The sequence below is a fragment of the Carassius carassius genome, chromosome 49 (assembly GCF_963082965.1).
Source record: "Carassius carassius chromosome 49, fCarCar2.1, whole genome shotgun sequence".
Taxonomy (NCBI): Eukaryota; Metazoa; Chordata; class Actinopteri; order Cypriniformes; family Cyprinidae; genus Carassius; species Carassius carassius.
The window spans coordinates 5,421,773-5,565,285 of NC_081803.1; the positions used below are offsets into that span (position 1 = coordinate 5,421,773).

At 38.4% G+C, this 143,513-nt stretch overlaps 8 protein-coding genes and 1 pseudogene across 17 annotated transcripts in view; 4 read left to right on the forward strand and 5 right to left on the reverse strand.

Moving 5' to 3' along the window:
• Window positions 1–3,659: 3,659 nt before the first annotated feature.
• On the reverse strand, window positions 3,660–15,256 carry LOC132132438 (cytosolic purine 5'-nucleotidase-like). Of its 3 annotated transcripts, XM_059544807.1 has the most exons (18): window positions 15,101–15,256; window positions 12,912–12,985; window positions 12,708–12,825; window positions 10,287–10,382; window positions 8,521–8,612; window positions 8,379–8,436; window positions 7,928–8,021; window positions 7,449–7,502; window positions 7,228–7,311; window positions 7,058–7,099; window positions 6,840–6,941; window positions 5,720–5,786; window positions 5,462–5,632; window positions 5,327–5,378; window positions 5,025–5,085; window positions 4,701–4,877; window positions 4,455–4,541; window positions 3,660–4,304 (listed from the first exon to the last, which is right to left on the reverse strand). In XM_059544807.1, the coding sequence occupies exons 1-18, from the start codon at window positions 15,136–15,138 to the stop codon at window positions 4,221–4,223; spliced, it is 1,551 nt and encodes a 516-aa protein (XP_059400790.1). In that variant the 5' UTR covers window positions 15,139–15,256; the 3' UTR covers window positions 3,660–4,220. The 3 variants fall into 3 exon arrangements, with proteins under 3 accessions (XP_059400790.1, XP_059400789.1, XP_059400791.1); XM_059544806.1 differs by having other exon boundaries at window positions 5,462–5,786; XM_059544808.1 differs by having other exon boundaries at window positions 5,462–5,786; window positions 15,091–15,166.
• A 1,540-nt stretch (window positions 15,257–16,796) lies between these two features.
• slc2a11l (solute carrier family 2 member 11, like) lies at window positions 16,797–24,553 on the reverse strand. The gene is made up of 12 exons (XM_059544892.1): window positions 24,389–24,553; window positions 24,221–24,319; window positions 23,816–23,976; window positions 22,749–22,873; window positions 22,531–22,660; window positions 22,254–22,402; window positions 21,852–22,042; window positions 21,477–21,587; window positions 21,255–21,356; window positions 17,635–17,710; window positions 17,411–17,538; window positions 16,797–17,067 (listed from the first exon to the last, which is right to left on the reverse strand). Exons 1-12 carry the CDS (start codon window positions 24,410–24,412, stop codon window positions 16,849–16,851), a joined length of 1,515 nt encoding a protein of 504 aa, XP_059400875.1. The 5' UTR covers window positions 24,413–24,553; the 3' UTR covers window positions 16,797–16,848.
• A 127-nt stretch (window positions 24,554–24,680) lies between these two features.
• On the reverse strand, window positions 24,681–33,614 carry LOC132132498 (spindle and kinetochore-associated protein 1). Its single transcript, XM_059544893.1, has 7 exons — window positions 33,459–33,614; window positions 32,803–32,892; window positions 27,703–27,827; window positions 27,323–27,426; window positions 27,025–27,165; window positions 25,634–25,803; window positions 24,681–25,416 (listed from the first exon to the last, which is right to left on the reverse strand). Exons 2-7 carry the CDS (start codon window positions 32,888–32,890, stop codon window positions 25,268–25,270), a joined length of 777 nt encoding a protein of 258 aa, XP_059400876.1. The 5' UTR covers window positions 32,891–32,892; window positions 33,459–33,614; the 3' UTR covers window positions 24,681–25,267.
• A 408-nt stretch (window positions 33,615–34,022) lies between these two features.
• LOC132132542 (SWI/SNF-related matrix-associated actin-dependent regulator of chromatin subfamily A containing DEAD/H box 1B-like) lies at window positions 34,023–49,900 on the reverse strand. Of its 5 annotated transcripts, none has more exons than XM_059544955.1 (23): window positions 49,419–49,900; window positions 48,893–49,013; window positions 47,327–47,537; window positions 47,180–47,228; window positions 46,949–47,046; window positions 45,909–46,007; window positions 45,729–45,807; window positions 41,861–42,270; window positions 41,572–41,768; window positions 41,391–41,481; window positions 41,208–41,307; window positions 41,054–41,113; window positions 40,052–40,127; window positions 39,555–39,690; window positions 39,214–39,345; window positions 38,167–38,262; window positions 37,865–37,982; window positions 37,663–37,778; window positions 36,558–36,746; window positions 36,126–36,244; window positions 34,634–34,816; window positions 34,423–34,532; window positions 34,023–34,344 (listed from the first exon to the last, which is right to left on the reverse strand). In XM_059544955.1, the coding sequence occupies exons 1-23, from the start codon at window positions 49,465–49,467 to the stop codon at window positions 34,283–34,285; spliced, it is 2,901 nt and encodes a 966-aa protein (XP_059400938.1). In that variant the 5' UTR covers window positions 49,468–49,900; the 3' UTR covers window positions 34,023–34,282. The 5 variants fall into 5 exon arrangements, with proteins under 5 accessions (XP_059400938.1, XP_059400937.1, XP_059400936.1 ...); XM_059544954.1 differs by having other exon boundaries at window positions 41,861–42,273; window positions 48,893–49,010; window positions 49,419–49,898; XM_059544953.1 differs by having other exon boundaries at window positions 41,861–42,273; window positions 49,419–49,898.
• Window positions 49,901–51,639: 1,739 nt separating this feature from the next.
• LOC132132736 (small conductance calcium-activated potassium channel protein 2-like) lies at window positions 51,640–84,850 on the forward strand. 3 transcript variants are annotated; one of them, XM_059545237.1, is made up of 9 exons: window positions 51,641–52,845; window positions 55,369–55,464; window positions 67,580–67,998; window positions 69,159–69,300; window positions 69,373–69,483; window positions 71,594–71,721; window positions 76,782–76,793; window positions 80,631–80,733; window positions 82,815–84,850. In XM_059545237.1, the coding sequence occupies exons 1-9, from the start codon at window positions 52,078–52,080 to the stop codon at window positions 83,088–83,090; spliced, it is 2,055 nt and encodes a 684-aa protein (XP_059401220.1). In that variant the 5' UTR covers window positions 51,641–52,077; the 3' UTR covers window positions 83,091–84,850. The 3 variants fall into 3 exon arrangements, with proteins under 3 accessions (XP_059401219.1, XP_059401220.1, XP_059401218.1); XM_059545236.1 differs by lacking the exons at window positions 76,782–76,793; window positions 82,815–84,850 and having other exon boundaries at window positions 51,640–52,845; window positions 80,564–80,701; XM_059545235.1 differs by lacking the exons at window positions 76,782–76,793; window positions 80,631–80,733 and having other exon boundaries at window positions 51,642–52,845; window positions 82,815–82,985.
• Window positions 84,851–90,969: 6,119 nt separating this feature from the next.
• LOC132132817 (developmentally-regulated GTP-binding protein 1-like) lies at window positions 90,970–93,846 on the forward strand (annotated as a pseudogene).
• A 5,579-nt stretch (window positions 93,847–99,425) lies between these two features.
• LOC132132148 (stAR-related lipid transfer protein 7, mitochondrial-like) lies at window positions 99,426–106,695 on the reverse strand. The gene is made up of 8 exons (XM_059544443.1): window positions 105,668–106,695; window positions 105,157–105,317; window positions 105,018–105,067; window positions 104,097–104,207; window positions 103,436–103,518; window positions 103,246–103,345; window positions 103,076–103,160; window positions 99,426–100,988 (listed from the first exon to the last, which is right to left on the reverse strand). Exons 1-8 carry the CDS (start codon window positions 106,117–106,119, stop codon window positions 100,825–100,827), a joined length of 1,206 nt encoding a protein of 401 aa, XP_059400426.1. The 5' UTR covers window positions 106,120–106,695; the 3' UTR covers window positions 99,426–100,824.
• A 1,380-nt stretch (window positions 106,696–108,075) lies between these two features.
• Window positions 108,076–119,590, forward strand: LOC132132147 (sodium-dependent phosphate transporter 1-B-like). Of its 2 annotated transcripts, none has more exons than XM_059544442.1 (11): window positions 108,076–108,372; window positions 109,444–110,173; window positions 110,283–110,423; window positions 110,547–110,632; window positions 110,764–110,860; window positions 114,505–114,624; window positions 116,857–117,081; window positions 117,178–117,724; window positions 117,821–118,006; window positions 118,110–118,194; window positions 118,318–119,590. In XM_059544442.1, exons 2-11 carry the CDS (start codon window positions 109,831–109,833, stop codon window positions 118,477–118,479), a joined length of 1,992 nt encoding a protein of 663 aa, XP_059400425.1. In that variant the 5' UTR covers window positions 108,076–108,372; window positions 109,444–109,830; the 3' UTR covers window positions 118,480–119,590. The 2 variants fall into 2 exon arrangements, with proteins under 2 accessions (XP_059400425.1, XP_059400424.1); XM_059544441.1 differs by having other exon boundaries at window positions 108,077–108,372; window positions 117,175–117,724; window positions 118,318–119,589.
• Window positions 119,591–126,230: 6,640 nt separating this feature from the next.
• The window catches only part of LOC132132081 (GPI ethanolamine phosphate transferase 3-like), a 19,321-nt gene continuing 2,038 nt past the window's right edge, over window positions 126,231–143,513 (forward strand). The window contains exons 1-9 of the mRNA XM_059544316.1: window positions 126,231–126,445; window positions 127,659–128,140; window positions 128,283–128,426; window positions 128,588–128,711; window positions 128,824–128,983; window positions 134,743–134,922; window positions 135,067–136,612; window positions 136,704–136,907; window positions 136,988–137,175. Coding sequence (XP_059400299.1) covers window positions 127,660–128,140; window positions 128,283–128,426; window positions 128,588–128,711; window positions 128,824–128,983; window positions 134,743–134,922; window positions 135,067–136,612; window positions 136,704–136,907; window positions 136,988–137,175 — 3,027 coding nt within the window. The 5' untranslated portion in view covers window positions 126,231–126,445; window position 127,659. The remainder of the gene's footprint in view (window positions 126,446–127,658; window positions 128,141–128,282; window positions 128,427–128,587; window positions 128,712–128,823; window positions 128,984–134,742; window positions 134,923–135,066; window positions 136,613–136,703; window positions 136,908–136,987; window positions 137,176–143,513) is intronic.

The following is a 143,513-nucleotide window of genomic DNA, read 5'->3' on the forward strand; positions in this document are numbered from 1 at the left end:
TTATTTATCTATCTATCTATCTATCTATCTATATATATATATATATATATATATAGCAAAAGGCCTATGTAAATTATAATTTTTATTGAAAATATTTTTTTTAATATATTCTTGCTGATAAGGTGGAAGATGGCAGTTAAAGTTGTTGAGGAGTTGAGGGTCAGAGAAGATGGCTGTCCCTCTGTCCACGTGCTGATGTGCTGAGGTCAGCTGCTCTGACGATGTTGCACTACTGTACCATCCATTCTAGCAGTGCAATAGTATTGTCATAGCATTTAGCCTCTGATATGCTCAACGCTCACGGGACCCCTGGGAAACAAGTGGCAGATTTTCCCCTTACGTGGGTTAACCTCCAACTGTTGCAACGCATGTGTTTGAGAAATAAAATCAGTTCTTTTTGGACTTGAGTTCTGATTTCAGACCTCGTTTGTTTCGGCAACCGTGCCTTTTCCCTCAGTTATCGCATCATCGCGCGTGGCTTCGTTCGGAGCTAAAGGGCCGAATGAAGGTGCATGGGTCGGACCCTCCCTTGTTGCAGGTTAGCAGGGGGAAGGGAATGTTTTCAGGAATGTAGGGAGGTAGTCCCGGGGTGGGGGATGGTCAGGAGAGGGGCCCAGGCCTGCTGAACATGTCTCTCTGCATTGCTGAGACGGTCCTTAACATAACTGTGTGAATCCACCCTATAGGCTCTGAATCATACCGGGCCTATATGAGCGAGGAGAGGCACTAAACAGAGCTGTCTGTACTTGCCCCATATATATACCAATATGAGCTGTTGACTTTGGGAAGTTGAAGAAGCGTAGGTTCACAAGAAACTCTACACGTGTTGTTATCAGCTCTTTAGTGATAAATAGTGTCTGCAATGTAATTTTGTTTCTCATAGTTGGTTTTACACCAAAGCAGTAGCGTCATTTTAGAAATACGCCTGGGGTCAAATCTCAGCCCTGTTTATCCATTGAGGTGGGAAACTCTGGAGCACCCCAGCCACTCAAGGAATGACTGCGACTTGTCGGGGCACGTTTGCAAAGGTTGCTGGGAAATAGTGGTATGTGTGGAATGGGAGATGATATGTGTCTGTGGCGCTATCATACGGGACACATCATCACATAAAACTTCCTAAAGGGGTTTTCAGATGGTTGAAGAACTGTTTTTGCTTCCAAAAACCTTTCAGTGACCAGTCTTTAAAGGAACCATTTTAAACTCCATGTTAAAAACATTTTAATAATCGAAAAAGTTTTCCACTATATCACAATTAAAAGTTTCAAAAAGGTTATTTTGCAACAATGTTTAAAAAAAAAACTATTTTTAGTTCCCTAAAGAACCTTTTAGTGAATTGTTCTTAAAAGAATCATTCTCTTCTTAGTGTGGGGAACATTTAACAAATCTAAAGAATCTTTTTGCAATTTAAAGAACTTTTTGTCTAACGGAAAAGTTACCAGCATATTAAAGGTTCTTCATGGAACCATCAGTGGCAGTAGAGAAGCTTTTATTTAAAAAAAAAAAAAAAATATATATATATATATATATATATATATATATATATATATATATATATATATTGTGTGTAGAATAGAACGATTTCATGGATGTTGAATGGTCCTCATGGAACAATAAATTCCAAGAAACTTTCTTAAAAATAAAGGTTCTAAAAGTAAATCTGTGGTTTCATGAAGAACCTTCATGGAAACTTTCCATTGGACAAAATGTTTTTTGTTTGTTTGAAAAACTAGAATTTTTAAGAGCGCAGGATGCTTTCACTTCTCATAAACAGATTGCTCAATAATCAGCTCATCTGTATACTTTAATGTCACAACTGATTTTTTGATTATGGAGAAAAAAACAAAAACTAATGTGTGAGTGTGTTTGGTTTTGGCTTGATGGTTGACGTTAGACATGATGGAACAAGTTAATTACCACTGAACTGCACTCCAGTGTTTCATTTGAAGGTCACTCGAAAAGGGTCAAAGGCCACTTGAGTTAAACATTTAAAAGTGTTATTAAAGCTTTAATTAACTCAAATCGTCTCATAGGCTCCAGGATTGCCAAGCTGCCAGAATATGGATATTACGGAGGTCTGTGTCTTACAACCACTACATTGTTATTTGTGATGTTGAAACAGAATTTGAGCTGGATCTGTTTGATATTGAGTCTGTGTGATACTAGACCCAGTTTAAAGTTAAAGGACAATCAATTCATACTAAAGGTTTAGCACAGGAATAACAAGACTTCACCCTCAACACATTGGGATACATTCAAAGAAAAAACACTGATCAAAACCTTCAGTGTCCAATCTTCTGTTGGACTTGGTCTTGTTTTCATTAGACACTTTCCAAGAATGCAGGCTACAAAATAGGGTCAGAAATTTTCAAAAAATATAGTGTTAATGTTGATTATTTAATGTAAGTTTTCTTAAAATGTTTTTATTTGGTCTGCTACTAAATGTTGACTTGTAGGTAATGTTGGACGTGTGCTCCCATAATGTAAAGAAACATACTAGTTTATAATTTTTTCTTTTGAATGGTTTTCCTTGACAAATGCAGTCAACACTATTGTTTGACACTTACTTCATGGCATGCTATGCAATGTTACTTCATTAGGAATGTTTTTCCATAAAATAAGCAAAGTCATCCAGTAACAGGCTTGAACTGGCTTGAATGCTAAACTTATATATATATATATATATAAGTTAGCATTCAAGCCAGTTCAAGCCTGTTACTGGATGACTTTGCTTATTTTATGGAAAAACATTATATATAATATATATATATTCAGTAGCCTAATGAAGATCAGGACAGGCCAGAATCATAATTTTAATGGACAGGTTAAAATTAACCAATACTAGTTTAACACACATATCTAATAGACTAGTTCTCGTAACAAAATCACGACCTGTGCTGCTCTAAACTGCTGTGTTCGTGGAAAGGGCTTGTTTTCCTGCTCATTAATCTGCGTGAGTTAAACTCTGTTTGAATGTAAATAACTCGCTATTCTTTGACTTCTATCGTAATTTGATTTACACAGTAGGAGCAACCTGTGTCCACCTCTACATTTATGAGTATCATTGTAGGCATCGATATCTGTAGTATTAAATGTTGATACGTTGGTAATTAATAATTTATAATGTTAATACTGTTGGCCAGGTTATCGCTCCTCTCAGGTTAAATTGGTCAAAGCAACGGAAATGAAGACAAGTTAGCGCGAGATCTGCATGAAGAGAGAAACGTTAGCGGCTTATAATAAACAAGCTGTTAACCCTTTTATGCGAAGTCAAAGTCATTAATGCTTTTCTAATTAATTTTCTTCTAATGGTAGCTGATTCTGGTGAAAGGAAAGGTCTTCATTGTCAGGTCTATAGGCTAGGCTAGTCTTTGCCGCCATCTTACGGACAGCAAAACGAAGCCTACAGAGTTTTTCCTGAAGATGTCCGTTTGTTGATCAATTTACACGCCAGATACAAAGTTTTTGTTGTTCTTCCTTGCGCATTTAATCACCGATTTTTACGAATTTGTCGTTTTTTCAGTTCCTTGTCTTCACAGACCGTTGATAAGTTGCAGGAACTGACTCTAGTTTAACTCATTACAATAGGAAATTAACTTTTACACGTGTTTGTCATAATATTCATGAGTTCAATACAATTAGAAATAAATGACAACAAAGTCTAAAATATAGCGCTTTAATATTTTTTTCCATATGCTTCTGAAAAATAGTAAATGCATAAATAGGTATAGCCTAGGACTATTAAGTTATCGAATGTTTTTTAAAAGTGACTTTCTACTTATGTCAATCCCTGCATTATTGGGATTCTGTCACATGGGAGGATATATGATAAACATATGCAAATAAACATTTGATTTCAAAATCCTGCAACCCAGTTCTTCAGTTTTCATGCGTTCATGACTGAGGTACAAAAGACGGAGTAGCTACATTCTACCAAAGGTCTTAAATACACAGAATATAAAAGTTTTATAAAATGGTTAAATAAAGATTTACATTTGCTTTACAAATAACAACACAAAAGCTGTTAACTTAAAGAACTTGTTAACATAAAAAAACTTTAAAATTCCTTTTAAATCACAATTACCTGCCAGAAGTAAATACTGCATATTAACCACACCGGTGCAGTGTATGAATACTCAGGTTAAACACAGGAATGGATAATGTTAAAGTAAAACATTTTTACAGCAGTAAAAAACACACAGAATAAAGAAAGAATTCAGTCCTCATGTCTCTGTGGATGCAGGTGGGTTATTTCGGGCACAGTTATCTTCTTGTCCACAGTCACCGTCTTCACACTCGCATTGCCACTGTGTGGGAAAGATGTAATGATGTTACACTTTAATATTTAAAATACAATGGAAAACATGGGAGGACGATACTGTAACACTTGATGTTTGGGTGTAATGCCAGGAATACAACAAAATATATAAGAGAATAATAATAAGCATTGTTCAGACCGTGATGCTGGTGGATCTGAGCATGTGCTCGGACAGCTCTGGGATCTGCTCTTTAGTCTGAGACTCCACTGCGGCCTCGTGTGGCAGCTAAAACAGTCAGCCAAAATAAAGACATAAACACCAGCACCCGTTTCATGATATTTACAGATACTTCTAGTATAATACATATCAAAAATAATATTACATATGAACATTTATAATTAATAAACCGTTCTATTCCAGTGTCGTTATGCGGGACAGGTTTACCAGGACAAGAGGGGCTCTGAAGAGGAAGCTGAAGGGGTAGTTCAGGAGGTTTAGGCAGCAGGTTGAGTATATATCAGCATAGCGCAGTAACTGACTGGCAAAGAGGGTTTTTGTGGAGCCACAGCGTAAAAGACTGCCCATTTTCCCATAGCACAGATCCATGCCGTACGTCACCATCTGAAACACAAACGAACAGCTTTACAATAACAGTTCCAGTTTAGAGTCTCTCTGGTATAAACTGAATTCTGGATATTCTGCATGAAGAACAAGAAGTTAAATGGGAAAACATCACAGTTAAAGTACGAGATGATGCTCGGAGCTCACCTTTATCTTGTTCTGAATTACAGTTATATCCGGGCACTCTTGACTTCCACTGTCCAAATCCCTGATGGGATAGATTGATGGAAATGTTGATGTTTATTTGTTTGTGTTTCAGGTTTCACTCACCATAAATACCCAGATAAAAGTTCATAAAGAGACAAAATAATGTCTTGAATCATAACATAAAAGCCAATATATTCTAATATACCATTTCCTGTAATAAAAATCTAAATGTCAACTAAGAACGGCCCTCTTGCGCCATCTATCGATCATGTGAAGTACATGTGAGACGAAATCATACTCACTGATATAATTCTGCCAGGAAGATGTCAAGGTGTTTTAACTCCTCAAACATGCCTATAACAAGACAGTATTTTCAGGCATTCTTTATTAAAAAAACGAAATATTAAAGGTGTTTTATTAGATGGCCACAGACTCACTGGCTTTGTCAGCCCACACCTGCAGCTCCTTCACAAGCTCAGGAACCACCAGGAAAGTCTTCCAGCCTTGACGTTTCTTTGACTTGAGGATATCGCCGAAGATGTGATCCCCCACATAGAGGATGTCTTTCCCCCTAACATCCAGCAAATCACAGACAATATCAGAAGATCCTAAGAAAGGGGTTGAATAAGGATAACTGACATAAGCCAGAGGAGTGCATTTGTGAACACATCCTGATGAGAAGAACATCGGAGTACCTCCAGAATACACCGTCCCATGCTGAAAGTCTCCGGTGTATGTGCCAATACGCAGCTTCCCAGTGTCCTACAAAAGGAGAATGATGAGAAGTGCAGTCCAAACATAGAGGGGATGTTTGCGGATATTTGTGACTATGTTCATGAAGCAACATGGCTTAAAATGTTACTTATATACTACCGTTTAGCATTTTTTTAAAACCAATGCTGCATTTATTTGATCAAACATGCAGTAATATTATTAAATATTATTTTAATTGAAAATAAGTTTTCTATTTGAATTTATTTTACCATGTCATTTATTTCTGTGATGCAAAGCTGAATTTTCAGCATCATTTCTCCAGTTTTCAGTGTCTCATGATCCTTCAGAAATCATTGTAATACGCAGATTTGATACTCAATAAAAATGTATCAATGTTGAAGATAATTGTGCTGCCTCATATTTTTTTTTGATTCTTTGATTAATAGAAAGTACAAAACATCATTCATTTGAAATAAAAATCTTTTGTAAAATTACAAATGTTTTGACTGACACTTGAACAATTTAATGCCTCCTTGCAGAATATTTAAGAAATATATATAGTTTTTTAATTGTACTTATCTCAAACTTTTGAATGGTAATGTGTCAAAAAATAATCTACTAAAATATTAAGCAGCAAAAATCATTAAATGTCTAGGTTTTATGTCACCCCATATAGGATAGAGATTCAAGAATAACATTTAAAAAAAATTATATCATTTTAGACCATTTTTATGACATATATCAACTATATCATCTTCTCTGGGACACAATTCTATTATAATAAAGGGAATAATATTTTTAACAGCAGGATTTATGTTACTGGTAACAAAACTGTTCAATTCACTGCAGAGAGAAATGGGGAGAAATCTACTTTACCTAAAGAGTAATGTTTGCATTTGTACGTTTTCTTTTTTTCTGGTTTTGGGGTAAAACAGGGTCTAGGCATGTTCTTGACATGCTTCAGATTCACCCAAATTCTCATTGTTATGAAATAATCAGGTATAACAGTTTTTACTCCCCTGCCTGAATAAATGCTTTATTTAACGAGTGTAATGTTTTCTCTGTATGTTTGTAGCAGTGCACACAACACTAGTAACTCACCGTGTCTACCTGTCGTAACACTGTGCCCCCTGCAAAGAACAAGGGCTTCTTCGTGTCCACCACCACCAGATCAAAGTAGGAGCGCCACGGTTTCTTGGGGTTCTAGACAACACGAGTCATTTCAGAATCTGAATATCTTTATGTGTGCGATCAAGAACAGTCACAAGCAGTTTCTCAGAGTAACCACTATACACTTATAGAGTGATCATGCTGCTCACCTTAGAGCCAGACGGAAAATCCAGTAAGTATTTCATAATTGCCTAATTTGAGAAAAGATGTAATGGGGCGTGATTAGAAAGGAATTCTGAATATTAATGATAGAGTGCAATGATATGCAGCCTGTCGATGGAAATTGAAATGATTTCTCGGGGTCTGGCACTCTCCTTACCTCGGTGTAATTGAAGTCACTGTTAGTGGCCAGGAACACTTTGGCGACCTCTTTGATGCGGCCCAGTAACACAGGAAGACGAGGCTAGACAAAATTATACATATATGAATGAGTCTTTTGGTACATACAAATACTTCTATTCATGATCAGTGAGATTTCCTCTCTGGCAATTTGAGAAAAAAAAAAAGAAAAAAATACACACATACGTAATTACCACTTACATCTTTAATCACATACTTGTCCAGGTTCTTCAGAGTTCTTTCCTTCAGAGTCCCCTATAGGACAAAAATAACAATGAAACACTCACATTGTACAGAGGGTGATTATATTCTGCTCTTAAAGGCAGGTGAGGTGATTTGGTTAAAAAATATTTTATTATTATAATATTATGCGCTTTGTACTGTAACGATTTCTCACTGGTGAATAAGACATGAGCTAAGCTGACAGCATTGCATTCAACCCTCCACCAACACTGTCTCTCATCTGCCCGTGTGTGAGGAGGCGTGGCTTAGGAGAGGGATTTGCTGGAAGGGTGGGATCTTATGCTTTCAATGCTAGCTTGCTATTGCTACAGCCTCTCCGAAATCGCCTACCCTACCTTTAAAGTCATATTTTAATTTGAAGTAACTCTGGAAGTAAATTCTTTCACGAGAGGGTGAACAAGTAGAATCATAAGATTAGTCTACATAAAAATGGTTACCGTTTCGTGAAGGTAATCCATGGCGTCCCTCACGTCCTGAAACATGCTTCTGTGTGACATGAACAAGTCACCGTGTTTGAACCCTTTCATGCAACTAAATAGGAGAGAAAGAGTTTGGACACCTATTGGACGTATTTTAAGTTTACCATAAATAAACCCAACAGCGATAGCAGTTTTTTTTAAGGACTTTAAACCATCAACATGATATAAGTATTATCCAACATTGTGGATAACTTTTTGGATCTTTTTTTTTTTTTTGCTAAAAAAACATAATTTGCTTTGTATTGATTTATCCCATCATAAAACCTACAGAGCTTTGATCATAAAACTAGCTAAGCAATTACATATCATCTTACGAATACATATTATTGGGATAAACAGAATGACAACTGATAGACAGTGACGCTGTAAAAGAGCCATAACTCTCGCAATTAAAGAATAATTCACTCACTTTTTGTATCTGCTGCTTTTGGTGAAAAAGTCAACCAGGCACGCATACAGATATGTCTCTGAGAAAAGGAGAGGGACCAATCATGTTAACAGAATCAATTATCCTCTCACTCGACCGTGTGAATGTGTCACTGTCATTGTACCTGTTAGGTTGAAAAGCGTGTTGAGGATGTAGAAGCGGTTCGTGTCGTCCCTCTGGATGAACTTGTTTGGATAATACTCATCTACCTTTTCGCTGCAAACAGACACACATCTTAATGAGAATAACAGCAGGTAAATAAGCTTCCTTGACACACCACACACACACACACACACACACACATATACCATATTTTCAAGACTATAAGTCGCAGTTTTTTTCATAGTTTGGCTGGTCCTTCGACTTATAGTCAGGTGCGACTTATTTATCAAAAATTAATTTGACATGAACCGAGAGAAATGAACTAAGAGAAAACATTACCATCTACAGCCGCCGGAGGGCGCTCTATGCTGCTGAGTGCACCTGTAGTCTACCACTGAGCAGCATATAGCGCCCTCTCGCGGCTGTAGACGGTAATGTTTTCTCTTGGTTCTAAATAAATGCGACTTATATATGTTTTTTTCCTCATCATGACGTATTTTTGGACTGATGCGACTTATACTCAGGTGCGACATAGTCCGAAATATAAGGTATATAAAAGCATTTGAAACGCATTGGAAAGCTGGTGACAGAGCAATAACAGTCTGCCACTGAGCTGCCCAGCTAATATGTCACAGCAGCCAGTGTTGAAAGAGCGCTAACAACTACTGTTCTCAAACAACTGATCCCTTGCTAAATAAAACTGTGCCCACAACACCCTACGTCGGGTGGCGTCTGATGAAACACCATTTATTAGCTGTCTTATACATGGACACTCACAATGCTGATCCATGCTCTGTTTGTCCTCAAGTTTGAGAGGAAGAATAAAAATGCCACTACTGTTCTTAAATCTGTGTGAATATGACTGTAAATCTGGTGGTGTGTTTTAAAAGGAGAGCCAGGGAGAACTCAAAGTCAATGGTCCAGCTTCGCCTGTCCTCAACCTCTTTCATCAGTCTCACAAACCCATACTAAGAAATCAACAGCAGCATCTACACTCCACAACACTATTCTATGGCACGTGTTGGATATAAATACACTACTAATATGAGTCCATCATCTGTGTTAGAGCTAAACAGAGTGGTTGGGTCTCAAACAAGACATTATTATTATTATTATTTGTCAAGATGATATGATATATAAGATAGACATATTTTATTATGTTTAAACTACCTTTAACAGTTTGAATGTGTACTTTATGTTTTTGAAAGTGCCTTTGCTCACCAAGGCTGCATTTCAAAAATACAGTAAAACATTATTATTGTGAAATATTATTATACATTAAAATAACTAGTTTCTATTTTAATATATTTTAAATATATTATTTAAATTTTTTGAATTTTCAGCATCATTACTCCAGTCTTCAGTGTCACATGATCCTTCAGAAATCATTATAATATGCTGATTTGCATTTCTTATTATTATCAATGTTAAAAACAGTTGTGATGTGATTTAGATATTACATTTAGGCTAACTATTGCTATGATAATTGCAATAATGAGAACTTCAGTGCATTACATTGCGATATTAAAGACTAAATGCCTTGCTCTGCTGTGCTAGTGTTTCTACACAGATCCTTGTACTTCTTGATCTGTTTTTAACAGCTCTTGACCTCGCCGTTCCCTCACATTGGGTTTATTGGCTTTCAGCCTGGCTCTCTTTATTGTTTTGTCCCACGCAGCACTCTACTTTGTTGAAATCTTCTGGTGTCAGTGAAAGTTCGAGGGGGCATTTGTGAGAAAACTCACTCAATACACCACTGACCCGCGCACAATGAACCATCTCACTCACCCTCTCAGGTACTCAAAGCCGTGAGTGCATACCAGGATGTTTCCATTGGAGTCTATTTTCAACAGGTTACCATACGTGGTATCGTACACCAGACCTCTGGAGAGAAGAGGAGAACGAGAGAGAACGTTTGAAAGAAGCAGAGTCTGTAAGCAATCAGACAAGTCAATAATTTATAGCAAAATATGTCCCTCTTAGGAGTTACCACAAGAGTTCCTCCAGCAGAGTCATTGAGAAGAGAGTTTAGCTGTCTGCATTTGGTATTCAGTCTGCTTTAATAATGACCTCAAGTGACCTTCTGCTTTATGAGACCCTTGAGACTGGTGTAATGCAGGATGTTTCTATTCATAGGGTTGCCCACAAAGTCTCTCATGAATGGTTTATAAAAGGCTCAAAAGTAACTAAAAACTGACTGGTTTCCAGATGAAAATGAAGTGGACTTTATACTTATACTGTCTTATACTAAAGAAATGAGTTCATATTGGAATTGGCTCCAGGTCCTGGGGACCCCCTGCTCTGCTCATTTAATACACCTGATTCAGATTAGCAGCGCGTTAGGAGAGAGATACGAGCTGAACTGAGTGTGTCAGATCAGTGACACATTCAAAATGTGCAGATAAATAGTAAATAGTACATATACAATAAAGGTACATATCAGTATTATAAAGGGGACATCAGGTGCTCATTTTCCACAAGTTGGTATGATTCTTTAGGGTCTTCATGAAATGTCCAGTGTTGGGCAAGCTACTTGGAAAATGTAGTGAGCTACCAGTTACTCTACAGTAAATGAAGCTTCACTACACTGAAGCTACCCCCTGGGAAATGTAGCAAGCTTAGCTACATCAACAGTAGCTTGCTACATCTAAGCTACTTTTAAAATTAAATTTTTATGTTGAACACGTTTTATTACAAGTCAATGCTATCTTAGTGCTCAAAACTGTCAGTCAAACAGATAGGCAGGTGTAATTGTTTAGTTCAATTGTGTATTGTATTCCTTATCAATTTGGCAGCAAAAACAATCAAAATACATGTAATTCAAGTAATAATGTACACACAAGTATGTGTACGCACCTGTTTGCATGGGCATGCTTAATATAGGCCTTTGCAGAACAAAATGCAATGTGAATGTCTTTGGAAACCCAGCTAAATTGATTTATTTTCTGATTTACTGTTTTCTACATTAAATCATCCTAAAGAACATTATGTGAAAATATAATCTTGATTACATTTAAATTATAATTAAATAATATAATCATATCAGTGATTTAAATCAAACTTTAATGGGGTTTTTAAATTCACAAATTCTTAATTTAGCACGAGGGCATGTGCTATTTTTTTACTTGTGCTTTGTTTACAATATATCTGAAATTTGATTTTCTTAACAAGGGAAAACGCTTTTTTTCTACCAACAACTAGAAAGTGCTTAGTTTGTGATTGAAGACTGAATTGCAATGGTTGTATATTTGGGAATCAGTGTCATGTACTTGTCGAGGTAAGACCACGGTCGACTCGCTCCTCGGGATCAACTGTTCTGCTTCCAAATGCTTGCGAAAATGTAGCTTGTGTGGAAGCTACCGCGCTACTTGGTAAAAAAAAGAGCTTCGCTACAGAAAAGCTATTTGATTCAGAAAGCAGCGAAGCTACGACCACGCTACTGAGGAATGTAGTTAAACTAGTAGCTTCGCTGCTTGTAGCAACGCTACTGCCCAACACTGGAAATGTCTTTGGTTAAAATTCCTCAGTGGTTGTAGAAAACCTTGTCAAAAACGTGTTCACAGTGAGCATGTGTCTTTAAATGCTAATGAGCTCTGCTCACCCCGCCCCACTCTTCTGTTTTTTGTGTATTCAGTGGCTCTGATGTTTGGAGAAAATTAAGACTCTTACGTTCACTTTTACATCCAACTACAAAACACCTGCATTTCTTACGAGACACTGTTGTCGCTACAGCTGCTCGAGTGCGGAGAAAACGCTGGACAGCATTTAACTGGCTGAGGGCGGAGATAACCTAATACGGGACAGTCCTTCAGCTGTCGTGGGCGGAGCCTGAGCATTATGACATCAAACTGCTCAGAAAATCAAAACGGCTTGATAATAGAGACTGTTTCGTTTTTTTGGTGGATAAAAAAAAAGATTTTAATCATTGTAGGGTGATTGTGTCAACACATTGCTAAGACACATTATATGTAAACAAACAACATGTTAAGGTGAATTTTGCATCCGATGTCCCTTTAAAAGTACCTAGTACTTTTGAAAGGGTATCACAGTTTTGTACCTTTTTTTGCTGAAAGACTAAAAGATTCCCATGAGCTACATTTTGGAATTTACTGCATTCAATACTGTTGTTACTATACTGTTTTTACTGTTTAAGTTGTTTAAATTTTGCCTGTTGTGAATCACCATTTTCAGTAAGGGAGCAGCACTTACCGTGTGGGGAAGGTGGGGTCGTACATGTAACCCAGCAGCTCGTGTGGATATCCCATAGACACCAGCCTGTCCCTGAGCAGCTCAAAGCCCAGACTCTCATACTCTGGAGACTTATACACTGTCCAAAACCAGAGAGTCGATGTGAACGAAGCACTTCACACAAAGTATGACAGCTTGTCCCAAAGGCGCTATAAACGCTCTCACCTGCCAGAGTGTAATCCATGTCGAAGCCATAACACTTGATGTTTTCAAGCGTCAAACTCCGGTTCACAAACACCCTGAAGGGAAAGACAGGAGGTTATTTTCTTTACTTTGATGGGTAGGTCAACTCTACCTTTCTCACAGTTATCGATTTGCTTTAATCCACCGTAACCTACACGACATTCAAGTTATAATCAAATCCATAACCTGTGTTGTTTAGATATCAGTTGATCTACAAGAACACGTCATCCAGCCAAAAAGTAGTCATTTACAAAGTGTTTGTAATCAAGCATGTGCAATGCTTATCACATGGTCCTATGTATCACGCAGCACGGTTTAGGTCTGTTCTTATCAGGTCCCTCACATTTGACATCAGTCCAGCTGGTGTGAGGTAACTGCTGTGTAAAAGACGTAAAGAGAAGGGACAGCCAACTGGCACACACTCTTCTAGGCAGTTTTTTTTAAGTAAGCCAGTCACGTTTTTATATTTAGGGTGGAAGGTACTGACTAAGAAATCTAAAAAAAGACAATGGAGTTTGATTAAATCAAACTATATTTTAAATGTTACAAGCTCAATAGTCAATTAATATTGAATATGGGAAAGAAAGCTTGAAATGTTAATATAAGCAAACAACAACACACAAAAACAAAATGAAGAAATGTGAATTTCACGAAAGTCTGTGATAGACTTAACAGAATTTCTCCAAATCACGGTTGTCTGAACAAATTTGTTGTGTTGTGAAATTAAGACACTTTTGGTTTATCACATGTTTTACGTTATTGATGGTCATCATTGAGGTTTGTGTATTAAGTAATGAGGTCTATGTAAAATTCTAACAAGAAAGTATAGTTCATTTGACATATTAAGTGTCTGCCATGTTGAAATACATATACATCTAACACTAGCGTTCTCTATTCTTTCTTTTCTATTCTATATCAAAACTTAATTTTTGATTAGTAATATGCACTGCTAAGTATCCATTTGGACAACTTTAACAGCGATTTATTTTTCAGTATTTTGATTTTTTGCACCCTCAGATTCCAGATTTTCAAATAATTGTATCTCGGCCAAATATTGTCAAACCCTAATACACCATACATCAATGGAAAGCCTATTTATTCAGCTTTCAGATGATGTATAAATCTAAATTTTGATAAACTGACACTTAAGACTCGTTTGGTGGTCCAAGGTCTCACACACACACACACACACACACATATAATCAACTATTTATATGTAAAATCTAAACATTTATATCTCAAAATGACACAATTGGGTTATATATTGAAAATTTGAAATTTGTTGAAAAAGCAAATACTTGCGGTTCAGCTGAAGATGTAAAAGAGGGTGTGTCATTAGTCGTGTTTGCAATGTCATATACAACTTCCTCATCAGTTTTTTTTTTCACGTTTGTTGACAAACATGAATTCATAAAAGGATAGATTATCCTAAAATGCACATTCCGTTTACTCATCCTTTTGTGTTCCACAGAAGAAATAAAGTCACACAGACTAAAAATAATAATAATTTTAGATATGAACTATTCCTTTAAGTCTATGTCCAAAACCTTGACGATGACAAAAAGTTAATAATCTGAAATAGATGTGACTGCTCATCTATGACTAACTATTCAAAGAGAACAGAAACAATCAGTTTTTAATCTTTAAATAGATAAGAGTGTAATCAAACAAACACCAGCTTAATCAATGAATGAGTACATGAAATAATGAATGAATGAATAAGTAAACAAATAATACTTAATACTAATCTTATGGTGTCCTTCTTATGTTACATGAACCTACTTTAAAAATAACTGTAAATTACACATAATTACAATCAAGCAACCCTAAACCAAACCCTAACCCTGCCGCATCTATATATTACTCAGTAAGCTACTTACTTCTGTAATTACATTACAACACCTTCAAATAAATAAATGAGCAGTTATTGTTTTGAGAAGAGTTACATTTTGTTTAAATATTATCTGAGGGATTGGTCCAGGTGTATGTGAACGTGTGTGAGGCTGCAAGTCCATCTATATCCATGAAAACAAGAAACCCAAAGTCTGTCAGTGGAGCTGAAGTATATTATAATCTTATTAAAACAAACAAATACTAAGAGCTGTGATTCGGGGGTTCGGTTAACGCTGTTGTTTGCCCATGGATGAATGTGTAAAAGTACCTGTTCTTACCTCTGAATGATTTCTCTTTTGGCGGCGCGCGACTCCATCGCGAGAGCGAGGTCTGCTTCCCAAATCACTCTCTATTATAATAACCAGCAGTGCGAAGCTGTCACGAAACTCCTCTCTGCGCTTTAAATTGTAGCATGATGCTGACCTCACCAGTGTAAGTTTCCTCGGGGTTGGCGTGTAAACATGAGCCCTGTGTGCGTAATTTGGGCGTGTGTAGGATGTACGCGAACACGAGTGAAGTTTGGCTGCCGCGCGCAGCTCGAGCAGTAGATTGTGTTATCAGAGAGCCGCACGCGCAAAGCTCGCGTTCAGCGCCAAACACTTGACAGTCGATACTCAGGACTCACCATATTCATGAGCATCTACAATTAACCTCGCATCAATATTTCATTTAGCGCAGACTCCTCCCCGCCTTCATTAACATTCATGAGAAGAGAGTAAGTCCTTTACGCCGGGGCAAGTTGTCACAGTGGCTGTACCTCAGTAACCAGTCAGGACAGAAGTTGTCACGTGCGTTTTAAATGTACACATTTTATGATTATGACGATTATTATCAATTATTATAATGATAACTTTTCTCCGTTTTTTTGTTTTGTTTTAGTGATTATATGTTGAAAAGACCAAATAGTTCAGTTTATCCCCAAATTAACATTTTAGTAGTGATATTTTAGTATTATTATACTAATCAATTTTCAGTTTTCTTTTTAAATTGAATTTGTTTTAATTTTATGAGCTTTTGTCAATTTTATTAGTTTTAAAAAATACTATTATATTGTTAATACATATTTTTTAATTGGGCTTTTATTTTTTAGGTTTCATTTTAGTTTAAGATTAAATTAATGAGCTCGATTATTATTACGATTTTTTTCATTTCTATTTAGCTTTAATTGATTTTTTATTAGTTTTAGGAAAGTCCTTTTAAGGGTATTCTATAGTCTTTGGTTTTAGTTATTTTAGTACTTGAACTAATTTTATTTCAGTTAGTTGCCAAGGCAACATTTCTCATTTGCATTTAAGATTTTTCAATTAACAAAAGCAATTTTAGTGTGTTTTTTTTCAAGTGTTTTTGCCCATACAATGGAAGTCAATAGTAACCACAACCGTTTGGTTATACACATTTTTCAAAATATATTTTGTGTGTGTGTGTGTTCATCAGAAGAAAAACAAAAAGAAGGATTTCTTCAGTTTTTATGGTCGTCGGTTTTTGAGTAATTTTATTTATTATTATTATTTTTTTTTTAATAGACAATCCAAATAAGACCACATGAAAAACATTTTAAAACATTTACTGTAATTGAATAATAGCATAAAACTTGGTATAAACATTAAGGCAATTTTTGGAGCCCCATAAATATCATTTATGAGATGCCACATTACAGTCATTTTGGTGGAGTCCAATATTTAATTTGACTACTTTGGTGTGGTAAGAGTTCAACACACCTCTGAGGATTCGACAGAAACTCTAGGCTCTACAGAGCCACCCAAGAAGCAATGTCAATAAAGTCAGTGCACCACTGCAACTGTATCACCCCAAACCTAAATCAGTGTCCCTTGACATGACAGAGTACAAATATATTGATTCAACATTCAGTTCGCCTCTAATTGAAATTGGATGAGTTTACAAATGGGATGTGGCTTACAAACTTGATGTCATCAACAGAATAACCATACAGAGCACACAGTTGACAGCCTAAAGAACGAATAACTTTTTATTGGTCAGTGACTACACGACTGATTCTGAAGTGGTGCTAAAGCTTGGTACATATGGTGGTCTGGATGTTGTTTATGTGTACTGAGCTCAGTTTGGACTGTAGTGAGTGTCTGCGTTTCTGGTGCATTCTCTTAAAGTCCTCTGTGATCTCCAGAACAGTTTTATTCTTTGTCTCAGGCACGTGGAACCACACAAAAACACCAGAGAAGAAGCAGAACACAAAAAATACAAGGAAGCAGAAATAATCCAAATGCTCCTGCAATGAAAAAAAAAAAAAACATCGGAAAGGACTAATTGTGAATAAGGCATGTTTCAATGGTGCATTCTGTCATGTTATGTCATCTTAGACTTATATTGCTGCTAGTGCTTGGTGTTAATAGGGCCTTTATTATAGGGATATTGTTATTGTGTCAATATCTCTAGCTTCATGTAAAATAAAAGTTTTTATTAGGCTACTAATATGAAATAAAACTTCCTTCTCTTGTGTGTACATCTTTTAAACATTTTTTTTTAACATTTCTCTATGTTTAAAATATTTCTGCACCTTTCATTTTTCAGCAAAAAACAGATCACACAGCCATACAATTATTAAGGCTCACCACTATGAGAGGAAACAGCATGCCCACCAGGAAGAGTCCCACCCAGTTGAGGATGCAGGCTACCATGAACGCCGGAGGTTTATAGGACTGTGTGAAAATCTCACCAGGAAGTGGTGCTGTCACCCCGGCTGCGGAAGAGAGAATACACAAGAGTACTGCCAAGAAATTAGGCCACAAACACGCATCTGAACGTCTCACTGCAGGAGAAAAATGTGTGGATGTACCTGGACCGCTAGAGAAGAAGAATATGTAGGTGAAAATAAGGACCATGCTGCAATAAGGCATCCAGGATACAAAGTCCTACAAAAGCCAGACAAATCCAATCTCAGTAATAGTTTCATGTAGTATAAACAGTAAAATAAAGCTTGTTAGTCATTAAATAATATCAGTTTATTTAATGCTTATTTGCTGGTTTGTCTCACTTAAAGGTGTTTAATTTCTTAACATGTTGTTCAAAACTCTTATGACATTCTTTATGGAAATGCCAAATATGTGGAGTATGTGTGAATGAGATGTGAGAGCTGTGGCCAAGGTTTTCTGTGAATAACATCTTGCATACGTTTCTCACACAAAACTATATTTATGATGCCTTTTTTGTGTGTTTTTAAAGATTGATAGCTTCAGTCCTCATTTACCTTTATTATATTAAAGAAGCAACGTCCTGTGAATATTGACTTAAATTTAGTCTGTTTCTCACACAAAATGATATGACTGCAGAGGACATGAAATAAAATCCCCAATTCACTTTCATTATATAATAATCGCATGAGATTTGAAAGCATGAGATTTGAGATTGCCTCAAGGCAAAGATTCTCTGTGAATAACCTAAATTTCAGTCAGTTCCTCACACAAAACTATCATATGAATGCAGAAGACAAGAAATACACCACATGCTTCATATGAACTACTTTTATGATGTTTTTTGACATGTCAGCTTGATAGCAATAGTCCCAAATCACTTTCATTATATAATAAGCGCAATCTGAGACTTGAAACCTGTGGCAAAGATTTTCAGTAAATAACAATTTTATCTGTTCCTCACACAAAACCATAATATGACTTCAAAAGAGATGGAATATATAGGGCCCTATGATTTTTGCGATGCGGAAAACGCAGACGGAATCACAGAATCCAGTCATAGAAATTTGCTTTTTAAAGAAGAACGTCACAGAAATTTGGCTGAATACTTCAAAAGTAGGTCAGTACACTTCTATCAAAATACAATATGTACTAGGGCTGTGAATATTAAGGCGCAAAAAGACTATTTTACTAGTTAACTACACAAATGCTGAAGTGTGCGTGTACATAATCTCTAGAGCTGCTCTGAGAGTCACTTCATTTTACGGTTTTATTTGAGAAAAAACAATCTTCATATCATACACACACAGAAACTTAAAGGTCTTCACAGCGATCCATCAAAATAAAAGTTTGGTTTAACTTGAAGAAACTGTGACAGAAATACACTCACCTAAAGGATTATTAGGAACACCATACTAATACTGTGACCCCCTTTCGCCTTCAGAGCTGCCTTAATTCTACGTGGCATTGATTCAACAAGGTGCTTAAAGCATTTTAGTACAGTGAACTCATTAGCTGCGTTTACATGGACACTACTAATCTGATCGTAATAGGACTAGAAGCACAATCAGAATAAAAAAAACACGTCAATTGGTTTGAATTAGCTCGATCCGACTTAAATTTTGATCGGATTGTAAGGGTTGGATGATCCCTTTTGTAATCAGAGCGAGAGGACATGTAAACACTTGATCGGATTGAAAACCGAAACGGGAAAGTACTCCGCATACACAGCATAATGACGTATGACACGCAGAACGAGCTGTTCTTCCTGGTGACTAAAGTGTCATAAATCAAGTGTCCTGTCATTATAAAACTCCTCTTTCACTCAGCGTATGTGAAGTGGAACAGGACCACGTTCCACCAGTCCACGTTTAAGACTCTCATCAATAGACGACTAGTTTTGGGTCCGGGAAGGTTACTTTTTTTTTTACAGTAACGTTAAGCACCACAACAGTTCATGTGCTGGTCGTCGCCTAATTAGGACCCGTGTGCTTTTTAAAACAGCATGTGACAGCAGCGGGAAACTCTGTATATTCATGCAGTGTGCGCATGTCAAAAGAGTAAATCCGATCAGAAGCCTGTGACATATAAACGCACACATCAACCCGATCACTTTATTCTGCGTTCATGTAATGAAGCAAAAATGGAAGCAAAAAGTGTCCATGTAAACGCACCTATTGTCATGTTCAAGAAACCAATTTAAAATGATTCGAGCTTTGTGACATGGTGCATTATCCTGCTGGAAGTAGCCATTAGAGGATGGGTACATGGTGGTCATAAAGGGATGGACATGGTCAGAAACAATGCTCAGGTAGGCTGTGGCATTTAAACGATGCCCAATTGGCCCTAAGGGGCCTAAAGTGTGCCAAGAAAACATCCCCCACACCATTACACCACCACCACCAGCCTGCACAGTGGTAACAAGGCATGATGGATCCATGTTCTCATTCTGTTTACGCCAAGATCTGACTCTACCATCTGAATGTCTCAACAGAAATCAAGACTCATCAGACCAGGAAACATTTTTCCAGTCTTCAACTATCCAATTTTGGTGAGCTTGTGCAAATTGTAGCCTCTTTTTCCTATTTGTAGTGGAGATGAGTGGTACCTGGTGGGGTCTTATGCTGTTGTAGCCCATCCGCCTCAAGGTTGTGCGTGTTGTGGCTTCACAAATGCTTTGCTGCATACCTCGGTTGTAATGAGTGGTTATTTCAGTCAAAGTTGCTCTTCTATCAGCTTGAATCAGTCGGCCCATTCTCCTCTGACCTCTAGCATCAACAAGGCATTGTCGCCCACAGGACTGCTGCATACTGGATGCTTTTCCCTTTTCACACCATTCTTTGTAAACCCTAGAAATGGTTGTGCGTGAAAATCTCAGTAACTGAGCAGATTGTGAAATACTCTGACTGGCCCGTCTGGAACCAACAACCATGCCGTGCTCAAAATTGCTTAAATCACCTTTCTTTCCCATTCTGACATTCAGTTTGGAGTTCAGGAGATTGTCTTGACCAGGACCACACCCCTAAATGCACTGAAGCAACTGCCATGTGATTGGTTGATTAGATAATTGCATTAATTAGAAATTGAACAGGTGTTCCTAATAATCCTTTAGGTGAGTGTATATTACTTAATGTATTAACAGTACTACTACCACTATAAATAAAATAATTAATTAAATTAATTAATTAAAATAAATAACTGCACTTTGTTTGCAGTAGCGGCCTTTTGGAGAAAATGAGCTGAACACAGGCTGCGTATGTTCTTCTGTTTCAGCAGCGCTACAAGGATGCGCTGTTGAAGTTGTTGTTTTTTATTAAATCAATTAATTACAGTTGAGTTTGATTATTAAAACTTACTTAAACTATTTAAGTGGAATGCTGAAAATCTAAATAGAAAACACAGAACTTTTATTAAACATGTTTTTTTTTGTCTTTTTTAAAGCTGTAGTATCTGTAATTATATAAAAAAACTACAGTTTGATATTCTGCAAAACATCTCTTTGCATGTTGATAGATAATCATACGGATTTGGAATAAGATTAAATGCTGACTAAATGTAATTTTCTTTGGTGAACTACCCCTTTAAATGTAGCTGCAATTTAAATCACCTCACAATCAGCATTCTTCTTGTTAATATCTGAATTATTTGCCACGCATGGAAACTGTAACATGCCTTCTTGTCTTCTGCAATAATTAATCACAAAACCTATATGATTTGAAAATATGATGTACTTAAATAATGAAACTGGAATAAAAAATAAGCAAACCTGAAGGTAAAGTGTGAGTGTAAGCAGGGCCAGTGAGGCAGCCATGCACAAGTAACCCCTAAAAAGAAGCACTCTCTTCCCTGTTCTCTCAATGATCAGCACCTGGATAAAAATAGCACAGTAAACAAACACACAAACACCAACAACAGTAGGTTCCTTTAAACCAGGCCACATCATGTTTCGAGCTTAGATCAAATATTTGGGTGAGAAAGAGCGGCTCACACAGGCAATAGAGGTGGAGACTTCACACAGGCCCGTCCCCAGGGCGGCATAGCGCAGGTTCTCCTTGGCAATACCAGCAGCTTGAAACACATCAAACGAATACAGATAGACCTACGAAGACATGATTCACAGGCCATGTGAACAACAATATCTTCAAGTTCCATTATTCATCTTTGAAACTGAATGATGAAAATAATGGAAGTCGCTTTCATCAAAAAGAAGAATTGAGCGGGAAGTAAATTATCTTGCAATGTGAAGCAATAAAGCCCATTTCCTGAGCAGACTGTGGCATATGGTTGTGCGTTTTGATGAAATAGGCATTTTCAGATCAATGGTTTTCAGGTGCGGGTGGCACTGCAACTTTTTGTGACTCACAGCATTGATGCCGCAGAGCTGCAGCGTGACGAACGTGACGAGGATGGTGAGGAGCTGCCAGCGGACGTTGTGGTCGAGGAAGAGGTCCATGAGCCCGTGGATCTGCACGCTCTTTAGGGAGGTGTGTTCAGCCAACATCTCCTCCATCTCTGGTCCAGGGTCCTTTTTAGCTCCCCACAGCCTGCGCAGAGCTGAGACATATTGAACATCATCAAATAACTCTAAAACGAAAACTTTCAAATTCATATATATATCATTTTTGTTGTTGTTGTTGACTAAAACATGTCTAAAAACATTTGAAAACCCTGTTTTCCCATGACATGGCTTCACATTTTGAACAAATGATTTAAGATGAATTTTGCAAGAACTATCAATATCTATGTAAACGTCTGTGGTTCTGACCTGTCTCACAGCCGTGTTTGTCTGCCTTCTCCAGCAGGAGGTACCGTGGGGACTCAGGGAGAAAGGGAAGGGTTAGCAGCTGCAGGAGACCAGCGACCCCGCTGAAGGCCAGCAGCCAGATCCAGTGCTCCTCAGTGCCTAACACCTCACTGACACACACACAAATCACACTCAAAACCCACGCTTTAAAGTTTAAATCTTTACAAGTTAAAACAATTTGGTTAACACATGGGCAGTGAATGTAACAAGGAAGATAAACCTGCTGTTAATGACACACCTGATCCCAAGCAGCTGGCCAAAAAACTTCCCCATTGAGACAAAAGTAGCCACAGACACACCAACCATCCCACGCAGCCTCTTGGGGGCGCACTCCAATATATACATGGTGTGGACAGTCAAACTCACACCTGCACAGATAGCACTCAAGTAGATAATATAGAAAACAGCACAAAATTAAAAAGACATTTGCCTGCATTTACAGATTTTCCAACACACCAGCATTGATGCCGTATAGGACACGTGCCACCATGATCATCTCAAACGAGAGAGCGGTTTTACTCAACAACATCAGCACAGCTCCACAGATTGCCACCACGTTGTTCAAAAGCAGAGTTGTCTTCCTATGGAGGGTTAAAAACACACTGTATTTAATTGCTGCTCCTCCTATATGAATTGAAATTCCACAAATGTAAAGTTTACCAAAAATACAAAAAATAATTTTGTCACAATTTACTCTTGTGGCGTTCCAAACCCATATGAAAAAAGAGATGTTCGGCAAGATGTTCATGCTGCTATTTACCATTCAATAAAAGTGATGATGACCAGGGGCTGTATTTTAAAGTCACACATGAAATATAGTGCACAAGTCATATATGGACTACCTTTATGGTGCATTTTGTCATTTTTTTGAGCTTGCCAGCTCATGGTCACCATTAACTTTAATTGCTTGGAATACAGTAGCAACATTATGCAAAACATCTTTTTTTTAATGAAGAAAAATAAATGCATACAGGTTTGTAACAAGATGAGGGTGAGTAAATAAATGACATAATTTGCATTTTTTAGTGAACTAGCCATTTAAGAAGGATCACACCTAGCAAGTGCATTAACATTTTTCATTTTTGCTCTGCCAGTTGGGTTACAGGAACAGAACAGAACCTGGAGAGCATTATTGTAGACTGGACCGGTTTGAAGAAATATCAGCTGCTATTTGTTGCCCTTAGCATCATTTCAGGTACATTTTGGAATGAAAAGCCCATATAACCAATTGACTTACTGCCATTTGGTTATTGATTCACACTCTAAGAATGCTTTATTCCACAAATGCTTCTGAAAATGCAGAAATATTAAAGGATCCATGCAAGAACCTGAAAATCAACCTATTTACGCTACCATTTTCTTTTTTTAAGGACATTAATGCTTTATAAAAGGTACATTAAATTGATCCAAAATGTTTCATACAGGTTTCTTTTTTGGATATTATTTTTTATATTTTGGTGAATGATCCCTGTGACATTCTTCAGCATCAGCCTATGACCTGACTACAGTGTCACTTCCAGTACCTTCCATACGCGCCTGCCAGATGTCCAGCATATAGGGTTCCAGCCAGTCCTCCCATGCAGTACATGGACACAATAAAAGACCAGATGAGGGACAGCTCCCAGGGCTCAAGAGAGCGGCCATAACGCTGCTGGCAGGTGCTGTTCACCAGCTCTTTAATAAACTTGCAATGTAAGCACAAGTATCAATTGATTATGTCATTAATTTCATTCTATTGAACCACAGCACTTCACAGGTCAACTCAAAAGCTCTGATATGTATTGATTCTTTGGGGATGTCTTATATTATGACAGTGGCAGAAATGCATTTGATTAACACAGATTACCTCCAACTTCTCTATTTGCAGCTCAAAAGAGACAGTAAATCAGCCTAAGACACTTTTTTAACCGAACAATGCAGGTACTTACAAGTGATGGTGAGTTAAGGACAGAGATATGGAAGCCGTATTGAAAGGTTCCTCCTATTCCTGATATGAAAATGGCTGCAACAAGCACAGGGCTTCTCGCCTGCAAAAACAGAAATTTTTTATGAAAACTGGACAATCAAACTATGATGTAATGTAAGAGCTGGCCTACCAGTTCTCTTAAAGCCCCCGTCATCGTATGTGTAAATGCAGTGTCCTCTGCATGGAGTCTTTATGTCTTTCTAACAAATGAAGATGACAAAGCAAGAACAGAAATGCCTAACTTACAGTAGTTGATGTGTAACTTTTCATGCTTGGTTGAGTTTTAGGTGAGAAATGCAGGGTAAAGTTGACGAGTCAGATTCATCTCCACACGTCTCTCGGGTACTTTGAACTCGAGCCTTTTGTCTCAAATTAATAAAACCAAAATGTCAGAACTTTTGAAATGACACTGACATCTGAGATGAGGTTACAAAAACTGCAATTTTATTTAAGCTCCAATACTTTACCACTTTCTCACCAATATAAACAATACAGCAATCAAATTATAATTACATCATCAGATAAAGCGACCCAACTGTTAATTCACAATGTCAATGTGTAGTCCGACCCGGAATGATAATCCACCATGGGATGCCCGTGGGAATTTCTAATGGGTTCTTAGAACAACACTTCTGGATTTATGAGCAAATTAAATCTTTTGCTGACATTAATTGAAGAAAAATATTGAGTTTTTGTTCTAGAATAAATTACACAAAGTTGACACAAAATGTCAGTTCTGAAATCATTATATAATTTATTAGCAACATCTTTCAATCACACAAAGCTTTCAGCATTTGATGTTTGACTGTAATTTATGTTTAGCCATAAATCCAGTCCTCTGCCAGGTTTTAGGCCTCAGATTGAGCAGATGCAAATCAAGATGATTAGACATCATTTCTATTTTTAATCAAATCGACACTGAAGATCATTCCCCGGCAAACGGCTCTCAAACAAAAATATCTTTTAGTATCTTTCAGCAATGTGATGGAGAAGTGGGCGTCTATGAGTCTTAGAGCAGGATGAAGCGTGTGAGACCGCCGCCTCGGACTTCCTTCAGACGTTGGCAGTGCCGCAGCATGTTCAACATGCCCACAAACCGTTTGTCCACTTTCAGCTGGGCAAACTCTCTGATATCTTGCTCCACGATGAAAAACTGACCTGCAGGAAACAAAAGGAGTTGATGGATGACCTCTTTCAGCCCGTAAGAGCTTATTAAATACCAGACCAGGATAAATGACCTTAGTTATCGGAGCACTTATACCAGTTAATAGATATGACAAGACTGTTAATACATGATGGACTGCAGTGCTAAATGAGGTCAAATAAGCCTTTGACCAGCAGCTCTGGACGAGACAGACAGATAAAACGGTGATACCCTTGGTGTCCTTTGTTTCTTGGTCTTTAAAGCGCTGGTGGAGCATGCGGGACACATTGTTCAGGGTTTTGACTGGCTGATGGAGGATCTTATATTTTGACGACACAGCTGTGTTTATGCTTTGCACCGCTGCGTTCAGCTGATCGTACGTCACACGGCCTTTCATGTACCTGTGACGGCACAAGAGAAGGCTTTTAAAATAAAAGGATAAAGTCAATAAACTGCATGTGAATTTGATCAAACATCTGAAAGATGCTGAATTAAAACAGAACCTCATTACCTCGTTCTCTGGGATACCTGGTTCTGATTGGTTAATCATGGCATTCATGTTCCAAAACCTAGTGAGCTCTCTTGCTTTCGAATACCTACATGGATAACTACTTTCCTAACCACAATGAATTGTCATACGTAACCATTTTGAGATAATCTAGGTACTGTAGCAACTCAGCACTCAAATAGCACTTTGTTCCTGACCACTGATTTCAGTAAAGTACAACAGTTGAGCTCCGGAAGTAAAAATCCCATTTAGTTTCTCCATAGGGGAATTGATTCTTAACAATAACTTGTTAAATGAATTGTTAAAGACAGACCTACTGTGAGCTATGAGGTTGTTAATCGATGGTTTATTCTTTAGTTAAAGAAACCAGCCCACAATATTTTCAACATGTGTTTTAGACAATTGCATTAAACAGTGACAACTACATTACCCATGATTCTGCAAAGAAATCTCCACCAATCAGAAAACAACATATTGGTTCTATAGTTATAATCTACAACTTTAAATTAATAGTTTTATATTCCGCTATAATTTTCAATTTGACTGCGATTTGCAATGCTTCAGGGGATTGTAGTTCTTTCCATCACTAAAGCCGTTAAGTACACAGTCTTGTACCCTTTTTCTTTGCCTGAAACTTTTTTTTTTTTGCTTCAAATAAAAGTTTGTAAAGTTGCAATTCACCTTTTTGTTGGTCGGTTTGGTTCATGGCTTAAACTCTGGGACTTTATTTAAAAACCCTACCGGGGAAAAAGGAACGAGTAAAATACTTGGCACTGTTGTACTCTATAAAGTCAAAAAAAAAAAAAATCAAAGCTAACAGCATGCTATAATCAAAAATGTACACCACATAAATATTAGGTAAACCAGCCTATTTATAAATAGTTTTTCCATATTTTTTTGTCACAGCACAAAAATCATGTCAGTGTTTTCTGGGATTGCCAAAAAACGGTATCTCAGATGGTAGCCTAGCTTTTGAAGCAGCCTTCACAACAGCATTGCACCTACGATGCTGTCTATGTAGGCAGCTCACTGGGTTTTGGAAAAGAGCTGCTGTTTACTGTTCTTTACTATTTTTGCTCACAGACTCTGTTCAGACAGTTGTGGAAGGACTCACGGTGGTATGCTGTCAAACTCTGGGATGGTAATGAACTCCATCTCTTTGATCTGGTTGCGCTGAGGTTTCCTGGGTGGACCCTGTTCCTGAGGGGCGGGTGGTGCATCTGTCTGCCTGCTCTGAACTGCCACCTGTCCTCCTCTGAAGACAACACAAAAGCCAAACTCATCAGTTTCAGTCAAACAGATGCCAGCTGAGGTGGTTCATGCTTTTTGTGCTTCTTAATGATGAGGTAAACTGAATAAGCCACCATCCCGCTGTGGTATAGTTAGGAAAGAAACACAAAAACAGGAAATACCCTTGCAGAGATGCTTGCTGGCCTCTTTTGGGCATGTGTGGAGGGATGTTGCTCTTGAGGTGAAGGGCATCCTGTTCGTCCTCCTGGAAAAAACCTTCTAGATCCTGTAGACAAGATCAATAAAAGATTTACATAAGAGAACCAAAGTAAACATATAGCTTTGGATCATATCTGTTAAAGTGTTCCTAGTGAAGGGGGCTTTTGAAACACTGCTTCATGTAGCTTCAAAACCACTGGCTCACAGAGCATAATATCAAACTTTAAAGAGTGGATTATTTTGTGAAGCAATTGATTCAATTGATTTAGCATTTCCGAAAAGCTTACTCAATGTTACAATTACAGTTATTATACATGAAATAAATATGAATGAAACATAACACCTTCAAATGCTTCAGCAAGCCTCTCTGCTCGCCCACATATCTCTCAAAGCGATCCAGAAGCTCATTGATAGCAGAGACTTCTTGCTCGATTTTGAGAAGAGTCCCCCGTTTGTCTGGATCTTTTGCTAAAGGAAAAAAAAAACACGAGGCATACCTTAATAAATCATACCACCAAAGAACACAATTTAAAACTATTAAATACAAGTCAATTTGTGAAACAGATAGTGATTCACCAAAAATTTGACAACCAAAAATATTTAGGCAAGGCAAGTTTATTTATATAGCACATTTCGTACACAATGGTAATTCAAAGTGCTTTACATAAAATATTTTATTTTTAAATTTAGCTTTTTGCAGCGTCAAATAGTGATGCTTATTTAGACCTTCTCCTATGCTGTGTCTTTCCTGGTAAACATCAACTATTTGGATGCATGTAACCACAACCAAAAAAAATAAACTAGAATTACATGTAAAAATTGTTTGTATATCAAGAAACGGCTCATTGCCGAAAAACATTACTGTGATTGGTTTAATTTATCACCATAGTGAGTTCAATTAACCTTTAATCACTCCTAAAAAAGGACAACACTTAAAGTCTTTGGGGTCATTTTTACCCCAAACTTTTAAAAAGCGATTGCATAAGGAAATATACATTTTTTATATGGAAAACTATATATCATTTTTTTTATTTACTTCTCAACTATACATTTATGCTGTGTTTTTGTGGAAATTTTGAAGTTTTTTACCTATTTACTGCACAATTACATAACTAGGCCATAAATTGGCTCATGAAAAATGATTTTTTAAAGAAAAAATCACTTAAATGATGATCTTAATTAAATCTAAATAGTTTCTGGACATTGCTCTATGTGTTAGGGATAGAATACTGCCATCTAAAGGTTAGTCAAAAAACTTTATTTCTTATGGGTTAGGAATTAAAGTGCAATGGCCACATGTATCCACTAGAGTGCTATAGAGACTCATTCATTTTCACTTCATTTTTCTTGATGCTTCAACTTCTCCTCACAACTTTATGATATATATTTTGTGAATATTTATTTAAACATTTTGAAATACATAAAAAAATCTGTAGTTTTGTCAGAGTTAGAATTTGTTGTTGTTTTCTAATATATTTTGAATTATCTGCTTTTGCAAATTATTATACATACATTTGAAAAAAACATTACAAGTCACCACTATGACGTGATAATCACACACTATTTATTTCAGAAAATTATTTATCAACAACTATTTATTTTTTTAGAACAAGAGATTTTAGAACAAGATGAATTTTAAAAGTAAATAAACCAATATAATACAAAACAACAGCACCAATAAACTGTAATGAACAGGAGTGAAGGGTACACAGAACAACTTTTTTTATAAATCACATGGCTAATAAACATGTGAAAGAACAAGCAGAATATTATAGAATATATATTACAAGCTTGTTCCATGTTGCATATGTGACATTTTTCAGATTTGTGCCAGTTTAGTTGATTTTATTTGCCAATTTCTATAAAAATGCTCTCTGTTGCAGTGGCATACGTATGTTTGTGTGTGTGTGTATGTGTGTGTGTGTGTGTGTGTGTATGAGATAGAAAGTTTGTTCCACTTTGGGTTTATGCTCTAGGACCAGACCTTGAATTAAATGTAAAAATTTTTAGATTTATGCCAGTTTAGTTAATTTTATTTGCCAATTTCTATAAAAATGCTCTCTGTTGCAGTGGCATACGTATGTTTGTGTGTGTGTGTGTGTGTGTGTGTGTGTGTATGAGATAGAAAGTTTGTTCCACTTTGGGTTTATGCTCTAGGACCAGACCTTGAATTAAATGTAAATTTTTTTAGATTTATGCCAGTTTAGTTAATTTTATTTGCCAATTTCTATAAAAATGCTCTCTGTTGCAGTGGCATACGTATGTTTGTGTGTGTGTGTATGTGTGTGTGTGTGTGTGTGTGTATGAGATAGAAAGTTTGTTCCACTTTGGGTTTATGCTCTAGGACCAGACCTTGAATTAAATGTAAAAATTTTTAGATTTATGCCAGTTTAGTTAATTTTATTTGCCAATTTCTATAAAAATGCTCTCTGTTGCAGTGGCATACGTATGTTTGTGTGTGTGTGTGTGTGTGTGTGTGTGTATGAGATAGAAAGTTTGTTCCACTTTGGGTTTATGCTCTAGGACCAGACCTTGAATTAAATGTAAAAATTTTTAGATTTATGCCAGTTTAGTTAATTTTATTTGCCAATTTCTATAAAAATGCTCTCTGTTGCAGTGGCATACGTATGTTTGTGTGTGTGTGTATGTGTGTGTGTGTGTGTGTGTGTATGAGATAGAAAGTTTGTTCCACTTTGGGTTTATGCTCTAGGACCAGACCTTGAATTAAATGTAAAAATTTTTAGATTTATGCCAGTTTAGTTAATTTTATTTGCCAATTTCTATAAAAATGCTCTCTGTTGCAGTGGCATACGTATGTTTGTGTGTGTGTGTGTGTGTGCGTGTGTGTGTATGAGATAGAAAGTTTGTTCCACTTTGGGTTTATTCTCTAGGACCAGACCTTGGATTAAATGTAAAAATTTTTAGATTTATGCCAGTTTAGTTAATTTTATTTGCCAATTTCTATAAAAATGCTCTCTGTTGCAGTGGCATACGTATGTTTGTGTGTGTGTGTGTGTGTGTGTGTGTGTGTGTATGAGATAGAAAGTTTGTTCCACTTTGGGTTTATGCTCTAGGACCAGACCTTGAATTAAATGTAAAAAATTTTAGATTTATGCCAGTTTAGTTAATTTTATTTGCCAATTTCTGTAAAAATGCTCTCTGTTGCAGTCACATACATGTGTGTGTTTGTGTGTGTGTGTGTGTGTGTGTGTATGAGATACAAAGTTCGTTCTACTTTTTATTTATGCTCTAGGACCAGATCTTGGTTTATTTGTAGAAATTTTCAGATTTATAATGGATTTAGTTTTATTTTTTTGACAAACAAAATTTTAAAAAGTCATTTTTTGCATTTTCCCATTCATTTTCAATGTGGGGTCATTTTGACCCCAAAGACCTTAAAAGGTAAATTTTTTTTTACACACCTTTAGAACAACCAAATCAAGCCCAGTTTTTTTGTGCATGTTTAGATAGATGATTTAGGAAATGTCACCGAGTTTCATGCCCCTGCGATGAAGGTAACACTTTTAAAAAATGAAGGAAAAATCCATTGGGGTCATTTTGACCCCAAAGGATGATTAAAGGTTAAGGCCTGTTCACGCCAAGAACAATAACAATTTAACTATATTAGCATCAACACTTCCGCAGAGTAGTGCTTTGTTTATATTATAAGCACGCGTTTCTGTTGTCAGAAAAAGTCAGGATGGATTCTAGCTGTCAATGTATTTATCATTCATCAGCAAGGGAAAAAAATAACACTTTTTTAAAGCGATTTCAACAGAATCGTTCTTCCTCTGTGCTGTTATCATTACTGCTGTGGTGTGGAATCTGCTATCCAGTAAAAATTAGACCAATTTTATCAAATAGATTTATATAGTTATTGTTTTAGTTACCGTCCTTGGTATGAACAGGCATACTGTAAATTTAATGATAAACTTCATTTTGATTTAAACTTCAAGGGCAGGCTCTAAGATGGTTTAGATCCTACCTGTCCGAACGCTACCATTTTGTTTATTTAAATGGGGAGTCATCTCATTTATCACTAGTAAAATATGGAGTGCCATAAGGATCCATCCTAGGTCCTCTGCTATTTTCAATATACATGTTGCCCCTTGGTAATATTATTAGAAAATACGGGATTAGTTTCCACTGTTATGCTGATGATACTCAGCTATATATCTCAACGAGACCAGATGAAACTTCTAATTTATCTAAGCTAACAGAGTGTGTTAAAAATGTTAAAGATTGGATGACCAATAATTTTCTCCAATTAAATTCGGATAAAACAGAGATTAATTATTGGACCAAAAAACAGTACACAGAATCTAGTAGACTACAGTTTGCAACTAGACGGATGTACTGTTACTTCCTCTACAGTCAAAAATCTGGGTGTTATATTAGACAGCAACTTGTCTTTTGAAAACCATATTTCCCATGTTACAAAAACTGCATTCTTCCATCTTAGAAACATTGCCAAGCTACGAAACATGTCACCTGTTTCTGATGTGGAAAAACTAGTTCATGCATTCATGACCTCTAGACTGGACTATTGTAATGCACTTCTAGAAGGTTGTCCTGCATCTTCAATAAACAAGCTACAGGTAGTCCAAAATGCAGCAGCTAGAGTCCATACCAGGTCCATTTACTTATCATTACTTACCTATAAGGCCCTAAATGGTTTAGCTCCTGCGTACCTAACTAGTCTTCTACCACGTTACAATCCATCACGCTCCCTAAGGTCACAAAACGCTGGACTTTTGGTAGTTCCTAGGATAGCAAAGTCCACTAAAGGAGGTTTTCACATTTGGCTCCCAAACTCTGGAATAGCCTTCCTGAAAATGATCGAGGTTCAGAAACACTCTCTCTGTTTAAATCTAGATTAAAAATACATCTCTTTCACCAAGCATTCGAATAATGCATCTCTTAAATTGTGACTGCAGTTGCATCTGATCAAATGCGCATTCTTATTCTTTATCTTGGGTTAAACTAATTAATTTTACTTTGTTGGAACAGCAGCTACGCTAATTATGTCTCTATTTGTTTCTCTGTTTTGCTAACTAGGATTTACACAAGCTCCAGTCTGGATCCAGAACACCTGAGAAGAGATGATGCTGATCCTCAGAGGACCCCAGATGATGCTAACTGTAAAACAACATACAGAACCAAAAAATATTGCTACGTGTGATTGCATCATATAATAATTGCTGTTAATAATGTTCCTGTCATATGCACATAAACTGACAGTCACCACTGATAAGCTACTACTAAATATTGTAGAAACGTAATTTTCTGTAAATTTGCTTTGCAATTATTTGTATTGTAAAAAGTGCTATACAAATAAACTTAAATTGAATTAAATTGAATTTCCTGCTTTATTTACTTTATTTCCTAGTTAATTATTTTGGGTTAACTAGGTGGGTTAACCAGTGTGGTGAATGCACCATACCAACAGCTCGGAGCTCCAGGAGTCGTTTAATCATGGAAATCTTTTTGTCGATGTGGTTGGTCACTTCTTCAAGCTCACAGTGATTCATTTCTTTAAAAAGGAGATAAAAATATTAGGGGTCAACACATATTCAAAGACAAATACAGGCCCTACTAAGCGCCTCTACCTAGCAACACCCTAGGAACAGGCCAGATATCCTTAGCAACGCCCTAGCAACCTCACAGAACACAAGTAGCCTACAGAAGGCGAATCTGAGTGTCTGACACAACTCAAATCATATTCACGAGGTGTCCATATATTTGAAAGCTTTTCAGCGGAGGTTTTCTTAGCTCTTTATCCTGCGGTTTTCTTTCAGGTTAGTCTTTATGAGCCCAGATATGTCGTGAAACATTACATACCGCGTCAACAACAACAAAGCTAACGTACTGGCTGACACTACACACGGAAAACACCGTTAAACAGGTATCCTACTGTCTAAATGATCGGTTATAGGAATAAAACACGGTCCGTAAACTCCTCATTACTGGATATCGACTGTCGATAGCCGCGTTTTAAAACACATTTGGTATTTTTCTCAAACTAACGACACTGTTGTGAATAAATCGGCTGCATTATAAATTAAGAAAGAGCATACAATTGTAAGTAATGATACTTACCTGTCTCTTGGACTTATTTATTGGTTGGATTCGAGTATTTCACAGAGGACGTGAAGTCAGATCGCGCCAATGTTCAAACACACACAGCGCGAACGCACCTCGTGATTCGTCCTCGCACTTTCGTCACAGAGAGCCTCTTCTGCATTTCTCATGTATTAAGTGCTTACTTTCTGTTTCGACAATTCCAAATATTATCTGAATTTATTATTATTATTTTTAAAGCTGGTTCTATTTTTATTTTAATATGTATTTGTGAAATTGAATTTTTTAGTATGTATCATATTTCGCCTACTATACAATCAAGTCACACATGCGCTGGTTTGTTTACGGTCAGTAATTAACTTAACTTTTTTATTTTAAGTAATTGCGCTTTTACGAATCATAAACAAAGTCAACTATGTCACATATAGCCTATTTTTAAATAATTTTTATCGAGATTTTATATAATTGAGCCATAATGGGGCCCATTTATTTCACTTGCTGGAAACTGTTGCATTATCTGAGATTCTAAGCTGAGACACAGATCAAAACCACAAAATTTTGGAAATGAGCAAATAATCCAAATTTCCTTTAACGTTCACTTTTTTAATCAAACAACTGAGGTTTTAAACCTCCACGAATACAAAAACAATCACACAAACACCACAGCATTACAGTATTTTTTCCAAGAACAGTAGAAATGTAAACATATCTGCTCCTCTGAACCTCATGTTCTTCAAAGCCGTATTGAAAAATCAAACTTAAATGTGCTACAATACTTTTTTCCCTTGTAGATTCAGTCAACTGTCACAATATCACAGTACACTTTGTGCCTGAGCCAGCTTTCAGAGTCCTAGAGAAGCTCTGAGCAGCGATGTCACATCATCCGGTAATGTGTCCTCTTCACCTGGAAGAACCAAGCATATCTGTATTCATTTACAAAAAACAGGCACAATCCCCGTGAGCTTTATTAAAGTGTTCTCACCCTCCTGAGTTGCGGTCATGTCCTGCTCTAGTTTGAGTTTTCTTTCTCCAATGCGGAGCATGGCGTCCTCTATGGAGTCCTTACTTATCAGCTTGATCACCTTCACTGTCCTTAAATGGGACAATGCAGTCAGATATAAAACCATTAGGATAGACGCTAGTGAAATAAAAGGAATGACTATTGTGAGACACACATGTCCAGTGTCTCTTACCTGGTTTGTCCCACCCGGTGGCAGCGTCCCTCCGCCTGTTTGTCATTGTAAGGGTTGCAGTCGATATCATGAATGACGACCACATTGGCTGAAGTCAGGTTAATGCCCAGTCCTCCAGCTCTGGTGGACAGCAGGAACACAAATATATCCTGGTCTGTGTTGAACTGGTCAATCAGCCCGATTCTGTCCAAAGCCCAATGAGATTTACACTTACTGTCCATTTACTTAATTGGCATTAAGAAGTCACTTTTTTCCATCTGAAGTGATTTATGGTACGCTAACAGTAGCAAAAGTCCCTGTGGATCATGTTAAGTGTGTCTAGTTAATTTACATTTTAGTTACAGTTCCACTTCATTAATCACAATAGTCATAGTTAATTATTATTATTAGGTATTCAATTGTTTACATCTATTTTGATTATTAGATCATCATTTACAAACTTAGACTAAGTAAAATATTATATTCTGATGAGCACATGTACACTATATTATTGACATGTTGTTGAAATAATTAAGTTAATACTTAAGCAAGCATGGGTGCACTAAATTGATTAAAAGTGACAGTGAAGATGTATAACTGTTACAAAACATTTCTATTTCAAATAAATGCTGAACTTTCTATTCATCCAAAAATCCTGGGGGAAAAAATATTATGGTTTCTACAAAAATATGAAACAGCACAACTGTTAATAACATTGATAAAAAAAAAATGTTTCTTGAGCAGTAAATCAGCATATTCAGATGATTTCTGAAGGATCATGTGATACTGAAGACTGGAGTAATGATGCTGAAAATTCAGCTTTGCATCACAGGAATAAATTACATTTTAATATATATTTTATCAGATATAACTATTATTATTAATAACAACAGCAGCGATATATTTTAAATTCTAGGAATATTTCACAATATTACTGAATTAACTGCATTTTTGATCAAATACATTCAGTCTCAATGAGCATGTGTGGCTTTTGTCAGAAATACACACACAAAAAAAATCTATAAAAAATAAAAATCTTATAATAAAGAACAAAGATGTAAAAATTTGTGATAATGTACATTTATAGATTTCTAAATAGATTTTTTTTAAATATATAATTGCATTAGGTTGGCCAAAAACAGCACAGAACACAAAACCAGAGCAATCATTTTCACAGGACGAAACAGATGGTCTCTTCTCATCTAAACTGGTGGTTCTTGGCCAGAACATAAAGCCGATAGCATGTTTCTGTGAAACTAAGACAAAGTCTTCAAGGACACGGATGGAGAGCAGTGTGTCAGTGAAGGAGACACGATCCGTGATTTGCCACAGCTGTGACGAGGCACAGTAAGCATCATCTCCGCCTCAAAACCAGCTGCCAACATTACCTCTCTCACTCGCTCCTGTCATGAGTCTGGACTTGAGCCAACGAAAGAAGCACATAAATGATGATCGAGATCATCTCAGTCTCAATTCCTTTACTCCGCAATATCTGACATCTAAGTGTGTTTACCTGTCACTCATGGGGGTTGAACCATCCAGTCGGTTGTATCTGTGCTTATGGTGTCTCAGGAACACCTCTAGAATGTCAAGCATCATTGTGAACTGACTAAACAGCACCACGCGATCACCCTGCGAGGAGAGAAAGAGCGATATTAACCATACCGATGGAAATGAGAAGACGACGAGGTCATTGTATGGAAAAGAACAGTGTGAACATTCTGTGAAACATCTGCTTTTGTGTTCCACAGTAGAAAGAAGGTAATATGATTTTGTCTACTGTGTGCTGTAACCAAGTATATACTACGTCACTGGGTGACAGTATACAGTATGGTGTAATTTGGAACACAGTGTATTTCTCTGTACTGTTAAATAACTTTCATTAAGGGGTTGCTGAAAATGTATTTTGGTCTGCCGAACATAACAGGAATCTGTTTTCCCCAACCTTCTCCTTCAGGGAGTTCAGCAGCTGTGCGAGGAGGCCGAGCTTCCCCGAGTCCAGCAGTATGTCTGTGTCGAGCTGGTATTCATGCAGTGCAGAATACTGCTGACAGAGGCGGTGTAACTCAAAGTCTGAGAGCACCTCCATGTCCTCTCTGATGAGAGCGGGATCTGCGTCACGGTGACTCGGCTCCTGGAATTAACGGTAACACACACAGACTCTTCAGATAAGATACACACATAACAAAACAAGCGATGGCAACTTAAAAACTACAATCGCAATAAATATCTGTCCTAATTGTGCTCATTCCCTGCTTCTGTTCTTTATGAAACACTGAGCCTAGACCTACCACTACTGCTGTTTAAAGAAATCAGCTAGAACCTCATACTAATACAGATTAAGTGCATGACAGAAATGCAAAACCGACTTTTAATTTTAGTTTGATTTCATATTTTTGACACAATGAGTAAATCATTATTATACTACAACAATAAAAATACAATATCTTCATAAATATATTATTGTTGTTTTATATTTAAGAAACTATTATTATTATTATTCTGTACAGCTGTTTGTGAACCAACACTGCTCTGAAATTGATTACAAGTATTTTCAACAGCAGCCTATAATTGTATTATTATTATTATTTATACATAAAATAATAATAATAACATATTTATAAAACGTTATATTGTTCAAAAGTGTATTTCTGTATAATGTCCATAATGATTCATAAATAAAAAAATAAACAAACTAAATATTTAGACCAACACTGTTCTGAAATGTATTAAATGAGTATTTTCTACAGCAGTCTATTTTTGTGGTATAATCTATTTTAGATCGACCTTCCCCTAAACAACTAAAAGAAACCGTGGTCAATGTTCACGCCGCTCAGATGGTCTCTTCATGTATAAATGGCAGTTCTTGGACAGAATAAGCCAGAAATGGTATCAGACTTAATGCTGATAGTCAAAAGTCTGGCAATTGGAGCTCAGTTGGCCTACTTAAAATAAGAGCAGAAAACGTAAAAAAACAAAACCCGAATTCGATCTGGGCCTGCTAAGGTCTAAAGTTCATGTGTATCACTTCATACAAAAATATCTCAAACCTTAAGCATGAGTTTGCTCATAGCTTTGAGTTTTTCTGTGGTGTAATACTGCCGGTGAAGGAGCGGATGGTTGGACATCTTCCTCAACTGCATCATCACATTGGTCAGCTCACGTTCTGTAGAAAGACATGGTTAATAAACTATGATTCACATATACTGAAGCCAATACTTTTTATAAAAAACATCTCCTTCAAATACATACTTTCCCCATTACTGGAGCGCTTCAGTCTGTGAAAAAGAGTGCTGTAGAGTTCCTGCTGCTTCTCAGACATGGCACAAAATTCAACCTGCTCCTCTTTGGCAGGCAGCTGCTTCAGGACCTGCTGGGCACATCATCTGTCAGTGACCTGCTCGAGTGCCCTAGAGCCACAGAGGGTCAGCACGGCAAGCAAAGTGCCTCATCTGCTCGTGAGACTGAATAATGCATTCAAAATGTTGTTCAACAGATTTTCTGAGAGCACATGCATTATGCACATTGCTTATGGAGTCTGCATGCAGATGCACCTCGCTCTTCACACGTCTGAGGATGAAGGGTTTCATGATGAGCTTGGCCTGGGTGATCCTGTCCCTCTCGAAGCTGCTCTGCTCCTCTGAAGATTTCTGGTGGAAACCGACCAAAGAAATATAAGAAGTATGTGAAATAGAGTTGACATTTGCTGAAGACACTGCTTGCCATGATGCTAGGGTGTTCTGGGTGGATGCTATAGTGTTGATATACAGGGTTCTCTGGGCATTAGTCAGTGGTTGTTAGAGTGTTTCTAAGGTGTTCTAGGTTCTTTCTATAGCATTAGGTTGACCTTTAGGCTGTGCAATGATAATAAAAGCATTCTGATTCTGATGTAGGAATTAGGCTGGCCAGGTGGTTCATTCTGGGTGCTTTCTCTGGCATGGCTAGGTGGTGTTAGGGTGTTGTTAAGGTATTCTGGGTGCTTCCTAAGATATTAAGTCTTGTTCAGACTGTCAGTCCAAATCCAGTTTTGATGCCTCTCCAATTAACGCCACGGGACACACAAATTGGATCTGGACAGTCCTTAAGCAAGCCCTTAAGCTAATGTTTTAGAAAGAAAGAAAGAAAGAAAGAAAGAAAGAAAGAAAATTGAAATTAATGCCCCAATGTAATCTTTTAAAACTTCCACGAAATCCTGGATGTCAAAACTATGGCAGAAATGGTACAGTGTGCTAACAGCTTTATGCTGTTTACTGTGAGCAATGATGCACAGGATGCATAATATTATTTAGGAGCCAATATTTTAATGATTTTAAATATATCTGTATAGGTCGATATTGAATATAAATTGTCAAGATATTGTATATTTAATTTTGCATGCCCATTTTACCATTAAATTGTAGTTTTATATTTAGCAAATGCACATGCAGAATTTAAAATGGCTAGTTTTAGTTTTCATGTTTTTTTATATTTATGTTTAAACACGTATTGAACTATAATACCATCCATTTAGTTACAGTTTAGTCACAGTTACAAACTCATAATTATCTGCTAATAATGTCAACCCTATTAGAGATGGACATCTAAGCGTGTGTAGGTTCTACCATGGAGAACATCTTGGAGATCTGTGAAGTGCTGCTGGAGAACATATTGGGCATGATGAAGTTGAGCAGAGACATGAGCTCCAGTAGGTTGTTTTGCAGCGGGGTTCCAGTGAGCAGCAGACGATATTTAGCCTAGGGGGACACAATTAGAGGAGAAACCTAAGGTCATGAAGGGGCAAAAACAGTTAAACCTCAGCAGTTAACCTCTTTGGGCAGCACACAGTCCTGCTTTTACACAAACAGACCATGTGGCTGTAATAGAGCTCAAGGCATTTATTCTTAATGACCACTGACACGTTGCTATGGATGACAGCTATACATGCAGCTCATGGTGAGCTTACGTTGATGGCCATGAGATGTCGGTAGCGCAGAGAGTTCATGTTCTTCAGCAAGTGGCCTTCATCGAACACAGCATACTCCAGCTTGAGCTTGCAGAACAGGCTGCGGTCACTGCTATTTCCAATAGCAAGGTTGTAACTGTGCAGAAGAGACCATCTTAATGAGCTGAGGTATTAAGGGGCAGTTCATGAGGCATGGCCATGTTTCATTACCATAAATAATAAATGGGACAGGGTCATTTTACTTGGACCTTTTCACGTTCACTCAAACGCTGAGTATTTCATCATTATTATGTCTTTAAGAAGGGTGCTTTTTTCTATGCTAACTTCATGGCTTGTGGCTCCGTGTGTGGCATAGTTCAAAAGATACATATTTTCCCAGGCGCCTTCTCAGATTTACATGCAGGTGGTCTGTGAAGGATATGACACCTCGGCTCTTACTTCGAGGGTTCAGGGAAAGAACCATAGGTGTATTTGAGAGCTTGAACTTCGATACTCACGTGGAGACAATGATGTGGTAATCCACTAATTGATCCAGAATCTCATAGCGCATATACTTGCGATCCTCGGCAGACCCTACCAAAATAACTCCATTAGACTGACAATTTCATGCAAAAATTTCCGTTCCCACGTTAATATATAAACGAAGGCTTTTGTCGGTTGGTTTCTCACCAAAAAGTGGAGTGCTATCAAAACATTAGCTTATTTTTCTGCATCCTAATGAGACAAACACAGCAGCACTGGCTCAACTAATAATGTGAGTTTGGGCCAGAAATATCAGTTACTTTGACCAATGGTAGATGATGCCTTTGGGAGTGTTTGGGAAACATAAAAAATAACCTATATATATATATATATATATATATATGCATACACACACACACAGTGCTTAAATTTATTATTTTTTTATTTATTAAATTACATTTAATTTAAATTCAATTCAATTAAATGTAATACATTTATAATACATTTTCATAATAAAGGATATGTCAAAAACTTTAAATTAAAAATTGTATTGTCATTTATTAGGCAAATAACAATAAAACTGTTTAAAATAAATTCACGTTTTTATACCCAAATTTGAGCTGGCACATTCAGCTTCTCTCAGAAGTCAGCAATGAATAATTGCAAGCAAATAACTGTAATTGGGCAACTGAATAAAAATAAATAAAGTGCTTTTCTATTTTTTCTGCCTTTCTTGTAAAACAGTAAATTTGAAAATCCATGGATAACAATTATATTTTAGCATTCGAATGGGACTAAAGAGCTTCCACATACTGGTGGATTAACCCTTATAGAAACATTAAAAAACAGTTTGGTAATCACCAATACTGTTAGTTTTTTGTGGGTGGTGGTCTAATAAATTTGTTAAGCACTGTGTATAAATATATAATGCATTTTTGGTTTGATGCCTCTAGAGGCATTAAAATGTAATTAATCAATTAATATAAATCACACACTTCACCTGTAAAAGAATTGAAAAAGAGGATTCTTGGTTTTACCATAATATACCAACACTTTGAAACCGGGGCACCAAAGTTTCAGTTCCCGAACCCAATTATCTGTAAAAAAATATATATATATATATTTTTTTTTCATTAAACTGTTTTGGTTTTGTATGGTGATGGTTATTTAGATGCTAACTGCTTTGTTCACCAAGTGTAGAAGCAGGAACAGTGATGAGATGAGGCCCAAGGTTTCCTTCCTGATAAAGGTAGGCCAGAAACGAGATGGTCTGAATGGTCTTCCCCAAACCCTAAAAGAAGAAAACGCATCCTAGGGATTAAATGGGGAGTGCTTGCCATGTAACATTCAGACACAACCATTATAAAAACAGACCATCTCATCCGCCAGGATTCCACTAAGTTTGTTCTGATGTAGTAAAGCCAGCCAGTTCAGTCCAATCAACTGGTACGGTTTCAACTGGAATCTAGACAAACCCAGAGATAGATGTATGTGAAAATAAATGATCACTTCATAATGAAAATGCTATTTTTCAATCTATGAAGTTACATCTTACGTGCTAGTGAGGATCTGGGGTTGGCTCATAGAGCCCGGGCCCTTGTTCATCACTTGGGTCACATCTTTGATCAGTTTTACCGATATCTCCTCACATCTGCTCATGAGACCTTTAACAACTTCCCTTTCCTTCAGAACCTCCCTACATCCTGTCAGCAGCTCAGTGGAAAGACCATTTCCTCTGTGCATGGTATCATCCTGAGAAAGAATGAGAAAAGGTGTTGCTTTTTGTTCATGACCTGAATATTCTGGCAGTTATCAACAGAAAGCAAAATGCACAGTTCTCTCACCAGGTCTTTCCATGTTTTAAAGGGTCTCAGCTCTGTGATTTTCTGAGCCTTCTTCAAAGAGCATCCTGCGATGAGTGTGAGCTCATCCACAGAAGCGGTCTGAAAGAAGCTGAGGATCTCAGATTTGAGTTTGGATAGAGTCTCATGTGATTGGTCAGAGTCCATTAATACATTCACCAAAGATGCCTCAGAGTCACTGTACTCCTCCTCTGAGCTCACGTACACGTTTTTGGTCACTACAGACTGCTTTACACTCCTCTGAGATGTTATGGTCCTGTCAAGAGGTCTGCATGGTTTTGGTTGGGATGGGCTGGGAAGGTGGATAACCTGAGTTAGTTGGCGGGTGTTTGGGACCCGTTTGGTGAGTTTGGCAGCAGTGGAAATTTGAGAGGCATCATCCTCAGACTCAACTACTAAACGTACAGAAATAATGTAAGGATTAAGACAATTATGACACACTGCATTTTTGTTCTCATGGCTTCATCTAAATTTGAATTAAAATCAGTAATGGGACTAGTAGTAGATTTCTGCTGAGACTTAAAAATTTACATAAGAATCTTTTTCTGGATGGGAAAAGGCTGCCTTTAATTAATTAAATTAATTTTAAATTAATTTAATCTAGCTCCACAACAGCAGGTGTCAGGAAAATGAATAAGACAGATTATATATATATATAATATATATATATAATTGATGTAAGCAAAAACATTTATCTTGCATGTGATTAATTGTTTGGCAGCACATAGATGCCTAAATGCATCGAGTTGCTGCCATGTGATTGGTTAATTAGCAGTTTGTGTTAAGAAGCAATTAAACAGGTGTCCCTAATAAAGTGGCCAGTGAGTGTACACACACACACACAAACACATATATATGCATATATATATATTGTGACGAGCGTCCTAGGAGGAATCAGCGTCACCCTGGCAACCAATGGCATACACCTGCACGTCCTCACCGCCGGCTGATCAGTCACAGCTGCATCTCATCAGAACACGGCTCTTAAGCAGCACATGCTGAGCAGACAAGACAGACACTGGTCTCGAGCCGAATACACGCTGGACTAACCCTTTCTCTCATTTCTCTCCAGAAAGCAGTGAGTGACCGACAGCCCACCCACTTTGGAGCCGGCTTGCCATCCTGCACCTATTATTATTGTAAATAAAATCCACCCTCCGGGGCCTTTTGTTGTTCATAAAGCCAAAACTTGTCGAGTGATTCTTCACCAAGTCACAGTGGTGGAGAATGCGGGTAGATCGGTGAAGAATCACCGGCAAGTTCACCGCCCCAGCCCTTAATTCTCAGCAGATTGCATGGCCCGAGGACGAGTGGGCACGTGCGCTGGCACCCCTCCTCACCGGAGAAGCCCAACGGGCTTACTTCTCCCTTCCCTTTGCGGCCGCCGAAGACTATAACGAGGTAAAGCGAGAGATCCTAGCGATCCTCTCACCTCTCACCCGTCTGCGCGGACTCAGGCAGTGCGGTCACCCTCATTTAGTCGCGGTTGTGCACCCCTTGAAGTTGTGCACCCCCGATCACCTGTGTACATGGAGACAGTCGCCAAGTAACGGCCCGAAGAATCACCATTTCGTCACCCCAAGGTGCCTGGCCGGTGGAGGTTGGCCTGGTAAAGGACCTGCCGGTGGCCGTACTGCTTGGGAGGGATTTGCCTGCATGGCAGGTCACCTCGCGGCAGCCAACACCACCCAACGCATCTGCGACCGCTTCCACTGGCCGGGCCTGGAGGCCGAAGTAAAGCGGTTCTGCCAAGCCTGCCCGACCTGTCAGGTCACGTCGCCCAGGACCCCTCCCCCCAGCCCGCTCATCCTGCTGCCTATCATCGAGGTGCCCTTCGAGCGGATTGGAATGGACATAGTGGGGCTGTTGCCGAAGTATGCCCGGGGGCATGAGCACATCCTGGTCATCGTCGACTACGCCACCCGGTACCCAGAAGCAGTCCCCCTGCAGAAGTCCACCGCGAAGTCCATCGCCCAGGAGCTGTTTCTGCTGGCCAGCCGAGTCGGCCTCCCCTCGGAGGTCCTGACTGACCAGGGGACACCGTTCATGTCCCGGCTAATGGCCAAGTAGCTGCCCTGAGCCTCACCGAACCTGTGGATGTCAACCCCCATCTCTCGGCTGCCCAGAAGACGAAGCTGCAGCACCTGGTCAGTCAGTTCCAGGATGTGTTCTCCTCCCAGCCCGGGCAGACCAACGTGCTACAGCATGACATTAGGACACCCCCAGGAGTCGTCGTCAGGCAATGGCCCTACTGTGTCCCCGAAGCTCGTCGGCAGGCTATTGAGGAAGAGGTCCAACAAATGCTGAAGTTGGGGGTAATAGAGCCATCCCGGAGTCCGTGGTCCAGCCCCATTGTGATGGTCCCAAAGCCGGATGGCACCCTCCGCTTTTGTAACGACTTCCGCCGCCTGAACGAAGTCTCCGAGTTCGACGGGTACCCCATGCCTCGGGTCGACGAACTGCTGGACCGCCTAGGAAGGGCCCGGTAAATCAGTACCCTGGACCTCACCAAGGGCTATTGGCAGGTACCACTCTCCGAGACCGCCAAGCCGAAGACTGCCTTCTTAACCCCCAGTGGTCATTGGCAATACCGGACCCTTCCCTTCGGCCTACATGGGGCCCCCGCGACGTTGCACTGAATGATGGATATCCTCCTGCGGCCCCACCAGGTGTACGCGGCCGCCTACCTTGATGACGTCGTGATCCACTCCGAGGCATGGGAGAAACATCTGGATCGTCTGCGGAGGGTGCTCTCGGAGCTCCGGCGGGCTGGACTCACCGCCAACCCCCGAAAATGCCACCTAGCCCTCTCTGAGGCCAAGTACCTGGGCTTCCAAGTCGGCCGAGGTCTCATCCGGCCACAGGAGAAAAAGGTAGAGGCCATCCACTCCGCCCCAAGGCCCCGGACAAAGACCCAGGTACGAGCCTTCTTGGGGTTGGCGGGTTATTACTGATGTTTTATCCCCAACTTCTCCTCTTTAGCCGCCCCCCTGACAGACCTGACCAGGAAGGGGCAGCCGGAGAAAGTATGCTGGACACCATTGGCGAAAGAGGCCTTCGCCCAGGTCAAGACAGCGCTCACGTCCGCACCTGTCCTTCGCACTCCGGACTTCAGCTGAGCCTTCCTGTTGCAGACGGATGCCTCCGACACAGGACTAGGAGCAGTCCTATCCCAAATCCAGGAAGACCCCTGGGGGGGGGGGACGTGACGAGTGTCCTAGGAGGAATCAGCGTCGGCCTGGCAACCAACGGCATACACCTGCACGTCCTCACCGCCGGCTGATCGGTCACAGCTGCATATCATCAGAACACTGCCCTTAAGCAGCACATGCTGAGCAGACAAGACAGATACAGGTCTCGAGCCGAATGCACGCTGGACTCTCTCCAGAAAGCAGTGAGTGAGTGACTGACAGCCCCACCCACTTTGGAGCACGTTTGGACACCCATTTTCACTTGGCTTGAGCACTGAAGAGCACCGTGAGCACCAGCCTCCACGCACCGGCTTGCCATCCTGCACCTATTATTATTGTAAATAAAATCCACCTCCCGGGCCTTTTGTTGTTCACAAAGCCAAAACTTGTCGAGTGATTCTTCACCACGTCACAATATATATATATATATATATATATATATATAGGAAAAAACACTTCATACACCAAACATAGATAGATAGATAGATAGATAGATAGATAGATAGGATAGTAAAGTGCCCATTGGCTATTGCTTCATGAAAACTGCATATTACTACTTGGAATACTGCTTTTGACATACTACTGTAAAGTAGACATAATCAAACATGAGTCTAGTGTGCTTCAGAGCTGTTCACAATAAACCTGGCCTCAAATCTCACCAAGGTCAGAGAACATTCGTAGTGTTTCCAAGGCATCATCAATAAGCCAGCTATGTTCCTGAAGCACATCCCTGAGTTCCTGCGGGAAGTCACACACTTCAGCATTATTCCTCAAGCTCAAACAAATATTTGATTCACATGCTGTACCACAACAGCCAGCTTTATTCAGTGATGACTCACATTCTTGTTTAGATGGGGAAACTTTCTCTGGAGTTTTCTCAGCATACGTTCCTGATCTTTAGATCTCGGCTCAGACCCCTCTTCCTCTGAATCATCCACCTAATGAGACACAAAACACCGTGTGACCCATGTCCCAGTGCTGCTGGACTGATGTATTTTTGTAGGTCGAAACCTGGTAACCGGTTTGCATTTTAGCATTCTGTTTAAATCGTCCGGAATTCAATGGGTTTTTGGTTAAATGCCTGAAATAAGGTCTGTGATTAACACAAGCTCAAGATGTTTTCACGTTTTATTCTACGACATGCAATGCATCAGAAATACCTCCTTGTGACTTTTTTAAAGCATTTGCTTGTCTTGAAAAAGGTAGTTGCTGACAAGTGGCTAGGTTGTCAGGACATTAAATATGATCATATCGAACAGGAAAACTCATCTACTTATTAGTTATTTTCACAGCCTCATTGTGTTTATAATCATGCTCTTGCAAACTATTCATTCTGTTAACTGAAAGAGTTAATGATAGTGTAGCTGGTTTATAGCCTGCATTCAGCGTTTTACTTCTGCCGATTGTATTTAGGCTTCAAAATCCACTTGTGTTCATTTGTGAAGATTATCATGATGAGTAAAACATGTAAGAATCATAAACCTTTATTGGTCACAGAGCTCATTTTCTGCAATAACCGAAAAGCCATTGGGGAAAAAAAATCTGATTTCTTTGTTTGTTTTTTTTGTGTAGGGAACCAAAGTAATGACACCGTATGGGTTTGCCTACAAATACACTGCAGCGCTATATTGCAGATGCACACACTCTCACCAATGACAAATGATGAATAGCCCAATAAATCATCTAGAATAGGGATTAACTGCCAACCTGGCAGTTCATATCCCAGGTAGAAAGACATACTGTTAGTGTCCTTGATCGGGACACTCCTTTCAATTTAGCCTCGGTGAATTTGCAGCAGCATAAAATGCCTTGCTGTCAGTATTGAGAGGATCAGAGATGGAGCTTCCCATGTTAATCCAATGACTGGCTCTGAGCTCACCGCAGAAGCCCGTCTCTTTCTCCTGTGATGGGAGCTGTCGCTCTCCTGGGAAGCACCAAATTTCTGCTGCTGTCTCCTCTTGTGGACTGAATCATATGCTGAAAAGGAGAGCATGTCAACAGGACTCAGCAGCACACGAATCAATGCAGCAAATGCATTTCACCTCAAACTCAAATGAGCTTTTATCATGAGAGCTGTTCAGACTGATGGACTGACTCTGCTTATCTGTACCTGCCATCCCAGACGTCTTCAGGGGTGAGGGGCACGTGCTATTGGTCACCTAAAATGTCAATGAGATGATTATTGACATGAGCCCAAAAGATGGCCAGAATGGACCCAAAAATTGTCATAGTGTTTGTAGTTAGCGCTTGTTTTTACCATATGTGTTCCTTTTTGTTGTGTTTGTAGAGCTTGTGAGGTAGATCTTGTTGTTCTGCTGTGCTTGAGCCTCTTCTTCACCACAGTTACTTCCTCTTCATCAGACAGTGATATCACATCCTCAGACGATGGCATTTTTTTCATCTTAGACTCTTCTTGCCTTGATATCAAAGTATCAACCATACCATTGTACAGTTTTATAGGGCTGCAACTATTTGATAAAATCAATGTTTTCATTATCAATTATAAGGTAGTCTCTCTCTCTCTCCCTGTGTGTGTGTGTGTGTGTGTGTGTGTGTATATATATATATATATATATATATATATATATATAGTACATGCATTATTTTATTTTTTTTGCATGTGAGCACTTCAAATTAGGTGCAGACAGAACTTGCAGACTTTTTTGCATTATATGGTTTTCTAGGGCTGCAAATGTTTGATCTAGTCAATAATAACTACTGAAAATAGTCAACAAAATTATTGATCAGACAGCTAGAGTGTCAGTACAGAGCACAAAAAAAAATCCCCAAACAACTGTACAATGCAGTTTTTCATGCAGGCTTGTCTCCTGTTAAATAACCTGTTAAATATACTGTGGTTACAGGAAATTCACTGTAAAAAATACAGTGACACCGTTTCGTGTATGGTAGAACAGCATATTGGTGCCTGTATATTTTACAACTTATGTGATATAATGTTTATATAACAAAATATGCATTTTACCTTAAAATGTACTGATAACCTGCATGTCGTTCAATATAAAGTCAATCGATTAATCATTGTAAGTCCATCATAAAAAGCCTGCTGCTAAAATATGGCCAATAGTTGTACTGTAGACCGCAAACAACATCCGAGTAACACATGGCACTAAAATAATGGAAAAACATTAGCTAAATGTTATATCTGTCAAAGGAGTAAATCTATGGAATAATTGTGATAAGGAATTAAAATTATTTAATTAACTCTTTAAATTTGAGGAAATGTATAAAAATCTGTAAGTTTTATTTAACATATTGAAGTAATAGTTGGAATATGCGTTTCTGTAATTATGTATGTTTGTAATTAAGTATGTATATTTTTGGAAAGCTATTATGTAACTCTTGTTGATCTTGTATTAACAAATCTAGTGAAACAGTGACGCACATCGGTTAATAATGTACACAGGGTAGGCTTAACAAGCAAGGCTTCTGCCTACACCTTTTTCAGGAAAATATGTTCATTTATAAAAAAAATTGTGAAAAGTTGTCTGTAAGGACCGAAATAAATAGAATTGAATTGAAATAAAACTGAAAATACCAGAAAGTGTAACACAAAACACCATAATGTACAGTACTGATAACAAAAATGAGAAGAATTATTTTTTACAAAAATATTTGTATATGCGAAATGTAACAGGGACTTCTGGGAATGTCCTTTTACTGTTTTTCGCAATAAATTATACGGTAATTTCCTTTCAAAAACCACAAATCTTAAACTTAACAAGTCTTTTTCTGTAAAAATTGCAAACATTTTTTACAGTGTTGGGAGCGCTTTAAAGCACAAATCCTGAAGTTGATTCCTGACCTGACCGGCATCATGGAACTGCCTGATATCTCAATATCAGAGTCAGAAAGGGCAATGGAGAGAGATGATCCTGATGGACGTTTGGTTTCAGGAGTCTCTGGAATGATCGTGTCTGACTCTGCTGGAAGAAAGCAATAAAGCACAGAAGGCCTTCAGGCAAAAACAGCGCAAGCCCTGGAGAGGTGTTTACACTGTTTGCATTGGCAGCACTTTACCAATGTTTCTCATTCTAGTTAGTAGTCAAATTTTTATATTAAAAAAATTATTTTACTGTAAAAAAAAAACAAAGGGGACAAACCTTTTAAAATCTCATATTGACATTGTTAGAATATAAATAAAATTCAATAGGATCAACAGCAATGACGTTTTAGTAATATTTGCATACTTAATTTGCATCTGTTTGTCATAGGTTTGTTACGCTCTAATAATGCTATTGTATGTATTAACCACTGTGGGATAGCCACTTAAACATTGAATAAATCATTATTAAATCGATGTGAAGAACAGGGTCTTGTCTCAAGCCTACCCGAGGAGTCCTCATGATCTAAGGATGCTGCTCCTCTCGTTGTGCTCATTGTTCACTCTTAACGCGTTAACAGCAGCTCAGTCTAGCTTCACGCGTCATGTCACGCATTTCAGTCGATATATCTGACTCGTGCTTCCCCCAATCTACTATCTGTAGACTGTAATGAGCTGATTTTTGGACAACAATCGCATTTCTCTCTAACAAAGACTTCGCTCACCGGTGAGCTAATAAATGATTGCTTTGTCAATAAACAGCGTCGCCTCGGCCTCGGTCATCGATAATGATCAGATTACCGTGTTCAGCTCAGCTCAGACCATTTCTCTGCACGTTACGAGTCTTTTGGATATTTCACCGGTTGTATTGTACCTAATGTATTCAGCGAATGAAGACGGTGCTTGTAATCACGCTAACCGGTTGTAACATTAGTAACTACTGTACGGTGGCCGTGAAGGAACACACGTGTAGTCAAAGCATTTACTTTAATACATTACGATTTTAGGTTAATTATTATTATGTAAATTATTCATTTGTTGCAAAGCTGAATTTTCAGTATCATTCTTCAGTGTCACATGATCCTCCAGAAATCATTCTGATATACTGGTTTGCTGCTCAAGAAACATTATTATCAATGTTGAAAACAGTTGTGCTGCTTCAACATTTAAGCGGAAGCCATGATATGCATCCATTCAAATGTCTGGGGAATGCGTGTATATGTTTGCTTGATTTGTAATAGAAATGCATGCTTTTATTCAGCAAACATGCATTAAATTAATAAATAAAAATACATTAAACATGCATAATGTTACAAAATATTCAATTTCCACTAAATGCTGTTCTTTTTAACTTTCTGTTAATGAGACAATGATGCTGAAAATTCAGCGGTCGTTACAGGAATAAAATGGTAAAATATATTCAAATAGAAAAGTTTTTAATTGTAATAATAGTCTATTTAATAATGTTACTGTTAATAATATTAATAAAATGTTAATGTATATTTCACAATATACAATGTAATAATATAATAATGTAATATTTCGATGTAATGTATATACTGTATACAGTAAAATAGATACGATTGAAGTATCTTTTTTTACATTTACATAAAAACATTAGACTCAAGTAAACATTAATAAACTAAAAAAGTAAATAAATAAAGTATAAACCCATCAGGTCTTTGAATGCACCCTGTCAAAGTAAATGTGTCTAGTTTCCGAATCGCAGCGCATAAATCAAGACAGTCATTGTTCTTTCATTCATTCTCTGGCTCCAAGATGTAATGAGATGGCCGACTGTGTGCTCTCGGTTATTTGACTGACATCATTCCTATGCACCGGAGCGCTTGATCTTGTTTCATAAGGATGCAAGTTGGCAAGAGGCGAGACAACAATAACAAAGAGTTCCAGATGCTGCTGACGCTGCGACTGACTGCAGTAATACTGCAGCGACTCTTTCACACGTGCAGCTCTTCATATTATGCCTTTACATAAAGATTAGGGTAGAAGACTGATTCTCAGTGCATCAGTAGACGAATAATCTAATAATAATTGCATTTATCATGCAGCAATGTAAATGCTATTCGTTGAAAAGAAACGCGCTGTTTAATAAATGAGATTTATCAGTTTGTGTCTAAAAGTGTAGAAATGAACTTGTTTGTTTTCCCTAATTTTGTGGCATGCTATTGTTTAAAGTCAGCCAGTCTCGCGAGTAAACCTAGTCAGTAGTCAGGTGCACGTGTAGTGTGACCAGTGGCAATTTTGATTCATCTAACTGAATCTTATAACTGGATCTTTTGAATCGGTTCACTAAAACAATCCTTTCAAATGCGCTCGGTAGTTTCTGCAGGCATTACAAATGACATCTCTATTGATCAGTTTATTTCATCCTTTATTAAAAAATCGCCATGCCTACAGATCTTTAAGAGGCTCCAAAAGAGTGTTTAAGCATTTAGAGATTTAATTTATTCCTCCATTTGTTCACGACTTTCTTGCTATACATAGAGAAAAACAATATATCCAAAATGAATGAATTGAGTTGTAAAAATTTAGTTTTACGGATATTGTTCTTCTCTCTTTCTCGTCTTGCGAACAAGACTGACTCGTTGACTTTCATTCAGATTTATTTAAAATGTTGTTTATAGTTAATTAATGAAGCCAAATATGCACCCATTTAAATTGCCCATATTTAAAAAATAAGTGATGCATATGTCAGATCAGCTGGGTTTTGATTTGATTTTGTTTAATGATTGCGTGATAGTTGAGAGACTTTGATGGTGTAGCCTAACATAATTTTTAACAAAACCCTCTAAACATATTTTCAATTTCTATATGCATTTAACTTAAATTAAAAAAGCAATCCGGTTAAATTCATTATGAAACACGCATTCATATAGAAACCACCATAAATGTCAAAGACCTGTCCAGTCTATGGTAAACAGTAGTGAGTTGTGAATCCCTGCACGGTTGAACCGCATGTTGCCACCTTCCTCACGTGACGTCAGCCCAGTTGTTTTGGGTCGCTCATCCAATCGGGAGCGTGCTCGCACTTCTACAGAAGCCGAGGTGGGTCGAACCTCGCACCAGCTTTTATCCTCCGTTCTTCATCACAACGCCCCCTCGGTAGGGTGCATGCACGGGGCTCTGCTTTAAACAGCAGCTCTGAGATGGGAACCCCATTGCAGTTGCAGAACGATTTCTATCCAGAGCAGCAGCACTATAAGCAGCACTACTGCGGACGCGAGGAAGAGCGCTCCATCAGGCACTGCACCTGCAACAACTCCTCCACCTGCGAGGATGCCAGAAAAAGCCAGCCTTTGCACGGGACGCCTCTGGGAACTTTAAGGACACCGTCCGTCTCATCTTCAACCAGGCAAGGCGCTCAGTACAGCGAGTTTACGCCTTCTAGTCATGGTAGTTCATCCAGACACCATCAGCACCACCATCATCATCATCCTCATCGCGATCACAACCGCCAGCAGACACGGGGCAGTCCGGCCAGCAGCCACAGAGAGAGTAACTCTTACACCCAAATAGCCATGAGCAGCTGCAGATACAACGGCGGCGTGATGCGGCCGCTCAGTAACTTGAGCTCGTCCCGCAGAAACCTGCACGAGTTTGACTCGGAGTCCCAGCCGCTGCAGCCCGTCTCTGCGGCGGACGCATCCGACACTCTCGCCTCCAAGCAGGAGAACAACTCCGCCACCCTCATGCCTTACTCGGCGGGGGACGGGGGAGGAGGAGGGGGTGGATGTAGCCACGGCGGCGGCAAATCGGGCAAAAAGAAGAACCAGAACATTGGCCAGAAGCTCGGGCACAGGAGGGCCCTGTTTGAGAAGAGAAAGCGCCTGAGCGACTACGCGCTCATCTTTGGGATGTTTGGGATCGTGGTGATGGTCATTGAAACTGAACTCTCGTGGGGAGCCTACGGAAAGGTGCGTAACCTAATAGTACCCAAATCCTGTACCCCATGTATGTCAGAATTCATTAAGTCCGGTCTGCCTGCTGGAAAGAGAGAGAGAGAGAGAGAGAGAGAGAGAGAGAAAGAAGAGAGGAAAACTACAAGTTTGGAAATGATGAATGAAAAACTGTGGCAAGGTCACGTTTACAGGAAGACGGTTTGCTTCGTCAGTTTTCAACTGTGGAATTGTTTAGCTACGTAAAATTGTTCCAATATATATGTAAAAAAAAATCTTAAACTTTATTTAAAAAAAAAATATGAACGACATATTCAAGCACTATCACACAAGCAAGGAGTGCTGTCCTTTTATCAGCATGGCTGTGATTTGACCGCGGGTGAAATTACATTTAAACAGCTCAATAAACACATAATTAATATTAATAAATCCAAAAATTACACAACTCCGCCTGTTCACATCAGAACGATTTGTAATTTATTTTATTTTTTTAACAGGAGTCTCTTATGCTCATCAAGGCTGGATTTATTTGATAAAAAAATACAGGAAAACATGTAATATTGTGAAATATTATGTAAAATAACGTTTTTCTATTTTAATATACATTAAAATCGAATTTATTCTTGTGATGCAAAGCTGTATTTTCAGCATCATTCCTCCAGTCTTCAGTCTCATATGTTCCTGCAGAAATCCTTCTATATACTGATTTATTATCAGTGCTGGAAACTGTTGTGTTGCTTAATATTTTTCTGGAACCTGTGATGCTTTTTAAGGATCCTTTGATGAATAAAAAAATTAAAATGAAGAGCATTTATTTAAAATATAAATCTTTTATAACAATATACACTACAGTTCTTTCTTTTTTTTCTTTTGAAAGAAATTAAAATGTTTATTCAGCAAGGATATGTTAAATTGTCAAGAAGTGATAGAAAAGATTTATATTGTTAGAAAATATTTATATTTTGCTATATTATGCTGTTTTTTAAACTTGTTATTCATCAAAGAATCCTGAAAAAATAATCGCAGTTTCCCCAATAAATATTTGGCAGCACAACTGTTGCCAACAGTGATAATTTTAATAATAAATCAGCATATTAGAATGATCGTGTGACACTTTGTACTGGAGTAATGGCTGATGGGAATTCAGCTTTGCATCACAGAAATAAATTATACTTGAAAGGATATTAAAATAGAAACCATTATTTTATATTCCAATAACATTTAGCGAGATTAATTATTTTTTCTGTATTTTTCATCAAATAAATGCAGCCTTGATGAGCAGAAGAGACTTCAGTAAAAAACATCACAAGTCTTACTGATCCCAAACTTTTATATATATATATATATATATATATATATATATATATGTGTGTGTGTGTGTGTGTGTGTGTGTGTGTGTGTGTGTGTGTGTGTGTGTGTGTGTGTGTTGAAATAATGCAATACATATTAATTTAACAACATTAGATGCAAGATAAGTTCTGAGAGTGTCAATTTAAGGTTTTTCACTGTAAATTATACAATGACTTTGTTTTTCCCTTCCAAAAACTGTATTTTTAACAGTATTTTACTGTATTTTACATTAAATGTAATCACAGTTATTTACTGTTTATAGTATAGAAACTTACTGTTAACAGGTTTTTACTGTAGCATGTTTACAGTCTTTTACTGTTAAAATCACAACCGTTTTTTACAGCAGGCAAACAGTGAAATGTTGTTGCAATTGTTACAATGAATACCAGCACTATTGGGAAACTCGACCAATCAAATTACCAGAAATAACTGTTATCCACTCATCAAGTTGAAACTCAAATGGAGTTAGTATTTATTATGTATCTTTTGCTGTATTAATTCTAGCCTGTCATCACTTTTAGAGTCGATTGTGCACTCTTCTTCTTCTTGGACTTTCTGTAGAATATCACTGGGAAAAAAATAAACCATAACTGTGTTATTTGTGTATAAATGTATTATTATTTCTATAAGTACTTTAAAATAATTAGTAATGTAATTGATGCCTCTAGCTATAAAAGTCCCAAAGGGGATATGCATTACTGCAATTCATTTTGCAACAAGAGATTCCAATTGACAGCATTCATAATTTCTTGATTTATTGTAAAACTATGTTAGGTGGTTGATCTGTGAACAAAAAGCAGCTGTTTATGTGCATCAGAATGACTTTAATAATGCAATCTGAGGAACACATCCCCGCACGTGTCACGTGTCTCCCCTGTTAGAGTGACCCCAGGAAAATCAACCATAATGTGTCTTAAAAATAACATCATATTGATTTGTCAGTACAGTATATTGAAATTGAAATATGTTTCCACATGGAAGTCTAAAGTCACATTTTTAAATGATGTAATGGTCTCAGATGTGCTTATGTTATGATGTTTTTAGGAAAGGTGTAACTTAATCCTTAACATAAAACAGCAATGTGTTGTAGTAACATTTCTGTAGGTTTAATCAATTTGCAGTTGTAATGTATTTGTAAATCGTCTAATCCAAATGAGTTGAATTTGTCCTTTTCTTCTTCTTTTTTTTCAGGAGTCACTGTATTCTTTAGCCCTTAAATGCCTGATAAGCCTTTCTACAATCATTCTTCTTGGGTTGATTATCATATATCATGCCAGGGAAATCCAGGTAACTCATTTAAAAATAAGTAAGAGCTGTTATGTCTTCACTTTACTCTCATGTTCATTTTGGTGGTTTTTCACGGAAAATGTCGTGAGAATCAGTGAGTTTTTAACACTTTCTCTCCTCCAGACTTATGCTTAACACATTGTGTTTGAAATGATACCCATTATCAGAGAATTACACTCGGATTACCTTCAATAGCACTGCTTCCTCTCCATGAAATCATGTCAGAGGCTCGTGGACCTGGTTTAACAGCTGTTCACAGCTTATTAGCCAGTTGAATAGACAAGGCCAGGTGGAACGGATGTTTTTCCTAATAAACCTGGACTTACTTTGAGTATTTATTAATCTTCATAAAATCATTACAGAACTCTACTAGAGCATAAGATGAGATTCATAGTCTATTAACCGTGTTGAGTCGGACTTGCACTTCTCAACACAAATGCAGTTTATAGATTAAGTATGGAGGCTTTCTGTACAGTTTCTCCATAGTGGTATTAGTAAGTGTCCAAATCTGCACTTCAGGCAGTTTTTGTCTATATTTTTTGAGAGAAAGAACTTGACTTGATGGTTATAATACTCTGAAAGCACTCTATGTCCTATGACCTTGCATCAGTGAATTGTTGTATTACTTGTGATTTTCATACAACTCAGCATCCATATCTCCAGTGTAAAGCATTAACAAAAAATAAAAGAAAAAGATGTCTTTTAGTTTGTGTTGGCGAGGATGAAACCCTGTACATTTCTGAAGTCTTCATGATGTTTCTTAAAATAACTCTGCAGCCAAAGAAATGTAGCATCAAAGATTTATTTGATTTATTCCACTTCTTTCTTTTTCCCATGGTCATAGAAAACCAGAACATTTCAGCGAACTGTGATTTGCAAGCCTTATTAAATTAATAAGCAACTTAGTTAATATAAAATTAAGTAATGCAATCGTAAATAAAGTCATTTATGTAACAGAAATCACTTATTATGTGCATTATGTATAAGATGGTTTTTAAAGTCTAACCTGGTTGTCAAAAAGTGTACAGGAATCCTGTAAAAAAAAAAACAAATTTTATTTATTATTGTATTATTATTTCATTTAACTTGCAAATAGAGACAAATATCTCATTCAAGTTGAATCAGAAGTAAAACCATGTGTGGCTTGTCTAGTAGGGAAAAATCACTGTTCATTTCTCGTGGGATGGACAGATTAGTCCAGTGGATTTAATCACAGAGGGACATGTCAATTTCACCTTGATTTACATACATTTCAGCAGTCAAGTTTATTGCCTGGGTTTTGAATTTTATGGCTGTAAAAGCCTAATTTCACAACTTAAAAAAATGTTGTTAAAAAAAAATAAAAAATCTATCTATCTATCTATCTATCTATCTATCTATCTATCTATCTATCTATCTATCTATCTATCTATCTATCTATCTATCTATCTATATATATATATATATATATATATATATATATATATATAATTTATTTTCACACCAGTATTTAAATATATTGTGTAATTTGTGTGTATAATGTATTTTCTTGGCTGATGCTATCATACCAAAAGTGTATTTTGGGTTTGATTAATACTTGCATTAATAGCAAAATTATAAATAAAGGATAAGGCCAAGGAGCGGCAATACGCTTGTGCTGCCAGTAAGTACATAGTGCCAACAAGATCATAGTGCTTTTGGCAGAACGGAGACATTAGTTAATAGTGTGTGTGTTCAGTATGAAGTGGAAATAAGATTAGTCGTTTGTTTCTTAGTCACCTGTGCAAGTGCGTAACACAGTTTCAGTTTGCAGCAACAGTTTGCAGACTTTATTTTGTAGAACAAAACATGTATACAACTACTATCAAAGCATAGATGTGTGTGTGTGTGTGTGTGTGTGTGTGTGTGTTAGTTCTGGAAAATTGGCTGCAGGAATTATGAATCTTAAATTTGACTTGTGATGTTGCTCAATTGGATGGTTTCTGTGGCATGATCCAGTATGACTCCAGGGTTTTTGATGTAATGGCAGACGAAACAAGAAGGCGAAAAAATTGACCTTCAGCAGGGATGGAAGAAACTTTGAATTTAGGTACTCAGCCTTGCCAAGAGCGCAGGTGATGAAGCTCCATCCAGCAGAGATGTCAGAGAGCCTTGTTGAGATTTCCTCGGTGTGGCCATTGAGGTGAAGGGGAATTAGGTGTTGTTGGCATAGCAGAGGCCTGGGGAAAAAAATTAATAAAAATTAATACAGTTAAATTAAAATGAAAATTAATTAAAAATAAACCAAAATAGAAAATTTAATAAAAAGCAGTCTTTATGCACTTTATTTATACAATGTTGATGATCTATCCTCATTATTATTGAAATTTTTTCTGTAAACCACAAAAAGAGAGGTTTGACAGAATGTACAAGCTGCTCTTTTCCATACAGTGGATTTAGATTAACACAGCTTGTGCCAAACTCCACAAAAGTCTCCTCAGAAAGTAATACATGGTGCCAGCAAAACCAAGCGCATGAGTTCAATTCCCAGGCAATGCATGCACAGATAAAACTTTTATATTGAATGCAAAGCATGGATTTGAAACTGTCATTTTCGGGTCTACTGTCACTTTAATACAGTAATGCTTCTTGCATACAAATAAGCGTGCATTGTTGTTCAGATGTTTAAGACATTCAATCAAATTGCAACATAAAATTGTGACAGTACAGTATATGGAATAGCACACATGAGTTTGTACATATCTGCATGTACATGAAACAACATCACTGTTTTGTAATATGCATGCAAATTTCCCTCCCCAAAAAAGCCATTAAGAGCCCTGGCTCTGCAACCATAAATGCCTGAGCAGTTTTATTACTTTTCACACTGCTGGATTATTACGGCATGTATTCATGAGCCAGTTGCGCTCTCTGTAATATTAAGGGCCCACCACAAGTCTCTGAGGGACATCAATCATGGGAATGCTTTACCAGAGAAATGTGCTTCTCTGAAAGGACCAGGCTTGGCTTCTTCTGCATTACAAATACATGCACATCATCGCCATATTCATACGAAATATAAGTATTTCATTATTTTTTAACCAATGAACTTCATTTGTACCAGTAATTTATCAGTTGGCAATTTGTGTACCAGCAGTTTATCAGTTAATAATATGGTTGTTAGCTGTAGTTGAACCACAAATCAGCTGTATATGGGATGTCCAACACTTGATAATGTCAGTGCATGTATAGGGCAGAGACGGGTGATGAGTGCACGCGTGCCGTGCTGATGCACTATAGAGGATGTGAACTGTCTTTTTCTGTGACAACTAACTCTACCTGAGACGAGTGCTGAGTGTCACGTATCCATCCCTCACCACTGACCCCTGAGCTGCATTACAGTGTAGAGATTATAAAATTAAAATAAAAGGTGTTAATCTAAGACGTCTGCTGGCTTTTAATTAAATTATTAGTTTAATTTAGCTTAAGCAAATTGTTTAAATTACTGGACCATTTATAATGTAATTTAGCTCAGAGGAAATTCTTAGGTGTTGTAATTTTAGACAGAACATTATAAAAATATCAATAATTTCAAATATTTTAAATATTTTAAATATGTTAAAATAATTGTCAGTTGAAGAAATTAGGTGTACAAAAAAAATAAATAATAATTCTTCCACTCTTCCCTGATTTACCAAAACATGTTACTATTATTCTATAATGTTTTAGTAGAAGGAATAGAATCTATAATTCCTTGATAGTTTTCATTTAATTTGTTAAATTGCTATAACATCTTTACTGCAGTTTCGCTCTTAGAAAAGGCATTATAGTTTTAGACAAAACATTATAAAAATAATTTTCCATAATTTCACATAATAAACTATAATTAAATAATTGTCACTTGAAAAAATTTAGTATTCAATTATTTTATTTTTTTTAATACTGAAACATTTTTACTACTATTCTCTGTAATGTTTTAGTATAAGGAATAGGATCAATAGTAATTTCATTTCATTCATTTAATTTATTTCTAGAGCATCGACACTGTAATTTAATCCATAGAAAATAAGGATAGGATCATAATTCTTAGAAAAGTTATCATAATTTTATAATAATTTTCAGTTACGACGGTTTCCATTTCAATTTTCACTTTCCTGGTTTACCAAAACATTTTACTTCTATTCTTTGTAATGTTTTTGTAGAAGGAATATAATATACAATTCCTTAATATTTACATTTCTATTTTTGTACTTTAATTTATTAATTAGAAAAATTAATTATATCAGAAATTATCATTTTTAACACAACATTATAAACAAAAATAATTGTAAATAATTTCAAATATTCAAATTTCTTGAAATAATTGTTAGAAGTTACTTAAAAGGCGGATTTAAAAACCAATAAAAGAAGAAAATACTATTCAAAAAATAGTTGTTTGAAAATAAGCAAGGCATGTCTAGAGCATTTCTAGAGCATCAACACTGTAATTTAGTCCATAGAAAATTGTTAAATATCATCATCTCAGACAGATCATTATAGAATTATTTTTTAGTTACTACTTTTATTCAGTTTCAGTTTTCACTCTTCCCTGGTTTACCAAAACATCTTTACTATTTTTGTAATGTTTTTGTAGAAGGAATAGAATATACAATTCCTTAATATTTATATTTAATTTAAAATTTAATTTAATAAAAACTAATATGATTAAAAATGTAATCTAATTTTGCATTTAAATCACTAGAGAAGAGAGTTAAAGTGGTCACTGTTTTTTTATTTCCCTCTGACATAAATGACATTATAGATCTTGTAAAATTAAAGTCATTTTACTACTTGAATTAATTTAATGTGTGACAACCATTGGTTTTATGTTTTATTAATTATTTTAATGTATGTTTAATTTAAATTGCTAGAGAATAGAGTTAAATTAAGGTACAGTTAACTTAATAATACAACAGCTGTCATCCTTTTCTGGCAGTGTTCAATTACACAAATGAAAGCAACCTACAACTGAGGATTTACTTAGCAAAGTGGCCTCTTAGGACCCACTTTGATATCATAAATTAACCATTGCATAAATTTGGAATTGGGCTGAACCTTTCTACCTAATTCTCTAATGAGATTGAGCGATTCCTTTTCTTAGAGACAAGATATATGTTGCGTTCTCTACATTACACAGATTAAATATTGAGCCATGCTCCATTAGTTTATTGAGCTCTCCTGAAACCAGTAACCAATCCCTGCTCCATACTAGACAGATGGAGAGCACAAAGGCAGACAACCTTTTGTCCGTGCCCTTGTCAAGGCGACGCGAGGCTAAAACAGGTGTGCAAAAAACCGAGCCCCCTGTACAGACACGTGTTTGATAGATTACTGTATTGTCGCTGTGTTTTAATAGAGTTCAGCTCTGGTAAAGCAACAGTGAGTGTGAATGGTTCAGAAGAGCCATCGACCTTGTGGTGCGCTGATCAGTTTAGGCCTTTTTTATTGCAATTTTCATTAATGCACATGCTTTGCCAAAGTCAGACTTGCTTCCATCATTCAGGCTGAACTCATAGGACTTACCACAACTGTATTAGAGTAGGCCGGGGGGTGATGGAGCTACTACTGCAAATATACCTGCACTCCATGATATAGCAATTTATATGTGCCAAATGTAGCTGTAACACTTGAGAAAAATTCTGAATATTGTCAAAAATCGTCAACTAAACTTAATCAATTTATAAATGTTCATTACATATTTTAAAAGATATAAATTGTTCAGTTCAGCCATACAATTTCTATTTATGTACTTTAATTTATTCATTGGGTAGACAATGCATTATATGGGAAATGATCATTTTAAACACATACATTTTCAGTAATTTCAAATATACAATTTTCTTGAAATAATTGTTATATGTTACTTAAAAGGGGAATTCAAAAACCAATATAACAAGAAAATACTATTTAAAAATAATTGTTTAAAAATAAGCAAGGCATGTTGTCTGTGTGCTTTAATGAAGCAAACACAAGAATGATATTTATTAATTTACATTTATTTCCTGTATTCACTCAACAATATTAATCTGGATTATATTTTAATGTAACACTTTAATACAGTAGATGAAAAATGAAAAAAAAAAAATGCAAGCGAGTTGTTGAGTTCAAATGTATTATGCAAATGAATCAAACTCACCAAGCCAATTTAAATTGTTCAAAAAAAAAAAAATGTATGGAAAAAATTTACAATTTTTGAATTGATATATTTATTTCAAACTGACATCAAACTTAATGACTTTAATGCTGTTTTTGCTAAAAAAAAAAAGGGTTGCTCAAGTTTAGGAATAGGAATGTTGTCCCATTCTTGTCTAATACAGGCTTCTAGTCGCTCAACTGTCTTAGGTCTTCTTTGTCACATCTTCCTCTTTATGATGCACCAAATGTTTTCTATGGGTGAAAGATCTGCTCTGCAGGCTGGCCATTTCAGTACCTGGATCCTTCTTCTACACAGCCATTCTATGCAACCCCATACCATCAGAGATGCAGGCTTCTGAACTGAGAACTGATAACAACTTGGGTTGTCCTTGTCCTCTTTAGTCCGGATGACATGGCGTCCCAGTTTTCCAAAAAGAACTTCAAATTTTGATTAGTCTGACCACAGAACTGTTTTCCACTTTGCCACAGTCCATTTTAAATGATCCTTGGGCCAGAGAAAACGCCTGCGCTTCTGGATCATGTTTAGATATGGCTTCTTTTTTGACCTATAGAGTTTTAGCCAGCAACAAATGGCACGGTGGATTGTGTTTACCGACAATGTTTTCTGGAAGTATTCCTGAGACCATGTTGTGATTTCCATTACAGTAGCATTCCTGTAAGTGATGCAGTGCCATCTAAGGGCCCAAAGATCACAGCAATCGAGTATGGTTTTCCGGCCGTGACCCTTACGCACAGAGATTGTTCCAGATTCTCTGAATCTTTGGATGATATTATGCACTGTAGATGATGAAAACTTCAAACTCTTTGCAATTTTCCTCTGAGAAACTTCTTTCTGATATTGCTCCACTATTTTTTTGCTGCAGCATTGGGGGAATTGTTGATCCTCTGCCCATCTTGACTTCTGAGACACTGCCACTCTTGAGAGGCTCTTTTCATGCTCAATCATGTTGACAATTGACCTAATAAGTTGCAAATTGGTCCTCCAGCTGTTCCTTATGTGTACATTTAACTTTTTCTGGCCTCTTATTGCTACCTGTCCCAACTTTTTTGGAATATATAGCTCTCATGAAATCCAAAATGAGCCAATGTTTGACATGACATTTCAAAATGTCTCACTTTCAACATTTGATATGTTATCTATATTCTATTGTGAATGTTTATGAGGTTTGTAAATTATTCCATTCCTCTTTTACTCACAATTTGTACAGTGTCCCAACTTTTTTGTAATCGGGTTTGTATATATATATATATATATATATATATATATATATTACAGAAGGCAATACATTTTCTTTGCTCAGTTATTATTTTAAGAATGATTTGTATCTATATTCTGCACTTCTGCTTCGTCTTGTTTGAATGAGTCGCCGCAGTCACGCTCTCAGACTTGTTGAGGTTATCAGGTACGACCCTTAGCTGTTGTAACCGGGCCATTACATGTGCACCTTCCCCTCTGTTGTCAAATTCAGCATTTTTCCATAACTACCCACTCAAGCACTCGGTGGGAATATTGGATGCTTGTAGGTGAAGCACCCTTGAGTATTGTATTGCAGGTCGTCCATTACCATAATTGGTTTTACCTACCAAGTAGGTTTCCTTACATAACCCATTTTAAATGTTTAATTGCTCCGTTTTGAAGCTAGTAAGTTGAAAGCGGTGCTTTCGTGACATGTTTGCATATACATCAAATTAAAGCTTCACGCTTATCATTCTATATTTGCAGGCTATGTGGTTTGTTGGTGGTTGTTGTTGTTGCTAAGCTTTGAGTAAGATAGTGTCTGTCACCGTTTGTCAAAGCCAGCTTGTGTTTCGCTGTCTAAGTTACACTCGCACGGAAAGTCCAACAACAGCCCAAATTAACAGACAGGCTGGTTAATGTTACAGCATTTCTGCCAATTGTCAGGCCTTTCAGGACACATGGTGTGTCCTGTCTGGTCTAAAATCTCCCTTTCTTCTGGTCATACGATGTCTGTCACAAGTCAGTGTAGACGGGAATGATTAGGTGTGATTATTTTACCCGTGAGGCCTGATTTTATTTTTGGTAAAATCCCGTGTTTATTTTTATTTTTAGCTATGTTTGAATTAGGATATGCTGTAGGAGTACATGTTTTGTGTTCGCATATGCGTCGTATGAATATGACAGATTAGTGTCATATTTTGAGGCCGTATGATTCATGTGACTAACATGTGTAGGTGGTATTAAAAGGGTCTAAAATGGAAATGTTTATTTTGTCATTACAGTCTTTTGGAATAAAAAAAAAAGGCATGAAGGATTTATTTTCTGTCCAAATGATTCAAGATTTATAGTGATGGTTGCTAAAGAAATCATTGCTCTCACCATTAATTATTATTTCTCATATAAGTTTGGGCAAAATAGCTCAATATTTCAGGGTCACTATCAAAAAATGTATGCATTTTCTATAAAAAAATAAAATAAAAATAAAACCTTTTATTTTCAATCTGGTAAATTTCAACCACTATTACAACTTTTAAGTACATTTAAGATATTTAATGTAAAAAAGTAAAAATGTAGTCAATGAAGCATGATATTTAATCATTATAATTTAAGCTCCGAATCTAATGCTCTTTTTGCTATAAAACGAAAAAAAAAAAACATTTTTTTTAAACAATTACATAATTAACATAGTCTACATAGTCTATATACCTTAAAATAATTGTCACTGAAGAAATTTTGCTCAAATTTTTTTTAAAACCCTTGAAAATACCAGTCCATCTGAATAAAGTTCTTTGTAATTCATTTGTATTGATGATTGCAATGCAAGTATTAATATTACCATTAATAATTATTGCTCATACTAAGGCTTTTTGCAAAATAGTTCAATATATGATTATTTAATATCTTTTTGCTATAAAATGACTTGCAAATATTCAGTCAGTTAAACCATAATCAGACTTAGGGTTGGGTATCGATTCGTTTTTTTTTCTTTATAAAGTAGCAACAATGTCGTTTGTAAAGAACAGTACTGTGCAAAAGTCTTAGGCACGTTAGTATTTTCAACCCAAAAATGGGTTTTAAGCCATTTACTTATATCTTTTGCTGTAGTGTGTTAGTAGGAAATATCAGTTTACATTTCCAAACATTCATTTTGACATTCATTTTCATAATAATCTAGTGAGATTTTTGAATGCACTAGCAGTCTGACAACATCCGGTGCTGCACAGAGATCTGATCTCACCATCATCGAATCTGTCTGTGATTACATGAAGAAACAGATGAAACTGAGACATTTGCATTTTGTATTTGCACCCCCCCCCCCAATCATTTTATCTACTGTAGCAATGTACAATGTAAAAAAAGTAAAATGCTGTAAGAATTTTAGATTTATACTGTAATTTTTCAGTAAAGAAGAATGATATTTAATTATTTTAATTAAGGCTCTTTATGCACTAATATGGAAAAATAAACAGCAATATAAAAATTCCAAAATTTTTTTTTTTTTTTTCTCACTTGTGAACGATTAGTCTGTTTCTTCAGGAATTGAAATCCTGGAGGTTTTAACAACCAGAGACTAAATACTGCAATGTTGTGGCATCTTGGAAAAATTGAGTTATGCTGTGAGTGACGACACGGTGACCGTTCCAAGATGGCGGACGTGTCGACGTTTTGAATGTGGAATCTAAGTATACATATCTTTGGTAGCAACAGCACAGCAATGTGCTAATAACTACTCCGAAGCCATTAGCAACAGCAAAGCAATGCACTGGAAGTCCCTTCAACATGTTTTTGTACGGTCATGCAGCACTCAGATTTACTTAATGTTTTAATGCATTATCACTGAATCTGTGATCAGGGTTATTAATCTCATTCGCGCTCTTTTTGACGAATTTCGAGAATAGGAACTCAGTTTAAATGAAGGTTATTTTGCAGCATGATGGTTTATATTATTACATGTTGTGACGAGTCAGCTGCCTCCTCCCTGATTGTCACCGGCACCCCGTCCTAAATCGCCGCCCTTCACCAGGCTCCCGACTGGAGTGGGTGTGTGAGAGGAGGGGCGCTGGACGAGTCAGGGCTGGCGGCGTGTGATGGGGCACATCTGAAGGAAATGGAGCCTCATCACCGCCGCTGTTTAAAAGCCCAACGCGCCTCTCCTCGGGAGACCGGTCTCTTCCCCGTGCATGCACACTGGTGTCCTCGTGGGTCCAGGAAGGTTGTGTTGAGGAACTCCCGCGCCACCAGAGACGTGAGCTGCCGGACCAGCGATCCGAATGGGAACCGCACCCGTTTACACGGCCAACGGGCCAGGGTGCCGGGCCGTCCATCCCCTGCCAGCGCTGCGGCCAACGAGAGTGATGCGGCCGCTAGAGGAAGCCGCCGCCCCTCGCGCCCCGGACCGAAGAGGGGAGCGCGTGCGGCCGCCGGACCCCGCCCCTTACCTGGACCCTTCCTCCATGAACACTGCCCGACCTACACGAACCCTGCAGCACGACGAGGACACCTGTTTATTTTGGGCACTCTTCCCCTTTGGCCACCTTTATCCCCTGTTTTATTTGATTTTCTGTTAATAAAAGCCTCTCTGAGGCCTGACGCCACGCCCACTGTGTCGGTCCTGTGCTCCTCCCGTCACAATGTGTATTTATATTCATCCAGGTTTCATGTCATTTGATTTATTCAAACATCTGCCTCTTTGTCACCCATATGATCCAGATACTGTGGATCCAGCAAGAGTAGATACTGACCATAAATGTGATTGAACTGTCCAGACGTTAAAGTTTTATACGTGTGTGAGGAGAAAACCACAGGACAGCACTGAAGCAGCATCGTGAGATGGCCCTGTGCTGTAAGAAGGCAGGAAAGCCATTTGGGTTTATCGTTTGCTCCTCTTCTCATATCAGATAGCCACAGTCTTGTTGGATAAAGTCTGTCAGCAGAAGCCTTTGAATTGTGCTGACTGCACCGCTCTGGTGAAATATCTCACGCTGATGTTGGCTGTCTGTGCCTTGAGGTGATTGAATGCACAGGAAGAAACCGCAGCTGATCGGCAGCACAGAGCGTTTAGGAGGGCAGAGATCTGACGCTTGAGCACAACAGACGGCTTCCGGAAATAAATTCTCATTTAATATCTCCACAGAGAAGTTGTTTTTTGACAGCAACATTTATAAACCTTTCACGCCTCATGGCAAGCCTACTGTGTGAGATTTTAACTTAGTTTTTAAGAACTCCTAATGAAGAACTACATTACCCATAATGCTGAAAAGACCTCTACCAATCAGAGAAGTCGCTGTTGCTGTGGAAACAGAAAGCTCATTAAAAGCACTTGTCAGCATTGCAAATGAAAAGCGATTATTTGCAATCTCTAACCGCTTACATATTTGTATATATCTGAACATTCTTTGGTAAACTTAAAATGCATTGTTTTTATAGAAAAAAAAACAAGTGACTATCTAGCTTGGGCTCGGTTATTAATTTGAACTTGTACTATTATGTGAAAGAGTTTCTTACAGTTACAGCATTAGTTTCTTCCTTGAGGAAAAATGTGAAAATCAATTAAAAATGTGAAATACCAACTGAGAAACTGAAGGGGAATACATTACTGGAACCAAGGGCACTGAAAATGAGAACAGTAATGGTTGTGCTGTTGTGAATCAAACCAGATCCATACTGGGCAGAAATATTGATGGGATTGGGGAGAAGGGGAAAGAGGGAGATTTTCTATGTAGCAAGAGTAGAAAAAAGCAATGCGGCTCCAGAGCCCGCCGGTCAATTGGAGAGAAAGCTGGCTTTATCTGGCACTTGAGAGAAGCCTGTGAGCAGTGCACCCTGACAGAAGCTGAAATTACAGCTAGTAAATCCTCTCTGCAAAAAAAAAAACAAAAAAAAAAACTTGAGTTGCAAACATGTTATTTAAGAAAATAATGTATTATTTAAAAATGTTTTTATTTTATATAACTAAAATATTTTTCTGTTTTTTTTTTTAATTTTTTTTTTTTCTCCTGATAGCTGTTCATGGTGGACAACGCGGCAGACGACTGGAGGATAGCCATGACCTACGAGCGCATCTTCTTCATCTGTCTGGAGATCTTGGTGTGCGCCATACACCCCATCCCGGGCAACTACACCTTCACGTGGACAGCACGGCTCGCCTTTTCCTACGCGCCGTCCAAGACAGACGCTGACGTGGATATCATCCTGTCCATTCCCATGTTTCTCCGTCTGTACCTCATTGCTCGCGTCATGCTGCTGCATAGCAAACTCTTCACTGATGCGTCGTCACGCAGTATCGGTGCCCTCAACAAGATCAACTTCAACACACGCTTTGTGATGAAGACCCTCATGACTATCTGTCCCGGGACAGTGCTGCTGGTGTTCACCATTTCTCTGTGGATCATCGCCGCCTGGACTGTGAGGGCGTGCGAAAGGTGCCCCGCTTTGTTGCTCTGACAGTAGATTATGGAAGTCAGTTTTTAGGAGGTCTTTAAGACACACTTAAAATTGTTTAAGTGTGTTTAAATAAACACCTACAATTATACAGAAATAGTAATAATAATTGTACATATTTTTTTGAAAATGGATATATAAATACAAATATACAGTATAGAATTTTCATCAATTCATGCTTTGGTGATACACTTTTTAATAAAAATTTTTAGAATATGTATTCTATATTTTAGAAAATATGTTCTATTCTAGATTAATAGATTATATATATACAGTTATCATGGATTCATGTTTTGGTTATTCATAGTTACTGGGTGAGTTTTTTAGAAAATTAATACATACAGTACATTTTAGAATATATTTTTAAGTGTATATATTATATTGTATTTTGTTATGTTATATCACAGTTATAATGAATTCATGGTTTGGTTACTCGGTTACTATGCACGTTTTTCTTTTTTTTAGAAAATATATGTTTACATTTTAGAAAAAAAAAAAAATCTATATATATATATAAACCAAAAATTATTCAGACACCAAATATAATTTTTGATTTTTTTTTGTGTGTGTGTGTGTGCAGGCAGGGCACTATTATATTATATTATATTATATTATATTATATTATATTATATTATATTATATTATATTATATTATATTATATTATATTATATATTTTTAAATTATGCAATTATCTATTTTTATTTTAATTGCATTAATTCATTTTGTGGTAATTCACAGTTTACTAGGTGATTTGTTTTAGAAAACACACTAAGTATCAAAAATGCATCATTTCAGAGTAAAAAACAAAGATACTGTGCCTTTCTCTTAACCTATAGAGTATCAAATCTCTCACGCTGCAGACCTGGAGGGCCGTGTGAGCTGCGTAACCTTTTAAACAAACAACAGTTAAATAGGTTTGGAAACAGAGTCAATTGTGTCCCAACTCCGATAGATCCCTCAGTTAGCCAATTAAGTGTTCGCTTACAGCGACAACAGCATGTCCTTCTACTGCAGTGGAGCGAACACTAATTAAATGTATAATGTGAGACAAATTAGCACAATTTTCATGGCTGATTGATTGACTTACAATTAAGCCATAGAGGAGTGTAAAGTAATCTGATGTCATTTTGCCCTTACTAGATACCATGACAACATGGATGTAACCAGCAATTTCCTTGGAGCCATGTGGTTGATCTCAATAACTTTTCTAACCATTGGTTATGGGGATATGGTCCCCAATACATACTGTGGGAAAGGAGTCTGTCTCCTCACCGGCATTATGGTAAGTGCTTATCTCAGCGTAACGTAGACTTTGTTTAGACTGAATGCTTAAGACAGTTGTTTGTTTCGTCAGGGAGCCGGATGCACCGCTTTGGTGGTCGCTGTGGTCGCAAAAAAACTGGAATTAACCAAAGCTGAAAAACATGTACATAACTTTATGATGGACACCCAGTTGACAAAAAGGGTAAGTCTGAACTCCTAAATCTGAACCTTATGGCGTCTTATGTCACAGTTTGTTTTTAATCCCTGCAAACCTGTGAAAATAATACCCAGCTTACGCAAAGTGGAAATACATGTGCATCTATTAAATATAAACAACATGTGTGAATTTATTAACATGTCACCCTGCTTACAACAAATTATTTTTATTTCTAAATACACAAAATTCAGCTTTTTGAGAGGAAGATTAACTGATAATAAAGTTAAAAGCAGTTACTACATTGGCCTAACAGAAATGTGAGAAATAGGCTAGATGTTCTGGCTTTCATTCTTCAAGCATGGCTTACTTGGTTAGCCAGATAAGCTTTGTCACATAAACGAAGTATATTCTTCTAAGATTAGCCAATTACGCTTGAGGCTTAAAGCTAACGCTCTGCAGCATGCTAACCTCAAACTGTAAACAGTGCAACAGTGTCTGCTCAGTTTTCAGTAGCTTTGGTTCTGGAAGTATATTAGCCATTCATTTTTTCCATAGTGATGTTATAGAAGATGAAGACTGTAGGCCATGAACCAAATCAATTAGCTATGAGGTGAACAACAACATAACAAGCTTCGTCTTCAAGCAAAAAAAGACAAAGGTACCAGACTGTGTACGTAACTGCTAGAGATGTAACCATTCACTCAACTCACAATGCGATATAATCTGCAACACTAATTTCACCATATAATTTTCTCACAATGTTTTTTTTTTTTTTTTTTTTTTTTACAAAAGGAGATTAAATTATAAATAAATTAAAAGATGTCCTTTTATTATTTCTCAGACAAAATTATGCACATTTCTTTGTGAAACTGAAATATGTCAAATAACAAAACTAAATTCAAATTTTTATATAAATCCCAAATCTAATAAATAGATGATATAAATTCCATTTTTTCAGTTTTATATATTTGGATTCTGTTTTTTTTTTTTTCATTAAAATTTTTGTTTTTGTTTAGCTTTGTGAAACTACTACATAAAACAGTCTGCATGAAACAAACAGCAGATGGGCTCAATGAGACGCAGTTTCACTCTCTGACAGCAGAGTTCATAGAGCAGCAGATACAGCGTTGGTTACCGCTGTAAACAAAGAAGTGATGCACTTATAAATATTATTCATTATACAGAGGCAAGATGAAAAGAAAATACCATCTATACTTTTCTAAAGACAGTCAGTTCTCCTCAGAGATACATTCATATGAACTACTACCGTGATTCGTTTAACATCTCAACCGACTTAAATCATCACATATTTTTATCGATTTTCAACCGGCTCTTTGTGAATCGTTACATCCCCAGTAACTGCTTTAGTGAGGGAAACTACAAAACTATAGTGAACCACAATCCCTTGAACTATTGCGAACAAGAGAAATTATAATTGTTAAATAAAGATAAATAAAAGATAAATGTAAAAAAATTGTCTTAAAGGTGTTGATTTTATATATAGTTATATATAGAAAGAGTTCATTTGTCATGACTCTCTGATTGGTGGAGATTTCTTTGCAGGATCATGGGTAATGTAGTTTTTCATGTTGAACACAATGTTTTTCAAAATAAAAAGTTGAGTAATGTGAGCCAGTGGCTTCAGTAAAAGTATATATCATCGATTAACAACCTTGTAGCTCACAGTAGATCTGTCTTCAAAGGTTTATAAATTATCAGTAAAAATCAGTTGCTCTGTGGAGAAAATAAATGGGAATTTTACTTCCAGAACCGGACTATTAAAATCTACAGTGTTACCAAAAGGATTTTCTGGTTTCCCAAACAGTATCTCATTATCATTTTTTTGGTCAAACTGATGTCATTGAAAAACTTTTATGGTATGTAATTATTGTAATTATTTTGACATTTTTTGAGCGATCATCCCTGTGCTCCTGTCCTTTTATCACACTGAAAGTGTAGCTAGCTTAATAACATTGTGAGTTAAGAGAACAATATATCTTAGATCTGATTGCTAGCAAGCTAATTATTCCAGTAGATATCCCAAGTTTACGCTATTCAAAAACGTATAATGCCAATAAACCAAGTAAGCCACGTTCAAACATGGGGGCCTCAGCAGAACTGAGCACTGAATGCTACAATGCTAACTCTCCCACAGGTGAAAAACACAGCTGCTAATGTTCTCAGGGAGACGTGGCTCATTTATAAAAACACCAAGCTGGTGAGGAAGATGGACCACGCCAGAGTCAGGAAACATCAACGCAAGTTTCTTCAAGCCATTCACCAGTAAGTCAGACCACTGGAGACCCGTCAGGACCGCTATGTGTGTGTCTGTTGTTCAGTGAGAGTTTAACACTTTGAGCTCTGAATTGTTTGACACCTGTAGCTCAGGCTAGGAGCCGCTGATGACAGATTCATTTTTGTTGTGTTTGAACAGGTAAATCCATTTGTACCACATTTGTTTTGGTGAGTTAAATAGTTAAAATAGTAATCGCTCATTGTATATTGACGCTCTGTTCTTCCATTGTGGAGTTAATTCAGCCCTCAGTAAGACTTTTTCCCCATCACTCTCACTCTTAGTATTTATGGGCCAGCTAAAAGAGGACATAAGTGGCCTGTAAATGTCACTCTCTTCCAGTGACTGATTATTTGGGAAACCCAAAAGGCAAAATGGTTATAAACCCACCTCATTTGAGCTGAAACCGTCTGGGTTTGTGGTTTCTTCCCCATGATTTATTTTCAGCCACCCTCAGAGATACCGGCTCGAAATTGAGGCTATTTGTTGTTGGGTTATAAAGCACTATACCATGAAACTTTATCTTTTCTCAGAAATACAATGTAAAACATTACAGGAAAAATTTCAAACCTTGTATTATAAGCCTCCACTAAATGGTTGAGATGCCCATTATTGTACGAAAAAATTATAATTCTGAATCATAATCGTAATTCTATCATTCGCATAGAAATGTACAGTTTAAATTTTTTTTTATTTACTACTATCTTTGTATTTTAATGAGAATATGCTGTGTGTTAAACTTCTAAATCTTATAAAACTGTATTTTATGTGTGTAAAGCACATTAGTGTATCAAGTGCACAATACATCTGGATCATATACGTTACCATTCAAAAGTTTGGGGTTGGTAATTTTTTTATTAATATTTTTTACTGTTGCCTGCATTTATTTGATCAAAAATACAGTAAAACTGTTACATTGTTAAATATTAATATTACACAAAATATTATAATACATTTTAAAATATGGTGTATTCCTGTGATGCAAAGCTGAATTTTCAGCATCGTTGCTCCAGTCTTCAGTGTCACATGATCTTCAGAAATCATTCTAATATATTGATTTGCTGCTCAAGAAACATTTTTTTTTTTAAAACAAGTTCGTGAAAAATTATTTCAAAACTACTAGTTACTGAAACCAAGACTTCTTTCTGTGCTTGAACATTTGGGCGGCATTACGCAAATATTTCCACATAGTGACGTAGACATGTGGGTGGGGGCGTGTTTGAATGAAGCTTTTTAGGGGGTCTTAACTTTGATAAAGAATATATTTTTGGATTTGAGACTTTAGTCTTTGCAACTTTACAGATCTTCTTCATGCACCAAGAGATTGTAACTCTCCAAAGAGAAAGGAAACATTTAAATCGCATCATATGACCCCTTTAAAACCACCAAGGATCTAATAACACTGTTCAATCTTATCTTCAAGAAATCTCAAAATGAATATCTAATTTTCATATTGTACATTATAATTGTGTAATGCCTAGATTAAATAAATTGTAAAAAACTGATAGAAAGGCCTTGAAGGGATGGTTCACTCAACTTGAGAGGGTGAGTAAATGATGACAGAGTTTTCTTTTTGGGTGTCTGTTAAGTACAAAACTGTTTTCAAAAGCATATCATACTTCATAAAGCTCTCTACCAAAAGCCTGAAAAGGTTAAAGTGATCTTCAAAAAGACCTAAGGAAATACTGTAATTAAACTGGTACTGTTGCTTTGAGATATACAGACTACCTGAATTCAGTTCAAAGCGGTAAAACGGCTTTGAAGTCCACGGCTGACGCTGTTAATTGTGTGCCGTGTAAGCTAATATTGAATAAGAAGCATCGCTAAAGCAACTGGAAACCATGACGAATGTGGAGAGCACATCCTATCGTCCTTTACTCCTGTTTCACTATTCATGAAGGTGTCAGGGACGGGTTTCACTGCCTTTCATTTTAGGCTTCTGTCAGACTCTCTCTTCCTTTCTCTCTTTTCTCTCTTTTATTTAAAGATTATTCATCACTCTGTCCCACTTTTCATATCCTCTAATGAATTTAGCATTGTGTCCAGTTTAATGCTAGCTATAGAGCAATCATTAAATCATTTTTTCAGCGATAAGATTTATTTGTCCTGTTAAGCTGAAATGTATGGTCATGATTTTGAGCTGGCGCAGATACGTTTAACGCATTTAGATGAGAGTAATGAATGCCTTCTGTTTATTTTGTCTCGCACGGCATTTTTATAATTAGCTAAATCAACCATGCTCATAAAGACAAATATTCATTATTGAAAGATGTTCTTTCAGAATAATTAGCTAAATTGAAAAAAAGATAAACATTGATAAAAATCTGCACACGTTCTTTTTTGTAATTCCCTTCATTTTGTTCTGCATCTGTTTCATCGGTGGTGTTTGCTAAGACAAACCACTAAGCAACCACCTTAGTGTTGTAGCAGCAATGCAGAACACCCTAGCAACATCCTACCTTCTACTTAGCAACAACCTAGCAACCATTAAGAACACCTAGCAACCTCCCAGAATTTCTAGCAAGCACCAGAATAATCTAACAGTATAGTTTTACTAACTCCCCAGATTGGACGTTTGCAATGTCCTAACAACCTCTCATAATCTTTAGCCACCACACAAAACAAACCCAGCAAACACTTAAAATGACCCAGCAACCCCCAGAATGTCCCAGCAACCCCATAGCAACTACCATTTAGACCATAACAACTACACCGAACAGCCCACCAACCACCTAGTAACCACCCAGAACCACTATGTATTTATTCATTATGTAAAGTTGATTATAATCGAGACAATATATTTTAAACTTCTGATTCGTCTGCTCTGTTTCACTCTCATCACATAATGGCATCAGATGCTGCAGTTTGCGACATACACAGCTAATAATGCTGAGGGTAAAATCACACAATGTCCTGCTCTTTTTATAGACACATAGCTGAAAGAAAACATTGCTTGCAGCAGCAATGTTGTGAATACCGGCAAGCGGGCTAATGTTCAGTCAGGATGCATAAACCACAGGCTCACACACATGACACCGCAGATTAATGGTCAGTTCGCTCCCAGCTCTGTGTAAAACCTTTAGTGTGTGTTCTTGTGATTTTATGGTTGTATATGTGCTCACATTCCTTCATTAAGACTATATGTGAGCGCCAATACGGCCAGTAAGGCGTGTGCACTTGTCTTAACAGTGCCTGTGGTTTTCTATCTTCTACTTTAATTCACTCCCCCTGATTCTGTTCAATTTCCTTTATGTTTAAAGAGTGCCTGGCCCTGTTCCAAACCCATAAAGACAGGAAACCGCCATCCCAGGCCAAATCTGAAACTTCCCAGTTGGCTCATTCTTCACTAATGGCTCCGGCGTGTGTCCTTTAACACCGAATGCAAGCTGTTTTGCATAATGAGGATGGCTAGGATCGATTTCCACTGATCAAGGCTGTTCTTATCATGCACTGGTTCTAGAATAGCGAATCGCTTGAAATTATCTACAGGCCATCTCCAGGCCAAGGTATGTTTAAGATGTCCTACGCATGCCGAGGACACACAGGAAATAAGGAACACAACTTGTTTTTGGAGGTCTGTTTGTCCTGTTTGTCCTGTTTGTGGCTTTGGGGACAGGCAGGGAACGTGTGTGGAAAGCACATGAAGAACGGGAGGAGAGGGGTGATATATACTTTTACTGCCTGTGTGCAGCATCCCATGCACCACCTGCTGTGCCACCAACCCCTACTTTAATCATCCGTAGGACCAGCACTCTTGGGCCAGAGGGTCGTTAGCTAAATGAGCGACGCAAGACTGACACAGCGCATCTGGCATGTTATATAAAAGAGACAATATAATAAGTTGCTCTTCCTAGCGGCTCATTATGGTTTTAAGATAAAAGTTGAGTATCTAAAGAGTGCAAACGTTGTAGATCTGTGGTGCTCTCAAAACAGCTGGTTTTATGAACTCAGGTGTGTTCACACCAAGACAACAACTTTAAAGATATCACCTAGAATGTCTTGTCACCTACCTAGCAACCCTTAGCAACTATATTAAACCCTAACAATTACACCAAGATCCTAGCAACCACTCAGAACATCCTAGCAACCATTAGCAACATCCTCCTCAGATATGCCATAGAAACCATCCAGCACCGTCGTACTAACTTAAAATATTAATTGTTTGTGTCAGGGTTGCAAAGGAGTGAAAAATTTCCTGAAACTTTACAGGATTTCTGGAAATTTACAGAATTTTTTCCGCCTCTTTGCAACCCTAATAAGCATCCATATCAACCCACTGTAAGCAAGCATGTGCTGCAGTTTGTAGCAACCCCCAGAACCCCAGCAACCATCAGGTTGATCATAGCAACCACATCAAACCCAGAAAGCACCATTTAGACCACGAGTCACTAGCAACCACCACCATATACACCCTAGCAACCACACAGCACCAACCACTCAGAATCTCCTAGCAACCATCTAGCAATATCTTCCTAAACCATATGCCATAGCAACCACCCCGTACCGTCTTACTAATTATAAGTAACGAAAATTATATTAGCATGCACATCAACGCACAATAATGCTCTGTTTACTATTAGCAAATGCTGCAGTTCTGTTGTCTGCCACTTTAAATGCTCAAGCTCTTTCTTTTTCGTAAATAGTGTAAAACTATTTGTGAAAGTGAATGATATCTGAGTTTTAACGTCAGAATGGAGTAACAGTATGAATAAAAATGGAAAACTGATGCATGTGTGTATGAAATGTGGTAAATCCAGCAAATTTTACAGGGGTTTTGTGTGAAAGTAGGTATTGTATTCATCTTTTTTTTATATTTAGTACCTAACTACTTTTTTGAAAGGCTAGCTGTGAATTATGAGTAACTTGTAGTTTGGTAAGCCTAACAACGGTGGGCAGGGACGGGGCAGTAGTGAATCTTCACCTGATGACTGTGTGTCGATGGAGGTTGCAGGGAGATCTGAGCAGAATAATCATGCCACATTTTAACTGTTGTGATAATTCATTTGTCTATTTTATGTTTCCTTTTTTTCCTGTCAACACAATGCAATAGAGCTCGAAAGTAAGTCTTCGCCTAACCCTTAGATACAGATCTGTTGTGTGCATGCAAATGAGAGCTTGTATATCTATCTAATGAACTGAGCAGAACATTTTTCTTTACACGCCCTTATTTGAAAAGTGAAATTCATTCTTTAAAAAAAATTAAAAATCCTATACCAAGCATTATTTAAAGTTTGCAAGTGGAGTATTAGAGACAACAAAGGACATTAAATGTAAACTATTAACATGATTGCTAATTAGCAAAATCTCATGAAACATGTCCAGGTTTTTCACCCCAAAATCAACAGAAAGAAAGCAGAATTTATAGTTTGTTTAAATATCGTATTTTAGGGCTTTTTGTGAAATTAAGCACTACTTTTACTACTATAGTGGCCAAAAAAAATGTATGTATATAAGTGCATGTGCATATAAATAATCTTCAAGTATATTATGTTATAATATATTAAATGTTTATAATTATAAAGTATTTATAAACATACATGATAGTATTTGTTGTATTAACTTTATTTAAATGAAAATAAAAAGACACATTGGAGTAACTATTGATTTTGAATGAGAATTTAAAAAACTAAAAATCCCAAGTGTGGGGATTAAATGTACTTATTTATTATGAAAATAATGTCACAATGCATATCTTAACAGACCTGCAAATTTTTTTTATTTTTATTGAATTAAATTTATGATATTTCTTTCTTTTGAATTTGACCTGAAATGTGACCTGGAGATTTTGTGAATTTTTTCATAAACTAGCGCTGACACAAACAAACTGAACTAACTATACATGACCATTTTATCCAATGAATTTCAGTTATCAATGATAGAGGGTGTTTTCTTTCCATTGTTGCATGTATGTGATGATTTGGGACGTTTAATCAGACAGCCACTGATTAAAAAGTTTACTCTGCTTCCATGAGTCAAACGATGGCGGTCCTGAACTCTTTCATTTACGTCCTGTTTCTCAGCTCTATTTCATCTTTGCATCTTTGGGCTCATGGAATCCGAGTTGCTCCTGAACCAACACTTTGTCTCCACATATCCCACCCTCCCTCGCCTCCACCCCTTCATTTTCCATTTGGATGACCGGTGACCGTGCAGATGAAGCCCTTAGTCATAATGTGAATCGCGTGGCCTCTGAATATTCCCAGTCGTAAAGAACATTTCCCCGCATCTTCAGCTGTGGCATCTCAGCATGCTGAATGATTTCCTGAAGCTCATGCAGCGAGACAAGCGTGTGTAACGTTTGCTTCAGCTGCTAGGAACAATTAGATTTGTTTCACTGCAGCACAGACCAGCATGTGGTGAATCAGACAGACTGCAAGAAAATGCACACAGGGAGAAAGAAACCCAAACAGCTCGTTGCCTCTGTGTGGGATTGTACGAGCGAGCAAGAGCTCTCGCACGAAGGTCAGCAGGTGCCCGAGGTAGCCTCTGGACGACATTTATCCCAAAATGCACTGCTCCCTTTGCCCCAGCAGGAGCTAATGTTCACCACACAGGTCTCAGGGAAAAGAAGGATCCTCATGAATGAAGCTCAGTTAATGTACAGCATGTAGGCTACTGCTTTTCTCTAATATACTCATGATGTGAAAACTGGACACTTGCCAAATGCACGGCTCTGCTTTAGCATTGGCACAGTGGGTATAGAAATGTGATGCGATGCCCCCCAGATGAATTAGATTTAGTTATATATGCTTTGAAAGGCTTTTAATGTCTTAAATGGCCAGATGTAGTTCCTCTCTTTCTAAACACTGTCGGTCATCCAACTGTAAAATGAATTTAATGGAGCCATTCTCTCTAGACTTACTTATCTAGAACAATATTCAACAATAGGAATTAAAAAGCAATTATGATTGTGTTACATGAAGTGCCTGGCATTTGCTTATGGGATGTCCTGGCCATATTTCACCCAAGAAAATAAATAAATAAAAAATCGAATCAAAGAAATAATTAATTGTTTTACTTAAAGAAAAAAGATTGTTTTAGGACCATCAAGATTTGGACTATATATATATATATATTATTGACAATGATTGGAATTACTGAAAAACCAAAACATGGGAATATATTACACTATAGTATTTTTTCTTTACACTAATTAATTTATTTAATTATATTTATATAATCAACACTATTTTATTTAAAGCTATTTATATCTGAGAATAATGTAATAATACTATAAAAAGTGGACAATGGAAAGTATTACAGTAATTTTTAAATAAGGGGATTGACAGTAATGAGAACTAAGGTAAAAAAAAGTGCTTAAATATGGAAAAGTCAATCCAAACAATATTAATGGTCCTAAAACAGTTAATTTTCTGTATATAAAATATAATTCCTTATTTCCCCCCCCCCCTCTTGGCTTAGTTGTAAAATCTGACCTGGACTTGTTTATGTGTGATTTATCCAGTAGTCTTTGGGCAGACTCTACACTCAGGTTTCTACTGCTGTGTGGGGCTTTATTTGCGCCCTCCAGTGGCTGGCAGCAGAATTGCAGCCTTTGGATCTGTGTACTACACTCCATGCAGCTCTCCCAGACGGAAATTGCTACATTTGGGCCAATCAGCATCCAGTCCCCAGAGGCTGTCCATTTTGTCTGCTCTCTTATCTGTGTCATCAAACACTCACAATTGAATTAGAGAGTTTAACTCGACGCTTAATGCGTCAGTCTCCACACAATGAACAATGACTTTCTCAGCAATGATTTCAAATATCTCCAGATGGGATTCAATCCCTTTTTCCCTGAACAGAGAACAGCTTTCTTGTGTTTCTCCCTTTTGAGTCAGGAAACATACTGAGTGCAAACCGCAATTTATGTGTGTTACTTGCACATGTCTTGCAGCACTGCTGTATGCAATGCCCTTAAGAAAGAAAGAAGAAAGCACTTAATGTATAGTGAAGATAAGTAGTTCCTAAGAAACCTAATTAAAAGGAGGGATGAATAATTAATGCTAGCAGTATGGATTTGAGTGAGAGGGTTGGTTTACATTGCTGTGTGATGAAGTATTCAGTTTTTAAAGGCCATTTATCTAAAAAAAAAAAACGCAAATCCAATATGAAACATGATTCCTAGTCACTTTTAAAGGAATGTTTCAGGTTCAAAACAAATTTGACTCTTATGGAGATGCTGTAAAGTATTAAAAAAACAAATTAGTTTGAAAAAAAAATATCGCATTTACAGAAATACACTTACAAAAGAAGTATATGGGGCAATTCAGGAGGGTTTAAAAGCAAAATGTGGATGTCATATTTGTGTTAAAGCACTAAAAAATAAAATAAACTTTAACAAAAATGTAAAACAATAATAAAATAAGAATTTCAGCTGGTTGCCAAAACAATATTTCTCATTTTTATTTAATGTACTAAAATCACTAGTCATGAAATATTGGACATAACTGCACACAGACAAGGTTAGTAAGCATTTTTATCACTCCAAGACTTCTACCAAACACACCCATTTTTAAAATAAACTCTAAATATCCTCTTAGAACCAGAAGTTAAAACACTCCACACTAGCTTTTTGGAAGGTTTCGAATATATCATCCATTTCTCACTAATAACTAGAAGATTTCTCATCAGAGCCTCACGTGTACTTTTGTATGCATCAGTAAGGTCATAATATTTTCATAATTTCCATAATTTTTTCCGGTAAATATCCCTCAGAAATGAAGTGACTTTCCTCGCCCACAGACTCTTCCCTCTGAAGTTTTGACTTGCATGCGCCTCAGTCCTCCTTCAATCCATGCATTCTCTCTTCATGTCTTGTGCATGTCCTAGGAGTGCTTCCGAAGTGTGTGGCTTGTGAATGAAGAACCTGTCAAAAGATTTTTGTACTGACCACTTGCCACTACTGGGCTCTGAATGGTCTTGTGTTCAGATTAAGAAGTGTAAAAATGGAGCAACGCAAGCTGAATGACCAAGCAAACTCTCTAGTGGATCTTGCAAAGGTAAGACACCTTTGAGTGAATGTTTGACTAATGAATGATGGAACATTGGAGGTCCGTTTGTGTGTTAGTATGAATTTTTAAATATTGTAAGTCTACAGGTGTCAAATGAACAGACAAGATTTTATATGTAGATTTTTTTTCCTACAATTGAATTGAATTGAATTTTATTGAAATATTTGGTACTGATGATTTGTTTCCTTACAAAGAGCAACCAAGCATATGGTTGATGTCAGTTAATTTATTATTTCCTTTCCGAAATGTCCTCACGTTCACTTTCGCTATTTATTTCCCTCTTGCTATGCACAATTCATCATGCTGCTTAATGGTCTGCAAAAGCGTTCATCTCCTTAGAAAAAAGAATAACTCATGGGATACCTGACAGGTTAAAATAGCCTGATAAATTTGAAACCCTGCATTTGCACTTGCCTCACGGCCATTTTTTAGACGGACTGAAGAGCGAGCCTTGGGGAACACCAGGCACAATGCCAGCTTGACTCTGCAAAACCCACAGCAACCTGGGACAGGGATACACTCGAGATCTGATGAGTCAGCTGAAACAGCCTCTCGCACGAGTGCACACTCGCTCACACGTCTGAGCTGTGACATTAAAACATCCGCAGTGGTCATACCTCAGCAGCCTCTGATGGGGCTTTGCCGTGAGAATCATTAGTTAGTGTTCCCCAATTACCCTCCTGTCCAGCACCTCCCAAAGAAACCAGAGAGTGTGACATTGAGGCGTAGTGTGATGTGATAAGACTCATACTGGTTTCTGTCTCCTTTTATCATTGCTGTAATTTCCTCTCACCATCAGAGGGCGGTATAACATTAATCATGGCCGCAGCTGCTCCCAGTGGCAATTTATCCTATAATGCAGCTTAAAAATAACTTAAGCAGCTGCAGTGCTTCTGCAACCTTCAGACAGCCCATGGGTCTGCAACTTCTGTTCCCACACCTGTGATTTGTTTATTTTTTGCAAGCTCTTTTGTTCATTTTAGCTTTTCTTTATAAAGTAATGAAGGCAGTTTCTTCATATTTAGTAGTGTTTGCTAAGGCCAGTGTCACTGATGCTCATACTTAAGGTGAGGGATTTGAACAAACCCCTAAGCCAAAGTATTAAACTACATTGCATAACTTGTCCCACACAGTAACAGACTACAGACATGAATTATGCTTCAACTCATGTGGCTTGTTGAGGAAAGGTGTGTAGTAATTTTTCTATGCCATCTATTTTTACCTGATGGGTGATAAAACGGGATAAAACCAAATCACATTTAATTCAGTTAAAGTAGGGAGCTTCACCTTAGTAGAGATTGAGTGACATTGTTTTTTTTTTATGACTGAAAGCAATATGCTGTATTATTAGAATAATTTAATAATAATTATTGTTACAGATAACGCAATAAATAAGTTACTTTATCTGTGAATACTTTTTCTAGCTATTAAACAGTTAAGCATTGTAAAGGTGCATAGGCCCAAAAGTGGTTTGATGTTTTTAGAGGTATTCACACTTTTCTGATTTTTAAAAAAAACTATATTTGCACTTTTGTCTTTACCGATATTCAGACTTTTGAAAACATTGGAAAAAAAAAATCAAACCAATGGTAAAGTGCTAATCATTGGTTTATATATATATATATATATATATATATATATATATATATATATATATATATATATATACACACACACACACACACACATTTCTGGTGTATTTTAATGTGTGTTAGGTACACTGAGTTGCTTGTAACTAGATGTCTGAGTTTGAAGTTTGTGTGCATGATGCAATGTCATGAAAGACCTTTTATGTCGTCAGTACAGGGAACTGAGATGTGTCAAAATATGGACGATACATTTCATCTCTCATCAGGGCAATCCATCACCTGAGTGCTTTTTAAGGACACCTTTCAGATGCAGCTGCTTGACTTGTCCTTTGTGACATGACTGTTGTCATCTTTTATGGTCAATTTATAAAAGGATTTAATAAAACCTGATCACGCAGTACTAGGCTCAGAACACCAGGCTGTTCAAACAATCATTTATGAATCTCTGTTAATCATAACCTCTCCCTCGCTTCATCTCAGACTCAAAACGTCATGTACGACCTGGTCTCAGACCTGAACGAGCGTGGTGAGGACATGGAGAAGAGGATTGCACTGCTGGAGACCAAACTGGAGACATTGCTCAGCAACTTACAGGCGCTTCCAGGCCTCATCAGTCAGGTGATCAGCCAGCAACACCGGGACTTCCTGGAGGTGCAACTCCAGCCGTACGACAAACACAACCACGAGCGCTCGCAGTCTGTCTCCCGGCGCCGATCGTCTTCCACCGCACCGCCCACTTCCTCTGAGAGCAGCTAGAGCTGCCAGCCCAGCCGGCGTCTCCGGAGAAGGCTTTCGCCATCATATGGCCAAGTTGAATTTTACTGTAAAGCCTTATGGTTTCAATAAAGTATTATCCAAATTCTGATGACACCATCAGAGGTTACCAGGGATAATGCGGTTGAAATGGAAACTTCCACACATATCTTGTTGATTTCTTTTTTTTTTACCTCAATAAATGATGCTGTTTCTCTGTTGACAGAATCACAGAGAGACTTTTCTCAGTAACTAATTAGATATATGACTAGATATATGACATGTTAATTAATGATGGATACGCTATTAGGTAAGCAAGTCCTCCAAAGGGACTTAATTCAGGAAAGCAATGTGACGACCTCAAATGGCCCTGAATAGTGCCAGACTAGTGCTTCCTTCTGAATTGTCTGTCTCTGCATATATGTGAATGAGATCTGACCTGTTCTTTGAATCAACAGGCATTCATAACTCTTTATTGAGGAACTAATAGCATGCCTGAACCCGAGACGGGGCAGGTGAGGAATGCCTCCCCTTCCTGTCCAAATAGCGGAACCCTAGATTTACACTCTCAAAAGAAAGAATATATATTTTAGGTTAGAAACAGCATCATCTGTAGTTTTCTTCTGTTGTTAGCCCTCTAAAAGTGACTATTCCGGGGGCCACATTGCAAACAATTTACTCCTCTCGAATTTAATGCATCTGAATCTGTACTTGCACTTTTTATCAATGCACTTCAACGCTTACCGACTATAATATGAATTTATGTTGCTCATTCAAATAAAAAGACACCTTTAGTCATAGGATAATGGCCAGAATGTACAACGATATAATGATTGTGTAGGCTACAGCAAGGGCAGCAAATGAGACCTCAACTGAAATGACTGTGCTTATAAAGTAGATGTTAGATGGCTGCTGTTATTGCACCAGCGTCTCCATTAGTCCCAATGGCGATTGATGTATCTTTATGGAGTAGCTGAGAGGAAACGCTCTTGGCTCACTGTGTGCTTTACACCTAAACGGTCTTCAAAACAAAACAAGATCTACCGGATGCTATTTCTAGACGTAGATCTGTTTAAGAGCAAGCAACAATCTTGTATATGTTCGGAAATGCCTATTTTTGTATATTAACGAGGACAAGCACACCTCCAAATGCGTTTGTCTTTCTCAAAAGGATGTGTGGTAAAGAACTATATTTGAGTGTGGAAGTGGAATGTAGAACCAAAGCTTTCAAAATGGGTAGAAAGAAAGGAAACGGAGGGTCCTCTGGAAGATCTTCAGATTTCCCGGTGAGCTGAACTCTACCGTTGTACTGTAATGGATTTCTCTGGGATGGCCCTGTGAATTCAGCCTCTGTTTTTCTGGTGTTAAAGGTCAAACAAATCCACAGCACAAATCAAAATAAAGGGGTTTCATGCTTATTTTCCAATCAATCGGTCTCATGCCATTCAGAATGTTAACACAAATGTCTGTCTGATGCAAGAATTGATAACCACAAGAAGAGATTATGACCGGTTCACCGTACTCTACTATCATTTATTGATAGCATGTTAATGATAGATCTGCTCTTTAGATTCTAAAGATATATGATGGGTTCATGTTGGAAATATTGGTGCATTTCATAACCTGGCCCAGCAACAGAACATCCCAGGGTGTATTGTCATTAAAGGGTTACAGAACCTAATGAAACAATGGTGGATCCAGCAATTTCACCAAGATAGAAACTATGAGTGATTAAATACTGTATGCAAAATGAATATAAACAATAAAATTAACTATTTAACAGAAAACTCTTATGTTGTTTGAGCATTGATTGATTGTATGCAGTAGTGTGTTGTGTTAGCTTTTAAGTTTTATATATATATATATATATATATATATATATATATATATACATATAAAACAGTTAGCAGATATAAGCTGTATTATTGTAAGGCTGTTGTAGTCTTCTGGAAAACATAAAAATAATTTGAGTACAACTTTTTTATTTTTGTTCAACAGTGATTTGTAGATATATACGACAGACATGAGCCCTGTTTGGGACTATTTCGAATTTAATTCCGAAACAGGAAAAAGCAAATGCATTGTCACGCTGAATAATACATTCAACACATACACACAAACTCAAAAAGATTTAATTTTTAATATGTATGTTTGTTAATATGCATGTTCATCGTGCATTATGTAAATTTAAGGTGCATTTGTTTGGTTCTTTTTTGCATCTCAAACCCTAGTTATTTTTTATCAAGAGTTAAAGGGTTAGTTCACCGAATAATAAAAATTATGTCATTAAAGGGTAACTAAACCCCTGGTCAGAGCCTGACTCCACCCACTGACAATATTTGAAAAATGCTGAAAAGTGGGCAGATTACAGTGGAGATAGAGGGGACGAACCTAGGGTGGGGCTGAGCGAGTGCGGCGTGATCCTGAGACCCGCAGTGACGGATTGATTGACAGCTGCTGTCAGAGACGCTAAAATGGAGAGTGACTGCAATGACGAAAGTAGCTTTGCAACAGAGCGATCATTTGAAGTAGAGTACTTTTTTTCCCCACTTTTACCTGAAGTGGAGGATGTCGAGGTGTCTGTTCATATCAATTCAAGCCGATGGCTCAAACTGCTGTCTTAACTCCCGCACCGCGTCGCTTTTCAGCCCAAGCTGTGTGGAGAAGCCCATTTCCACCTCCATTGCGTTGGAGAAGCAATCCCGTGTAAAATGCAGTTTGCACACTCGAGCTCTAGGCGGGAACTTGCGGTCTTCCAGGCCAAGTGCATGCAACCACTGGCCCCTAATTTTAAAGTCTGCTGGAAAACTATGCAGTCCAGCAGTGCTGTCACAACCAGCAACACACCTAAGTACCATCCTGACCACTGTACTAAATACAGATAAATCTACGCTAACTTGAAGATCTAAATAACTATATAATTGCTATGCTAAATAGATGCTATAATAGTCTATCCTGATCGTTTTCAATACTCGCAATTCCAACTCCTGACTCACTACAGTGATTTTGATGGAACAAGATGGTTTTATACTGGCAAGGGCGTGGTAGCTCGTACCAGGGGGCGTGGTGAGCTGGAAACTGCTTACGTCACCTGCCACCGCTTACGTCACTTGCCACCGCAAATTCCAATAGGAAAAATTAACTGCAGTAGCCACCGTTCAACCTGAAGAGGGCAGCACTTAGACGTTTTTACACCATATTTTGTAGAATTAAAACACTTTATACTCAAATGTCAAAAAAGTTACTCGAATCAATGAACAGCACTAATAAAGCCCCATTCTTACAGATAATTAACTAAAAAAAGTTGGTTTAGGGTTTAGTTACTCTTTAATAAGTTACCCTCATGTCGTTCCAAACCCGTGAGTCCGTTCATCTTCGGAAAAAAAATTCTAACGATTCCCAACCCTAGTTGTGAGAGAGTTCAAAACAAAGCAGTTTGTGATATCCGGTTTGCGAACGAATCATTCGATGTAACCGGATCTTTTTGAACCAGTTCACCAAATCGAACTGAATCGTTTTAAACGGTTCACGTCTCCAATACACATATTCTGTCCTAGATGCGTGTTCCATCTACGCAACATTGACAGATAGCTAACAGGAGTCAGAAAAGGGCAGACACAGTAGTAAAGTTGAAAGTTTTACTGTTTTGTTCTTTCCTCTTCTTTCTCTTTTTTTGTAAAACTGAAATATACAACGATTACAAATGTCTTGTTACAAAATATTCTCAAAATAAACAAATGAATTTCCGCTGTTTACAAATATTCTCTTAGCACATATTAAAAGGCTACAATCAGTTCTTAGTGTAATTATAAACAAATTGCCATCACTGTTGAATAGTTCGTTTTTAAACTCAAACTAATGAATTACAAATATTTATATACACGTTCATACAAACACTGAAAAAAGATAACAAACTTACAGGCAAAGCCTTTCCGAGGCACAAAAACGTAAAGAAAACAGATGACTTGTTGGCCCACCGCACGGAAAGAAACTGGAACACAGCGGCCATTTCCTGGTTAACCTCTAACCCAAGAGTCACATGACCTAAACCAACCACTAAGAAAATGGTTTACAATAATCAATTTCTTTGTTATAACACCAAACTGCCACAAGATGCTACTAGCAAATAAAAAACAAATGTGTGTCATGACAACGCATTAATCCACAAATGACTTAAGCTGTTAACTTTTTTAATGTGGCTGAAACTCCCTCTGAATCCCTCACGCTGAATCACGCATGCGCAGTATCATCAGCTCCTCGGTTCTCGAATCGGACGCGTCTGACAGAAACGGTTCTTGACTCGTGAACGAATCATTATCTGGCTCGGCTCGGCTCGGTGTTCATCTTCAGTTCTCTCTTCACAGCAGTTCAGTCAGTGTACCGTTTGAGTACATGAATTACTCCGGGATATTGGTTTGTTTGAACTCAGAGGGAGTGTCAGCCACATTAAAAAAGTTAACAGCTTAAGTCATTTGTGGATTAATGCGTATTGGAGACACGAACCGTTTAAAACGATTGAGTTCGATTTGGTGAATTGGTTCAAAAAGATCCGGTTACATCAAATGATTCGTTCGCGAACAGGATATCACAAACTGATGTGTTTTGAAATCTCACAACAGACACAGAAGAAAGACAATGCTGAATAAAGTCGTAGTTTTTGCTATTTTTGGACCAAAATGTATTTTTGATGCTTCAAAAAATTCTAACTGACCCTCTGATGTCACATGGACTACTTTGATGATGTTTTTCTCACCTTTCTGGACATGGGCAGTATACCGTACACACAGTTTCAATGGAGGGAATAAGAGCTCTCGGACTAAATCTAAAATATCTTAAACTGTGTTCTGAAGATGAACGGAGGTCTCACGGGTTTGGAACAACATGAGGGTAAGTTATTAATGACATCATTTTGATTATTGGGTGAACTAACCCTTTAACGGTAAACTGTGCAAACATTACATTTTGCTGAAAATAAATGTCTTGCTTTGCTTTCTTTGGTCTACACTTGAAGTGTTCAGTTAGCTGCTAAACTATAATTACTAAAACTATAACTGAAACTAAATAAAATAAAAACTAAATAGAAATGTGTTTGCAAAGTAAAAACTAAACTAAAACTAACAAAACCATTCATGAAACTAACTAAAACTAAACTTAAATTTAAAGCAAAATTGAAAACGATATTAAAATAAAAACTAATTTAAAAAAGCAAAACTATAATAACCTTGCTCAGATTACACGACTTGTTTTATGTAAAAAACAAAAACACACACACACACACACACACACCTATGGTACCACAAATACATAAATATGAATAATTTTCTTAATTTTGAATTCACATTGTGACGAGTGGGGTGGGGCCGAGGGACATGGGAGCGAGGCCGGTGGAGTGATTGGAGATGATCTACACCTGTTCGACCCACCGGTCTCGAGGCCCACGGAGGAGATGGAAGGATATAAAACTGGAGCGACGACAGTGACGGACGAGAGAGGACCAGGCCTGGGCTTTTAGTTGTGTTTTGGTTTTTATTTGCGCGCAGTGGTCCGTGAGGGGCTGGTGCGCTGTTTTGTGTTTATTTTGCTTTATTTAAATGGTGTTTGATTGTCCGCTGGTTCCCGCCTCCTTCTTCCCGATGATTAGCAAGGTTTAATTCATTACATTGGTGCCGAAACCCGAGAGAAGGAGGGACGCGCTGCTGAAGATCCCTCGCCGCTGTGGTGAATCTGCGGTGCCAACGAGCAGGCGAGGAGTGTGCCGCCATGGACGCTCGAGGCGGTGGGCTGGAGCGAGTTGCCGGGGACGGGCGAGCTCGCTACCGGCCGCCTACGATAGGGAGGGGCGGCTGCCGTCCGTGAGGGAGCGGAGGAGTCTGCGCCGTTTGCCAGGTGGCCGGAGCCTGCTGCCATCCGCCGGAACGGGGAGGAGCAGGGAACGGGGGACTCCTGCCGGCTGCCCAAAACCGGAGGAGCCGTCGCCGTCCCCCGAGGGCCGTCCAGTGCCACCGCCAGGCACCGCGGAGGAGATCGCCCAGCTGGTGGAGGGCTGAGCAGCGGTGCGTCTGGGAACCGGATTTTTTTTCTCCTCTCTCCCCTCTCTCGTCTCTGTCGCTCCTCTTTCCATCTCCTTTTCTCTCGCCTCGCCTGTCCTACCCCCAGGTTCCCGCAGGTCCCCGGGAGGGGGGGGGAGTAGAGCGCAGTCTCGGGAGTACCCCCCAGCCTGCGAGGGGCGATGGGGGTATGTGACGAGTGGGGCGGGGCCGAGGGACATGGGAGCGAGGCCGGTGGAGTGATTGGAGATGAGCTACACCTGTTCGACCCACCGGTCTCGAGGCCCACGGAGGAGATGGAAGGATATAAAACTGGAGCGACGACAGTGAAGGACGAGAGAGGACCAGGCCTGGGCTTTTAGTTGTGTTTTGTTGTGTTTATTTTGCTTTATTAAAATGGTGTTTGATTGTCCGCCGGTTCCCGCCTCCTTCTTCCCGATGATTAGCAAGGTTTAATTCATTACACACATGTTGTTTATTTCCCAATGCACCCGAAGGCATTTTTTTTTAAATCAGAACACCTTTTCAGTGTCTGTCTGTATTGACATTTAAGCTTGATATTCTAAAGTATATATATAACAGCATCCTCACCGTAATATGGAAAAGGGAAGGACTGTAAGCATTCACTAAATATTAAGAAGAAGTATTTACTCCTTACTGATAGGCAGAGCCGTTTTGTCAGGCACGGGAAGAGACCAAACATCGCGAGAATTGAGCGTGGGGCCGTGGCGTGAACTCCATAGACAGTAAAAGAAATGGACACAGCGACCCCATTGAAACTCAATTGAGACAAGTGAAGCCCAGTTTTAGCTATTTTTAGCACTTCCGTTTCTGATCCGCAGACTCAAACTAAGCTTGATGACGTCAGCAACCTGTCTGACAGATGTAAATCTTCTAGTAGCTGTGCGTGCAAACTGCCTTCGTTAATCTTGCAGAGACGGCGAGCTTGAGCGGGGAGTTCTTTGGCGTGAGTGAGCAGGAGTAAGTATTCTGATTAATTATTTTGTATAGTATTTTAAAATGTAACGCCAGTACGCCATATTAAGTTAATTGCCTGCGAGCTTCTCCTCCTGTCTGTACTGTAATGCGACAGAGAGTCGAGTGGTTATGACGCAATCGTTAGCCTATTTTTACAAAAACTGTTTCTACGGGGCCATAATGTAACATAGAAGGCAATGGAGCCCTTTATACATTGTCGTGTATCTTTAGAAATAAATAATGGACAAATGGAGTCTTTAAACGCCTCAGATGTAAAGTTATTCGCTGTCAAAGTGACGCCAAAATGAATGGGAGGTCAATGGGATGCTAACGCAAGTGAAGTTCTGCTACAAGATGGCAGCACCCGGCCGACTTCAACTTCCGGTCGGCTTCCTTGCCACCTGGTGAACTCATGGCAAAGCATGAAAACGGTGTGCTTTTGAGCCAACAAGCTGTATAACTGATCACGTAACATCAGCTTTTTAGTTTTCAAGTGACGATTTTGAAAGCACCAACGCCAAAATGAGTTTACTCGCCAAAATAGCCGAAATCGAGAACGAGTGGGTTGACATGAACAGTAACTTACATGAAAACTAGCCGTTAGCACTTTAGCGCCAAACCCATTCAACAGTGAATGCAGCGGAATTTTAGAAATTAACTTGATATATTCAGTAAACTGATCAGTTACATGTTATATAATACTGTTGAGAACTGTTGTTTTCTTGACATTATCATTGTACATGTGCCATTTTCTGAATGGTCTGTGTCCTGCAGATGGCTCGTACTCAGAAGAACAAGGCCACAGCTCATCATCTGGGTACTGCACCATCATCACACACAGATGCTGCAACACCTCACATCTGGAGCTTCACACACCTGGACCTCAGTGAGTAAATTGTGGTCTGCTGGTGTGGTGTTTTTCACCAACCTGTTTTTCCTTCAGGTTTCGATGTGGCAAAAACCGGTGACGCCCGAATAGGTTTTGTGGGCTTCCTGTCAGTGGGCAAATCCACTCTTCTGAGTAACCTGGCTGGCGTGTACTCTGAGGTCGCTGCCTAGGAGTTCACCACACTGACAACTGTGCCGGGAGTGATCCGCTATAAAGGAGCCAAGATTTAGGTGAAACTCTTTGCAATTGTTCATCATTTACCAGGCAAAGTATAGGCACTGAATGTGGTGTTTTCTGTCAAAATGGGTTATTAGGGGCCTTTCCCTCCGGGAATGTGAGTTTGCAACACTTTACAGTTTTGGTGAATCATTTAAAAGAAATGAGTCAGGTTTGACTGTTTTTGATTAAATGATTCTTATTTGTTTTAATAGCTTCTGGATCTCCCAGGTATCATTGAGGGGGCCAAAGATGGCAAGGGAAGAGGACGACAAGTCATTGCTGGTAACAGACCATTAAAAAAAAAAAAGTTAATCTAAAAATTACAATCCACTGAAAATGTAGTCTCCCGTTTGGCCATCCAAGAAATAGGTGAGTTTGTTTCTTCTTCAGAAAAAAGATTTGGAGAAATTCAGCTTTGCATCACCTGCTTAGGACTTCCACAATTCGGGAAATCCAGTCGTTTAAACGGAATTCACTGTATATTGCAGATTGTCACTGAAGTTTGGATGAATTAATTATGTCATTACACTGAAATTAAATCACGATATGGACTAGTATCTCTAAATCAAGCACAAAAAGACTATTTAAATATGAATCATGCATGGTTTCTGTGTGAATGAATGGCACAGATGTGCGGTTTCATTTACTACACACATACTGAAGCGTGCGTGATGCTTGCAGTGATTCATCATCTGCTGTCTCGCTACAAGAGGACATAAATACATGAACAACATCTCCAGAGCTGCTCTGATAGTCACTTCATAAGCAATTTATTGTTTCATTTGAGTAGAACTGTCATCATATCATATACACAGAGAAATGAAGGTATAAACAGCAACCAGTCACAATAAAATGTATAGATTACTGAAAATGTTTTACTGCGTGTAGACTGTCGTGGCCAAAAGTTCAGTCAAGTTTACAGTTATCATCACACTTTTGTTTTAGTGTGTTCAAAGTGAGCTGGACGCTGAAACTGTGAAAAGCTTTCTTTCCGAGTATAAGATCCACAATGCTGATAAAACCCTAAGAAGCGACGCTACAGCTGACGACCTTATTGACGTGGTGGAGGGAAACCGGTAGGACCTTGTTCACGTCCTCCATCCTCAGTCATTCTCGCTTTAGAAGAGATATTTCACATGGTTGTTATTCTCCTCTGCAGGGTTAACATCCCCTGCATCTACGTGCTCAACAAAATCGACCAGAGCTGGATGTTATCTACAAAATCCCTCACTGTGTGCCAATCTCAGCTCACCACCGCTGGAACTTTGACGACTTGTTAGAAAAGATCTGGGACTACCTGCATCTAGTGCACATGTGAGTCACGTGTTCCTCTGAGCTCATTGTCGAGCGTTTTGGGATGGCATGCTTAGGATTTGGCCAGGAAAACTAAGATGGCAGCACAATTAAGCTGCTTACTTTCTGAAACCGCTGTTGGGAATTAAATGAAAAAAAGTGAATTGCTGTACACTTTCTATACTAAAATGTCACTTTCAGTGGAAAATGCCTCCTGTGTGAAGCGTACAGGAACATAATGTGCTGTCCTGCCGTCTAGTGCTTACTGCCAGTCTTCAGAAGTGTATAGTATGCACTATGTATCATAAAGCCGCAGCAGAATGTATAATAACCCTGACTGATATTTCACAGCTACACAAAGCCGAAAGGACAGCTTCTGGATTACACAGCACCTGTAGTACTTCCAGATGGAAAGACAGCTGTTGAGGATTTCTGCTTGAAGATTCACAAAAACCTCATCAAAGAATTAAAATAGTAAGTGACTTAAAAATGTTCAAGGAGACTCGTGTATCTGTTTTCACTTAGTAAAGGGCTGCATTGAAGCCATAATAAGTCCATTAGAATGTAAAGCGATTATGTATTTAATTTATGCTGTACGTCATTGTTCTTTTGTGTTGCGTTCCAGAGAATAAGATCTGATTTAAATTCGATAGTGAAAGGCTCTGATGTAAGTGCAGCACTAGTTATCTTTATTTCCCACATGAGCACAGTAAACTCACTAGACTCTTAAACTCACTTCCAAGGTTACAGTGTACAGTGTTATTCTTTTCTATTGAGAAGACCTTGTTCCTAAATGAGGCCTTATTTTTTTTTTAATAGCCTTGACATTGCATCTTTCATACATTGATAAATTGATATTTGATACTTCTTTTAGATTTGTTGTTATAGTATTTGTAGTCTGTTTATAACATTGTTATGCTTTTGTTTTATTAAAATTTGCATTTAGTATCACCTCATTTTCCATCAATTCTTTGAAAACACCACGGCGTGTATCCTTAATGGAAGTGGAATTCGAATTACTGATGACTCGTTTAGATTGTTTAGAGTCGATTCTTCCTTTTGGAGATAATAACTTTATCATGAATTTTCGGCTTTGCAGTTTGTTTACATTCAAATATAGGGAGATTTTAAATTATGTAAAAGATTAAGTACAATACTGTTGAATACGTATTGAAATATGCAAAGCATCATGTCTCTCTTTTCTCTCTGCAGTGCATTGGTGTGGGGGTCGTCAGTGAAGCATAACCCGCAGAAAGTCGGAAAAGACCATGTGCTAGAAGATGAGGATGTAATCCAGCTGGTCAAGAAATAAAAGAACTCTGATGTTTTGCATTACATTTCTAAATGCCCTGAAGGTTACCATGGCAGCATTGCTGTTTCTCCATTTTTATTTTTGGACTCGCACGAAGTATGATTGTAAATCACACAAATACATTCAGCATATTACATTTCTACTCATTCTTGAATCCAGATCACAAACTAGACTGAATGCAGTTATAGATAGATATTTATATATATAAACAAAGTGAACTTCCAATAAAATCCTAATATACAAATCCATGGATGTCTAAATGTGACGCTGATGCTCGACACAAAACATTTGAACAGGTCTTTTTGTTCAGTTGCTAGCATGATTTACCTGATTTACAAAATAAACTGAGATATCTAGTGAGTAACCAGCACTTCACATGGTTTAATCCAGTAGTCTAGTGGCTACATATTATACCCTCCCCCTCTGTGACAATCAATCACTCAGGATAACCAGGCCACTTAGCGAATGAATCGGACAAGGAAGGATACACACCCTGTCAGAAGCACTGATGCCCTTAAACTGGCCCACTCACTAGAGACATTTGACATTATGACTGTGTGATGGGTGCAAGCTGCCCCAAAGGTTAATCAGCCAAGAAGTATTTTTGTTGCCATTGCATTTGAGTTAAAGTCATAGTCATGGAAAACCTAGACATTTTGTTACAAAAAGTTATTTTTTAGACCTGATCATGAAAATGTATAAAATAGTATAGTAAATATATGCTTATTTCAAGTGGTAAGCTATTCCTTTGCTAGTGATTTATTTTGTTCTTGTGAGTATCTCTATAAAAATGATTTCTTAAAATGCTTCTACAACAATCACAACATGGAAATTAATTTGTCAAAAGCTGTTGAAACCCTTTAAAAGACCATTTGTGATGACTACGAATCTATTTCACAATTTATTTTTAGTTATTGGGCAGTCTACTTTAAGCAGCTGCAGCAATGTCAAATCATTCTCAAATAAATCCATTTAAATTATACAGCAAAATTATCTAAATTTTCAAAACATCTAGAAAAGGCGATGCACAGGGCATTTCTTTGGTGTTCTTGTTTTTGAAAAAAATGCATACGGTTTTGTGTTATTCAAAATGACTGATTAAAAAGCCTCTTACCTGCCACCCTGTTCATAAAATAGCTAATATGGACAATACAATAAATCATTTTCTCAAAGAAAGCATAATTGAAAGGTGCAGTAAGTTATCAATGAGAATTTAAAGTGCTGCATCAGCAAAAGTGTGAAGTCTGTTTCTTCTGGTGGGGTTGTTGGGTTCGTGGGGATGAAATGGAAGCAGATTCAGGCATTGATCTGAGTCAGTTTTTTAAGGTGGTAGGGACGTATGCCTATGGCAGAGGAGCCAGTGCTCACCCATCAAGCTCCGCCCTTCCCCCACCCATCTTCCCCTGCTGCACTTTCCCCTGTAAATTATAGCAGCACTTTAGCTAATGAAAGAGTTGAAGTCCGGGCACTAATAAAAGCCATTAAGTGAATAAAGCACTTCCCCCTCTAACAAAATTAAAGAATTTGCCCCCTCCTCAAGAGGGAGGACTCTGTATTAATATTTATGAATTGCGGAACTGGACCCTCTACCCCCTCCCAATGACACGTACCCTGGCCCACACCACCCAACTTCTCTTCGGCAACCCACCTATCCTGGGTGATATTGTGCGACCCCCCCCGCGGGGCGGAGTATGGGGGTGTTGGAGGAGAGACATCCTGGACAGTTTGCCTTCAGTTCGGCTAACAGGTCCAGTCCAGACTCCCAGCTCAAAGCAGAAGCTCCGTCAGATGATCTTAGTCGTCGATGAGGCAAGAACAAGAGGCATTGGTCTCGGCATGAAGATCTGCTTTGAGGACGTCTATCCCTATGGGAACCTGTTGAAAGGTCTTCTTCAAGACCTCTTGTAGATGGTCTGTTCGAGATTGAGGCGAGAGTCCTAAATGCATAAGTTGCAGAATGTCTTAACTGTTCTTCTTTTCTCCTCGCAGAGCTGTGCTGACAATTCCTTAGAACAGTTTTAGTGCACTAGAAGTTTCTTCTGTGCCGTTTGGACAAGTCTTCTTCGAGGTAAAGATTTTCAAAGAGTATTGTGCAAGAGGGGGACAAAATATGCTACTTCTGAACAAACTGGGTAAGATGTAATATTTGCTCCAAATTTGTAACACGCTCAAAGAACGGATTCAAGAGGGTAAGTTAGACACCAGTTGTACCATGAAACTTGTTGAAGAATATAGATATATACATTTTTATCAACTGTTCTTTCTGGTCCTCATCCTTCATTCTCCACCATCATACTTAATATTGTTTGTTTCCTCACATTTCATCATGCTAAGTGGTTCAGTTGTCCGACCTTTAGAGTTGATTAGCGCACCCATCCTTCCCATTCCCACTAAAATGTCCCAAGGGGCATGGCAAGTAGGGTAATATGATTATCACCCAGATGGATGGGCAGAATCTAGGTGGGTTTTTGGAAGAGATACCACAAGAGATTTTGCAGTAACAAGTTAAGAATTAACCCTGATGTCCAAATGTTGTGGGATAGACGATGCTGGCGGAGAAAGAAAATTACATTAGTGGTTTATTCTTATAAAGCAGTCTATTTGAGCAAGTTAAAAATCTGGGGAGCTATTGATGTCCCCTAATAAGACAAGCATCACTTCAACAAACTCTATTTCTATAGATTTTTTTTGGAAAACCTCTGAACTGAATGGCAGCAAACTCATGTGATTACCAAACCACTCTCATTTATTAACATCCATTCTAGAGTTCTCTTGAGTTCCATTTCATTATTCTACAGAAATTGTATAAAATTGACAGATTTGTCGACTGGTCATCCAACATAGGTAGTAGGGTGGTATACGATTTTCGGAGAGGGTGGGGTTTGTCGCAGTTTTTGCGCAGGAAGGGCGGTGCCTGCGAATCTCTGCAGTGAGAACGTGACCTATGACTAATCTTTTTTTCTTTTTTTAATTTTGCAGACATCCTTAGTCACAGTCTCTCGCAAACACCTTTTCCACCCGTCTCCCATTGTGTCGCTCTCGGTATTCACCTGCAACAACCTCTATGATATTGCTTTTCTCAATTTCCAATATCTTCCAGGTTCTGGAAACCTGAATACAGTCTTTTGGAGAACAAATACAACATCGAAGGATGGCTGAAGAAGACAACTTGATCTTTTGATGGTCTTTTTGAATTACCTTCACCCAGTGATCTATGACTTGTGGTTCCACCTTACATAGACTTAGAGCCTCAACCTGTTCCCAGATGACCCGCATTGTATTCTGCATGATTTTAAACAGCATTTTGATGTACATGGACCATCCCATCTTGTCTTTTGTGACTGATCCACAACCTGAAAAAGTCTCTATTGACTTTACGACTTTGCCCAGGACACCATTGTGCTTGATCTAACCATGCAGTTCCCTTTCTGTCCATGGTTGTGCCAAGCACTTTGGAGACTTGTGTGCACTTTCTTCCAGGTTTTTCTTACTGTTCTTTTCCTCTTAGATCCACAATCTAAAGAATCAAACCTTGTGCAACAGTCTGTTGAAGTGTAACTTTTTGTCCCAAACAAAAGTATTTTAAAGAGAATAAAATGCATTATGTTTTGTTTGTTGACTGTTACATGATCAAAACTGTTACGTGGTCAAAATAGTGTTAGTTCTGTTGCCAATATGCACTTCATCAGCAAAGCTTATGCCATGGCTTGATATTTCTTTGTGTATGTCCTTTCAATTTGCTCATACAACCGAAGCCGTAACTACCATAAACAGAAGGGAGATATATACCCAACCCCCCAATATTCAGAGTAGGTCTCAATCCACATGGGGATTCATTTTAATCACATATTTTTCTTCATATTTTACAACTAGCTTGAAAATAAATTATAAAAAATGCCCATGTCCAGATGCATGCTCATTCGTCATAAGAAAATGTATGAACAAATTTGGCACATCATCCACCGTTTTCACTACTGAAGACAAAAAGACTTTAGTAATGGAAGCCTTGCTCAAGTAAATGCAATCTTAGATGCAGTCAGGGGGTCATGAAGATGGGTGGAGCTCACTGCAGAGCAGCACTTAAAGTCAAGTCTCTAGATGGATGAACCACTGTTTTACCGTCTGAGGTCATGTTCGGTTGCTCTGCTCAGCTCCAGTCATTTTCCAAGTAAAGGACTCCGCTCAGATATTGTGTCATCTGTTTGCCAGTGTACAAGTGTTTTATTTATTGACTCTTTGGAGATTCAACCTCTTCACGAGACCAGCTCATTATTTATAGCACCTTATGGAGATTTTGAACACTTTAACTGATTCACTGAGGGGTTTAAAAAAGACGCATATCAACCAAAACCTGAATGTCTAACTATGAATGTAAAGAATCAATAAATGCCACAGAAGTCCAGGCAATGAAAATGCACCATAATTGAAGTACAATCATGACTACCGTTATGTATTTTATAAATATACACAAATACTGCAGCCAGTAGTCTGCGTGTGATGTGCATATTGAACGGGAACAACAGTAACATGCATTACTTTTTCATTTATTTTTAGGGAGAGAACGTCAATGGCGTTTGCTTGTGCAAAGCTCACTGACACGATTAGGTTAGAGGTTTATTTAGATCACTAACCTTCAATATGAGCAATGACAATACTGATAATAATACTCAGCAAACACCATTAATACATATCAAGACTATTAAATAAATGCAGTCTATCTATGAAAAATGTTATTGGACTTACATTTTATTCTGTTGTTCCCAGAAGTGGCTGCATATTATGATTAAAAGCTATTAAAACATCAGATTTACTGCGGTTTTTGAAGGTCACAGTCTTCGACACTATACCTACATTAATAAAAATGAAACAAGACTCGAAAATTATTCAGAATTGTTTTATTTTCAACAATTAATGAATTGGGTAGATCATTTTCATATTAGAGCAAAAAAAAAAAAACAAGCTCAAATCAGTAGCGGAAGAAAATTAATTTTTCAGCATGATGCTTAGATGAAATGGCAGAAAGCATTGTGCTCCACAACCATATTCAGGATGAGTGGACCAATGTCATTTGCGTGGAAATTGTTATTTTTGGGAAACGGAACAAGACGTGTCATATATTTCTCTTTGTGTTAAGGTGTAAAAAATAATAATAATAAAATTGTCATTATGCAATAGCACAGTAAATCATTTCAACATACACCTCTAACATTTTTCCAATCTATTGTACAAATCAAATCTATTTTCTGTGGTAAATGTCAATAGAGTATAAATTCAAAAAAAAAAAAAAATCTATAATTTTGGATTATTAAATAAAAGACCTTCTGAAGTACGACTGACCGCGGTGAACAATAGTTAATGAGACAAAATCTATCATCTCCACCTTTAAAAAATAATTCTTAAAAAAAGAAAAAACTTTTTTTATTATTATTTTGCTATCTTTTTTTTCCCTTAAACACACTGGGATGTAAACAGGGCAGTTCTATCTAAATGTTAAACTCACACAAATATATTTAGGCCATGTCTTTTTATGATGAACCCTAACAGAATAGTGCGAAATGGTAATTCTGACGAAATTACCGAAACAAGGACAGAACAAAAAAAAGAGGGAATTAATTTCATATGGAACAATAGTGAACAAGATGCTGAGGTTTACTTGCACCTTCAGTAAAGAGCAGATATTCAAAACTGAAAATTTGCATGCTTGATTATATGGATGTCATAATCAACTAACTCAACACTGCGTCTTTGGGACCGTTCACATTTCAAGTGCAACATAATTCCTTTTGAAATTATGATATTTAGTTACCACTCGTGTAACAAAAAACGCCATGCCATTATCAAGTGCTAACCTCATTCAAACGGAGGACATCTGGATGTCATACAAGAGTATATATTTGCACATCCACCAAAAAAAAAATCTGACCTTAGGATTCGAAAGATCTGCTTTCATTTTAAATGTTCCTCTGGAAAGGCCATAAAGATAAAACTGACACAACAAGATGCATGTACCTTTCCTCAGATCATTTACATATGTCTTCTCCACACAGCAGACTGTAGTGCTACTGTATGAATAACTTCACTGGTGTCACTACATACATCAGTATGAAATAAAGGTCAAACCATGGGACGGAGACCAAAACAGGACAACAATCTAGATTTAGGTCTAGAGGTCGATCAAGATCAGTGTAATTTCGATCAACAAGTTAGACTGTACCAATTATTATTTTTTATCTCTCAAGTAAACATGTGTAACACAGACAATCCCATTAGAGTAGATGCCCAATAACAAAAAAAAACTACTAATTCTTTGCACTTGCACAAAATACATCAAGTCACAGTGTCCTCATTTGCTGTTCAAGAGTTCAGAGTAGAAAAGATGCATTATACTTCAAACAGCCCTCTAGAGCGCAGGAGGAATCGGAGCCTGATCATGAGGATGTTGCGGTTGGCAGAAGACACACCTCTCTGGTGTTTCCAGAGGTTTTGGCGATCCTGCGAAGGCTGTTTGGGTTTTACTGGCAGTGAACATTCACACGGTAAATGAGGACGATGGGGACTCGATCTGGTTCAGCTGAGAGCAGCTCACCACAGTATAAACTGGAGAAGAAAAAAATGGCTTCCTGAAGTTGAAGCTAGTAGGGTGTGTGCATGCTTCTGTTGTTTATCAGCATCTCAACAGCATGATTGATTCTGATGATTTAAATGCGGAGTGAAATGCTGCTTTGGCAGGAGAATCTACAATTAATAAATGCCATTATTTTGGCTCATCTCAGCAGTTTGGTTTAGATGCACCCTACAGAAAGAGGAAGCAAACTAACAGCACATGAAATGGGGGATGTGAGCGCTCAGTATGACAGTTAGTGCAGGACTGGCATAGATGAATTTTGGGAATAGATGGTTTGAATTTCTTTGTGGTTTCAAATAATGACCCCATAAGCAAAAAAAATGTTCTGATCCAGGTCATTTTTCAACAGTACATCAATCGCTGTATCCAGTCGCTCAGGCGTAGATCTGACTCGGGCCACTAGTGTGAGCATTATCAGCTAGTCGTTCTTGGGTGGGTTGGGTAGGTTTTATGATGCTGACGTAGTCCTGGACTCCGACGTCCATGTTTTTAGCTCTGAGAGCAGCGCTGTGAAGCTTCTCCAGGAAGTCTGGCATGCCTGTGAGATAGAGAGGAATTGTAATCTTTGTGAACAGGTGTCAAGAAACAGCAGCTGCAGAAAGGGCACAATTAATGAACATGGACTTTCATGATGGCAGCCAATTCATCTGTGAAATTCAAAGACCTTCATTATGTAATTACGGTTATTATGGATAGAAACTCTTTATTAGACTTCTTTTGAACTGTTTAACAGACGCATCTGCTTGGAATAGCCAGGGCAAATTTTTATATAACTCCAACTGGATTTGTCTGAAAAAAAGAAAGTCATATACACCTTGGATGGCTTGAGGGTGTCAAGTCATTTTTGAGTAAACTATCCCTTTAAGTACTACAAAAAAGGCTGGTAGGGACTACCATGAGCTTCCCCCCGGATCTGTGACATCACTAACCCCGATGTTCATAAACCCTGCCCCCGGGAACATGCAGAACCGGTTGCATCGGTTTTCGGATCACCAGTAGTTCTTTCAGACAGTTCGATTCAATAAACCGGTTGAAGAAAACGGTTCACCGGTTCTTTTGCGCTCGACGTATAATGGCGTCATTTGCGATGATTGCCCTTGATTCAAGCCTTCGGTTTACCCACGCTCATAACACTAGCACAGAATCAGTTCAGAATCAATCACCAAAAGAATCAGTTCGGTTCATGCGCTCTGTGTGTCAGTCTGCTTCACGCTGAATCACACATGTGCAGTATAATCAGCTCCTCGATTCTTCTTATCTGGCTCGGCTCGGTGTTCATCTTCAGTACTCTCTTTTCAGCAGTTTAGTCAGTGTACTGCTTGAGTAAATGAATTACTCCGGGATATTGGTTTGTTTGAACTCAGAGGGAGTGTCAGTCACATTAAAAATGTTAACAGCTTAAGTCATTTGTGGATTAATGCGTATTAAAGATGCAAACCGTTTAAAACGATTCAGTTCGATTTGGTGAACTGAATGATTCGTTCGCGAACCGGATATCCAGACTGCTTTGTTTTCATCTCTCACACAACAGACACGGAAGAGAAGACAATGCTGAATAAAGTTGTCGTTTTTGCTATTTTTGGACCAAAATGTATTTTCGATGCTTCAAAAAATTCTAACTGACCCTCTGATGTCACATGGTCTACTTTGATGATGTTTTTCTTACCTTTCTGGACATGGACCGTATACCGTACACACAGTTTCAATGGAGGGAATAAGAGCTCTCGGACTAAATCTAAAATATCTTAAACTGTGTTCCAAAGATAAACGGAGGTCTTACGGGTTTGAAACAACATCAGGGTAAGTTATTAATTACATAATTTTGCTATCTGGGTGAACTAACCCTTTAAAGTTACCACTGGATATAACGTTAGAAACACATCAGTATTCACCGTCAAAAATCAGTAGTGATAATACTGAACACGCTACTTTTGTATGCATTATACAGAGGCGAGATGAAAAGAAAATGCCATGTAAACTTTTCTGAAAACAGTCAGTTCCCCTCATTTTTATAACCCCCCATCCTTAATTCAATATTAAGGATTTTCTTCCAATATTTTGTGCATCATGAACAGTGAGTTTGCTCTGCCAGCTACAGTATTTTCCCCTCTTTTCATTTGTGCAAGTCCGGAACTGAGATCAGCTAAAAGAAAACAAAAGAACTGGTTGCCGTTTGCGCGTTTAAAATTTTTATTTTTTTTTCGGGCCAGTGGTAAACTGTTCCTTCTCGGCTAAAGGAAAACACGATTATATAAAAAAAAAACAAGACAACAACAAGATTTTCCAGGACATTTTCTCTTATTTTTCATGACTGGTCATCAATTTTCCATTACACATGGGAACCTTGATGATAAATTTTCCCATAATTTTTTGATAAAGATAAAAAGAACAGCTTTTTTTCACCTTTATAAAAATGATTTTCTAATATTACAAATGTCTTTACTGTCAATTTAATGTGTCCTTTATATTTATATCCAGTAGAATCTCTCAATTCCCCCTGGATGTCCAGGTGTGAAAAAACGATTATATTGGACTGTAGATACAACCTCAAGGAGTATTTTTAATGTACAAATTGGAGCGCATATTAAAAAAAAAAAGTATGATTGCACAAAACAGATGGCTCACCGCTAGACACCATCCAGCTGACACAATAACGAGGGAAGACCGTCTGGGGATCATCGCTGTAAGTCAGCAGGTAATCAAAGCCATTCTGTTGAGACAAGATAACTAGCTTAAGACTGCAAACTAAGACCAATCGCAGACAGATGGACACACAGGAGATTCCCAATACTCACCTCGTCAAATGACCGGTGTGGGCGGATGACCATCTTGGATTGGTAAGAGTGAACTCGGACGAACTCCTGGGTCTCTGGGAGACTGGGGTGTTTGATGGCTCTGAACAGAGAAAGCAAACACACTTATTATTCAGGACACACTAATTAAAATGTCACTAAATAATTCCTATAAAATGGCAACAACAGATACCTGGAGACTAAGATCATTAAGTTGTTCTCCAGGTCAACGTGATATCGGCGCACATAGACATAGTCTCTGGAGTACATGGGATACTGCACAGGAAAGGTCAACAAATTATAATATGAATTGCTATTAAACAACACTGTAAATACTAACAGAATTTAAAATATTGAATTTAAAATAAGGTTTAAACCAACCAATTATAACTCATTCAAAATATCTACATGTTCTTCAGCTTTAAAATAGATACTTAAACTACTAACAACTAAAACTGATAAAAAAAAGGCTGTTGTGAATACCCATAAGCCCTTGCACTTGGGAATATAATACAGTAGCTGTTAAGAATCAACATATTTTGTATATAAATACCTATATAAAATGCTGTTTACTTGGATTTTAAAGCCAATCGTTTTGCAATCCTAAATGTCAACCTATTAGGATTTTGAAGGATTGTAACTTCTTGATCAAGAAATTCTTTAACAATGAAAATGAATCCAGCACGGTGGACTGATGACAGAAAGAAGATTTATCTTAAAAGCTTTTAAATCTTCAGCCAACTAGTACTAGATTACACTTCTGATAATTCGACTCAGCCCATTAACTGTCCACTGCAAAAATCACAAGGATGTTTTCTTGTTATGACAGCAGGCAGTGTAGAACTTGAGCTTACTGGAAAATGCGTGGCCCAATGAATGACCTCGGTGCCAGTGTTGACGTCCCTGTCCAACACTTCCAGTTTGATGACCAGCGCGTCCCACTTCTTTCTGTACTCGGTGTCCAACTGGAGTAAAGGGAAATATTTGGGAGAGTCTAAATATAACATTCAAATACTAACAGCAGATACTAACCACATGCACACACAAGATATAACATCTTTAACAAATGAAGTGCAAGGCGGGTGATGCCTGAAACATGCAAAAGGGTTGCCAACTCTCGCATCTGGTGTGAAACACACATGCTGTCTGTCTTATGTCACCACACTAAATCTCACACCATATAACAAGACACCACAAAATCCATTGTGCTTTCTTCAGTGCATAACTTACATTGAATTAATTTTTTTTAAACGTTATGAGTCACAAGCAGGTGGAGCACAACAGAAACATTACTGCAGTCAATTAGACTTAAATATTATGGTTTTCATTACATATTTGCTGTTGAATGTGAAATTTGTCTAAAGTATATTTTTTAGGAGCAGTAACTGGAATCTTATTAGTCCCTTACATTTACAGGGAAAATAATGAGAGTAAGATGTTATTCATGAGTTCAGAGGAGTAAATGTGTGCCTGCAGAACATTTGACTGCTGACCTGTTCAAACTTTTTATTTTTATTTATTATCAATAATTTAGTGATTCTGCTTGCTTTTTTACTTATTATACTCCTCAAGTAATAATAGGTAAACAGCATGCAAATAAGAATTTAAATGTTTCTTTACAAAATTAATATTCAGTATTAGGATTAAAATAAAAAATGAATGGTGGCATCCTCAGGATCTCATACAGGCACCTGTGACTGGTTCAGGTCATGTCATTAAAATCTCACTAGCAAAGTGACATTCAAGCAGTTAATATTAATTAAATTATTTAGTACCTGAACATTGAAGAATTGCCGGGGAGTGACATCTGTATATGAACCAAACACTGTAACAAGAGAGCCAGACATGTGAATCTGTTATTTGAATAGGACTGGACAAACGGTTTTAGCATTTAGAACATACCTTAGAACATACCTCTGTATTCAAAAAGATGGCTCCCCTGGATGGGTCTCCTCCACACCCTTAAGTTCTTCTTCTCCACCACCACCTCCCAGCCTGGATCCACATGCACGGCTGTCTTTGGGTTCACATTCTGGCTTCTCACCGATTCCAGTGCTTGCAGCTCCCACGCACACCTGAAGCGCAAGTACAGAAGAGCTGCTTTAACCACAATAATGCAGAAACAAGGAGATAAAATTATAACAAATGTGCCACAAACTAAACTTGGCTAAACTGCACCTCGCCCCTCTTCAAAACCACACCCTCTAAAGCCATAACACCCAATCTGATGTCATAACACCGGAACACGAAAAGTAATTGACAGCTAGAGAGCGTTTCTGATTGGTTAATAGAAGGAATATTCCATCAGGATTTTGTTTACAACGCTATCTGTAAAACGCTTAACCAGTGTGAATATCAGTCAGATCATAGGGGCACATTATGTGTCTTATTCCCAAAATTACCAATAGCACCACATGAACAGTACCTTCTCAGCTCGTCATCTCCAATCCTCTGGTCTTCCCACATGAAGACCCCAGCCAGTGCTGCTATCAGTTTTCCGGTGGGGGCGTGTTTGCTCTGCAGGCGCCTCCATATGTGTCCCACGAGCGTCCACCTGCTCCTCTCAGAGTACAGGTTTGAGTACAGCTCTCCGATCTGAAAGGCCCTTCTCAGCCTCTGGCCCGTCACAAAACTACAATGGTTGGCGAATATAGACAGTAGTCTCGCCTTCTTCCTTTCGTCGCAGGCCAGCTTATGCGTTCCTCTTCCTGCTTTTTGGAGCCATGACAGCAGCAGGCCCACGCGCTCACCCAGACACGACAAACTCCACGGTGTGCTTCTTATCGCTCCACTTTGTTTAAAAGAGCTGAAGCTCTGCAGTCGGACAGATCTGGCCCCTATATTGCACAAATAGCGTTGCTGGACAGAGGGGAACATCTTTGTTTCTAGAACTACGAATCGATGATAAAAAAATTTTTTTATTTAACTTTGACGTGCACTTTTTAGCTAAAAAACAAAGATTTATTATACAGATTAGTTTCCATGTATTCAGAGGACTGAGACAAGTGCAACGCAATGCCAAGTTGACATGCACTAGCGATTATCTCGCAATTTACTTAACGACAGGTTTTAATGGACAACTAAAACGCATGAGTAAAAAAGAAATATGTATTTTCATCTCATATTATGAGACGCTATAATAGCAATTCACTAGATAAACAAACGATTCGATATTATTTGCGAACAACTGCGATAACAGATCAACTGACTAACGTTAGCTAGCCAACATTCAATGACATGCAACGGCGGGCAAACTGTGATTAAATCAACGCCAACAACTCGAATCTTTAAAAAATGTATGTCATACACGATGTTTTATAACAGCTAAATTGTTTTCGTATTCCTATCCTTAAACTAATCTTACTTTTATCCTCGTGCGTTAGCGTCATGCCCTCACACCTCTCTAGTGGAGTACGAGCGAGCTGCTTCGAACATCCCTGTTGGCCACGCCCTTCTCCGTTTTTACAAGTTTCTATTGGCTGTCACATACGTTGAGGATGCAGCTTTCATTCTAATTGGGTAATGTGGCTGTCTGTCTTCGTTGGTCGTCCCCCTAGATCAACCAGCATTTTAACATGACTCACCTCAAGTCAACCCAATGGTGGTCCCCAACAATTTAAAGGTTAAACAGATTAACCACGTGTCTAGTCCGTGCTGCAACTATGAAATAATGAACCACTTATTCCATGCAGAGTAATCAGAATTAAGATAAATAGATATGTACACTTACTAATTATATATTATTACAACATTATTCGTCAAATTTTGGAGTAATAGGTAAGTCATCAAAACTATCAAGTAATTTATTATTTAATAAACTTTTTTATTAAAATCTATGCGTAGACAGTCTAGATTTGTCTACTGAACCTCCGGCTTTCATCTATCTATCTATCTATCTATCTATCTATCTATCTATCTATCTATCTATCTATCTATCTATCTATCTATCTATCTATCTATCTATCTATCTATCTATCTATCTATCTCGAGCCCATTCAAATAATTATTCCTGTCGTTATTATTTCACATGGGCAATAAATGCCCTATATATCTCAAGTACATAAATCCTGTGCTCCTGAGTAAAAGGAGAAATATTCCATTGAAGTAACTTTTTTTAATTTTTTTTTTTCTGTGGCCACGTGGGGGAGTTATAGCACAGCTTGCAGCATCACTTTGGCTTCATCTCAGTCTATCCCATGACTTCAGATAACCCACGAGAGGAACTGGATAAAATTAGTGTCACAGAAGATACAAATACGGAAAACAAGAGACGCCTTTGTAATCGGACAGTCGAACACATTACCTTTAATAATTACCAACAGACATCAATTTAGGTTTAGGACAACGTTTCAGTTGTATCTTAATATATACACATTGACTCTACTATGTCCCATTTTTTAATAATTAAGAGAGTGCATTATAGAAACAGACTCGACTTAGATATTTGTGAACATATATATATATATATATATATATATATATATATATATATATATATATATATATATATATATATATATATATATATATATACATTTACATTTTTTTCTAAAAAAAATTTCGATTTAATTTTTTTTACTTTTTACACGTCGAAAATAAAATTAAGAATATAACTTAATATCAAATAAATTATTTAATTAAAAAAATATAACAATTATTTTTTTCACAAAAACATTAATTTAAAGCATCTGTGAGGTATTTGTTGGGTATGTGCTGTGTAAAGTAATCCTTTTTTCTCCTATAGTTATCACCAAATAATGTCCGAGGGCGGGGTTTACTGTTCGTACTGTTCTACGTCACTATCCGCTGAAGACAGCCCCGCCCTCACATTAGGATGATATATGTGTTGCCTGGACAAGCAGGAACTCATCAACTGAAGCTGGCTGAGAGCACTTTTTTTTTTTTTTTTTGCTAGTTTTTCATTGATTCAAGAATTTAAACAAACGAACAGTGTCTTTTTTGTAGTCTTAAGCTTCGAACTGATTTTATTTATCCGACGTTAGTGCTAAGTTAGAAGCTAGAGCGTTTATTATCTATCACCCCGCGCGCGCGGAAAGGGGAAGTTGACTGGGCGGGCTGCAGTGTAAAAAAATATCTAAATCGAAATTTATCGACAATTTTGTTTGAGTGGTGAGTAAAAAGTATTTTTTTTTTCCTTTCTAGTTGGCAGTGAGTAATATTTGTCTTATCAAAATTTGTTCGTTGTCTAATTTGAACGGTTAAAAGCTCGTGGCTTTGTCAGGTGACTCGCGTGGAAAAAACACCAGGGTATCATTACGACTAGTTAATACCACAGTGCCACTGATATATGTTCTTTCATCTATCAAATTTTATTTTTTGTGTTATTTTGGTGTTTCAATAAAGTAATTTTGATCTATAACGTTATATTAGCTGTTAGCGTGTGTGAATGAATGACGACACGTGTAACGTTAGCGCGGAGCCAACGCGCAAAGTAAAAACGGACATCCCCTCGTTGAACTAAGAGCTTTACAACATTTCTGCACTGAAGTAGTGTGATATTTTATTTTAATATTGATATCAGCGAATTGTGGCTGTTTAAAATGGTCGTTTTTAGGGTTGTGTCTTTTATGGTATCTCAAGCTAACGTTAGCGAGGAAGTGCGTGTCCTGCGCGCGAGCGTGGAGAATTAGCTCAAACAGCCCTGGAGTGACAGTCACCCGCGTTTCATCACGGATTCTCTGCGTGTCTTTGCCAATAAAGGCTACATTGCAGGAATGTGCTGGAAAGCCACATGACACCAGTGCGCTGAAGGCTTCATTTGAATAACGTTACTTGTGTCTGTTTGCTGTCAAAGAGCTTAAAGTATTAATCAGAGTGCTGCCTTCCCGGGCTTGTAAAACAAAGTGGTCCGATTGACTTAAATCACTTTCTTTCTTTTTTTGTGTGTACATATTGTTACTTGAATGTGTTGGCTTGGTTTATTGTAATCATAAGCCATCGGTTGCCATTTGTTCTGAGTTTTGTTGTATGATCATGCATGCATTCATTCTGTGTTCTCGGTGCGCCCCCTTTTTGTACAGTGAAAGTTTTTTCTAGACCTTCAGTTCCGCTATATGCAAAAAAAAAGCTATTAAATATTTTAGTGTGTAATATAATAATGTACAAGTTCTGGCCCCTCTGTAGTGAAAATGTTGCGTAACACGGGAACCTTCCCACTTTCTTCTCTCTCTTTTTTTCCAGGAATGAGCTACCATTCACTCACGTTGTCAGTTGCACAATGGATGTTCGCTCTGTCTGCCTAATTACCCAAGCCAAAACAAATTGTAACAGATCTGGTCTATTCAGAGGATAGCAATAGGCCCTCACTCCACCCTCTCCCTTTACGTTACATATCAGTGTAGAGCAGTACAGATTCTCTCTCTGGTGTCTGGGTTGCTTTTTTTGCTGGTTTAGCGAAGGGGTGAAGGTAGGTCTGAGGCAGAAAACAGATTTAGAAACACTAGTACCTCAATTATCTTGGGATTAAAATATCCAGTGTGCTGCTGCTTTTATACATATTTGGTTCTCTTCCTTGTAAGATAGTGAAGCTTTTTTTTTTCTGTATAACTTGAAAACCATCAACCCACAATGGAGTCGACAACTCTGGCCACGGTTACGATTTTGAGCACCCTTGCCGCTCAAGTGAATCTGTCGGATTATCTATGGCTCCTAATCGTAGGGTTCATCATAGCGTTTATCCTGGCCTTTTCAGTGGGTGCTAATGATGTCGCCAACTCGTTTGGTACAGCAGTGGGATCAGGTGTAGTTACACTTAGGCAGGCCTGCATTCTTGCTACTGTATTTGAGACACTGGGGTCTGTGCTGATTGGAGCCAAAGTCAGCGAGACCATCCGCAAAGGCATTATCGACGTGACCATGTACAACGGCTCAGAGCATGTGTTGATGGCTGGATCAGTCAGCGCTATGTTTGGTGAGAGGTTTATGAAGCTTAATGCTCATATGTTATATATCATTAATTAATTGTTTTATTACGTGAAATTGAGTTTTCTCTTAAGTTTTATGTTTTCAATGCCCTTAAGGCTCTGCTGCTTGGCAGTTGCTTGCCTCTTTTCTGAAGCTTCCTATTTCTGGGACCCATTGCATTGTGGGAGCTACCATTGGCTTTTCATTGGTCGCCAAAGGTCAGCAGGGCGTCAAATGGCTGGAGCTTCTTAGAATTGGTGAGTCAGCTGCATTCACAAGGACGATTCATTTGTAGTTGCACATGTGTGAGTATTACGCCATTCAAGAAACCGGTGATGTGTATGTTTCTTTACATATCGGTGTTCTTTGGTCTCTTACAGTTGCTTCTTGGTTCCTCTCACCTGTCCTCTCTGGCATAATGTCTGCAGTTCTTTTCTACTTTGTTCGCATTTTCATCTTGCAAAAGGTAAATAAAATGATCTTGCCTTTCAGACTTGGTCTTAATTAATTATTTTGATGTAGAATGAGAAGAATATAGAATAAAATTACACCAAAGCTGGGTGATGGATAACAGTCTTTCTACTTTGTTCTTTGCAGAAAGATCCAGTGCCCAATGGTCTGAGGGCCCTGCCATTCTTCTATGCTGTTACAATGGGAATCAACCTGTTCTCCATCATGTTTACTGGAGCACCGAGTAAGTATTTCTCTACATCTGCCTTTTGCATGCCCATTAACACCCTAACCAGATGCCCAGATTCTGCCAGACTGTGTTTACAATGCTTAAGGCAAAGCAGTGTTTAACCACTGGGCTCTGGAGAAGGCACTCTTCACACGGACGTGTGGTGTCTGTATTCATGACCTCAATCAGAGTGTTTTTCCTTCTCCATCATAGGAGAAAAAAAAAACCAGTGGAATAAAGAATAAATGCCCATCAAAATGAACCATCAACCACAGTAGAGAAAGCACCACGCTTTTGAGTGACTTTAACTGTTGGGCTCTGAATTCTTTTGTATTGGAAGCCTTTTTAAATGAGCAACCTTTGCTCCTTTTTGATTTCTCTTACCCACAGGGCTCAATAATTCAAGAAGTCAACTGGCCTGGGCCATTAAATGAAGGCTTCAGGCCAGAGTATGACGCGATATGCACCCTTGGAGTGTGTACACATGCACTCCCAGGTGGGCACATTTTACGTAGTCACAGCAAGGTGCAGCAAACATACACACATTCACATAGCAACATACATACCTTCTGCCTTAGACATCCTAATGCAACATGTAGGGCTTCAGAGAAAGTTAATATTTGGTCTGTCTATAGTTATGCAAGTTAGTTATGGAAATACATTTGCTTTTTTAATAAATTCCTTAAGTCAAGTACATAAATAAGTTTAATTCAGCCAAATTCATCCGCTGACACATAATGGGAGTTGTTTGAGCACATCAGGGTTGGGGGTTGTTGATCACCCTCCTTTGTCTTCTGAAGAGAGCTGAACGCTGGTGCACATGCCCTGTAAAATTTCAGTCAGTATGTAACTAGGTGGAGTTCCTTGAAGTGGTGTGTTTGAGCTGGTTCTTGGAACACCTTGTTCTTCTGGTTTTGTTTTAACCGTTTGTGCAGTATGAGCATGACATTCCAACTCACATACTGTAGAAAAAGTTGAATCCGTTCAAACTAGTTTGGCATGTGAGATATAGGTGTGATATGCACATCAAGTCAGTTATCCGCTCCTAATAATCCCCTCCCCCGAACATGGTGCCTCTCAACACTGTTAATATGTTCTATAGCCCACCCCTGCCCCCAGTTTCAGCACACAGACGTACTGTCATTCAGCAACCAAAGTGCCTGGAAAGTTCTTCCCATGCAAAATACAGATGACACGTAAGCCCTCATTCTGTTTTTTTAATGTCAGCAGCCCTCAGCATTTGAGACCTCAGTCGACCAGCGATTATTTGTTTGTTCTAATTTCTAATGTCAACTAGTTTTTACTTCTCTTAAAGAGCGTCTCTTAAAGGTTGGAATAAACGACATTACTTTTGCCCAGATTTTTGCTCCAATTTTCTATCTTGAAGAATCTTCACTAGTTGCCAAATGTCAGAGCCAGTCTACAGATTCTGGGCAGGCACAGTTGCCATATTTCGAAGAAAAAACGTGGGCACAGATTTCCATCCAGTCAGCGGAGATCAAACTTGTTTAATATTTTAAGCCAATTTTAGAATACATTGTTTTCATCTGTCATGTGTCTTCTAGCAAGGCACATGTTTTGGTGTTAGTTTGTTGTGTTGTCAACGATTTGATAGTCTGGTAGTGTGTGAACCTCATGTTAATGTATTATTTCTTTTTCTGTAGCCATTCAGATACATCATCAGATGTCTGATGCCATGTGTTTTAAAATCCTTTTAGATTTTTAAGTTTTATAGTGTATTCTGGCTTCAATTTGTATTATTCATATTCCTAATTTGAGAATAAGGGCCATGGTTATTGGCTATACCCTACCACCCCCAGTACTTCAATGCTTGTTTTCCGGTCTGCTTCTCCTTTGGAAAAAAACAAGACAGTGGTGCGTTTTGGTTCCCCTGGGGATACAAAACAAACACGAAAGGCAGCAGTAATATACTTTGTGCATTTGAAACGGAATGTTTTTATATTTGCCTTATTCCGTATGACTCAAAACCATTTACAGTGTCAAAAAGAACTTTTTGTTTAAAGCGTGATTCATTTGTGTTTACTAGACTAAAAAAATAAACTGGGTGTTTCTCAACAGACACCAAACAATATCTTGGTAGTGCTACAAAGGTAGAATTTTAGGACACCATAAAATTTTTTCATGACCTGTTAATTATCAAAAAATGCTTGGAACTTTCACAATGCGTGTCAGTCAAAGACCAGAAACGGCCTAGTTGGCATGAACAGCAGTGCCCAGTCCACAATGACTCAAAAACCATCATTATCCCGTCACCGTGTTGAGGTATAGTGCTGATAGTGTCTGGAAAAACTTGTTATTGTGTTATAAAGACCATGGGATAGCAGATTTTATTGTGAGGTGAAGCAGGAAATTAATCCACTTCTATTCATTCATCCCACCGCATGTTCGTGGTATGGCTGCTCCCCTTTTTTTGGGCAGTGTTTGTCAAACTATATTGATGTGAACATGATTTCTCAAACAGTGAGCAGGAACTTTGCCAGACTGCCATACTTGATGGGCCCTATTCATTGACCTTCATTCACCCCCTCCCCTCCTCTGGCCACAACTGTTGCTGCGAAGTCATTTGGGTTTTGGAAAGTTCAGCTGTTCCTCCCTCATGTACCTCAGAGCTCTGTTGAAAGAGTCAGACATTCCTGGTGTCTTGTCTCCTGAGATTGAATTAAAGGTGCATAACCTTAGCACGCAGTGGCACGGCATTCCCTGCAGCAGAGTTTATGCCCCATTGCTCCCTGTCCTCTCATCTCTCAACCTGTCTTAATTTTTTTTATAGCCCTACCCAATACAAGGTGTTTTTTTGGGGCGGGGGGACAAAACTTCCTCTGAATATTTACAATACTTTTTTTTCACCTTGTTTTTGGTCTCGTGAACCTATGTTGACACATTTCATTGTCTGTGACTTGGGACCCCATGGGGAATTCATAAATGGTGACTTGGCCAGCCAGCACTCTTCCTTAAGCATGCAGTGCACATTCTTCATGACTGCAGCTAGCACTGCAGTCTTGGCTCAGATATAACCTTTCTGCAGGAGTGGTCACGATATATTATTATATTTTTCCACCCATCCTCCCAAAGGATAGCCTTTGCCGTGATACCTTAAAAGGCTGCTCACGCTTGCTGACCATATGGTACAACGGCTTGTGTCACTGCAACGTTTGCTGCTGCTGTTCACACTTACTTCCCTGAAGTGTTATGTAAGAGGACCTTGTGCTTGCATTCTGAATGTGACCAAGATATTTGATGCTTGGTTGTAGTGGTAGTTTTGGCTCGTGTTTCTGGACTTCTAAACATGTGGAGCAAGTAAAAAAAAATGTTGAATGCTCCTCACAGTAGTCTTCTAACTGAAAATGATAAACGAGAGCCTGTGTCTGAAGTATTTTTCTCTCAACATGCTTTTATTTTCTTTGAAAAGGATGTTAGCTACTTTTAGATGCAGTAAATCCACTTCTTATGTATTATTACGGTTTAACTCCAACACCATTACCAACAACCAGGAATCCACAGTATCCCTGTCTGTTCCCTAATGCTGTTTATGTTGATGGTAGCACATGTTGTCCTTTTGTCTCAAAAGCACCTTTCATTTCTTCTTTCCCTTGACACCCCTCTTGGTTCCTTTTTCCCTGTGAACGATGGGACTGCAGTGCTGGGCTTTGATAAGCTGCCCTGGTGGGGAGTGCTGCTCATTTCCATTGGCTTGGCAGTGGTCACTGCTATCATCGTTTGGTTTGCTGTCTGCCCTCGGCTCAAGAAGAAGATCGAATGTAAGTATCTGTCTTTAGTCTTTGTGTTAATTCTAACCCTGTAAACCATAAAATCGATGTAATCATTAGCAATAGCGCTATAAGTCATATCTAGTGGCTCAGTGTCAATTCCAGAGCACAACTGGGTAGCATAACAGTTGCTAAATAGATTACTGAAAAGAAAAGCCACGTTTTCACCACTGGACCTTTACCCAGGAACTAGGAAATTTGGGCTGGTACTTGGGGTGTTTCCACAGCAGGAACGAAGATCTAAATAAAGTCCTGGGTAAAAAAAATGCCCCTCAGAAAGTCCCTGCTGCCGAGGTAGTACTTTTTCAAAGGCCCAGAACTTTTGGGGGCTGGACTTGAGAACTAAACATGCGGATTGTTTGAGTTCATGCAGCATTGTATTTCAACCACCATTTATTCAGATAAACGTCCAAATCTAACTGTTATTGTATCATGATATGTAGTTTTAAAAGTATTTCAGGCGAGAATGTAATTGTTTAAAACTCAAATCTGTGGTTTAGTTATAAAGACAGCGCCTAATTAAAAATGTTAGGACAATTTTAAAACCATTTAAAAAATGGTTAAACAAAAAATTGTTTGTTTTGGGTAAATCTAACAGGTAATCTTTTGTCTTTATTTAGTTAATATACTAATATGTTAAAATGAAAATAGAGGCAATACTGTATGATATTTCATTTCATTGTAATGTAGTTAACGTTATATACACATTTCCCTGAAATACATTTCTGCGGCTATAAATGTTTAAATGAAAACGAAAGGAGGCAGTGGTGTTTGATATATTTCGTCTTATTGTAAATATACTTGAGGAAAATTGCAGTAGCCAAGACCAGCTGACTAATGCTATCAAGTATGCTGCTGTTTGCAGAATTACCAGACTTGCATCCTCCCGTCTGTGGGAGATCACACTCCTGTGTCGAACTCGCAAAGTCCGAACTACCGAGGATGCAAGTCTGAAATTTGTTTACTTTATATTAAGAAGTGCGCACAGAACTACGTCACAAGACTATTTGCCTAATCGTCACAGTACTTTAGACTGCAATGGAAATGCATAAAGCAACAGGTCTGGGGGGAAAAAGGTTCCTGGTAATTTAGGTGAAAACCCAGCAAAAGATGAATGGGTGGGGTGCCTCAATGGTTTAGTTAGGCTCATTACAGATGTTTTTGCATTACACTTAAAAATATAACAATACATCCACCTTTGAAGGTTTTTTTTTTTCAGACCCTAAAAAAGTCTGGACCACAATCTGTGGACTTGCAAGATTTATTAGCCTTAGGCCAAGCACCAGGTGTTCATTGGGGATAGTACCCTGCAGATTAAAGATGAACAGCAGTTTTAATCAGACACTTATAAAGACAATATACTCTTTAAAGGAATGTTCTGTATTCAGTACTAATAAAGCTCTGTTAACTCTATATTGGGTTTTCTTTTGTTTAAATTATGCTTGTTCATACCATGCAAAAGTACAGGGTTTGTAGTAAAAAGTATTTTAACAGCTGTGATCTCAGTTATAGTTCACAGTAACAAGTTAAATGGCAAGCATATGTTTTATAATCCTCAAATCACATAATGAACAAAAGCACAAAATATTCTTACACAAACTGCACTTTTAAGAAATACCAGCTTTGGACTAGGACAGGGTCTTTTAGTCATCTAGTCTTTTATATATATATATATATATATATATATATATATATATATATATATATATATATATATATATATATATATATATATAATCTAAAGGTGAATAGTGTGGCTGTGCATTGACAACCTAATTGGGTCATAGAGATGCACTAATTGGTCGGATAACAATGGTCCAGCTGAGGTGTTGACAGGGAAATAGTTCAGGCTAGTAGAAAAATAGAAAGCGTGTGATTTAACACTTATGAGCAGATCGGTGTACGATGGACCCTGAGTTATATCATGCTGTCCTTGAAATGTAGGGTTATAGTGACAATTTAAGCAAACAGTGTTTGCCTGTGAAAGTTTATAGAATCAAGCGCTCATGTGATGGCCATGTGAACTGCCAGTGAGTAAAGTACTTACCGGCCTTTGTACTTGTCACAAATGATTGATCAGACTGGCCTTTACTCAACTGATTAGGGTTCTCTATTTAATGTTAATACAATTTATTTTTTTAAAAATAGTAAATTTATGCATTTTTGACCCAAAGGTTAAATAAAATGATGTGGAAATAACTGACTGACTGATTTGATACACAGGTGAAGTAAAGTCTTGCAGTCCCTCTAAGAGTCCTCTGATGGAGAAGAGGGAGCTGCATGAAGCTCACAGTCCCATCCTGAAACCTGTCCCTGAGGAGTACAGTGCCCTGCCGTCGAACATCCCCTCGGCACCACCTCTTTCTGAGGACCGCAAGGTCACTTTTGACATTGGCGATACAGATGACGCAGATCAAAAGGACTGCAAAGAGTCAGAGACGGGCAGTGGTAAGTCTGTAGGGCCTCACATTCCATGCCAGTTATGACATGTATTTACTGTTTTTGTCGAAGATCAATCATGTAACTTGATTCTGTTTTCAGCAGCTGCGAAGACGGCCAATGTTCATTTCACCACTGGCCCCACACACGTTCCTAGCAATGGTTACTCTCAGTACCACACAGTTCACAAGGACTCTGGCCTCTACAAGGATCTGCTGCATAAACTCCATTTGGCAAAAGTGGGAGACTGCATGGGGGAGGGTGGCGACCGGCCCATCCGTCGCAACAACAGCTACACCTCCTACACTATGGCCATCATCGGCATGCACGGAGACTTCAAGCCCAAAGAAGCTGACTTGCATGCTTCCGAAGATGGAGACAAGGAAAAAGCCAACACCCAAGAGAGAAAGCGCATCCGCATGGACAGCTACACGAGTTACTGCAACGCAGTGGCAGAGAATGGTGCACCTGAAGGTCTGGGTGATGGTGAGGTTGCTTTGGAGATTGCCGATGATGATGCTGGGAGCAGCCGTGGTTCTTTGGAGGAGGATAGGAGTGATGCTGACAGACCTGAAGTGTCGATGCTCTTCCAGTTCCTTCAGATTCTCACTGCCTGCTTTGGCTCCTTTGCTCATGGAGGAAATGATGTCAGGTAATGCAGCATTGTACTGCACTGTGCTCAAAATAGATTTAAGAATGCTTTGCAATCTTAAGCACTTAAGCAATTTTACTTATCTTTTGTTTTCAGTAACGCAATTGGTCCCCTGGTTGCCCTGTGGCTGGTCTATGAGAGTGGGTCGGTTATATCTAGTGCACCAACTCCAATCTGGTTGCTGCTGTATGGAGGAGTTGGCATCTGTGTCGGTTTGTGGGTCTGGGGCCGTAGAGTCATCCAAACCATGGGCAAGGACCTGACCCCCATCACCCCATCTAGGTATAAACACACATCCATGTTGTCACATCAGACAGCACCTGCTGTACAGAGCACAACCTCCCAACTGGCAGACTTCCCTAAACAATGCTTTGTTTAATTTCAGTGGTTTCAGTATTGAACTCGCCTCAGCCGTCACTGTTGTGGTTGCTTCCAACATTGGTCTTCCAGTTTCCACCACTCACTGCAAGGTAAGATGGGCCTGTATGCAAAACAAACCAATGCAAATCAAGTCTTAGACAGAGTCTATTTGAATGAGATTGCTTACTACAACTTGTTGTTGAGGGTGTATTTTTTTTTTTTTTTGCTTTTAGGTCGGGTCAGTGGTGGCTGTCGGTTGGCTGCGCTCCAAGAAGGCAGTGGACTGGCGACTGTTCAGAAACATCTTCATGGCCTGGTTTGTCACTGTGCCAATTTCTGGCCTTATCAGCGCGGCCATCATGGCCCTGTTCACCAAAGTCATTCTGAGGCCTTGAAAGTCTGCTCTACTTCCCTCTTTGCTTAACAGAAGCCCCAGAGAGAGACAGAGGGTACATTTCAACCTTCTCTATCTCTTTGCTTTCTACCCTTCATCATCCTTGTGATGAGTGAGGGATGAAAAAGGCCCCTTTCGATAGAGCCTGTGATTCTTGGCTGCAACATTTTTAGTCTCTATTGATGTGTGTGCATTGCACCAGGACACATACCACAGGTCAGAGAAGAAAATGTCTTCAAAACTAGAATGGTTGCCATTTAAATTTCCTCTTGTAAATATACGTCAAATTACTTTTTTTTTAATGTAATTATGTAATTGTTTTTTTTTAAGGTGTATTAACAATTGCAATGCAGTATTAGCATTCATTTTACAGATTTCTCATTACTTTCGTAATTTGAGTTCCTTAGAGAAGCAGTGTTTTGGTGCAAAGAATTTGGGGAAGAGGAATTTTTCCTTCTGATGCATTTTGTATGATTTAATTTCCCCCTTTTTTTTCAAGCAGACCTGACTAACTCAAAGCTGACCACAAATAGAGCCTTCTGACAACCACATTTTTAGCAAAGTCTTGTGAGGGTTGATTAGCGAAGTAAATTGGTTGCTCACATCATGTTCCTTAATACAATTTTAGTGTCCTTTTCCAGATGTCTTTATTTTTTATTCTTTTGTAGGTTACACTACAAAACAAGCCTCTTGGTCAACTAAAAAGACGTTATTCTTTTAGTCCTATTTTCTTCAGTAGTTTACAGAATATAAAATTCTTCTTTTGGTGTTTGAAACCACTGTAACTGAGCTGGTTAATATTTGCTCTGCTTTGCCCAATAACAACTATAACGGACCAGTCTGTGCTTAGAGATGCAGTTAAACCTCTCCGCAGCTACCGCAAAGATTCATGCTTCCTTAAAGCACAGAAATGCTCTGCTGTAATTAGCATGCTCCTGGCTACTCCCTCAAATGCAGCACGTCCCCAAATGTTTGCTGTAGACAATTGAACTCCATTTGGTGGATTATGGCCCATTGGACTCTGTCACCAGAGGTTGTTGTATTTGCATAAGGATGAAGTGTTACTTGGATACGCAAACTGTTCACCAGTGCAATGCTAGACTGAGTTACACCATGGGTTAATAGAGCTTAATTATTCAAAATGTGCCCCTGCCAAAATGAATTTGGCAACCATTTGTTTTTTGTCTAGATATAAAACCCCTTTTTCTGATGTTTAAAAACAACCAGTGAGCCTCTTCCAGTAATGCCTTGCTGTGACTCTTGACATCAGAAATGGTGAATTAAACTTGAAGAGAGTGAAGGGGGGGAAGTCGTGGCCTGGTGGTTAGAGAATCGGACTCCCAATCGAAGGGTTGTGGGTTCGAGTCCCGGGCCGGCAGGAATTGTGGGTGGGGGGAGTGCATGTACAGTTCTCTCTCCACCCTCAATACCACGACTTAGGTGCCCTTGAGCAAGGCATCGAACCCCCAACTGCTCCCCGGGCGCCGCAGCATAAATGGCTGCCCACTGCTCCGGGTGTGTGCTCACAGTGTGTGTGTGTTCACTGCTCTGTGTGTGTGCATTTCGGATGGGTTAAATGCAGAGCACAAATTCTGAGTATGGGTCACCATACTTGGCCGAATGTCACTTCACTCACTCAAGTATCCGTATGCTAGTTTTGAGACCATTAGCATTCCTGTAAAACTTGAGGAATGGTGTAACTCATCTGTTCCAGGCTTCTCATAGACCTGCTTCACTAGTACTTCTGAGGAATGTATACCAATATGAACAACCGTATATGTATATATTTTACAATGGGTTGCTATTGTAACCCCTACAGCAACACAAATGACTTCCACTCTTCATTAGATAGGTGTGGGACAGTGGTGTTAAATGATGGTTGGACTGAAGGTAGACGTAGCTCCATCTGCACTGCTGTGAAGCCACCGTTTGTGAATGCTTAATTTGGTTATGAAATTTTCGCATTTGCTGTAGTTGCCTTAAGGATGTTCTGTCTTTTTGTATTTTTTTTTTTCTTTTTTTTTTTCTTTTTTTTTTTTAAACCAAAGAGAAAAAGAAGCAATTTGTCGTCCACTTGGCTTTGGGGATAAAAAGAATAAATGCCTTTTTCAATATCAAGTCTTTGTCTATTTCATTTAAATAGAAGTAATAATTTCGTGTGCCATATCACTTAAGAAATAATATATTTTATAGTAATGTAATTCTACATTTTATGCTATATATGGGCAAGGAGTGAATGATTCCTCTCTGCATTTTCTCCTAAAAATGTTTAGACAGTTTTATGTGTGTGTGTAGATCCCTAATTCTTTTTGTACAAAACACTAGATTAAAATTGACCATTTAAAATAATTGTATCAGACAAGCCATGCATTTAGCAACAAAACTATTGACATTTCACTCAATTACAAAAGTATTTCTTGAGAGTTTGGGTCTTTTTATTTTAATTTTTTATAACCGCAATAAATGCTTGCTGCTCTATGCAGTAAATCAGCTTGTGCTTATCAGTTTGTGGGATTTGGGGACGGGCAATGATGCATCTTTGGTCCAAAAATAAGCTAGGGACAATGCAGATGATATAAATAAAGCTCAAATGAGCACCCAAGGACTTGTTGACGGCGTTGGCTGTTGTAACACTGCCTACATCTGCTACTCCGACTGTTGCCTCTAAGAAGCCATGCAATCATCTGTTATTACACTCACCTGCAGCCAAGCATTTACATGAACGCTGGACACCCGCCAGTGTTTACAGTCTTTATTTGAGAAAAAAAAATTCTGTGATAGGTCACAACACGTTTTTGTCCGTGTGCTACAGACAGTAGGTTAGAAATTTTGCAATATGATATATAAAGTTTTAAGATGTTAGATGCCGTAAATTCCACCATATTCTTCATCACTGGAATCTTCTAGAAAGAAAGGTCACATGTGGATATATAGATATAAATATATTATTTTTGTATATTTGGCATTTTGTAAGATTCAGTCTTCAGCACATACTTTTGATTTAATTTGCTAACAACTCACCAGAACTTTTCACATTCTCTCCAACCTGCTCACTGTGTTCTAGAAAAGAACAAAACACAATCGATAAGGACTAGAAACAAGAAGACGATATAAAATAAGTGGTCAAGAGTCAAAGTCATCCATTCAGTTACAGCGAAATACCACACTGATAAATAAAATGGACACGTTTTAGACCACTAACTATTTTTTTTAATTATAGATACAAATAATGTAACGTAGTGAGTACGGTAAATAATATAGTGAGTGGCGCACTGTCGCCCTCGTGTGGTGATGAATGGATCTCCACAGATCTCGACCTACCTGTGGGCGCGTCACTTCCGGTGTTCACTCCTACGTCAAAACAAACATCAAACATTCCATGAGAGGGATATATAAGGATATATTCCAAAAATCAATTAAAGAACTTTTTTTTTCTATCGAAACACAATACATTTGCAAAGAGTCTTGACCCTTATTCTTAAACTTTCCATTTATTAATTTTTTTTTTGTAAAATATCATAATATTGCAAAAACTAACTTGCTGACTTCCAGATTTTGAACATTTAAAAAAACAAAATTAAAAAGTCAAAACTTTTGAACAGAGAAATGACTCTTTCTGCAAAAACAATACACTTTGGTGTCTAGTATATCTTAAAAAGATACTACTATATTAACGTAGCATTGAGCTAGTTTTTAAACATTAAATGCATCACCCCAAAATATAGTCATAAAACAGGCCAAAAAATGCATATCCAACAGTTAAAATCATATAACAAGGCCATCATTTTGACATAATATGTTGAATTGATTTAAGGAAATTATATTATAACTAATATAATTATTTGATTTTAATCACCAAATGTTTTTGTGTGTGTCCACATTTTGTATACCACATGGTAAACATCACATAACTTTAACACAAAATAAAACAGCTCATAAAATACTTGTTTGACCTCTTTACGCTTGACAATAAACCGTTTCACTAATTATTTGTTTCAAAATAAAAAAATTTGATTCTTCTTCAGACCCTATTTGTGGAAAGTGCATTGTTTATAATGTTCTGTAAAGAATGTATATGATTCTAGAAAATAAACTTATTTTAGAAAAATATTTGTGACGAGTGGGGCGGGGCCGAGAGACGTGGGAACTGGAGCGAGGCTGGTGGAGTGATTGGAGATGATCTACACCTGCTCGACCCGCCAGTCTCGAGGCCCACGGAAGAGATGGAAGGATATAAAACCGGAGCGACGACAGTGACGCACGAGAGAGGACCAGGCCTGGGTTTTAGTTGTGTTTGGTTTTTATTTGTGTGCATCAGTCGTCCGTGAGGGGCTGACGCGCTGTTTTGTGTTTATTTTGTAATTAAAAGTCTGTTTGATTGTCCGCCGGTTCCCGCCTCCTTCTTCCCGTAATTAGGAAGGTTAATTTGTTACAATATTCTTTGTCTTTACCTGTAGCGTCTGTTAGTGCCTCTCTCTCACCATCTATAGAGTTATTCACAGGGTATAAACAGACAAATGAATAATAATAGAAATAATAACAACTAACTGCATTTCATTGCCTCTGTTCTTGTACTCTAATAAAGTTGCATCCATCTAATCTAATCTGATTTTATAATAGGTAAAAGATATGTTTACTTTACCATCTTCCTTCTCAAGCTATTTTTTTTTATGTAAAAATCAGTTAATGACAACAAATATGAATCAATGATTTTTAACAACGATCCTGAGCAACAAAAGGGAGATAAACAGAGGCTGCATTTTCTTACCTTCTGATTCTTCATCATTTTTCTCCTCTGCAATATATAATGTTTATATTCATCAAATCCAATTTGTTATTTGTCTATCCATCTGTTGCATATGTATCATATATTTTTACATTTATTGTATGCTGCAATGCAATATCAGTATCTCTATATTTAACATATCTTGTCAGAAAATAAAGTTTTGAAAAAAGTCATTCTGTTTACCTGTAGTGTCTGTCACTGCCTTTGTCTCTCCATCTGTTAGGATTCAGATGATTAATATTATAACAAAACATGACTTTTCTCACCCATGTATGTTGTTCCTTATATTTATTCCGTCAGTGAGTCAAAGCTTATTGAGTAAATGGCCCTAAACACATATTTGATTTGGTCCACATTTACCTTTCACATGAGCAGCCTCATACTCCTGAGACTCATCTGAGGAAACAGAGATGGAATGAGATCTGAGCATGAAGTGAATGTGTGCGAGACGTGAGATAAGACTTCTCATTTCATGACCAGAGGTTACACAGAGCCCAGCAGGCCGGCATGGGAAATAATGACCCACCTGTTTGTGGAGTCGTGCTGTCCTCTTCAAACACTGAGGTTAGACAAAACAGAAAAAGGATGTTTGATGTGGAATGATCTTTTTGCTTAAATCTTTGATTGTAATTTTAGGTTGGAGTGAAAAACAATAAATGAAAAAGCAAATCAAACTGGAAACAGTGTTACCTCTCTCATCTGGCAATTTAGTCGTTTCTACACATTGCAGCGAAAATGAAACCGCTAAAAAAACACAAAAATGTACAAGTATAATTTAATTTCACAGTTTTTATATTACTCCACATGCAGATCATGTATAAAATGGTCGCTATTTTGCTATCTATAACTCATCGAGGATGAATTAAATGGTTATTAAGGACTTTTCTTCATTAAATATTATTATTATGTTAACTAAGCACAGATCATTCCAAAATAAAACAAGGAGACACATGCGATGGCTTAGAGATATTAATCTTGAATAAACTGTCAAAACAAACAATAAAAATGCCATATATAAATAAATATATTTATATATTTATATATATATATATATATATGTATTTTACAAAAAATGTACATATTACATTAAATTAAGTTGCAAAAACATGTTTTTTTCACATTTTATACTAATAATTAATAATTAATCATATGAACATATAATAATGTTTTTAAAAATATAATAATATAGTTTTATTCTAATTTTTAAATAACAAGACACAAAATGTGTATGTATGTATGTATATATATATATATATATATATATATATATATATATATATATATATATATATATATATATATCTGTTCAATATTAATAATACAAACATCATCATATTATAATATTAATAACAAATTATAAAATATATCGTTTTATTCTAATTAAAAAAATATTTATATATAAAATACACATTTCTTTCAAAACTGTCATTATAAATGTGTGATGTAATCTTACCACTGTGGAAACCTGCCACTGCAACAAAGAGGATTATGGGTAAACCAGTTGTCATCTCGGATGAAAGAGGTGAATGCTGAACAAATTGAAACTAAATGCTAAATGGCAGCGGTCACACTGAATCTCACATTCTCCGGCTGGTCTTTTTATATGTTTCCTAGCATCACATGCTGTGGCAGGACAGGCTCATCTCTGTTTACCTGCCAGCAGCTGGATGGCACATCTCGCCCCACACACAGATGTGCCATTATTTCCACACTCAGTGACTCTCATTGTTGACTTTGTGATCAGACAGTCCTGTTTTGTGGTCAGCAGTGACTGGTGTAAGAATGGGATGGATGTTCATTTGTGTTTTTCAAAAGTAAAAGGTCATTTCCTCTCCAAATTGCCAGTTTGGCATCTTAGTAAAGAACATGATTGTTTGTGCTCACTGATCTGATGTCACTGCAGCTGGCACATGGGTTTGTTGTTGTTTAGTGTGAGATTAAGATTCACATACAACATGTTTTGTGGAGAGACTTTGTGGTTTCCCGCATTTCTTTTTCAAAGTAAAAGCATGTTCTGTGTGAATAGCTTCTGAAGCAAAGCTTCAATACATATGATATGGCTGAGGATTAAATAATAGCTCATTTTGCACCAGATACCCTTATGGAAAATGGTAACTTTGGGCAAGGGCTACTAACATTCCCTGACACAAACAACATTTCATGGTAAAACTGAGTTGATCTGTTTTAATAGAAAATACAGATTCAATTAGGTAATGTTAGTGTTTTTAAAATAAACACTGCATAGTGAAGTTTTTTGTCCTTCGGCACGCACGATCATGCAGCTTCTGATGCACAGTAAAAGGTTTTTATTATATATATATATATATACGTTAGCTTTTTGTCGATGCACCTGTTCACATTTATAACTGTTTAAGCTGCGTAAAAACATAGGTCGATATTCGCATTGATCTAACCCGGTGGTTTTTCACTGCAAGGCCCCCTCTTCTCCGAAAAAATACTGTTAAGGCCCCTCAACCTTTTCCATTCACAAAAAAACAAAAAAACATTTCTAGTAATTTTCAAACAAATCAAATTCAATGCGCGTCCACTGATTGTGAGTCAAAATCGTCAGCTTCCTCTCTGCAGCCACCGACTTAGAAAACACTAGTTTATTAATAAATAATTCACACATTTCCTTGCTATTTTACCCGATACATTCACATTCATGAATACTTTTGCAGGTGCTTTGCCTATTATGGTTTAGTATATATTTAAGTAAAATAAAATAAAATAAAATAAAATAAAATAAAATAAAATAAAATAAAATAAAATAAAATAAAATAAAATAAAATAAAATAAAATAAAATAAAATAAAATAAAATAAAATAAAATAAAATAAAATAAAATAAAATAAAATAAAATAAAATAAAATAATGTATATAAACGTGCGATCGTCGACATGGCGCGACCCAAGGGGCTTTTATTTTGAATATCAGTAAACGGTGTCTTTTGTTTTGACACTCGGCTTTACCTGTGACGTACTGCGCGTGTCAACGGAAGTGGAAACCGGGCTGCGAGATGACCAGTATTACAACAAAACCGACATGAAACCAGGTTGCAGTCTCCGAGTGTAGAGCAGCAGTGAGGCTCTGCCAGATGTCGGTGAAGCTGCGGCGCTCCAGGCTCCTGCAGTCTACAGTTCAGCTCCTGAAGAGAGAGAGGACGAACACACAGAAGCAAGGTCAGTACTGGAGCATGAACTCACACTCGCCCGCGGTTAAGCACTCAGTTCAGTCTTAAGTGCGTTCCACAGTATGTATTAGGAAGGCTTGGTTCATATACAGTTGATTTCACAGTACTGTCTTAAAGGTTGGTGTAGTTTCAGTATTGATTTACTACGTAACAATGCTTGTTGTTGTTGTGTCTCAAAACCTTCTAGTGTGTTACACTAAAGGTGACTAGGAAGGGAACTGATTGCAATGGCTGTATGTCAAGTGATAGAGAGTAAGTCTTGAATTAAAAATAAGTAAAATGTTACAGTCAACGTCATTTGTTTCATTTTAAATATGTATTTTTATATTATTATTTTATATTATTTATATTATTATTTTATTATAAATTTTCTGTTAATAAGTTTTTTGTGTGTGTGTTGGTAAATGTACTGTCATCAATGTTACAAATCAAATGTTTTATCAGATCATTTGATGATATTTTTTACACATTGATTTAATTTTTAACACATTAAAAATGTCCTCTTATTTTGTTCAGTATAAAACCTACAATAACCTATTAAGGAGTATATTTATTTACCTTCAAGTATAGGGTCCACTGTTTTGGTTTGCATTATTTTTCATGATTTTAATTAAAATGTTTATTCAAATTTGAGGTTAACCTGATCAAGAAAATAACATGTGGTTGGCCTACACTGTAGAGCCAATTGTCAGATAACATATCCTTGGATAGCATAACATGATCTTTAATATAATTCAGCATTTTGATCCATACTGTATTTATACAACTCTTAACATATTTCTAACAATTCTTGCTTCTCATATCCTTTCTGAGTTATTTTAAATCTCATTCTAAGTTTAGAATGAGAAATCCCCATATGTTGGAGTTTTTCTTAACATCTGTCAAAATTAAAATTATAAAAATTGTGTCCAAATTCACTGTACATGTATTATGCAAAAAATAAAAAATATGATTCATAAAATAATTTTAAACCAATCTCTGTATGACTTAGTTTGTCTCTAACGTAGTTGACAAATTGACCAGGAAAACATCCTTTCCCTTGTAATACCAAATTGTGTTTAATGTAGCATGGAAAACTTAAACGGAAACATGTAATCTTATAGAGATCCCATATTGTTTTTCTACCTTTTGTTTGATGTGAAATGTACCCCCTAAAATTACATAATGAGCCCTGTGTTGATTCTCCTTCTCATCTTTTCTAGAATGAGAAGACTTCCTGTCCTGGTGGCCCTCATCTGGGTCTGCTCAGTATTTTATGCGGGCATCTTCCTGTTTGTGGGAGGCTTCCTCCTAGTCAGGCTGGAGGTCAACAGAACAAGCACCTGTGCGGACGTCTTGTCTCCAGGAGCTCAGGTGAAAGGAGATTTCTGCCTGAGTGAGCCACGCTTTCGTAGGGCAGTGGTCTTGATCATTGATGCCCTGAGGGCCGACTTCACCTGCTACGATCCGGAGAACACGGCACCCAAACCGTTCGAGAACAAGCTGCCGGTGTTAGATGAGATGGCATCATTACACGCCTCTCATGCCAGACTCTACACCTTTCGGGCTGATCCGCCCACCACTACCATGCAGAGGATCAAAGGCTTTACCACAGGTTCCCTGCCCACTTTCATTGACGTGGGGAACAACTTCGCATCCAACGCCATCCTGGAAGACAATCTAGTGCACCAGCTGGGACAAGTGGGTGAGTGAATCTGCAACTGGTATTTTCCTTTTCACTAAACCTTTCAAGAAATATATTAATAGTCATATTAAGATTGAAATGATCTAAAGTGTAGATTTGCTAGTCTTTGTTAATGGTTGTTTTTTTTTCTCCTGGTTTAAAGGCAAGAGAGTTGTTTTTATGGGGGATGACACATGGGTGAGTCTCTTCCCAAAGAAGTTCCACAGATCACTGCCCTTCCCCTCCTTCAACGTGAAGGACTTGCACACCGTTGACAATGGCATTCTCCAAAACATTTATCCCACCAGTAAGCAGAATAAGTTGCACGTCAATTAGGAACTTGCCTGGTTGGTTTAAGAGCTCCCTTTGTTTACCTTGTAAATAGATTTACATATCTCTCATGTTTACACTGTAAACGCAGTGTCTGAATGAGTGGCTATGGGTTTGTCTTTGTTGTTCTTTCTTCAGTGGAGGGGGATGACTGGGATGTGTTGATTGCTCATTTCCTTGGTGTGGATCACTGTGGGCACAGATTCGGCCCGGATCACCCTGCGATGGCTGAGAAACTCTCCCAGATGGATGGAGTTATCAGGTTAGCTGTTGCCTCATTCACCTACCCACATTTTGCCATGCTACATTTTTAATAGATTTTCTTGCATTATACATTTGCTTTCCATCTGCCACTGTCTCACTGCTGACCCCAGGTCAGTGATAAAGCTTCTGAAGAATGACACCCTGCTGGTGGTGATGGGTGATCATGGAATGACAGACACTGGGGATCATGGTGGAGAGAGCCAGAAAGAGACAGATGCTGCTCTGTTTCTCTACAGTTCCTCTCCCTTATTTCCAGCACTAGGCTCCCAGGTAAAAGAGACACTGTTATGATTTGTATGTATTTAATAATCTACAACCACTGGTGTGTCCAAAAAATTTCAGTGTGACACACAGAAATTATACTGTAGAAAAGCTGTAGTCAACACTACTTGTCTGTAATTGCATCAGTACTGTTTACTTGTGTTACACTTAAGTTCAGAGACTTTAATGTTGAATAATGAAATGTAATGATAAAAAGTAAGCCATGTTGTATCATTATTTTGTATTATATATTTGTAAACAAACATGCTTGAAATGGCAACTTCCTCAAATGTCAAAGAGACTTTAGCCTCTTCTGTGGAAGTAAAATAATGACTTATGTCTTTGAAACAAAAAAGCATGCTGAATAGCACTAACTGAAAAATAATGCATTGCATTAACAGTACTTGCATTTTAATGCCTTGAATTTCCAGGGCTTGCATTGTTAGGTCCTGAAATTTTATATAGTTGTTCATTTAACCTGTGAATATTTCAATTGAAAATATTTCACACACCTTTTCATAATTAAAAAATCAATAATTCATATTCACGTTCCAGAATTCACTTCCAAAATATTAAATCGGTTAAAAAATACGATGTATAATATTCGACAGGCAAATTTCGGTCCATTTTATTTCACTTTCCAAATTCGCTTCCACAAATTCAGTGGTTAAAATTCGGCAGATAATTCACCCTTTCACATCCGGGAGCTGCAGGAATAGCAGTAGAGCACAGAGGCATAATCTCCAACTGCTGTCAGTCGCTCACCAGCAGGTGGTGCAAGCGGCTTCTGATGAAGATCAAAGCAACAGGTGGATTAAGTAATACAGTTACAAAAACTGATCTGCAGAAATTAAGCAAGCGCTAAGTAGAAGTTTTGATTATCGGGGCATGTGGAAAAGCTGATTGTGCTTATGTTTATTTCAACCTCTTTGCTGTTACCAAGTAAGCAGCATTCAAAGGAGATTATAATGGTGTTTTACCCAACGCTTGAATTACAGAACTAACATTACATCTAAGGAAGACACATAATGCTTTCGGATGTTTAGTTTCCGTAACTTTGTGTCATGGCTTTTGCGTCGCTGAGCTGTAGCCTAATACTGGGGATCCCCTCACGTCACACTCCAGGATTCCCCAATGACGAGTAATGCTTCTCAGTCAAATAATACTGTGATATAAGACCTCAGATCTCAGAATAGATTTTATTGATGATTATGCAAACTATATACAGGCAAGCAAATTGGGTCAAAAAGAATCCAATGCGCTGCAATTTCTTTATAATTGATTTCAATTACCGCTGATCTATAAAGTCGACAGTCACACAAAGATATCAATACCATGATTAGTTTTAACAATATGCAACCAATTTATATTAACATAAAAAAATGAGTTAAAAACAATCTAGGTATATTCTGAAAATGTAAACTGAAGAAATTATTGATGTGCTACCGCACCCAAGGGACCGTCTGACAATTCCACTGACTGGGTTAAAAGGTCCAATGTGTTTTAATTCAAATTTTAAATAACACAGTCAAATTCTTAATCTTGTATTTCTCATAGTGATTTTCTACAGGTGAGATTTTGCCAATACCTCCCTTCATATATTTTTATTATACAATCATTTACATATTAAAGATCCCTGGAAAGGGTTTTCATGTTCCAACAGTTGTAGTACATTGCTAGATACAAGACTGACTTACTAGGGATGGGCGTTTTCCACAAATATCACATTCGAATATTTGAGCTCACAAAAAAAAGAATATTCGAATATTCGTTTATTTAAATTAAGTTTAATGAGTCAGACGTTATTTTTCAGAAGACGCGCTCTGACGGCACAGACGTTGTCGGGACTCACAAATAACGGTGTGCTAAGCGAATAAGTTTTGTGAAGCGCTTCGTGTTTTCGTTTCACCACTGAATGGGATCCTCATCTGGTGGCAGGGACGTGTACAGACATTTTGAGGGGCAGGGGCTCAAGTGAAATAAAGGGCACTTCTCATAATTAGTTTTTTTGTTTTGTTTTTTTTTTAAACAAAAAAGTATATATATATATATATATATATATATATATATATATTAATGCAACTCTGACTTCCTTTTTTAAAAAAAATAATTTAAAAAGTTAATTAATTTTATCTTCCTCAAACTCACGCAATTGTTTCATTTTCAAAAGATGTCTACAAAATAATCAGTTCACAGAAACCATGGTCTTCTTAGTATTCACTAGGTTTATAGAGCAGCAAAGGAAACCATTCCACAATGTGCATGTTTTGAAAACATTTTCTATGCTACTAGTTTCAAGTATATATGAAGAGTTCAGATGCAAAAGCCTCTAAGTGCCATCTGAAATTTTCTTATGAGCTTTTTTTTTTCAAGCTCATATTTAAGTTCAGTAATTTAACTTAAATGACAATTAATAGGTAATTTTCATTGCCAGTAATGTGAAATAAGGGAACATAAACATACAAGCTTGATAAAAATGATCATTGAAGGAAATTTCAGATGGCACTTAGAGGATTTTTCATCTGAACTCTTCATATTTAGAATAACCTAAATAACTGCATCAAACAGAGGGGCATGTTTTACTAATAATTTGTTTATTTTTGCACAAGGCACTACATCGTTTTAATTATTTTGGTGTTATCAGAATACATAACACTTTAAAATTAAACTTACCAAAATAATTGAGTAAAAATTCAATAAAAGCCAATGTCATGTATGTATTTGTGGTGTATGGAGTACTATTTTATAAAGGTTTCGAGGAAATAAAAAAAGTTAAATTACTTAAATAGTTAATTTATAAATATTGTTTATACTACTGTACTATAAATATTTCTACTCAGTTTTATTTATTAATGTACCAGATGCAGTTACTCAGATTTACTACATTTTTTAGAGTGTATCCTCCATCTGTTTGCATCTGTAGATTTCTTCTAAATTCACCAATGTAGATTTCTAAATTTCAGGGGGAAAGACTCTTGATGTAAGTCAATAACTGGGGACGTTCTGTATGCAAATTAGGCGTCAACTAGTTAAAATGCGCACATTTGCATCTAATTGACAGGGAAATGCAGGTAAATAGGATAAACAAAATAACTAAAGCATATCACCTGGTGGTGATATATGCTTATTTTATTAACTTATTTTATTACATGGCTTGGTTGAATTCCAATGTAGAATGCGGTCTGTTATAACCAACAGACCGCTGTGCGGAGTATAACAGACCGTTGCCATGAAAAACAGAGCGTTGCTATGGACTGACAGGATTCTAACCGTAGAGACGGAGCGGACTATTTTCTTTAGCGGAAGCAATACAATCGGGTTTAACAATCGGGGGAGAGGGAGAGGGAGCGCTTCAGAACTCCTGACCTAATATTTAGATACTATATTTCAATAAATATATTTGTTTAACAGGAAAGCTGTGTGCAAACAGAAATATATATTATTTTTCAAAAATAAAAAAAAAGCATCCCAGAAAAAAGGGCACTTTCTCTCCAGGAATAAAAAGGGCAGGTGCTCAAGCCCCCTTTCATGTCTATGTGTGCACGTGCCTGTCTGGTGGAATACATGGAATGCATGGCTCCAGCAAGAACTGTTCCCACTCGTCTCGGCTGGACTCTCTGTAATCATCGCTGAAGAACTGGCTCAGCCTTTTCCAACGAGTGGGCATTGTATCTTCTTCATCGTGGCGGCTGCATCCGCACCACTCGCATCAAGGAGAATGTTCTGATAATGTTCAAAAAAGGTGTTTTTTTTCTTACTTCTCTCATGTTTTCATCGAGAAACCTGAGATGTTTGTGCCGAGGGTCTAGGGCAGACACGAGAAGAGGAGTTTTCACTGCATTCTCCAAGTTAGCCGTGTTTATTCGTTGCTTGAGAGATGCCGCAACAATGTTCTTGAATTCGGTCACTTTCTGTGATTCTCCACGGCATATTTGAAGTAGAAGACAGCAGTTCTTAGGGGGCGTTCACATATCGCGTCTTTTGCATGCTCAAGTTCGTTATTTCCAATGTAGGCGCGCGGTATGCGCGCTCATAATGGAAGCGACGCGGTTGCGATGCACACGCGGTGCGACGCGCCCGTTTTTTCCAGGCGCGTCCGCACTGCATCGAGTTAAAAACATCTCAACTTTCAGAATGCCACATAAGTGCACCGCAGGTCATGTGACAAGAACTAAACATTCAGCTTCATCCTTTCCCGTAAACGTTGAAAGCTCAGCCAAGATGAAGGAACTGCTGATCATAGCTGTATATGGATTGCCATTTTGAAATAAATTTAGTAGCAGAGCTACTGAAAGCGATTTTTTTTCTTTTGTGCTGCAAATCCATTTATCCTTTGCTGAAATTTCCGCGTCTTCATGGAGAGAGCGCGTCATTGTTGCTTAGCCTCAGGAGAGCTTCTGCCCGGGCGCTTTGGAAAAAAGGAGAAAGCGGCGCGCATAGCCTTTTCCACGCGTTATTAGGCGCGATATGTGAATGGCCCCTTATTCATTCATTAATTATTTTTTAAATAAATTAAATAAATTATTTTATATATATAACATGCACCTTTTCTTGTTCCGTAACTTGCGTTCATATCCTCATCAGTCTGTATATAGTTTGCATCATCAGTAAGATGTGAGTTTTGTCTTTTAATCGCTGTCACTGTTAGTGCGCTGAGCCACGTAATGTGTTTTCTTTTCTTTAACAGATTTCTGAGGGAAACCGCGTGAAACCTTGAGCGTTCGTTCATATTTTACATCTGCTTAACTGTCTATATAGTTTGCATAATCATCAATAAAATGTATTCTGAGGTCTTATATCACAGTATTAGCTGATTGAGAAGCGTTACTCGTCTTTGGGCAATCCTGGAGTGTGACGTGAGGGGATCCCCAGTATTAGGCTACAGCACAGCGACGCACAAGCCATGACACAAAGTTACGGAAATTAACAACCGAAAGCAAGATGTGTCTTCCTTAGATGTAATGTTAGTTCTGTAATTCAAGCGTTGGGTAAAACACCATTATAATCTCCTTTGAATGCTGCTTACTTGGTAACAGCAAAGAGGTTGAAATAAACATACGCACAATCAGCTTTTCCACATGCTCCGATAATCAAAACTTCTACTTAGTGCTTGCTTAATTTCTGCAGATCAGTTTTTGTAACTGTATTACTTAATCCACCTGTTGCTTTGATCTTCATCAGAAGCCGCTTGCACCACCTGCTGGTGAGCGACTGACAGCAGTTGGAGATTATGCCTCTGTGCTCTACTGCTATTCCTGCAGCTCCCGGATGTGAAAGGGCGAATTATCTGCCGAATTTTAACCGCTGAATTTGTGGAAGCGAATTTGGAAAGTGAAATAAAATGGACCGAAATTTGCCTGTCGAATATTATACATCGTATTTTTTAACCGATTTAATATTTTGGAAGTATATTCTGGAACGTGAATATGAATGATTGATTTTTTAATTATGAAAAAGTGTGTGAAATATTTTTAATTGAAATATTCACAGCTTAAACGAACAACTATATTAAATTTCAGGACCTAAAGATGCAAGCCCTGGAAATACAAGGCATTAAAATGCAAGTACTGTTAATTCAATGCATTATTTTTTCAGATAGTGCCATTCAGCATGCTTTTTTGTTTCAAAGACATAAGTCATTATTTTACTTCCATACTCCCCATTTCCTAAAATGTGAATAATAATAAAAAAAAGTACCTCTATGAGAGAGGAATTTACATTTTGTTTATGTTTCCATACATTTCAGTTCAGCATGTTTATGTTTGTAGGTGGAACCTGAGGTAGTACCTCAGACCGATCTGGTGCCCACGCTGGCACTTCTGCTGGGAGTTCCCATTCCTTATAGTAGTGTGGGACAGGTTCTTCTGCCACTTTTTCCTCAGAATAGCTCCCGGGGTGTACCTACAGGACTTAGCCAGGCTGAGGCGCTGTGGATTAACGTTAAACAGGTTAGAGGAATTTCTCTTTACCTGTGTTTTAAGTTGCAATTATATTTGCATGAATTGTCTTGTATTTCATGTTTTCTCCAGAAGTACAACAATTGTGATGAACTTAGCTTAATTCGGTATTAATTATTTTTCATGTCTGTAAAGGTAAACCGCTTCTTGGAGACCTACTCTAACATGGCTAAAGACATCCCACCAGACAGTCTATCTCAGCTGCGGGCTGACTTCTCAAACATTTCCTCCCAGTACTTGGCCACTGTCCACAAGGGCCATCTTCCCTCTCCTGAGCTAGTCGTCTTCATGCAGAACTATCTGACAGCTGTCAGGGAGACTTGTAGAGCCTCCTGGGCTCGTTTTAACCCTTTCAAAATGGCTGCCGGGCTCTTAATATTAGGAGTTGCCTGTATGCTGTGCTACATCCTTTCTGAGTTGTCTCATGTAGTGATTCAGGAAGGCGTGCTGAAGTTGCCCATACTCTCAGGGTTGGTGGTGGGTCTAGTAGTAGCTGCAGGTCAGCTGTTCTCGCAAGGTTATTTAGAGCTCTCATGGTGTGTGGGAACTGCAGCACTTTTTTCTGAAGTTTTGTTTCTGTGGAGGACTCATGGAGTTTCGTCAAAAGGGAGGTGGTCACCTTCTAGCCTCCTCACACCAGCTCTGCTGGTGCTTTTCCTGCGCTGTGCCTCTCTACTCTCGGACAGCTATGTCATCTATGAGGGCAACGTGGTTACCTTCTTGCTCTTCACGTTAAGCATCTATGTTCCTCTCCGTCTAAACTGGGATGGACATCTGGTGCCACTTCCCCCACCAGACATCCAGAAGCCACCTCAGCCGCTCTCAACAGCTCTGCCGTCCTCAGTTGTTAGACGGCAGGCCACCATCTTGTTGGTGTGGTTGGGAGTGCTGGTGGGATCGCTCTACCTATCCCTCTCCTTCCACAACTGCCGAGAGGAGCAGGGCACCTGCCAGCCCTCACCTTTCCTCTCCCCACTCTCACGAGTACAGAACAGCCAACAGCGCAACCTCCACTATGTCCTCTCCGTTGGCTCACTAGCCTTGTGGGGGTACCTTCTACATCGATGGCTCAGACATTACGGGAACCTCAACTGTACCAGTGTGACTCTGTTTTTGGCCTGCTTCCTCTTACCCCTGGCCTGTGTTTGCATGGGGTTGCACTGGGCAGTGAGTGCCACCCCAGAGGACACCTTCAGGAGTTTGTTTGAACTCATCGGCCTAGCTCAAGTGTTCCTGCCTCGGGCCTCTTTCTGCCTGCTTGGCCTGGGACTGATCCTGTTGTGGGTGGACCCTATGACGGTGTTCCTCAAGTCAAGAACTCCATTGAACTCTCGAGGAACATCCCTGCCACCCCCAAAGTACCGAGCCAGTACGGGAATCAGTCCACAGGCTGAACTGCACCACCTTATACCACAGTTGTATCAGCGCATCCGACACTCGCTGGAGGACGGGGGCACGGAAAGTGGTGAAGCGGACAGCAGGCCAGCCGTGGAGGCTTACGGGCTGGGTACAGTGTACTCTGCCCCATTGGTCCTGCTTTGTGGACTCCTGGGGTTGGTGCTTCTGCTGCTCCATCCGGAGGGAATGGCTTTTGCCTTCCTGCTTCTCCTGCTGGAGGCCGGAGCCATGCTGCACATCCACGCCTGTAGCACCAACCTCTCCAGCTTGCACAAGCACTCTAGTAAGACACACTCCATTATTAGCTTCACATCGTATGTCTTGCTGAGCTATTACTACTGATGCAATACATCTTCTTTCTTTAACCCTCCTAGATGGTTTTAGTGTGCCATGGGCTCCAGTGGTTTCATGGTCTCTGGCAGCCACCCAGTTTTTCCATGCAACAGGACACCTCCCAACCTTCCCCTCCATTCAGTGGGGTGCAGCATTTGTGGGCTTTCCTCAAGGTCACACAGGCACTGCGCTTCCTGCCTCATTGGTGATCCTCAACACCTTCTCCTCTCACATCATCTTTGCAGGTATTCGCATTGTTTACTTTTCTATATTAGAATTATCTTTAATCTCACTATTTCTAATGATCACTAATTTACACATGCAGTTGGTTGTCCCCTGCTGCTGTTCTGGCCTCTGGTGTGTGAGGTGCGTGGGACCCATTCTACGCGTTCAGCAGGAGTGGAGGAGAGCGAGGACGCTGTCATGGAGATGAGACTAAGAGAGAGCCCTCAGAATTTCAGCTCGGGTCTCCTGCAGCTTGCTGCACGCTACCTCTTTGTGAATGGAGTGCAGGTGTGGTCCAATTGCATTGCATAATGCTCACATTAAGTAGGGCACAAAAATCGCGCACAACCACATTTTACAGGGTAGCCGCAGGTCCTTAAAAAGGTTTAAAATGTCTTAAATTCAGATTCAATGGCTCTTATTTTTCGATCACATTACCGCAAAGATTTCTCCAGTCTGATGGACACATTAACTGTTTAATAATCATTGGAAAGTATTAAGAAAAAATTTCCTCCTGCTGTAGTTCTCATCAGAGAGAATTACGGCGGCAATCGGGTGGTAGGGGTGCTCCGTAAATTCCATCAGGTGTGTGATATCACATAGAGCAGCTGTTACTACACAGAGCCGTTGTTAACTGAGAAGATGCGCAAATAAATGCTGAAAATGAACGTGGATTTGCGCAGCTTCTCAGTTATGGCTCTGTGTAGTAACAGCTGCTCTATGTGAAATCACGCACCTGATGGAATTTACCGCTGATTAGAGAATGTCTCCGGTTACTATCGTAACCTCGGTTCCCTGAGAGGCGGGAACGAGACATTACGTCAGCTAAGACGTATATGGGAACTCCTCCCTTCTCTCACTTTTGCTGAAATCTTATTGGCTAACGCCAGCTGGGGGAAGCATGCAAATACTGACAGGTTCGCGGGCAGTATAAATTGCATGGGCGCTAAAATTATGTCAGAATCATGACTGAACGCTAGCACAGCTGATCAAACAGCGACCACGGCGGCTAACGTAATGTCTCGTTCCCGCCTCTCAGGGAACCGAGGTTACGATAGTAACCGGAGACGTTCCCTCTCGAGGCGGGAACTCAACATTACGTCAGCTAAGACGTATATGGGAACTGTATAAAATCCCGCCGTGAGAGCAGTGAAGATAAGCCCTGAACGGAGTCAATCACCCCCACACATAAGCAGGACAGTTCTAGCCAATGGCCGTGTCGCTAAGAGTGCTTGCATCTGATAGGCGGAATTAGACCAATGAGACATAGCTCCGACCCTAACAAAATTAGCATATCTTCATGCAATAAATGTGAAGCCCGCACTAAACAGGGCAGACACAACACAAAAGCACTCAAGCTTGAGAGTAAACACAGAGTCGACAGCATAGCGGTGACAACTGCATAAACCATTTAAACCACAACATAGAGTTAGCAGCTATGGTAACTACTGTATAGCTGGTTATAACAGAATGAATAAAACTTAACTCACAGAAAGTACATGTGACGCAACAGAGGGTACATCCAGCTTGTAAAACCTGGCGATTGTGTTCTGGGAAGACCAGCCAGCAGCAAAACATAAATACTGGATAGACATACCTCTAGACCAGGCCCATCAGGAAGCATTTATATTGTCCTCGCAGAATGAGCTCTGATGTTGAGGGGACAACCCTTCCCCTGGCATTCGATAGCGTCCACGATCCAGTGAGAAAGTCTCTGTTTAGAAACAGCACGTCCCTTATTTCATCCACCAAGCACACGAACAGCTGATCCGACTGACGAAAGGCGGCCGAGCGATTCATATACATCCGTAAAACCCTAACAGGGTCCTGGCGCTCTGAGTATCAGCGTCACGCGAGGCTGAAGGCTCAACAGATAAGGCGGGCAGGGAAACAAAACGATGTATTGAGTGACTTCGGAACGAAACCCGGTCTCGGCCGGAGAGTGACGTTACAGTCGCCAGGTCCGAAACCGATGCAATATCGTTCACCAAACGCAAAGCAGACTTCAGGGAAGCTCCTTAACCGCAATCGAATCTAAGGGCTCGAACGGTAGTAAGAGATAGAGCCCTCAAAACTAGAGCTAAATCCCACGGCGGCACGGAGGGCGGCCATGAATTACACAATCTCCTTGCTCCCCTGAGAAAACTGATTACCAGAGCGTGCTTACCGATCGCTTGCCCGTCAACCGGGGAACGAAAAGCGGCACTAGCGGTCACATACACCTTCAGCGTGGATGGTTTCAAACTCCCGCTATCCATACTGTGCTGTAGAAAGCGCAAAACATCCGACACGGAACAGGTCCCCGGGTCAACATAAATGTCCTTGCACCATTTTGTGAAAACTCCCCACTTCTGCGCGTAGCAGCGAATGTTTGATGGTGCTCGCGTCTCCGTAAGTGTGTTTAGCACTCGTGAGTGCAGAGCGTCCCGCTTATTATGGTCCACGCAGCGGCCACACATGAAGGTTCCACAGTTTGGGGCTGGGGTGCCATATTGTGCCGTTCGCCTGAGACAGCAGGTCCTGCCTGAGGGGGATTTGCCATGGGGGAGCCATCACTAACTCTCTCAGGTCCGCGAACTAAGGCTGATTCGGCCAGTTCGGGGCCACGAGTATAACTGACGCTCTCTCTTCCCTGATTTTGCACAACACAGGCAGAATCTTCACAGGAGGGAACGTGTAGGCGTGGCTTCCGGCCAACGCGATGTCAGAGCATCTCCCGGCAGGGGGGAGTGAGATAGCGAGAAAAACGTCTTACAGTCTGTGTTCTCGCTCGTGGCAAACAAATTCACTTCCTCCCTCCCAAATCATTAGATCTGATCCTGGGTGAAGCCTCCCTCTCCTTGAGGAATCCCGTTCCCCAAAAGCATGCTCACTCCACGGTTCAAAGTACCGGGATGTGCGACGCTCTTATGGAGATTAAGTGTCGGTCCGCCCACAACAGGAGCCTCGCTGGCTGTTTGAATAGAGCTCTGGAGCGCACGCCGCCCTGGCGATTTATGTACGAGACCACAGACGTGTTGTCGGTTTGTATCATTACAAGTTGCCGCTCCGATTTCGACCGAACGGATTGCAGGGCTATGGATACTGCTTTCAATTCCAAACGGTGTATGTGCCACCTTCTCTGTGACTCCGACCACAGGCCTGAGGCAGGTACGCCCAGACGCACTGCTCCCCAGCCTGAAGTAGACGCGTTCGTAGAGAAAAGAGCTCCTGGGCTGAACATATCCGGGCTGTTCCACGGTCTCAGAGTGCTGACGCAACTGTGAATGACCGTATGTGTTTATGGACCGAAGACCACGCCCTCGGTGGAACTTGAGTTACAGCCAAAACAGTAGCGGCCGCAATGTAGCAGACCCAGATGGCGCACTGAAGAAGCCAACGCCATTCAGTCCCAGAAGCCTCTGAAATTCCCTCAGTGTAAATGACCTGCCCGGTCTGAAACAGCGCAGAGTCGATGAAATGCTCTAGAGAGAGATGGGCTCGCATCGCCATCGAGTCCAAACATATTCCCAGATATGTTACAGTCTGACTCGTAAAAGTGCTTATTCACACACAGTCCCAGCGTATCCAAACGGCGAAGCATTGTTTTCACGTGACTGATAGCACATCTCTTGAGTGGGCTAAAATCAGCCAATCGTCCAAATAATTCAACATGCGCATTCCGCTCGATCTGAGGGGAAATTTTGCTCTATCGCTCCCTATCGAGCAGACTGAGAACTTCCTGTCGCAGAACAGGACGGTTCTGGGGCAAAGTCAGTGACGGGACCACGCCATTGAAGCGGGGAGGTCTGCGTTTGAATTAGAGAGAATATCCATCGTGAATATTCCCAGTATCCACGGTGAAACGCCTGGGATAGCCTTTCTACCGTCCATGAAATGACACCGCGGACGCGTTACCTCTACAGCCACGGATGGCTTATTATGACCAGGGCCCCGCCCCCGCGAGGCTGGAAGCACTGGCGGGAGGGCGGGTCACGTCGCGTAATGGTGTGACACTCTTGCGCCATCGAGAGGCCATTATAATCATGGGTTTGTGGCTCTGCGCTGTTAGAGACAGGGCGAGTGACACAATGTTGGGTGCAAGAATTTGGATACATGCTTCTAAAGTAAAATTTTTACTCACACAAACATCATATAACGCATATAGCAATCGTCCCCCATAGTGACATGGGGGACAGGATGCATGTGTTTTTGTGATGTTAGCACTCTCGCTCGCTCGCGAGGCCATTATAATCATAGGTTGTGGCTCTGCACTGTTCTGAGACAGGGCGAGTGACACAGTGATGAGTGTAAGAGGAAGTAAAGTTCTTTTGTTGATTGTATACATGCTTTTATTGTGGAACTCACACAAACAGCATTTAAACAGACATAGCAATCGTCGCCCGAAGGAACATGGGGGACATAATGCATCTGAACATGGAGGGTGACACCGTGTTTTTTGTGGTGTTGGCACTCTCGCTCTCTCGCGAGGCCATTATAATCATGGGTTGTGGCTCAGCGCTGCTATGAGACAAGGCGAGTGACACAGTGTTGAGTGTAAGAGAAAGAAAAGCTCTTTTGTTGATTGTGTACATGCTTCTATTGTGGAACTCACACCAACAGCATTCAAACACACATAGCAATCGTCGCCTGAAGGAATGGGGGACATGATGCATTTGAGCATGGCACTTGGGGGCGGGGCCTCCCGCGCACTCACTCTTTCACTATCGGTCAGTCAGGGAGACGGCTCGATGGCGCGCTGGCTCTCTCGCGGCGCGGGGTCCTAAACCGACCCTGACGTTTCTATCGCCCATCACGCCGACGTCAACTCGTCTTCGGGCGGGGGAGGGCCCACCAGCGGCTCGCTGGCTGCAGTGGGCCTCATTCCCGCTGTTTTCCGAGCCACTCTGGCTCTGAGGGCGCGCACTGGCAGCTTGGCACAGTGGGCGCACGTGTGGTCCGTGTGAGAATCCCAGGCAGGTCACACAGAACTGGTGAAGGTCCGAATCTAGCATTAGCAGCCATCGGATGCGGAGAGGAAAACAGGGTGAGTAGTCCTCTATTGCAACTTCCACGATGACTTAGATAAGACTTCTAGCGTGAAGAAAGAGATTCTGGCGTAATTTTCGCGCCCATGCAATTTATACTGCCCGCGAACCTGTCAGTATTTGCATGCTTCGCGTCAATTGGCCAGCTGCCCCCAGCTGGTGTTAGCCAATAAGATTTCAGCAAAAGTGGGAGAAGGGAGGAGTTCCCATATACGTCTTATCTGACGTAATGTTGAGTTCCCGCCTCGAGAGGGAACCGGCTTTACTGACGAGATGCGCATTAACGATCGGCCGATCGTGATCGGAGCAGCCCTAGTGGTTGGTAAAAATGGCTTGATAATTTTACTTGCCCAACAGGACAAATAGCCTGATTAAAGCTTAAGTGTCAAAAATAAGTAGTGATGCATCGAAATGGAGAATGATTCTTCTGATTTTATTACATTCAGCTTAAACTGCGATTGATAATGGAACGTGTATTTCTGGTGTTAATGTCTCACTTTTGAGGCTTGTGCCTCTGTGAAGGACTTTCATAAAGAAATCTAATCAAATGAGCGTAACAGCAGACATAAAGAAACTTACAGAACAAAAATGGTAAAAATTCTAAATGTTTAGTTTATTCATAACATGATATAGTTATGTAACATACCATGACAAGGGGGCTATTTTCCTGAATACTTGCAAGATTGCAAATGTTACAATGATTTTAGTTAAAAAAAACAACTAGTTAAGTATATTAAGTTACTTACATTTTAGACACAATTCAAAAATAGTTTCAAACAGATCAGAACGGAAGTATTGCACATTCTCCAAGCGTTTTTGTTACTGAATGATTCAGCATTTTGAAGTAATCTGTTGAATGAATAATTTAATTACTGCCACCTACTGGTGGTTTAGTGTCATGTTTAAAAGTATGCATTTTCCCCCAACATTTATTTGTATATTAAAAATTTTATTTAAAACATTAATCTCATAACATGTATTTATTGCAGTAGGAATTGTGCAGGTTAAATTATTTAATTTGACTATTAAACAGCCCTGTGGTGTATGGTGAATTTCTTGGTCAACAAGAATTTGACATGAAATATAAAACATCCTTTTAATAAGGTTACAAAATATTGGCCTTAGTAAGGGTAAATAAAATCCTGAGGTAAATATTAAAAACATGCAGATTTAAGGATTTAAAAGCTGATAGAATAAATCGTTTACACCACCAAAAATCGCTGTGATGCGATATTTTTATGGATTTATTTTGTGTTGGGATAATGGCTGCTGATATGAAAAGTTCACTGTATATCATTATAATAAAAAGCATTTTTGACAGCAGTGATTTTCTTTTTTTACATTAAACACATTAAAAATTTCATATGCATATTTGGTCTTAAATATCACGTAAGATGGTCTTAAATTTAGCTTGATCATATCTGTAGACTGTAACTGAAACAATGTTTCTGTGACCTCCTTCATAGTGACACAGCGTTTTACGGTAATCGCTTTTTTTTTTTTTTAATCATTCAGCAGACGGTATTTTTTGTGTTGTGTAAGACTTGATGTGAAGAGGCTAATGTGTTCTCATCTAGTGTGATGGAAAATCGACATCAA

What these genes read in the sequence shown, in the direction of transcription:
- slc2a11l (XM_059544892.1), bottom strand. Translation starts at nt 24,412, where the DNA reads ATGACGGGGGCTTTAAGAGAACTG. An exon ending in CGGGGGCTTTAAGAGAACTG is followed by an intron (nt 24,320 to 24,388) that starts GTAGGCCAGCTC and finishes CTGTTTTTGCAG; the next exon opens with GCGAGAAGCCCTGTGCTTGT. An exon ending in AGCTCTGCGGCATCAATGCT is followed by an intron (nt 21,588 to 21,851) that starts GTGAGTCACAAA and finishes ATGTCTTCGTAG; the next exon opens with GTCTATCTGTATTCGTTTGA.
- LOC132132736 (XM_059545237.1), top strand. Translation starts at nt 52,078, where the DNA reads ATGGGAACCCCATTGCAGTTGCAGAACGATTTCTATCCAGAGCAGCAG. An exon ending in ACTGTGAGGGCGTGCGAAAG is followed by an intron (nt 67,999 to 69,158) that starts GTGCCCCGCTTT and finishes TGCCCTTACTAG; the next exon opens with ATACCATGACAACATGGATG. An exon ending in ACACCCAGTTGACAAAAAGG is followed by an intron (nt 69,484 to 71,593) that starts GTAAGTCTGAAC and finishes ACTCTCCCACAG; the next exon opens with GTGAAAAACACAGCTGCTAA.
- LOC132132148 (XM_059544443.1), bottom strand. Translation starts at nt 106,119, where the DNA reads ATGTTCCCCTCTGTCCAGCAACGCTATTTGTGCAATATAGGGGCCAGA. An exon ending in TTAATGATCTTAGTCTCCAG is followed by an intron (nt 103,346 to 103,435) that starts GTATCTGTTGTT and finishes TTCTCTGTTCAG; the next exon opens with AGCCATCAAACACCCCAGTC. An exon ending in CACACCGGTCATTTGACGAG is followed by an intron (nt 103,161 to 103,245) that starts GTGAGTATTGGG and finishes TTGTCTCAACAG; the next exon opens with AATGGCTTTGATTACCTGCT.
- LOC132132542 (XM_059544953.1), bottom strand. Translation starts at nt 49,467, where the DNA reads ATGAGCACAACGAGAGGAGCAGCATCCTTAGATCATGAGGACTCCTCG. An exon ending in TGTTCCTGCTTCTACACTTG is followed by an intron (nt 41,114 to 41,207) that starts GTGAACAAAGCA and finishes ATTTTTTTACAG; the next exon opens with ATAATTGGGTTCGGGAACTG. An exon ending in TACCACATCATTGTCTCCAC is followed by an intron (nt 39,691 to 40,051) that starts GTGAGTATCGAA and finishes TCTTCTGCACAG; the next exon opens with TTACAACCTTGCTATTGGAA.
- LOC132132498 (XM_059544893.1), bottom strand. Translation starts at nt 32,890, where the DNA reads ATGAATCACTGTGAGCTTGAAGAAGTGACCAACCACATCGACAAAAAG. An exon ending in GCTTGCTGAAGCATTTGAAG is followed by an intron (nt 27,427 to 27,702) that starts GTGTTATGTTTC and finishes TCTTGTCTACAG; the next exon opens with GATCTAGAAGGTTTTTTCCA. An exon ending in CAGCAAGCATCTCTGCAAGG is followed by an intron (nt 27,166 to 27,322) that starts GTATTTCCTGTT and finishes TGTTGTCTTCAG; the next exon opens with AGGAGGACAGGTGGCAGTTC.
- LOC132132438 (XM_059544806.1), bottom strand. Translation starts at nt 15,138, where the DNA reads ATGGAGTCGCGCGCCGCCAAAAGAGAAATCATTCAGAG. An exon ending in ACAAGTATGTGATTAAAGAT is followed by an intron (nt 7,312 to 7,448) that starts GTAAGTGGTAAT and finishes AATTTTGTCTAG; the next exon opens with CCTCGTCTTCCTGTGTTACT. An exon ending in TGTTACGACAGGTAGACACG is followed by an intron (nt 5,787 to 6,839) that starts GTGAGTTACTAG and finishes CTCCTTTTGTAG; the next exon opens with GACACTGGGAAGCTGCGTAT.
- LOC132132147 (XM_059544441.1), top strand. Translation starts at nt 109,831, where the DNA reads ATGGAGTCGACAACTCTGGCCACGGTTACGATTTTGAGCACCCTTGCC. An exon ending in GCTGGAGCTTCTTAGAATTG is followed by an intron (nt 110,424 to 110,546) that starts GTGAGTCAGCTG and finishes GGTCTCTTACAG; the next exon opens with TTGCTTCTTGGTTCCTCTCA. An exon ending in CATGGAGGAAATGATGTCAG is followed by an intron (nt 117,725 to 117,820) that starts GTAATGCAGCAT and finishes TTTTGTTTTCAG; the next exon opens with TAACGCAATTGGTCCCCTGG.